Raw genomic sequence first — 144,179 nt, 5'->3', positions numbered from 1 at the left:
ACACCCTTCTAAAGAGTAGCACCTAGAATTGAACCCAATTTGCCAGCGGAGGATTATCAGAGTAATTTATAAATGTTCAGCACCATCTCATTGCTCTTGTTCTTCATTAACAATGCAGAGAATTCAAAAGTCTTTGAAAAAGCGTCTGTGATAGTTCTGCCACCTTCTTAGATATGTATATGTAAAATTCCCGCCCCTTCCCCCAAGTCCTGCTATTCCTGCACTCCTTTAAACTTGGACCATTTAATTGATATTGCTCCTCGTCAGTTTTTCCACCTGTAGGAAATATCCAGCTAAGTTAACCACTAATTAATAATTAGCTTTGCTTTTAGTTGCCTCTAGCTCATCATGGCCAATCCTGAATATCAGTAGGATTACTGACTCTGGCCACAGATATTCTTAAAGTATCGGGTGAGTCTGGGCAATTAGTTCCACTGCTACACAATTGCCATGTCCACCTGTAGCCCTCAAATGATCTGATAAACCCAAAGTAAGCCAGGACTCTAATGTAAGACAGTCTCCAATAAAATACATAAGGAATTCATCAGAGAGTTCTCCACCTCAATTGTGGAAAGGTAGAATGTGCCTCAAGTCAAGTTGTCGAGTGTACAAGTACTGGAGGTACAGGTACGAGAAACTTGCTTGCAGCAGATTCAATCAACACACAGAATATTAATCATACATAAATTATACCACACAGTGAAGAGAGAGGGAAAAAAGGCTGTGTAAAAACAGGACATTAGTACTAAAAAAAAGATACAATCAGAGAGAAGTTAATCGCAGTGCAGAAGGTAGTCCGTAGTGTTCCATTGCTGAGGTAGGATTAGAGTTGTGCAGGTTAGTTCAAGAACCTGATGGTTGTAGGAAAGTAGCTGTTCCTGAACCTGGTGGTGTGGGACTTCAGGCTTTTGTACCTTCTGCCTGATGGTGGCAGTGAGAAGAGGGCATGACCCGGATGGTGGGGATCCTCGATGATAGATGCCACCTTCTTGAGGCAGCACCTCCTGTAGATGCTGTCAATGGTGGGGAGGGCCGTGCCCATGATGGACTGGGCTGTGCCCACCACTCTCTGCAGTCTCTTGTGTTCGTGTGCATTGGAATTTCCATGCCAGGCCTTGATGCAGTCAGTCAGGATACTTTCAACAGGGAATCTGTAGAGTTCATCTCGTAACATGTCTTGGAAAAGCTTCTCGTGAAGGTGGTGATAGTGTATTACTGATTATATTAGTGCAATAGTAATTGGTTTTGTTACTAGACTAACGGTACAAAGGTCTGGACTAATTGTCCAGAGACGAGTTCAAATCCCAGTACAGCAGCTGGGAATTTAAGTCCAAGTAAATTAATAAATCTGGAATAGTGAAACTGTTAGTGGTGACAAGGAGACTATCAGGTTGGTACAAAATCGTAGGAAAGAAATCTATTGTCCTTATTCTGGTCTGGGCCACATGTGACTCCAAACTTACAGGAATTTGTTAACTGCCCTATAAAACCCAGCAGGGCTCAGCTCTGGAGCAATAAGGATGGATAATAAACACTGTCCTTGCCAGCACTGCCCATGTCCCAATGAAAGAAGAAGTGGAAAGAAGTTCGAGCGAGTGATGAGGAAAACAGAAATGGATTCAAGGGGAAGCTGGATCAGGACCCGGGGGCAGGGATTGAATGGGGATGGTGATGGGGGAGAGGAGAGGGTGGGTGGAGGATGGAGAGGAGCAGAAACACCAATGTGTCTGGTTCTGTGATGTCACTTTCATCCAGTTTAAAGGAAAGTGAAACTGTAACTGTTTTTAATGTAACAGGCAGCATCAGGTTAAAGCCCAGGGGACAGATGGATCTCATATGCTGCCCCACAGCCACCAGAGTTGGAATGGTCTGCAGTGCAAAGCCACCCAGGGCTGACTGCCCCATAAAGGCTTTCATGAAAAGAATGCAGCTCTTGAGGGAGATGTTGGAGGATGCAGTGCAGAGAAATGCTTCTAAACTTCACTCCTGAAACGTTGCCTCTAATTTGTAGACTCTGCCCCTTGCTCTATTCTCTCCAAGCAGCAGAAATAGTTTGGCCCAGAAATTCAGGATGGCCATGGGCTCAGATGTTCCACTTGTGCCCCAGGTGTGGTGATTCCTTCCCAGAACCTGCCCACGTTCTCCTGACTGGAGCTGGGTCCAGTCGTTCCTCCTCAGCTCTCACACACACAAGACTTTCCTTCACCGGTGCATGAATGAAATCGGGCTTGTCCAGGGCTCAGGGAACATGGAAAAGAGGGGCTCAGGGGGTTTGGGGAGGGGTTGGGTTCAGCATCAGTGTCAATTGATGGGTAGAGGGATTGGGGCAAGGATCAGCAGGGTTTGGGAGCATGAGTTGGGAAAGGAAGGGTTGGGGGTGGTGGGATTGGTAGTCAGTGGAAGCTTTGATCATCAGGAGAGATTGGGAGTATGGGAGACATTGGAGGTGAAGGGAGCTTGAATGAGTGGGGTAGGGAGGTCCTGGTCAGTGGGTAGAAGGGGTGGGGGCAGGACAGGTTGAATGGGTGTGGGGTGGAGTGGAGCCAGTTGATGTTTGGGAGGGATGGGGTTGATTGGCGGCTGGGGGCGGGAACTGCTGGTCTCAAAGGAGGTGTCAGGTCAGGTGGGGGGAGTGGAGGGGGATTGGTGGCTGCAGTCACGGGTCCTGAGGAAGACCCCACCCTGTAGTTGGTCCCCCGGCAGCCTGACCAAGTGATACTGCTACAGGGTCCAGGAGCTCAGAGCATCATTAAAAATGACCAGAGTAGTGTCCAGAGGCGAACGGTGGAGACCATTGTAGAGATGGGGTCCTCTGAGTTTTGGTCTGTCCACTGCACAGAGGATGTACGGCCCTGTAAAGGTCTCAACTTTCAATAATGTTTAATTTCTCACTAAAATCCATTCAGATTAAAAAAAAACAAAATCCTGTGGACCCCTGAACCATTTTCAAGGCCCCTCTCTTGAAAACTTCAGCCTAAGTTCCTAAATCTGGGGGGATGCGGCGCCGGGGTTGGAATCTCTGAACAGCTCAGTACTCAGGAGCCGGGATTCTGTGCGAGCAGATCTCTCTCTCTCTCTCTCTCTCTCTCTCTCTCTCATTCTCTCCCAGTGCTGAGGAAATCCCCCATAATCATCAGTTTGCTGTCTTGCAGGAAGCTCTGACAATATCTCATGTTTTGATCTCTAAGCGTCACACAAGTAGCTCGCTGCATTGAATCACGAACTGTGCAGCAAACCGCCAGCTCACGCACAATTGGTCAAGACTCCAAATAGCCCTGTTGCTAAGCTGATTCTTCTCAGCCTCCCATTGGACACGAGTGTGGTCGGACTGCCGTTCTGATTGGCCCTGTTTGTTCTGCCTGTTTGCAACCACAGAGCCCTTCAAATCTCAGAGGGCTGATCTGACCAGCTTCCTGGCACCTGTTATTTGTAAAAGGGTTGAAATAACTTGCTTCAGAGCTCAGACACCAGTGCATTTTGTTCTGTGGTTTTAGTTTTATTCCAATGTACCCTAGCTCTCGCTGTTCAAGAGCTGCACCCGGAAACTCCTCCCCTTCTGCCAGCTTGCTGTCAGGCCATTAACCCTTTGCAAAGTGTACAGTGAGAATTTGCAAAGTCCCAACTCACACAGGGAAGAAGGTCAGAGTTGTCACGCAAAGGTGAGGCTCATGTCAGGATGCTCCAAAGAACCTTTGTCTCTGATGAAGTATTACTGAAGTCTACTCTCTGCGCTCTTAGACCCTCCCTCGGGTCAAGGATGACTTGCTTTGGCTTCTGTGGGTTCTAAGTAGTGTCATAAACATACTGGACAGAAACAGGCCCTTCGGCCCACTGGGTCCATGCAGACCATTAAGCACCCATCTACACTAATTCTATGTTAAACCCATTCTATTCTCTCCATGTTCCCTTCATTCCCTCCCCTCCCCCACCCTTATTCTACCACTCACCTACACACTGGGGCAATCTACAGTGGCCAGTTAACTGACCAACCAGCACGTTTGGGATGTGGGAGAAAACCTGAGGGAAAGCCACACAGGGAGGAACGTGCAAACTCCACACAGACAGCACCGGAGGTCGTGATCGAACCCAGGTCTCTGGAGCTGTGGGGCAGCAGCTCTACTGGCTGTGTCGGTGTGCCACCCAGAAAATAAGGCCATTGTGGAACCCAGAGACCGTTCTGGGGGTGGGGCGGCAGAAAGTGCTGGACCGGAGGGACGGGTGGGTGGTTTGGGAGGAGGGCTCCTCCTTCCACCCTTTGCCCTTGGTCTCAGCATTCTCCTGACCTGGGGCTCTGCTCTGTCCCAGATTCTCCTTCTCCATTTTGAGTGCACATGGGCCAGAGAGTCCGTAAGTTGGAGTGGATCAGAATCTGAATCAGGTTCACTATCACTGACTTAAATGTCATGAAATGTGTTGTTTTGCGGCAGCAGTACAGTGCAAAGACATAAACTACAAAATAAATAAATAGTGCAAAAAAAGGAATAACGAAGTAGTGTTCATGGGGTCGTGGACAATTCAGAAATCTGTTGGCAGAGGGGAAGAAGCTGTTCCTAAAATGTTGAGTGTGGGTCTTCAGGCTCCTGTACCTCCTCTTGAATGGTAGTAATCAGAAGAGGGCATGTCCTAGGTGGTGAGGGCCCTTAGTGATGGACGCTACCTTCTTCAGGCACCGCTTCTTAAAGATCTCCTCGATGGTGGGGAGGGTTATGCCTGTGATGGAGCTGCCTGAGTCTACAACCCTCTGCAGCATCTTCCGATCCTGCACGTTGGGGCCTCCATACTAGGCTGTGATGCAACCAGTCAGAATTCTCTCCACCGTACATCTGTAGAAATTCGCAAGAATCTTTGGTGACATACCAAATGTCCTCAAAATCCTAATGAAGTAGAGCTGCTGGCGTGCCTTCTTTGTGATTGCATCAATGTGTTGGGCCCAAGGTAGATCCTCTGAGATGTTGACACCCAGGAACTTGAAGCTGATCACCCTTTCCACTGCTGACCCCTCAATGAAGTCTGGTGTGTGTTCTACTGATTTCCCCTTCCTGAAGTCCACAATAAATTCCTTGGTCTTGTTGACATTGAGCGCAAGGTTGTTGTTGTGACACCACTCAACCAGCCAATCTATCTCACTCCTGTACGCCTCCTCATTTCCATCAGAAATTCTACCAACGACAGTGGTGTCATCGGTGAACTTTTAGATGGTGCTTGACCTGTGCCTAGCCACACAGTCATGAGTGTAGAGAGAGTAGAGCAGTGGGCTAAGCATGCATCCTTGAGGTGCACCTGTGTTGATTGTCAGCGAGGAGGAGATGTTACTACCAGTCTGTACTGACTCTGGTCTCCTGATGAGGAAGTCGAGGATCCAGTTGGAGGCGGAGAGTTACGTTATTCGAGGAGACCTTGAGAACCCCCTTGGAAGTCATGGTTGCAAAGTAGGAAGTGCAGCTGTAAATAGCATACAACACAATCCCACAATCCAGACTGTGACCTTGACCAGGTAAGAAATGGATGGCATGGTGTTGATTTTTCTCAGGTGCCATGTGATTGATTGTGTTCATAGCAAATAATGAAATTTGACCAAACAGTTCTTGTTGTGAGTAACCCTTCCAACCCCACCCTGGGATGATGTGGTTCCCCATCTAATATTCCTTTTGCAGCATCTCAGGGAACTCGACCTTCCTTCCCCCCACCGGAAGATCAAAGCCTACCCTCCCTACATGAAGCATCGTCCTCGTCCCCCCTCCCCACCATGCGAAGATTGCTGGAATCTGGAACGTTGCTGACGATTCCGAGTCAGTCACTAAACCCTCGCCTCATCCCACTCGGTACATGTCCGGCCTCAGGGTAAGTGACAACACGGTATATTCGGGCATCGTGATGTGTGGCCGAAATCTCAGGCCTCAGCTGTGCAGAGCCTTATCGGGATGCGAGGCGTGTCACCAAACCCCACATCATTACCAGCCCCCGCCAACAGTCCCTTCAGGATCCACCGGAATTCTGAGGCGACTGGGACGTTTTATTTTAAGAATGAAAGGAAAAGATCGACATTTACATATCGCCATTCATAGCTGGAGGTCACAAACACATTTTGCACTAATGAAGCATTTCTGAAGTCAAATGTCATCATGTAGTGAAAGATTGCATCAAGCTGCAACAGGTAAAATCCAGTTTCATAAAGTTGCATTGGGTTACATCAGATTAACTGAGACTATGCAAAACTACATCACTAAATGATATTGGGTCTCTGTACAAACCATAGTACAGTGGAGTCATACAGCACCTAAACAGGCCCTACAGCCCACTGAAACCACACCAGCCATCAAGCACCCATTTACACTGATCCTGCACGGATCCCATTTTATTCTCTTCATTTACTCCTCAACTCCCCCAGATTCTGCCACTCACCTACACACTGGGGGCAATTCACAGAGGCCAATTTAACCTACCAATCGCACCAGGAGTATATAAACAGTGATACTTGGCCGTGTGTAATCCTTGTTAGATATATGCAGTGATACTGGGCTGATGTATAAAACACACTGGATATATCCAGTAACAAACGACCAGTGTTTAAATCAATTGGGCATGCACAGTGATACAAGACTGACATATAAACACAAGACTCAGCCTATGTTGGGCACAGGAGACATAAGTTCAGTATTTTTTTAAACAAAGGTTATCAGAGCAGACTTGTTCTAAAATTCTGCACGTCAGCATTAAAACTTTCCTTTTCAACTTCCTCTTTCTCTTTGCTCAGTCTCAGAGGGGAGGTGCTGCATCAGCCTGACTGAGAGAATGATGAACCAAGCTCCTTGACCATGGGCCTGTGTTAAGCGGGTTCAGTAGTTTGTATTACGCAGACTGCACAACTGTGCTGAAAAGGCAGGGGACATTGTGTTGTGCAGACCCTGGGCTCTGTCATAGTCATACAACACTTCACCCCACCATGTGCATGTTGTCAGTATTGTGCAGGAGTAAATGCCTACTGCTTAGGGCTCAGGGTCTATGGTGTGCAGGGCTCAGGGTCTGTATTGTGCTGGGATCAGGGTCTGTATTTATAATCTTGGACCACCAAACTGGCGAAGATTCTGCACAATGTTGCCACCTCCTGGTCAATCTCTGCTGGTTCACCTGTTCGTTTTGTTGACTCATACAGGAATGAACAGAGGTGAGGGAATCTCCAAAGTGCAATGTTGCAACTGACTTATTTTAACCAATGGAATAGTTAACGTTGTGGCGTGACTTTGAACATTGCTTTTTGAAACAGGCAATTTCACTTAATTCTGAGGGGTTGCTTTCCAGACATACAATTGTTATTAATTGCCCCACTGGTTAAAGAAAGATTTGCCCCTGTGCTGTCTTTCACGTCCCTTCCAGCAGATCCCAAAGCACCAGGCAACCAACAAAGCACCTTTTGAGTTGTTGTCACTGTTGTAACTTAGAAAACAAGGCAGCCAATCTGTGCACAGCAAGAGCCCACGTGTTATGAGGCTTGAACCATAGACCTTCTGAAGTAAAAGATCAGGGAGCCACCAACTTATAAGACATATTCTTGACCAGATGATTAGTTGTAGTAATGCTGATTGAGGGATAAGTATTGACCACAAGATGCTGGCCAGAATTCTCCCCGCACTGCTGTGAAACAACATCATGGGATCTTTGACATCCACCTGAGAGGACCTCAGTTTAACACCTCATCTGAAAGACAGCACCTCCAACACTGAAGCACTCCCTCAGAACCACACTGGACACTCAGCCTAGATTATGGGTTTAAACTACTGGTATGAAGTTTGAACTGTAGACCCATTGGCCCAGAGGTCAGAAAGCCACTGACTTACAACACAAATATATTACACATTGGTGTAAATGTAAACTTTTGAGGATAATTTTAAGGACTTCACCTCTGAGGACATCATTTCTGTCAAGATGTCCTGTCAATGGAGAGAGCACAACATATGTTTACCAGATTAGTTTCTTGAATGGGAGATTGCCCCTTTAGGAGAGATTAAGCAGATGGGTCTGTGCTCTCTTGAATTTAGAATGAAAGATGATCTCACTGAAAGGTACAACATTTTTACAGGGCTTGACATAGTAGATGCAGCGATGATATTTCCCTGACTGGGGTGTCCAGTCTCAAAATAAGGGGTCAGCCACTAAGGACGGAGATGAGAAGAAATTTCTTCACCCAGTGGGTGGTGATTCTTTGGAATTCTCATCCGAGAGGGCTGTGGAGCTCAGTTGCAGAGTACATGCTAGATAGAGATCAATAGGTTTTTGGATATTAGGGGAATCAAAAAGCATGGATTTAGTGCAAAAAAGTGGCACTGAGATAAAAGCTCAGCCACGATGTTATTGAATGGTGAAGCAGGCACAAGGAGCCAAATAGCCTACTCCTTATTCCTAGATCCCACCCTCGAGACTCGAGCAGGTAATCTAGACTGAAGTACCTGATGTGGCACTGAGGCTGTGCTGCACCACTGGCGACGCCACCTTCCAGATGAGATGTTAAGCCAAAACCCTATGCCCTCTAGGTGCAGCATAAGAGATGTGTTTTGATCCAGAGGATCTAGAAGATCTGAGCCGTGAGCAGCTATCCCCAGAGATCTGGGTAAATATTTATTACTGTAAAGCACATTATCTGGTCATTAACATATTGTTTCTTGTGGGATCATGTTGTGTCCCATTACAAAACTCATTTCCTGCAAACAACATCAACTATACTTCAAAAACTTTTTTTAATATTGGCTGAAAAGCAATTTGGGAGCTCCTGAGATCTCGACAGGCAGACCAGAAATGCAATTTCTTTCTGAATTTCCAAAATTCATCGTGTTTTACATCACGAGTGAAGCTGGGGTCAAGGAGCTGGGGGCAGGTGCAGCAGAGGATGCTGGGTAAAGCAGGTGACCAAATCGATCGTCTCAGTTTCCTACTGTGCAGGCTAGGCCCAAAAGACACATGGGAGAAGCCCCTACCTCACCATTAAGCCCCATTCCCCACCTCTGAGCCAGAGTCAGAGAGGGGCACAGTCCATCAGTATTGGGTTGGTGGGATGGTGAGGTTAGTCTAGTTGACCTTGGGACCTCATCAACAGGAGTGATCCCAGTCAAAGTACCAGGGGCTGGGGCCTGAGTGTATTGGGTTGCGATACCAACTTCTCCCCCACCCCTAACCCTCTCCCTTTCACTGCCTCGGTGACCCTTGGGTGGGGAGGCCAGTGATGGGCCTCACTGGAGGGTGAGGAAAGCAGGTTACACAACAGCCAAGGCCTGGATCACAGCTCAGGAGTGCTGCCTCAGTCTACTAATAGCAATTCCAGTAACCATCCTTTCGTGAGGTCGCTGGGCATGTCTGGTAGAATTGAGAGCACGCTAGCTTTATATTCAGCCTGCTGAGTCACCCACCAGCTATTCACTGGCACCCAGACAACTGGCAGCAGGAAGGCTCCAGATGGTGGCTGTCTAGGTTAATCCAGGCCTTGCTTATGAATCCAATGCCCCATCACTATCCCACTGTACCAGCCAGGTCCCAATCTGAGTGAGCACATCAGCAACTGTAAAAGGCATTGAAAGCTGACAACAAGAGCTGGGAAGTGGGAACTGGGGATATTTGACAATCTCACCTGCAGGAGGGAGACACACACAAGACGAAACAGGACAAGTACAGGGAGCTACACTTTGTATCTTCCCTGTTCTGGGAGAGTTTAGTGGGACAACATAGAGGGAGCTTTACGCTGTATCTGCCCTGTGCTGTCTCAGCCCAGTATTTGATGGGACGATGAGAGAGAGCTTTGGAGACACAAGAGGCTGCAGATGCTGGAATCTGGAGCAACAAACAATCCGCTGGAGGAACTCAGCAGGTCAAGCAGAATCTGTGGGGGAAAAGGAAGTGTCGACGTTTCAGGCTGAAACCCCATATCAGGACCTGATGCAAGGTTTCAACCCAAAACGTCGAGAATTCATTTGCTCTCACAGATGCTGCTCCACCTGCTGAGTTCCTCCAGTGGATTGTTTGTTGCTGTAGAAAGAGATTTATTCTATACCTAATCCTTTTATTATTTGAAGAACGTGGCAGAAATAACTTTAGATTGTAGGGGTCCCAAGCATCATTCCCACTGAAGGCTGCATGAGCTGAAGATCAGACAAGCTGCCAAAGTCCAGCAGCTTCTACGTCTCCCTGGTGTCTGGGTCCACCTCAATCATCAACCGATCCAGAGCAGAGACCCCTGGGACATAGTTATCCCTCACTCTCGCTTTCTGTTCCTGCCCGAGGGATGTTTGATGGGACAATATAGAGGGAGCTTCAGTTTATATTTATCCTGTGCCGTTCCTGCCCTGCAAGTGTGAGACAGGACAGTGTAGAGAGACCCCTCATCTCCATTCTACCTATAACTCACGCCCTGCAAGTGAGAGATAGGGTAGTGTAGAGATACCCCTCATCTCCATTCTATCTATAAACCACGCCCTGGGGAGTGAGATAGGGCCGTGTAGAGGGGGCTTCACTCTGTATGTAACCCATTCCCTGGAAACGTTTGGTCACAGTCTGTGAACTGCAGGAAGCTGGAATTCCCAAAAGCTGTATCCCTCACATTAATGCTGACATTAGATCAGAACTTTTGCAGTTTTGCAGAGGGAGGCCCTGATGTTTATCTGGGATGGTTTCTCAGGCAAATACAAACAAGAGATATTTATAGTCTGTTTTTTTTAATGGGCCCAGCACCTCAATGTCCAGCAAGATAGTGTCAGCTTCTAAATAAGGGTCATTGTTAATTATAGATCACCAGGCAGAGGCGGGGATTATTTTAGTTATGACTCTAGCTCAGCACTGTAAGGCAAGCTGTTTATTTCAGTCAGCCGACTGTGTTCTGGGTCTAAACTGGATTGTTCCCAGAAGTGAAGGTTTGTAAATACTGATGCAATTCAACTTTGCTATTCTCTGCTCAGTCATATTGAGGAGGACATTCCACAGTCCCACCTACCAGTGCCAGCTGGGAACTTTGGGAAACAGCCAAAGGAATGGCCACTCTTCATTCTCCAGGTGATGATCCCATGGGAGTGTATAGGATAGCACAGAGGCCACTCTTCCAGAATACTGGGTTTAATGTGCATCTGAATATGGGACCTCTGGCAGTACTCATTCCCTCAGTATCACACAGAACACTGCCCTAAATTATGGGTTTGTCTCTGTCATGGGATTCAACCTTTTATCATTCAGAGGCATGAGTGCTGGAGGTCCCACTCACTCTCTTGGGTGGGAAAAGATCCCTTGGCATCTTTTCAAAGAGAAGGAGAGGGTCCTCCCCCATGTACCATGTCCTCCAATCAACAGGCTGGACATCGTCACATTGCACTTTGTGAGATCTTGCTGTGCCCAAATTGGCTGCTGCACTTTCTACTGCAGTAACTAAATTCCAAAAGCGAGGGCAAAGAGGAAGGTTTTAAGGTGCATCTTTGAGGAAAAGAAAGGGAGGTTCAGGGAGGGAATTGCAGAGCTTGGGGCCCAGGCTGCTAGAGGCAAGGCCACCAAATGAGTTGAGGGATAATCAGAAAGCAGAATCAGAGGAGAGTAGAAATGTGAGAGGGTGTAGGGCTGTGGGAGGTTCTGGATGAAGGGTGGGGAGGGGGATTTTAACACCACTGATAACCAGCAGTGCTGGTCAGAGAAGCAGTGCTGCTCCATTATCTAATAATCCCTCAATACATTTGACCGCTGGAATTGTTGGCCGTGATCTGGCAGGAATTGGGGTGAGTGCCTTTGGCACATGGCAATCACACTGCCTTGTCTGCAGTGGTCAAGCACCGCCCCTGCCTAGGGTGGCCCTCTGGGCAACAGCTGGAAGGACCCTCGACGTTGGTCAAGTGACTGGGGTTTGGGAGGTGCTGCTCATGGAGCTCACAAGTTTCCCCATTGCAGAGGAGGTAAATCAAAGCTCCAAGCACCAACAAACACATCAGAGGGACAGGAGAGCCCAGAGCAAGGCTGGTGTTCAGTCTTCGCTGTGAATGCAAAGAGAAAGGATTCATTAATCAAACACCCAAGAGTAACTAGAAGAACATTTATACATTTCGGGGAAATATTTAATGCTTTGCATAGCATAACCAGAGGAAGATTTAATACTTTACTGACTCTGACTAGGGAATGTTTAATTCGGTACCGAATACAAACCACCAAGACCTTTGGCCTTCTGTGCCAATTTTAACCATTCTGCCACCGACACCCCAACCCAAATCTCAAATTCCATCTCCAAACTTCTCCACTTCCTCCTGAAGATGCTCCTTATAGCTTTTCGATCGAGTACAAAATACTCGGTATTTCCAACTCTTATTTGCTTCATTTCTGACTGAGTTTATCCTCGTGTGGCAAAGGTTTCCTCTGATGTAGCTCCCACAGGATGTTTCTCCAGATTACATAGATTTCCTAAAGGATTTGCAATGGTAAACAGAATTGATTGGGTACACACAGCAGAAATCTAAAAGAGTCATCCCCAGAACACCAGCTTTTGCTGTTTCCAGGACCTTGGAAGTACCTTCTGGTAAGCAGCACTCTGCTGATTGGTCAACTGCCTTGAAGTCTCCTGGGAATCCGATTCCTGGTAGCACTACAAACATGTGAGGTGAGTGTTGCCAATTGTGGTTGGAGAATTCCAGGAGGTTCATCACATGACCTCCTGGCTCCAATTGCCCAATCACTACTCTCCTGCCATTGGCTACCCAACACATAGATTAATTGGCCACTCAAAATTGCTCCTTAATAGAAAAAAGAATCACAGGGCAGTTGATGGACGTGTGTGAGTGAAAATAAGCTGCAGGGATGTGGGGAAATTTCAAAGGAAGAATAGGACTAATGGGATTGTGCCCTTGGGAGCCAGCATGGATCTGATGGGCCAAATGGCCTAGTTCTGTGTGTTATATGCATAAGAATTTGTTCTCCTGGTACCTGCCTTGCCCCCACTAATTGTTACAAAGTGGGCAATCCTGGACTTGTGATACTTTTCCCTGTTTCACTCATTGCTTCTCTTTTTGTTCCTGGAAACTCCTAGGCTGATCCGAGAGCATCAGTAACCCCAACACAATGCACGTCCTCTACAGCAAGGTGCTCTCCTGTGAAGCCAGAGGCAGCAACTGATTGTTACCCGGTCTCATTCATCTACAATGGCACCATGTCATTATCTCTGAAAGTTCTTCAAGAGATCTAACCTACAGCTCCTTGCTCAGTCTCCATCCAGCACTCACACCCCCCACCTCACACACATACGTTATTCATTCATGAGATTTATTGCCCCATCCCTAAATGCCCTTGACAAGGTCATTGTGGCTGGCAGCCTCTGCAGTACTTCTGATGAAGGTGCTGTTGGAGAGAGAATTCCAGGATTTTAACCCAGCATTGAAGGAGAACTGGTGTGCTACTTAGAGGGGAACCAGCTGGGGATTGTGTTCCCATGTGCCTATCGCCCTTGTCCTTCTTCACTGTAAAGGTTCGAACATTGGGCAGTACTGTCAGAGCAGCCGAACTGGAGCGAATTTTGTGGATGGCACTCATGCAGCCACAGTGCTCCAGAGGTGGTGGATTATACTGTATACCAGACACATTGAATCCTATGTCCTGGATGGTGTTGAGCACTTTGACAGTGGTTGGAACTACACTCATGCAGGTATATGGAGAATATCCCATCACACTCCTGACCTGTGCATGGCTGATGGTGGAATGTAAGGGAGCTTGCAGTCTCCATTCTGAGGAGCAGGGGAGCTGTACCATTGCAATGTTTAACTATCAATCAACCACTAAAACAAATTACCCAGTGCTTGTCTGCTGCTTGTGAGATGTTTCCTACATTAGTGAAGATTCTCCACAGAACAACTGGAATCCTACGATATGATGGGAACCCTGATGTCATTAAATCCAGTTTCACTTCTCCACTTAATCAACATTGACGAACTTTCCAAATTTCCACCTCCACACTGTCCAAATCACCATTTGAATCCCCCCCCTCCCCCAGAATGTGTAACCCATGGTGCTCCCTGGGGTTTGCAGCTTTAAGTAACCTTGCCTTCATCAACCCCAATTCAGTGGAAAGGACCATCCATTGCTTGGCCATGGACTTGCTGATTGTACTGCCCGCTTATGGAGGCCAATGTAAAAGCAGCAAAAGTACCAGGAACACTGAGTCGAGTCATCATTCACACACACACACTTGAGCATGGGTGTTGCCGCATGCACAATACACCCAAGGCCATGTATTATCCTGTATTTGAAATAGCACAGTAGCACAGCCAGCAGAGCTACTGCCTCACAGCTCCAGCAGCCTGGGTTCAATCCTGACCTCGGGTCCTGTCTGTGTAGAGAAGGCACATTCTCCGTGACCACATGGGTTTCCTTCCACATCTTGAAGACGTGCAGGTTGGTAGGTTAACTACCTGGTCTAAATTGCTCCTTGTGTGTAAGTGAGTGGTAGAATCGGTGGGAAGTCGATGGGAATGTGGGTGGAGAATAAAATGGGATTCATGAAAATAGGTGTTTAATGATTGGCAAGGATTCTGTGGGCTGAAGGGCCTGTCGGTGTGCTCGTTGACTCGATAATAACTTCAGCCTGTGAATGTATCAAATAGCCACAGGCCATTTGGCCCTTTGTGCCTGCTCCTCCATTGACTGGGATCCTGGCTGATCTTTCACATTAGTGCCATTTTCTGTGCTAATCTCTACATTTACCTGCCCCTCCTCTGAAACACCTTGCGATATTTCCCAGTGTTAAAGACCCTACATAAATACAAAGCATTGCTGTGATTGGTAAGAGCAGCTCTGAGGAGCCCAGGAGTGAGCTCACAGCCTTGGTGTAGGCTGGAGGGCAATGGCCACTGTGCCCACAGCCTGGGTGTGCGGACCTACAGCTGACGGTGAGTGGATGGCCGAGTCCAGAGCACCAATTAAAACTTTTTAAACCTTCTGTTCTGATCGAAGGCTTAAGTCTAACCCTCAGTTACTGCCACCCTTAGCTCCATACTCTCCCCTTACATCCCTATCCACACTCACTCTCATCCACCCCACTCTCCATAGCAAGAACAATTTGAGTGTAACTGCATTGTGATCAAGTGAAACTCTCCTGGTCAATTTACCCCTCCCTTGCTTTGAGTCTGAACTCTTTGTTGAGGTTAGAAAGTCCTGTGATAGGAAATGGCTCAGCAGCTCAGAGTTTGTGTGACACACCGACTCCTGTTGTCCACTCTCCCTGTGGTTTTACATCCCTCTCAATGTGAGTCACACCACGTTACAGAGCAAAACTGTAAGGCTGATGTCACATTCCCAGAGCTGAAACCAGTCTCTGAGTGAGAAACTTCCTTGGACTTAGTTTCACTCAGCCTTCCCTTAGTTCTGCCCTCACTGTCCCCTCCCCTGCCCACCCTCGCTCCATCTCCTCTCTCAACCCTACTCAACACTCATTCCCCACTGTCCCAGATTCAAGGTTTGGCCATTTCTTTCACCTACTGCAGTTACTTCCACCTTTAATGAGTGTTTGTCCTATCCCTCCCTCCCCCACCCTCTCTGCTAACTTGTTATCTCTTTCTCCCTGTTCTGGCAAAGGATCCTTAACCTGAAATGTTAACTGCTTCCCTTTGCACCAAAGCTGTCTGCCCTGCTGAGTATTCGCCAGCATTTTCGGTTTTTAATGTCAGATTTCCAGCATCCGTAGTCTTTTGATTTTCATTCACTGAATACTATCTATGGAGCAGTCCCTCCCCCTGCTGTCAGAAGCAGGAACTACTCGGGAGTGCAACTCGGGCTTGCAGGGACTGGTGGAGGTTTCAGTGGCAGGATGGTTGAGAACAGAAGGCTAGTAGGAAGCAGGTGGGTGAATATACAAAGAGTCAAGGAGGTTTTTACTTCTCATACAGTATGGTCTGGAACTCAGTGCCTGGAAACAGACTCAACAACTTTTTAAAAGGGGGGGAAAAAAAATCAGACAGGCTGAGGGAAGAATTACTGGGCTGTCAGATGAGAGTTCTCTTGCACAGAGGCACCACAGACTCAATGTCTCTACTGGCCTCTTCCTCATCTATATCATTCTCATCCAAATCTTCAGAGCTGTATGGAACATGGAACAGTACAGCACAGGAACAGACCCTTCAGCCCCACAATGTTGTACCAAACTAAATTAGTAATCAAATACCCAACTAAACTAATCCCTTCTGCCTACACAATGTCCATATCCTTCCATTTCGTGCACATTCAAGTGCCTACGCAAGAACTTCTTGAACACCACTATTGTATTCGCCTCCACCACCACCACCCCAGGCAGTGCATTCCAGGCACCCACCACTCTGTGTAAGAAAAACTTGCCCCACACATTCCCTTTGAACTAATGCCCTCTGCTATTAGACATTTCAACCTTAGGAAAAAGATACCAGCTTGGTATCCTGTATATCACACATTTAAAACCTGTATTATCTTGTATATTATGCTCTCCATCCTGCAGGATAGAGAACAATATACGTAATAGAGGCTATGGCTGAGGCTTGCACAAAACAGAGTCACATTCTACCTCGAGCCAAGTTTTCAGGTGCTTTTCCCCATTTTATTCTCCATTTTATTCTCCATTACATACTTGTAAACCCACAGTTAGTGGGTCTCAGGAATCTATTCTCAGCTCTGACTTGCCCCTTGACCTGGGAAGGTTCCATCCCCGGTGTGTACCAGTGTCCACTTTTCCCAGGTGATGTTAGGTCCAGAGTTTGTGTCCCCACATTAGGTCATTGTCCAAACTTGGCCCTCCCTGGTTCTTTGCTTTAATGGAAACAATCCAGGAGACATCTAGAAAACAGGAAGCAAACTTCAGCTTGCCCAAAAACTCACTACTCCTGTCCCAATCTCACCTGGTCCCCTATGCTCCCTGACATACAATAGCTCCCAGTCCAGAAAACCTGGATATCATCCTTACATTGCTGCCCCATTTCCTCTCATTGGAATCTCTTCCAGCCCCACAATTTTGTGAGATTATTGCATGCTCAATCATCCCTCATTTCCATGTCTCTGTCATTGGCAGCCAGTCTTCAGCTGCCTGGAAACCAAGCTCTGGAATTCCCTTCCCTAAACCTCCTCCTCTCTCTAGTCACATTTCCTCCTATAAGGAAGCTCTTCAAACCTACTTTCTCACCGAGTTTTTCATCACCTCTGCCAGCTGTGGTTCAGGGGCAACCTCCTCACTCTAAGACACGAGTTTGTAGGTTTGAGCTCCAGTCCTTGTAGTCAAATACAAAAATGCAAGTGCACTAAGGGGGCATTTCATTGTGAGAAAGTAAACCAAGGCTCTATCTGCCCTTTGACTCCTGACTCTGCCAATGAAAACTGTTTCTTTCCATTTGTCTGGACCCTTATTAATTTTGAACCCGTCTATTACATCTCCCAGTAAAAAAAAACACCTTCTTTCATCTATCTGCATAATTGAAGTCTTTCATCCCCAGGAGCATCCCATCAAATCTTTTCTGCACCCTCTCTTGCTCTTCATATCCTTCTTATAATGAAATGTTCAGAAGTGGATACAATCATCTACTTTCAGCCAAATCAGAGTTTAACAGAGTTCAACACAACCTCACTTTTTACACTCTATCTTTAGAGTCCAGGATCCTATATACCTCAAACTATTTTTTAATCCAACCTTCCTGTTACTCACACTGACCCAGGTCACGGCACTTCTGCAATCCTTTCAGAATTATAAACTTTGAATTGCAACCTTGCTGAGATTCTTCACTACATTGACAGAGGAAATAATTTCCTGGACCATGCTCCAGGTTCGCACTGTGGAGAACGTAGGGTAGGTTCTTTATTCAGCTCCTGTTCATGTTTCAATTTATCAGTATTTTAGATATTTTTAAAAATGGCAGTAATTATTTTTGCTACTAACCATCTACTTTAAGTTTCTAAAATATCTCCCAAATGTCAGACATTTAAAAACTTAATATCAACTTTTTACAGCTGTCACAGATTTTCTGGAAGCGAGAGTTTTTGACTGTGTCACCACACAGTTCATGTTGCTGGAGCAATGGGCAGCTCTGGTCATTGAGTCAGACCCTCTACATTCAGACTACAGCTGCCTCAGGACCAAATGATTTAAGTATATATACATGTTGTATAGAGAGCTGAATAATATTGAATGGTCAATTCTGGAACTTGGACTTTAGGAAGGATATCAGGCCTTGGAAGGGCAGGGGGAGCTTTACCAGAATAGTCTCATGGCTCAGGGACTATAATACATGCAACAACATAAGGATTAGCAGGAGTAGACCATTCAGCCCACCAAGCCTACTACACCATTTAATAAGATCATAACTGATCTGATTGTAACCTTAACTCCCATCTAATCTGCGGTAACCTTTCACTCCCTTGCTCATCAATTCCATACCTACCTCTGCCTTAAAATTGTTCAAAGATTTTCATCACCATTCGAGGAAGAGAATTCCAAAGACTTGCAGCCCTCAGATAAATAAAACGTTGCTTCACTGCCTTATCTGGGTAACCCATTATTTTTAAACAGTCACCGCTAGTTCTGGATTCAGCCATTAGAGAAACCATCATCTTCATGTCCACCACACCAAGACCTCTCAAGACTTGTGTTTCAAGCAAGTCACCTTTCACTCTAAACTCCAGCAGATAGAAGTCAAGCCCGTCCAACTTTTCCTCATGAAACAACCTGCCCTCTTCTGTTATTAGTTTAGTAAATAAAAACTGAAAATGCTGGAAGCACTCAGCAAGTCAGGCAACAGTGTGGAAAGCAAAGTCACTGGGTCAAGGATGTGTTTATCAGAACTGAAAAAGTGACTGAAACAGCATGTTAAAGCAGAGAGAGGGGAGGGGTGGAAAGAACAGAGGGACCATCTGTGATAGGATAGAGACCAAAGTTGTCAAGGTAACACTCTCTTTAAAACAGGCAGTTAGACAACAAAAAGTGAAGCAAGTTGAAACAGAGGTACAACCACCTCTGTGTAGAGGAGGAAAAAAAGGGGTCGTTACCCAAAATTGTTAAATTCAGTATTTAACTTTCGAAGGCTGCAGCATCCCCAGTAAGGTGCTGTTCTTCACACTTACGTTGGATATCACCGTGGCCCTCTACATCTCAGAGCTCTATAATCTGTCACTGCTTAAATAAACATTTTTTCCTACCAAAGTGAACAATTTTGCACTTTCCCACATTATACTCCATTTGCCAGCTCACTTGATCTTTCTACATCCCTTTTTAGTGTCCTTATGCCCACTCCAAAACTTACCTTCCCATTTATCTGTGTCATCAGCAAATTTAGCAACCATTGGCACCATTGTCCAAGGCATTTATATAAATTGTAAAAAGTTGAAGCCTCAGCACTGATTCCTCTGGCATACTGCTCATTACAACTTGCCAACCTAAGAACCCATTCATACCAACCTTTATGTGGAGAAACTGGGGTGTTAAGAGTCTTAGAGCTACGCAGCAATGAAAACAGACCCTTCATCCCACCTCGCCCATGCCAACCTAGTTGCCGGACTGAACTAATCCCATTTACCTGCATTTGGCACATATCCCTCTAAATCTTTCATACCCATATGCCTGTCCAAATGTCTTATGTTTTAGTTGTACTCATGTCTATCACTTCCCCGGCAGCTCATTCCATATACACACCACACAGTGGAAAAAGCTGCCCTCAGGCACCCTTTCAAATCTTCCCCCTCCCACATTAAACCTATGCACTCTAGTTTTGGACTCCCCTACCCTGAGGAAAAGACTGGCTATTCAACTTATCTATGCCCCTCATGATTTTATTAAGGTCACTCCTCAGCCTCCTATGTTCAAGGGGAAAAAAAGTCCTAGCTCTTCCTTACAACTCAAACCTTCCAGTCCTGGTAACATCTTCATAAATCATTTTTGCACCCTCTCCAGTTTAATAGCATACCTCCTATATACAGTAACCAGAACTGTACATAGAACTCCAAATGTGGCCTTACCAATGTCTTGTCCAGCTGTAACATGCTGTTAAAGCAGAACAAGATCAAGGAACTTAGATTGGGTTTTTCAAAATTATGAAAGGTTTTGACAAAATAAATAGTTTTCCATAGTGTGAGGGTCAGTGACCAGAAGGATGAGGGCAGAAGGAGATTGGCAAAAGAACCAGAGGGGAGAGAAGAGGTTTTTCGTTCATGCAGCAAGTTGTGATCAAGAGGGCAGTGGAAGCAAACTTATTAGGAACTTTGAAGATAGAAAATTGGATAAATAGTTATGGAAAATGTGTAGGGCAGTGGAGGGGAAAAAAAAAAGAAGACGATTATAGAGGTGTATAAAATCATGAGGGGCATAGATAGGGTGAAATCACTCAACCATTTTGTTTTAAACAAAGGATTCTATCTATGTGGAATGAGCTGCCAGAGGAAGTGGTTGAGGCAGGTACAATAACAACATTTAAAAGATAGTTGGACAGGTGTGTGGATTGGAAAGATTTAGGTTATGGGCCAAATACCAGCAAATGGGACTAGCTTGGATGGGGCATCTTGGTCAGCATGGACCAGTTGGGCTGAAGGGCCTGTTTCCCTGCTGTACCACTCTACAACAAATTGAATAGCCCATTCCACAAGCCAGCTCAGGGGAAAGTGTGGTCTGAATGGGTTCCTGCTATACCACTTCCTTCAATGATTCTATGAATTCAGGGAGTGAGGAGGCCCTGATAATACCAATTATTATTTTTAAAAAGGTACTGCATTCTCAATGCAGAGCTGCTTATTTCACAACTTATAAATCAGATACTTGTCAGAAAGAACTTCCATTTACACAACACCTTCAGGACATTTCAGCCTTTGAAGTACTTTTGATGGCAAATCTCCATAATCGGAGGAAGTGTGGCAGTCAATTTACGCACAGTAAGATTCCAAAACATGATACGTCAGATAATGTGCTTTGGTGATTAGTTTGTAGAGATTTCGATACTGGCCTGAACATGGCCATGTGACCTTGTATCCAAAGAGGCAAATTGGGCTTTGACTCCATACTGCAGTATCAGTGTCTCACTATTAAGACCTAACTACACGTCTTCCGAACTCTCAGGTCCGAGAGCTGTCCAATAGCCTCACTCATCTTGTCCACTGCTGTTGTACATGATTGTGTCTGGGGTTGAATGTGTATTCTCATCTGAAGGAACATAATGCCATATTTTGCAACATGTGTTATAAAGGCTTGCTGGGTGACAACTACTTGTATTTGCATGGCATGTCCTACATCCCAAGAAGAATCGTCAGACAAAATTTGTACTGATCCCACAAGGGGAAATGAAGGCAGATAACCCAAAACTTAGACAAAGATACAGGCTTTAGGAGCATCTTAAAGGAAGGTTTAGGAAGTAAATTCCAGAGCTTAGGGCCCAAGCAGCTGAAGGCAAGGCCTCCAGTGGTAGTGTGATTAAACACATGGATCATCAGGAGACCAGACTTAAGTGCACAGAGTTTGGGGAGGGGTTCGGGGGTGCTGTGGTTTAAGGCTGCAGGAAATCAGTGGTATGGGCAGTGAGCCCACAGAGGGATTTGAAAACAAGGTTTGAAACAGTTTACATTTTGGTTTCACATTAAAGAATTGAGACTGAAAGGATCCAGCAACTTCTAACATTGGGATCAGCAACTTCCAGCAAATTGAAAATAATTAACTTCTGCACGTTTAACCTCTGCCCAAGAATTCCAAAAGTACACAAAACCTGAGGCACAAACATTGAGCACATCCTGTTACATGCTGAATCAGCATTCAAACTCATGCTAGATTTACAGCAATTTTTAAAAAAAAATTTCCTTCAACCCCTCTGCAGGTCAGTTGACTATTGTTTGTGACACTCAGTGTTGACTTAGTATTGACAGAGCCAGGGATGATCTAAAACTAACACAATGGAGAATTATTTATAGTTCAAGAATTCACAGCATTCACAATTATGGAGTGCCCCAGCATCCTTTGTCCTTTAACCCCGAGTTTGTCAAGGGCTGCGAAAGGTCAACTACAAGAACCCGATACATTAAATCAAATGTCAGTGGATCACCAGCAAACTTATGACAAACGATTTCAAGCTTTTCACCACAAACAAAAAAAAACTTTCAGAAATTTAAGGACAATAAATTTACTCTCTCCTATTGCAATATCATTGCCACTGTATGCTTCCAGGCTCAGTTGTCTCAGCCACAGACATTCATCACCAGCAAGTGGGCAATCAGGTCCATGTTATGGTCAAAGTTGAAGTGGGAGCTTTAATGTAAATTTCCTGTCCTATCAATTAAATAAATTCATCATCTGCACTGCTTTGACAAAATAGTCAGCTCCTCTGCAGAATTTCTCAAATTTTCTTTGTTCTCTGTACTTTACTTTTACAGGCACCAACCAATTTAAAATGAACAACTTGAAGGGAGATAGATAAATTTTTAAAAAGACCAGCATTCCTTTCATTCTAGAATACCCCAAAAATACTGACGGGGAGAAAATGCTGGGAATATTCAAAAGTGATGAAAGATTGTCAACCTGAGACATTAACCCCATTCTTCTCTCAGATGCCACCTTCCCTGCTAAATATTTAATGCATTTTCTATTGTAGGGGTCAACTACATCGCTGTGGTCTGGAATCACACATGCCTGATCAGTTCAGGAACTGCTCCTATTCTTAGAGAATAAGATGGATTGTTTCATGGTAACCATTACCAAAACTAGACATTCTCTTTCCCCACCCCAGTTATTTAGTTAATTCAATTTGCCAACTGCCAAATTGGGATTCAAACTCATATCAGTCTAAGTCATTGAAGTTCTAGTCAAGGAACATAATCACACTGCTATTACATACTTAGATTTGTTGATTAAAATTAATTTGTCAACATTAGTAATTTATTCAAGACATTTATGACGAAACAAGGCATTAAAGAAATACAACTCGTGTTCACTGGGCAGTACACATCACAAAAAAAATAATGTTGGAAGCACCCAGTAGTTCAAGCAACATCAGTGGGAAGAGAAAGAGGTTTTGGGTGAAGGACCTTCAAGGCTGGACAAGTGAAAAAACAAGTTAGGTTTGAGAGACAGGGTGCAGACTAAAGTGGGAGTAGGGTGGAGGATTAAAGTGACTGACAACTGGAAGCTCGGGGTTGCCTTTGTGCACTGAATGGGAGGTGTTCTGAAAAACTGTCACCCAACCTACATTTGGTTTCTCCAGTGTAGAGAGCTCAGTGTGGTGTCCCAACACCTCCCAAACCCACGACCACTCCCACCAACGGCAAAGTTGCAGGGGAACACCACTACCTACCGGTTCCTCTCCAAGTTGCACATCATCCTAACTTGGAAATGTATTGCCGGTTCTTCATCACTTGGTCCAACTCCTGGAACATTCTACCCAAGAGCACCATAAGGATTGCAAGGTGGTGGCTCATCACTTTGACAGAAAATTAGGGATGAGCAATAAACCCAACTACAGTAAATGCTGGTAACACCCAGCTCCTGAAAATGATTTAGAATCCCCAGCAAATGGTTTGAGGTAACATAACTTCTGCAGGCAGCCATTTGCCATTAGCAGGTACCCACAGACCTCTGAACTGGGTAACTGATTAATATGCCCATGGCCCCCATCATACAAAGGGAATATTCAAATACCTTTTGACAGTACTTGGGTTTAACATGCTGTGACTTTGCATTTATAACCCCAAGGATGCGTCAAACAATTCCAAGCACAAGTGCTTCTGAAGCACTGTCATTCCAGAGAACAGCAAATTGCTAATCACAAAATGCTCTTTGCTTTAGTGATATTGAAGAACAAGTCTTTTACCTGTCAGGTAACAATGGATATCAGCTAAACATCTCATCCAAATGAGAATGTAACATTCCCTTATTATGGGTGGAAATGATAGAAAGAGAGCAGAAAATGCCCAAGTTTGATTCCCAACTTGCTGTTGTCATTTTTTTTTGAGAAGGCTCTTGAATTGCATCTATTTACCTGCTCTGTGTAGCTGTGCTTTCCCCCCCCCCCCCCCCCACCCTTTTTCTAGTACTTATCAAGTTCCATTCCAACCGTTCTCATTGAACTGCTTCCTAGGCCCCATTTGGAAGTGCATTCCTGATCACAACTCACTGCATTAAAGAGCTCCAATGTTTGCTGCTATGCTTTGACTGATCTACCCTTCTGTTCCTGGACATTCTGTCAATGAAAACAGTTCATCCCAATTTACCTATCAAATACTTATAACTTTGTGCTTCTCTATAAAAGTTCTTCATTAAAAAAGTTAACATTCAAGACATTCAGATTCACTATTTTGTTTTTGCCACCCAGTAGCACTTGCTCGGGAAAGAATCCAAACTAACCACTTTTTAAAAAATATATTCATTTTTCAGGATTTGCAGGCCAGCATTTATTTCCCCTCTCTAACTTGCCTTGAAACAAATGGTTTGCAGGCCATTTCGGACTGTAGCTAAGAATCAATAACACCGGTAGTCCGAATGCACATATGCCTGATTGGAAGATTTTCTCTTCTCAAGGACAAGGTAGGATTTTTCAACAATCTGGTAGTTTTACAATCATCACATTTAATATTATTGTTTTTATAACATGGGTTAACAAATTTAAATTCCACAGGTGCTATGTTGAAATTTGAACTCCCATTTTATGGACTATTAATTCACTCTGGATCAGTGTTTCATTATCTAAATCACTGCAACACTATACTGAATCATCTTGGATGGTTATAGAATGCACAGCACAAATTAGCCAGAGCCCAAATGTTGTGCTGGTGTTACCGTTCCATGCAACCTTCCCACCATTCCTCCATCTCCCTATCAAGATAGATGGGTATTTCTTTCTTGATAAATGCAAGGCTATTGTCCACATCAACCACTCCCTGTGTGAGTGCCACATTCTAACCATTCAATAAGGAAAGAAGTTTATACTAAATTCCCAAAGGGATTTACAGCAAAACTTCTATAATCTGCTATTCAATTATTCAAAATCTCAATGATTCCACATTAGCTCACAGGGTGATGTTTCCCACACACCCTGTAAATTCACCAGACCCCTTTAAATTTCACCTGCAAGTTTATTATACTGTGCAACACATTGAAACAAATTTGAATTAGAAGTGTTACAATTAATGTTTATGTATTATTAAGTATTATTACAGTCCAGAAAATCTGCCAGTCCAAAGTCCCAAGCGTGCTGGATTTATGGAGTTTTACTGTATTAGCGACCTTTCCTTCTTACGTTGATGGCATGTCGTTTTGCCAACTCCCAAGTGAAAACATGTTCATTTATACTCCAAAACTGAATATTTTAAACTCTTGTTCATTCAACTTTCTCTTTTCCGGAGAATAGCAGCCAATATATAATTAATAAAGAGTCATAAGCACTCAAGCTAGTTTCATGTACATTTTTAATAAATACTTTTCTTTGACAATTCCTATTTACAATTTGTACAGTTTTGGTAGGCACATTTGTAGGAGGCAACAAGCTTTAAACAAAACCTCCAGAGACAAATTAAAATGTTACACCATGTAATCATTGCAGATGCCGTACTGAACCCAGTGTCTGAAAAGTTAGAAAGCAGAGCTTTTAAGCTGCATTTTAGAACAGGGCTTTTCACTTGTCAAGATATGCTTCATAAAATTTCAGGTACAAAGCTGGAGATGTGCAGTTATTTGAAAATACCAATGACTATGGCTCATTTATTTTGTTGAGTAAAGCTACTTACGTAACTTCAGGTCACCTCAAAAGCACATTACAGCCAATTACAGAAACACTCAGGAAGTTCAGTCACTGCTGTAATGTCAAAATCATGGTGGCTAATTTGCACGCAACAAGTTCCCACAAAAATAGCAATGAAACAAATGACCGAATGATCACTCGCTAGCCGAGGGATAAATGTTGGACTGGACATGGGAAGAAAACCTCACATCCCTTCATGGAATATTTTTCCTCTACCCAGGGAAAATGACATTATTTAGTGTCTCATTGAACAGATGATAGCTCTGAATAATGTAGCACTTCCTTGCCACTGCAATGATCATGGCATCCAATACATCATGCTCAGGATTCTGGACAGGGCGACTTGAACCCACCACCACCTGAAGGATTGTGAAGCCTGGATAACACATCTTTGCTGTACATCTTAAGAATATCAGTGATTGTTTAGAATAGTATCTCACTTGATTCAAGCATTGGCATGAAGACATTTTCTTATTAACAGATGGCAAATTGAGTGCAATAAAAACTACACCTTAAAAATTACTAATTATAACTCTCACCCCAGTCAGTCAAGCAAATTCAAAATCAGCCAGGTGAATTGTCACCTCTCCAAATGTCTTGATATCACCACCTCCCCCAACCACCCCTCTTTCAAGTTTTTCTTTTCTGGGATTTTTTGGTTTTTTTTAATAACCACTCTTTGTGAACACAAAAGACTGCAGATGCTGGAATTTGGAGCAACAATTTGCTGGAAGAACTCAGTGGGTTGAGCAGCACTTGTGGCTGGGGGGCAGTGGAAGGGAGAAGGAAGAGGAATTGTCAACTGACTGTCCTGATGCAGGGTTTGGACCCAAAATAGTGATAATTCCTTCAGCTCCTCCCCCTCACAGATGTTGCTCAACCCACAGTTCCTCCAGCAGATTGGTTAACCATTCTTTGAGCCCCACCCCAGCATCTCAAAGTGGTTACTCTTCCAAATACAACCCTAGACAGCATGCAAGTCAAGCTTGTATAGTTTTAGCTGAGCCAGGTTCTTATTCTCACCCAAGAACCATTCAAATTCCTTGGCAATGGAGTAGCCAATGGAGACAGTGGACAGAATGCTGTATAAGCAGATACAGGCTTTCAATTCAAAGCAGAGTTATGTTACCTAATGTAAACCATGCTGGAGTCAGAACAATCTGAAGATAAACCCTTCTTCTGGAACAGTTTTTAAATCTAACCTAGACCCAGAGGGTTGTAGGCAGTGATCAAATGCATTGGGGCTATGAGGATTACAAATGCAGACATTCTCACCTTTCAGAGAGTAACAAAGACTTATTGGTCTGCACGTGAAGTCATCATACCTATTCAGCACTGTAAATCACGATTCATGGAACAGGAGGCACCACCAGATCTCCTGCTAGTCCTGAATAATAGTTGGGGTGTGAAGGTGAAATACAGTGTAAAGAAAAAGGGAAGTTTTTGGTTTATTATTGGAAGGACAGTGTACCCAGGGGGAACAGACAAAACTGATGACTGTGCTAGTCGAGCAGAAGAACATGGAGACACAAGACACTGCAAATGCTGTATTCTGGAGCAACGCACAAGATGCTGGAGGACCTTAACGGGTCAGGAAGCATCTATGGAGGGGAACTAATATCGACTGTCCATTTCCTTCCATTGATACTGCCTGACCTGTTGAGTTCCTCCAGCATCTTGTGTATTGAAGCTGGAGAACATGATACATTAAGAGCAGCAAATTCCTGGATGCAGAATCACACACTGTGAGAGCTGAAGAATATGCAAGCAGCATGTGGGGCACAAAGATGTGGCCTGTTACTCTACTCAATGGATCTGTTAAATCTAACAAGTGCCAATATTGCCATGATAAAGCAAGCCTGGTGCTTCACCCTCAGTGTTTGCCTGTCTGAAAAAAAACAACCACTTCAGCTTAATTCGCATTCAGTATTTTTGTGTGGGAATTTAGAGTGGAAATATGCTATCAGCCAAATATCATAATATTCTTCACTGGGATGTCAGTATTATTGCTATTTACTGTCTGTCCTGAAAAATAAAAGTTGTCAGTCTTCATAACAAAAATCTTAATAAAATTTTGTCCAGAAACGTGAAGTTCAGTCATGAATTTCTACTTCCACAACTGCAGCTCAATCTGAAGAATAATCAGACCATTAAAACAGTAGATGAGTAGGTAGCTGTAACAGCCCCTTATAGATTACAAAGCTCACCAGAATTAGACCATAAATACACATCCTTCTTGACAGAACTCACCAACTCTGAAATTTTCAAGTTAATTGCTGTGTTGATCCTTTATCATTGTCAGAAACTTGAAACTCCATGTTTAGAGACTTAACTCAAAAACCTCCTGGTCAATTTTTCCACTTGTTTACCACTCAGATGCTGTGACCACATTGTGGAGCAAAGAACAATTGCCCTAATACTGGCCTGAACTGCCTGTAGGCTTGCTTACCCCAAGGCAGGTGAAATCTTCACCTCCAGTCAAACCAAAGCTGATTCCTGTCACAAATTCCTGGATCTGAATTACTCATGAAGCCAGGCCACAGATCCCAGCCAAATCCAACTGTTCCTTTTAATATGTAGTTCTCTGTAGTCTCAAAAGTGTTTAAAAAATTCTGCTCCCAATGCCCAATCTAATTGGAGAAATGACTAGTTATGGCTTGTAATCCAGGAGAGCACTTCAAAAATGCCTCTGCACCTTGTCATAGGAGCTTGAGTTTTGCTGAAGTCTTAGCAAATTTCGCAAGAGAAAGTCTCCAACAACATCATCTCACAAATGGAAATTCATTGTTTGGTTTTAACGTAAGAATAGCATGGCAATTTCTAGGCATAACATTAGCTATGCCCTACCTATGCTCAGGAATTTCAGATCCATTTCATTTGAAGGATAAGTTGTCTGTACTAAGCACAGAACTGCAAGGATGCTCATCTTGTCTCACTTACACCCAACTAGCCCCAATTATATAACATGTAGTACTCAGTGCAGTATAATGGAGGGCTGCCTGTATTTTTAAACAATGACTATAAGCTCGCACAAGATGGACTGTGTGCAATACGGATCTGACTGCACTAAAGCCTGTCAAACCAGCAAGGGACAATGCATTTCACAAAAGTGCATGCAAATTGCAAACAGGGGAGACCGGCAAGCCTCAGTTGCAGTCTACCCAAGATCACTCAAATTCATTAAGTCAATTCTAGTTGTGCTTCTCAGTATGACATGATGATAGCAGCTGGCTAATACCCATTATCAGCTCTCACCATGTTGCACTCAGGTTTAGCAAAGTGCTCTGAGTGTGTGCAGACTTCACAACCAGAGTTTCCAGCCATGTGAATCTCTCAATGGTCTTGTTCACAGACTCTTCAAATTGCCAGTTTCTAAACTCCAAACACTAGCACTTAAAAAAATGGAGGACAGCATCTGTTCCACTACACTTATTAATTGCAAATATCTGGAAAATTGATATTGTCTTTGAGCTCTGGGACAAGTTGATGCTGGTACTATTTAAAAGACAAAAAATAGGGGTATTGTTACAGATAAATAATGAAGTTCGATTTACATTTCTGAATTAGGCAATGGAAAGGCAGACTATGGTTTATCACCACTTGCGTAGTAAGCTCAAGGACAGAAACAATCAGCTTCCAAACACATGGCACTGGTAGATGATGGATTCATGTAACCCCATAGTGAACATGCTAGGCTAAGCCAGATAAATAGAGATAAGAGCATGAAAATTGGACAGAGGGTCATGTGGACCATCTGGTCTGAATAAAATGTTTTGGTGCTGCAAATTTTATTTAATACAAACTTAACATTTTGTAACAGTTTCAAGAAACCAAGACCACAAAAATGAAGAGAAAAATCAGCAAACTCTTGAATCAAGCTGTGTTGCAGCTTGAATCAATGTAGTCAGGGAGCAGAGAAGCATGGAATTTGGAATCTCTGCCCAGCTTCCAACTGAACTGTGCTAACTGGATCAGTGAAGTCTTTAAGTTGCATTGATTTGATAAAGTGGGCATCTCCCATGTGCTAAGGAAGCATCCAAGGGCCAATTGTCTACATGGAGCATTGGTGTCAAGTAAGCAGCACTTTGATAGGCTAGACCTTACAAAAGCAATGAAATACATAACAGGATGAGTGCTGTACTATAATTTTCCCATTAAAACAATGAAAGGACTTTCATCTCTATAGTGCCTATGATGTCCTCAGAACATCCTGAAGTTAGAGTTAACTTCTCTTCAAAGTGCATCAACCATTGTAGGTTGGAAAAGCAGTCAAAAGTCTGCACAGGAAACTTGCAACACAAAAATCAGCAAAATGCTTCTGATCAGACAATCCATTTTCCTTTTGTTGAGAAAAGAACACTGGCCCACAACAGAGAGATGTCCCAGTTCTTCTTTGGAAGAATGCCATGGGATCTTTTACATCCACCCAAGAGGCAAACAGAGTCTTGGTTTAACATCTAAGAAAGGTAGCACCTTTTATAATACAAATTCACTCAGCATGGCACTGATCACGATTTCATTTGCTCATTGATGCCAAGCCATGACAATAGCAGGACAATAGCTCAAGACATGAACTCCAAAGGGTTTGCCTGGGTTTAAAACTTGACATTCACTGTGACTGCACCAATTATGCTTGTTTAAAAAAACCTTCTAAATTAGCAAAGCTTTAAACACAAAAGAAATCTATTTCTATAAAATGCATGATTAAATTATTCCATATAGTAACACTGCTTAAACACTTTCTTCACATGTGCGTATGGGACAGAACCAAACTTGGACAATCAGAGAGGATTAGTTAATCCAGTAGATATTCTTAAAAACAAGATCAACCTCTCAAGAAACTTAAAGCTAACATAAAAATAGCTTTTCATATACTAATTATAAAAAGACAACCTCAAAAGAGGTAGTTGGGATGGGTAAAAGTGGAGATTTAGAACATCACCCTCAGCTGATCACTGAGCACCATTCACAAATGTCATGGAAAGCCCATTTATGAAGCTTGCTCTCCCAGCTGATGGGGAAGGAGAAATTTCTTTGTTGGGATCATTTAGTATTTCTTTTGAGCACCAGGTTGGGCAGAAGCCTACCTCTTTCTTAATACAGTATGCATTATTAGATAAACTCACTACATCATGCCTTGGCAACATTGCTGCAAGAAACTGGTATTGATTTAACGTTTGTATCATCTAATTACCCTCCACTCAGTGCACTTTACCAGAGAAATAAAACAGCTTGACATCACTAAAAGTTTCTGTACTCACAGTAACAAGTTTTTTCCTTCTCTGTAGATCTTTGAAGTAGATTCTGTTGATTAAATACAGCTATGTATAGCTAGACATAGACTGCTGTAAATTCTGACCTGCTCCAAACTCATTTGCTGTCGACATGTTAGTGACAGACCACACTGCCTAGTTTAGTTAAGTTATAGGTTACAGGCAAGTACAAAAGTAGCCTTAGCTGTCATATTTGAAGTGGATTCCCTTACTACACTTCCACATGAAGTATATTCTAACCAAGGGTTCAAATTCTTTATTAGCCATTAGACCAGCTTTCACAGTGAAATTAAACATTTCTGCTGCCAATGCAAGTGTAAACCATACCTTCAAGAAGCAATGGCACTTCAAAGCTAGTAGTTAGCAGGACTGTACATAATAGCTTTTACAAAGTCCTGAATCTACTGAGAATCCAATGGGAATTCTTCTTACGGTCCCACATACCCTCTGATACAGCGAATCATCACATAAGTCAGAGGGTCAACATGCTGGATAGCCCTAACCAGAATGACATGTTCTCAACAATACCTTAGACAATGCAATTCAACAGGAGCCTTCAGATAATCATGAGGGGGGCTGAGCATAGGATAATTTTATGACCCCATGTTCACGCTGTATTTTATGCATGCTCACACCAACTGCGGCCTATCATTCTTAATTCTGATCTCACTATTGACCAAATACTAGAGCTGACCTATTTTGGGCCTCCATGATCACCTTGCTTTGACCAGTTGAAGGATCTTACAATGTTGAAGTGCTTAATACCAATAAAGTTCCCACAATTATCCACCTGCTTCAATGAAGGCAAGTCCAACAACACTCAGCCATTGCCCAACGCTGTTATTGGGCACCATATGAAGGTCAGCTGAAAACATTTAGACAACACCAGTAAAAGGTTTTAGATTTTTTGGTGCAAGATACACCACAAACCCTGAAAAGTCTTCAAAAATAATGCCCACCCAGACTAGCTCTAAAACAGCACACACATTAAGGCCAACTTAACTGGCGCTCAAGAAAAATCTAGAGTAGGTAATCTGAAATATTGTTTGGCATATGTAGATATACAATATACTATACTTTCACTATAAACTTTTACAGTAAATGTTACACCAACTATTTTGTTGAATTTTAGGTGTACTCTGTACAAGTACAAGCATCCTTTGAGGTCTATACCACCTCTCAATGCCTCACATTGGAGCATCAATAAAGCTTATTATCCCATCAGATTTTACTCGTCATATGGGTAATTAAATACTATTCAAAATTCATAATTTGTCCAATTTAAAGTGGTTATTTTTTTTGTTGAATACGCCCATTTTAAATCATGGTGCTCTGCAAGCTGGTAGCCAAGCAAATGAATTGCTTTGGGTTTTTGCTGGGTGGTGTATCATTGTGTTTCTTACAACTTTGCCGCGCACCCCCCCCCCCCCCCCCAAAGAAAATAATTTTCAGCTTGTGGATATTCAACAGGGCACAAATTTTTAAGCTTCTCTTAGTATGGAACAGGTTTATGAAATTTAAAAAAATTAGTTGAAAGCTGCTTAAGTCATCAAGAGTAGGATGTTACATAATGAGTCACTTGCTACTGCACAGTTCTTTCAAAACCATTAGTGAAGACTAGAACATTTGAGGGCTGTGAGAATTGTTGCAGAAGAAGCATTATGGCAGATTGTTAGCTTCACTGGGACTCCCCACAAATTCTCACCTCCTGCTGATAATGAACTAAATTTCAACAGTGTATGTACAATGTAGGTCAAAACAGTGACAAGGTCAAAGTCTTTCGCCCATTTCTTTAGACCACTTAGCCCTTCAGAGAAAAACCAGCGATTACTAGTTTACACAAAAGGTAGTATCTTCTCTCGCTCCAATTCACTTCAAAATATATAAGTACAACAGAAAACAAAAGTGCACAGAGCTGGCATAGTAGTTACAATGTAGATGGGCAATGTACAGGTGGGGGCAGGGGGAAAATGGCTATTCTGAAAATAGTGATTGCACACTACAGTTCCAGCACAGGAAGCATTGATAGTTACTGAATCAGCCCAAGTTTGTTTGCCATCCTGGAAATACCGTGCATAGTTTTCTTTACAAGGATTACTCAAATGCACATTGCACCCTTGATTATTTTGAGCTGTCAGTAATCTAGTTGACACAGAGGCAAACACTTTCTTGTAGTTTCACTGAAATGGCAATGTTCACAGTGAGAGTTGAATAATTTCAACACTGTGGGGGTGGTGGTGGTGGGGAGGTGGTGTTGTGGCTCACAAAATAGAAGGCAAATGCACATTTCTTCCCCACCAGCTGCCTTGAAGCAGAATAACCAGGGAGACAACTCGGCTGGATTTCTTCTCTGCCTAAACTCTAACACCAATGCATTTGAAGATTAATTAAACACAAGTGTGAAACACTACCAAGACTTGTATAGCATAGTTTACAAGGTTCTGTCAAAGGTAGCTCATAGGAAACAGCTTGAAGTTAGATTGCACTGACTGGTTTCATGTAACTTTCATCCAACTTTTGTCCTAGGGCTACATACAACCTAGGTGTAAAAAATCCAAATGCTGTTAGAAATTCATTAGTTATCATAATGGATTAAGATTGCTCTCAGAATAAAGTTAGGGGCAGTGCATAATTAACCATGTACAAATCCTCCTCCAAAGCCTGCCCACTGGAAACAGCAGTTACTGCTCCTGACTCATCAACAAGCAAAGTGACCCACAAGTATGAAGGGATGCGAATCAGAAAGAGTGAGTGAGTGCAGGAGCTAGAGAGCAAGCAAGATATGCTATTCTCCCATACTTGGTCTGTCAGCTACTTTTATACCTGGGAGTTGTCATGTAAAACATGGTGTTCCTGATGTGATTGAAAAAAAAACTGATTGCCCAGTTCACAGCCAACTCATACAATTGGTGTTGATTGGCCTGGGAATCAGTAGTGTTTTCCTGCCTTTCAGAAAAAAATACAAGACTATTGTCAGGAACTGGGGATATATCCATTTCTGCATGGGCAGCTTGTCTTGTTGAGTTCACGAGCTTCCCCAACCTTCCTCCTCGTACCTTCTGGTTCTCCACAACTGTCTGATTGGAAACAGGAGTTCACCATCAAGGAAAGCTCACCAGGTTTGGAAATATTGTCAGAGGGTGGATCTCAGTTCCAGGAAATCCAAATTGAATGAGTACCAAGTACAAAGAGTGGAGGAGAGGAACACAGGAGTCCATAATGCCATCCAAATAAGTGGTAGTGACCAGAGATTATGGCTCACATACCAATTTGCTGCTTTTTTAACAACTAGTTGCTTATGCACAGACTAGAAAGCCAGGCATTAGCATATACATCTAATACATCCTATTCCCACCCAAACTTCTACCACATCACCCCCCCCCCCCCCCCAACCTCTCCATTTCACCACCACTCCACCTGGTTACTTTACACTGCTCCAAACCTGCAGCAGATATTTGAATAGAGAACTGCCAGGACTTGCCTAATCTTGTCCAGTCAGAAGACAATTTTAAATGGATCTTTCTGTTCATCTCTGCAAATTTCAGTGGCATTATAGCCAGCTTGCAGCCACCTACAAGATAATGGTGTTTCTGGGAAGCCCCAACAACAGCACTATGTCAAAAACATCGAGTAGAAGTAGCATAGCAATTTGCCAAGCTATTGTAACAGACTTCTGGTGTTGTGCACAAGGTACAAAAAACGGAGGAGCGAAATTCTGTACTTAAGGGATTTGGAGATCATACCAACCGACGTAAACAACCCAAGAGATTCCAGACTCCAATAAGCTAAACAGGTGGAGGATCAGAAGGCATTATGAAAAGAATTGTGTTTTTTTAAAACATTAAAAGACAAAACTTTTAATTGAAAAACTCAAGGAAATTATTAGTATTTCCAAAATGAAAACCTTGGGTCGGCAGCTACGTCTGATCTCCACGTACATCTTGAGCTGCACTAGATAGGCAGCTCTTTGCCATTATACACAACTGTCTTGTAATAAAGGCTCCTTTCCATCAGGGCTTGTGCTCTGCGGGCTGTGATGTGCGTGACCCTGGGAGCCATTACTGTGTTTCTTCCAGCTGCCGGAACGCAGAGGGAGGCCACTATGTTCAGGGATGAACAAGGCAACCAGCAGAGAAAGCAATACCGAGCAGGCTCCAAAGAGAAAAGGAGGTCCTGGGATTATGGTGCTCTGAGAAGAACAAGAGGAAAAAAGGGATCAGTAGCAATAACAATATGTTGCCTTTTCAAAATGCACACGAGGACATTTTTCCCCAAATATTTTTATAATGTCACACAAAGCAACATGTCAATTAAAAAAAATGTTTCAATATCCTTGTTACTTGTGTTTACCAGCATGGTGTCCAATGAGGAAGAAAATTATGAACTTCCACATTTATAACATTATAATTTAGAAATCCAGCTGTGAAGTACTTGAAAATGCAGCAACTTCATTATGCAAATAAACTAGTAAACTTTGCAAGTTGCTGTCTCCAGTTACAATACAAATTACCCAATCTGACTTTAGTGGTGATGAGATGAGCAAGAAATGGCAGCCAGAACACCTTGCTCACCTGCTCTAATTTGGTGATAAACTTGTTTGAATGCAATGTTACAAATCCTATAATAAATGCAAATTGTTGCTGCATGCCCTTTAATTGTGAGCAATCTGACATCTGCCCAAGGAGCAAGCTAGTCTCTATATAAGCATCTTTCTGAAGTTCTCCAACTGGGACCTTCCACTAGCCCAACATCTTTCCCCCTTTTCCAACTATTTATATATTTCTCTTCCAAAGTTCTTGTTGAATTTGCTTCATCTTTTTAAGCACTTTCCAGATCACAATTATCCACATGCAAAACCCTGCATTCATATCATGCTTTAGGTCATCCCCAAACTCTTTAGCCACTGAAGTACTTCAGAAGTCTGATAAAGGCACAAAATAGTTATCCTCAATTCACCCTTTGCCAGATGTCTTAAGCCTGTATTTTCTGTTTACCAATTCTTCTCCTAGTAGGAATCAATTACTTAAATGCTTCCTAATTTAGAATTATTATACTTCTTTGATTTAAAGCTGCCAGTGCACACATTTTTTGGGTGGGTGGATGGGGAGGGTGTTTGCTGGTGTGACAACCAAAACACTTTCAAGAGCCACTCATGTGAACATGGATGCCATCATGAAGTCTAATACTATGGCACCAAACTCCTTCAGTTTTCTTGCAGTCAGACCTGTCTGAAGTTAAATGACTCAAATCATTTTAATTGTGAAGTAGGAAGTTAGATGAGTTTCAGGATATTTATATTCTTTTTGAATCGATTAGCTTGTGTATTTAAACAATTACATGACACCCCCATACTAAAATACTGCAGACGCTAGAAATCTAAAGTAAACAAGAGAAATTGCTGGAAACACTCAGTAGGTCAGGAAGCATTTTCAGGGAAAGAGAAACAGTTAATTTTCAAGTAGATGATCCTTCAAAATTATTAACCCAAAATGTTAACTTTGCTTCCCTCTCCACAGGTGCTGCCCAACATGATTTCCAGTATTTCCTTGCTTATACCATCATTCTTAAATTTTTAAATAGCAAAAGGCCTTGGGCATTTAATTACTTTTTCTTTCACAAACATTATAGAGTTAAATATAATAGTATTAACTTTTAATAATTGATTCGATTTGAGTCTTCATTAACATTAGAAACAATCAAATTCTTTTGATACAGGTTAACTCGGGGCATGAGAACAATTCCAGCTTCTCCAGTTCCCTTCATTTTTGCTGCTATTCTGCCACATAGCTTTCTGCATACATGCCAATGCCTTGACATACTTTCTAAAGCATGGTTCTCAGGGATGGACACAGTAATACAAGCAGAGGCCTAAATAGTGTCTTACAAAGTGTAATTTGGCTTTTGTACTTCATTCCACTACTTATAAAGCTAAAGAGCCTAGACAGCCCCTTTTTGTTTTAGAAAAGTTACAGGCTGACTGTGGTTTCAGGGATGATATCTGACAGACGTGGTGACACAAAGAAATTGTTTTCCTTACCTCCCATCAGTGGGATTCTGCATGTTTCCTTTTGGAACTTTACCAGGGTTATCAACTTCTCCCATTTCATTTAGTTCCACATGGAAAAGATAGAATACAAATCCATACAGTGCTGGACCAAGACCATTACACAGCCCACGGATTCCAGTAATCATTCCTTGTACAACTCCTGCAGAAACAGGATAGGATCAACTCAAATATATATCAATTAAAATCTTCATATTAGATCCATGAAGGAATGAAAATATACTTACTGAAATAAATTTGCACCCTGTCTTACAATTGTTCGAGCAATTCTCAAAATATTTCAATATTTTGTTCACTTTACTCATGCCCTTGATGCATACTAGCACAGGAACAAGTACCAGCTATTTAACCTCTGGCCCTATTCCTCTGTTCAATGTGATTATGACTGATGAGAGCCATCTTAATACAGTTTGCTCAACAAAATTTACCAGTTTCAGATTTAAGATTAACTACCAGAACTACATCCAAAGTAGTCAGACTTGAGGATTGTGTAAAGTTAAGGTCACTATACTATAAGAAAGATGTGATCACACTAGAGAATGGTACAAAGGAGATTTACAAAGATGTGCTCAGGCTGGTAACATTGTTGTTATGAGGAAGGATTTGATAGGCTAGGGTGGGTTTTATGGAGCAGAGGAAGCAAAAGAGAAACATTTGTTGTTAACGAGAGGAATGCAGGTAGTTTCAATAGGAAAGATCAATAATTTGGGGTATATGCCTTAAAGTAATAGTGAAAGATTAGAGGAAAGAAAGGAATCATAAATTTTCTATGACCTCCAGAGAAACAGCATCAATTGCTGTTTGCAAATCATGTCCATATTTCTACTGCCCTCTCAAGTGTGCAGTTTTTCCACTAATTTTGTATTGAAACTTTTAGACTATGCTTTCTCCATCCCTGTACCCCACCCCACCAGTCCAAATCATTCAATGGTGAGAATAGTTTCCTTCCTTTACTTTCTTCAGAAACACTGGAGCTTTCCTGTGTATATTTTCCATAAATGGCAGTAGCATTGCACGACCATATCCATTTGACCACATCTGAGTGTAAGCAAGGTGTTAACAGGTTGACTGGTTATGAAAGGTGCACAATTAATATAGAACAGTGGTTGGAGGGTGATTTCTTCCACCCATGCATGCCTACAACCCCTTCCCACTGTCAATCCAATCAGCCTCAAGAACAGTAATACTAAGTACCGTCATCAGCTGTACAGCACAGACATTTGCCAGGACCCTCAAGTTTTTATGGATTCAGTACAGTGATTCTCCAATCAGAAATCCAGCAAGAAATTACTTTTTACATTAATCTGATCTGAATGCAGGCAAGTGCGGGCAATGAATAGCACAATTGCTTGCTGCCCATTTTTAATATATATATAGTTATTCTGATAACTTTTGGAAGGTTTTAAAATAGTTTGCTCTAGACAGGGTGTGGTTCAGGGACAATGGAAAAATTCCTACCTTGCTGATCTGGGTCAGCATTCCGAGAACAAGGGCACTGACTGCTGGGAAGGTGATGCTGGACATCGCAGCTACAGCACCTGCTGCCCACATCATCCTGCAAGAACAACATACAAGCATTTAGTGCATCAATGACAAACATTGGGGCAACTGATCAGTATAATTCAAGTACCCCATTGCTCAGACAGGCAACAGCATGACCCAAGGAAACATTGGTACACCCATGGAGTACAGAAGCTGATTTCGGTAGTGAAAACAGTGAGCTAGCCTCAGGCACTTATTCTGTGCAAACATCTCTCCAGCACAGCAAGCAGCAGCTCAGTGCTATCATATGTGAACAAAAAGTGGAAGAAAAGCTGGAGAAGGACATCTACATCTTCTAACTACCTGTGCATTTACATCAATACTTCAAAATGGAAAGTGGGTCACGTAATAAAACCTACTTGTACTCCAACAACTGATTTTAAACATACCAGACTACGCCTGCAAAACAACCACACTTCACTATTACTCACAGTATAACACGTTTAAAAACAATTAAGAACAGCTCCATTTAGAGATTTGTAAGTTTTTAAAAAGAACATTCTGACTACTGTAATCACTCTACATACAGTAATGAAATATATTTATGCAGGCTAATTGTTCTGTTTACTCTGTTCAGTTGGCAGTACTTCATCACTTTAATTCTGTACAGCTGGTCTGTACGAGACTAAATTTACAACCAGTCAGCTGTGACTTCAACCTAACACCACCAAGGTTTATCATTGCCACGGCAAATGCTAACAAGAGGCTTTGCTGTTCTTTGACCTCTGGGGAGAGGGTTTAGGAGCAGGTGGTCCTGGCAGTGTGAAGAAATCAGATGTTTATGGAGAATGGGCAGTCTGGAGAGGAGAGAGAAAGTTGCACTTTTGATTATACTGCAGGCAATCAGCATATCCTTACACTGAAACTGAAGTGTAAAAGGGTTTAATGCACAGATATGCAGAAAACAGGAGTTGGCCATTTTGCCCTACTCCACCATTCAACACAATCATAGCAGATCTTCTATTTCAATAACCTGCCCCTGCCTTCTCCCCAAATGCCCTTATTTCCTCTTTAGTATTAAGAAATACATCTATCGCCTTCTTGAATGTATTCAATGATTTGGCCTCCAGTGCCTTCTGTGGTAAAGGCAGCTACAGATTTACCTCCCTCTGGGTTTCTTCTGATCTTGGTTCTAACTGTTATAGCCCAAGGCCAGGAAGTCCCCAAAATCTCTAACCCTTGGGAACATCCTCCCTGTATCTATTGTCTAGTTCTGTTAGAACTTTTTAGGTTTGTACGTGATCCCCCTCACTCTTCTAAATGCCGATAAACACAGGCTTAACTGATGCATTCCCCCATAGCAAGAATATCCTTTCACAGATTAGGAGGCCAAAACTGTAGTACAAAACTCAGTAACTGCCATAATACTCCAGATATGGTCTCATTGTCCATGTATAGCTACAGCAAGACATTCTTGCTCTGGTACTCAGGTCTGGAGTTAAAAAGGACGCCAAGTTCACCCCACTCAGCACTGCCTGCATGTGTGAAATACTTTATTTCCAATGGGGCAGAAAGGAAGAAATAAATAAAAAGAATGGTGCTAATGTAGAACTGATGACAAATATATTTAATGGTTCCTATTAACATATTTAATGGCAGCTTTAAGCATGCTTTAGGAATTCAAGAGAACTTTACCTAGAGCAGTGAGAATGTGAAAACCTCTCCGTAGTGAATAGTCAATGCAAATAGCAGACAATCATTTAAAAAGCTAGATAAACAAGGGAGGCAGGAATTGAAAAGGAGAGTGGGAGTGTATGGAACATGGTGCTAACCTGGGTGCCTGCAACATTGTAACATGCAGAAACTGTAAATGTTGCAAGCCTTCATCATTTAGCCCAACAGTAGAAAACTGACTAAATTATTAACTAGACCAAATGGAAATATGCTGAGGAATATGGGAAACATTGGATGAAAACATACTAAGGTTTTTTCTGACTGCCAGTTAGGACCTGTTAGTTACATGATACAATGACAGAACTGTAAAAGTCTACCCTGGTACATTGCAGTAATGGGTGATCGGAGATGGAGGATCAAAGCACCTCATGGAGGGGGTGGATGTCAGTGCAGAGAGCACAATCTGCATTAGATTTAGGAGAGTTTAGCACATTCACTCATCCAAAAAAAGACAAACGTCCCAATCCCTAGCAGCATTGTGTTGTCTGATAAGCATACAATACACTTCCAGAAGATGGTATCATTTTTGTTTCCATTATTCTCATTTCACCTGCTTGTCGCGCTGCCAGTATAGACCATAATGATGGAATATAATTGAGCTCATTGAATGCTGTTAATGACTTGTAGTGCAGGTTACAGTGAGAAACCACAATTGCTTACCAGGATGCTACCTTTGGCAGTGTTATAAACTGCTTTGTCTGGCAGCAGTTGCTTTTGGCTTATTTGCGCCTTCCTGCGTTTAGCATTGTTCTTCTCCAAGATGACTTTGCTATTTTATATGAAAATCAACACATTCAGTGTTTTAAAAACACTTATCATGCCATCATTTGCCTCCTTAATTCCCCATCTCCATCTCTGCCTTGGCTCATCTGGTGCAGAAGAACCCTTGACTATATTTGTTACCTCTGGAAATGAGTTAAGCTAATATTTCTGACAAGCTTACTTTCCACCTTCCGCACTCTCAATCCTGGGAATAAAATGTGCCCTAAATTGCCACCAAGTCCTGAACCATCACCACGGTGCTTGCTGACCAACACTGCATGCAGTTAAGCAATGTTTCAATTTAAATTTCTCATCCGTGCTTTTCAAATCCCTCCATGTATCCCCTCTGAGCTACTTCAGCTCTGTAACATTCTTAGATTATGGCCCCTCCCTTAATCTTGCTTCTTTAACCAACATTAAATTTAATTGATCCAATACAAAATGGCCAATTTCTTAGCCACTGGTGCCCCAAGCTCAGAAAATCCCTCCCTAAGCCTCTTTCTACATTTGACATGGTCCTTAAAATCTATTCCTTCTTGGCCAACTTTTGTGGCTAAAACATTGTTTGAAAGCATTTTCAGGAAACACTTTGAAACTTAAAGTTCCTATTTTTAAATCATGCAAACTGAAAATAATCAAACATTACTCTTCCATGGAGAAAAATCTTCTATGCATCTGATATCATTTCAGTAAATAGTCATTTCGCTCATCAAGTTTGTGCAGCCACTGAAGAGCTACCCCACTAGTTTTGGCATCTGTTTCTTTCTGACCCGCAATCTCCTCTACTGTTTCAAGAATTTTATAATATATATTATATACATCTCAAATGCCTCAATCTTCTATGGAGATTGAGGTAAAACTAATCATTCTTTGTATGCACAGTGCAGTATGTACAAACTACTGTGTTATAAAGAGCATATTGGCTAACATAGACAACACAAAACTTACCAGGGCTGGGACCCAAAACCATACCAAGCCAGCTGGAGAATTTGGAAGCCAAGGCCCAAGAGAATAGTGTTCTTATGCCCTATTGACCTCATAAGGACACCTAGCACCACAGTCTGCAAATCAGATACAAGAGAAATGAACATTTGACCAATAGAAGGACAAGCATTACAATGATAGAAAACAAATCATCTTCAGAACAATTCCTCACTACCTTCAAGTCATCCATCTCATTCATAATGGATTTAAACATTCAAAGCAGCACAATTCATTCAAAATCTACCTTTTCACAAGCAGCAAATACTTACTTGAGCTAAATGGAAAGGATTCCGACAACTGCAATAAAAGCAGCCTACAGTTTCTGAGGAAAATCCAATTACCTAGAGAACAGAAAAGCACAATAAATAGAACAGGGTCTGTGTGGCTTTAAAAAAATACACAGCTTCCATGTACTTGCAGCATAGAAGATTAGACAGGTGTTTGTGCTCTGCACAAAATCCTTTTCCACCATTCATCTAGATCCATAAACACACTAGTCCCCTTTGTCTTGAGTATTTATCTACATCTCCTTAAATACCTGCCACACTGTCCAGCCTCACCCACCTCATATGATTAGAAGTTCCACAATCAGGACTTCAGTATAATTAAACAAAAATGCTCAAGAGAACAGAGGCTGACCAGTGGATATTTAGAAGCCCAACAGTGTAAGTGACACTCTACTCTTATCAACCTTGCTTTTAAACAGCTCCCACATCAAGATGTTTTTCCTCTTTCATCCCACTTTCAATAGTCCTGTCTTACACCACTGAAATCTGTCTTCCCTCTTGAGGACAACCTTAACTTTTCCCACAACTACCTGTAAGCTTACCAAACTATAGTTACTGTTCCCAACAGTTCCTGAACAGACATTTTTAATCACTTGCCCATCCATGTTCCACAACATAAGGTCTATTGCTTCCCCCCTCCCTAGCAGGATTCTCAAAATACTGCTTCAAAAATGCTAATGGACTGCACTTCATATGACAAGGTGGACTCCTTGACCTCACTATCTACCTCATCATGGCCTTCTACCCTTATTGCCTGTCTGCACTGCACTCTGTAACTAACACTATATTCTTCATTCTGTTATTTTCTTTTGTACTGCTTTGATGTACTGATGTGATGAAATGATCTGTATTGATGGCATGCAAAACTATTTCCACCGCTACCTCAGTAAATGTGACAATAATAAACCAATTAAAAATTCCCACCCCATCTAAGCCCCTTGCATTATGGCCATCCTACTTAATACTGGGAAAGTTAAATCTCTCATTATTACAATCCTATGCCTTTTCACCCTTCTGAGATCTGCCTGCATATCCATTCTTCTAGTTCCACCTGACTATGAGAAGCCTTTAGTATAAATCTCAATGTAATCACCCCTTTCTATTCCCAAGTTCTACCAAATAGCCTCATTGGCCCATCCCTGCACAATATCCTCTGAGTACTGCTATAATGCTTTAAGTTATAACACTCCTTGAGTAAAGGGAAACTTGTGGAAGACCTCTTGTGATTTTTAGTACATGTCAAATTATTTCATAAACTACATTATTTTCAAAGATAGCCACTCAAATGCCAGTCAAAGGTCTAAAAACCATAGCAGAATGTTTGATCAGTCAATGTTTTTGCCAAGGCAGGAAAGCAAGGTGGAACTGGGAAAGCAGGCTGCTATTCTCCATCAGGGACATTAGCCATTTTACGTGAAGCTAAACAGATGGAGTCTCATCAAAAAGGTGCTAATCCATCATTCCCTCAGCAATCAAAATTGAAAGTTCAGCCTGGATTTGAAGCTCAAATTCAAGCCTTGGTCCTCAAAGCTTCCGACTCAGGTGAGGCTGCTAGCTCCTGTACTAAGCCAATGCAATTAAACAGACCATCAGCAGCAACATTAACTGGAAACTGCACACCCAGTGATTAATGGCAGTACATGTTCACAAGTTAATCTGTTGAACATACTGAAGTTACAGTAAAGTAAAACCAGCAAAATGGAACACCAATTTTACAAAACAATTATCAAGTACATTGTTTACGACACCTTTTGGAAACATTACTTCAAATTCATTGCGCCCAATTCTCACGTGTTCTGAAGGTCAACCAACTGAAATATTAACTCTGTTTCTCTCCATGGTTAATGTCTGATCTGGTGATTATTTCCAGTATTTCCATTTTTATCTCTAAATTCTTGTTAATGCATTTTGTAAAAGGTGGTTTTACCATTTCTAGTAATAAAATGACTCCCAAGTTATCAGAGCAAATCAGACCAAAGAAAGTGTTATAAAAACATATTGATCCATTAAATACATGGCTATATAGTTAGTTCCAACCCAGCTCTAACATTGACACCATTTCAGTTGGTTAGTGGAGTAACTCCAATATGTTCGATAAATTAATGAGATCAATATCTATTTTAAGTGTTTGCAAGCAGACTTCCATTAATGCACAAGCACAAGGTTCACAAGTTACTATGCATTAAAGTACAAGGTTCATGTGCCACACTGTGCTACAGACCAAGGATGCCATCTTGCTTTCCTGTTTCTCCAAGTGGGGACTATCAATTTCAACCACATTATCTGTGAAAAGGAGATGGCGACAGCCCATCAAGTGCATTTCCTCAGAGGGGAAAAGAGGTGGGGAATAACAACAGAAGCTGTCTTGTAAATCCTGGGAAATGGAGCATCTGGGTTACAGATTCAGTGAGATGAGGAGGGAGAAAATAAAATGTGTAATTCATTTAAGTGCACAAATCTATTGTTAAAGAACCTTAGGACTTTAAACCTTATAGGACTACTTTACCTGTCTGAGATAAAGAAAGAAGCTGGAATACTGGCCTGCTTCAGGCAGGTACGATAGAAATACTGTAATACAGATCAGCAGAACAGTCGAATCCTGACCCACTTTCTTCAGAGACTGGAAGGGAGAAATACAACTCAGTGAAACTGAAACTGAGCCAGAAGACATTCTGTCCTTCACTACTCCACATGAATTTCAAAATTACTGGCAGCAGGGTTACAAATATCAATTGCACTCAATAAATCAGCATCTTGCACACTTCTTTCCCCATTTCCAGCCCCCACTCCCAAAAACACTTGTCAAAACAAAAATCACTTTTAACAAGACTCAGAGTCCAAGTGCACAGGATGCTTAAATATCACCCACATAGACATAACATAGCACTTTCCATTCTTAGAGTGCCAAGAGGCCAAACAAGCTCCTAAATGCAAATTAATTAACTGGAATTTTTTTTGTGTGGATTGGGGGATGATGATGAGAATACCTAAAGTATTTCAAAGAGGTAGCAAATTGGACAAGTCCTCATATTCAGTTACTGAAGATGTGCAAGTAGTTTAGGCAAGGCAAAATGGTAAGGCAAAGGAATATTTTAAGAACCCATGCATTTGGATAGGCTAGTGAATGAATTCAGATACTTACTGCAAAAGGATCAGCTTGTTCCCATGAAATTGGCGCACCCCAAGAAGCAGGCCTCATCTTCTCTGGTAAAGATTCTGGCACAGCCACAAGAATAAAACAGATGTCCAGCAAGGCAATGGCAGTGGCAAGAACTACCACTAAGTTATCTCCATATGCCCTCGACAAGTATGCTCCAATAGCTGGGCTGGTCACAAGACTAGCTGCAAATGTTGCAGATACCTGCAGTTGGGAGAAAAGGTTTGAGTCCACTTCACACAAAAAATAGGAGGACATTCATTCCCTCATGTCTGCTCCACCATTCAGTAAGCACAAATTTTTTTTAAAACACTAATTTTATGCATGTCTTGAATATATTCCACAAATGAACCTTTGTTTCATGGGTGAAGAATTTTAATGCTGAAGATGAAAAAAACCTTCATCTCTGCCCTGACTGGCCAACCTATATTTTGAGACTTACTCCTGGCTCTGGACAACTCACCAAGGGAAACATCGTCCCTGCATTTATCTTATCAAGCCCCATTAGAATTTTATATCTTTCACCGAGATCACCTCCCATCTTTCCAATCTATAAAGAGGTATGCCCAGCTACTTAACACCCTACCCTATGACACAGCTCCCAGCCCAGAAATCAATCCAATGAATCTTTGTCGCACTCCTATTGCAGGTACATCTTTCCTTAGGTAGGAGACCTATAAAGCATATTGTGGGCATGAGTTTACTAGGGCCATATATAATGGAAGTCTTTACTCTCTGCTCAAACCTTCTTCCAATAAACAGTAGGCCTTAATTACTGTATGCCATGAACTGTGTCATTCAGACATCCAGGTCCCTTTGAGCATCAGAATCTTTCAATTGCTCATTTAAAATACTCCACCTTCGTTTCATTTAGATTGGATGAAAAAATGGATGCCTTCATACTTTTCTACCTTCTATTCTCCCTGCCGTGTCCATTGCCCATTCATTTAGTCTATCTATATTCTCTTAGTCTCACTGCATTCTTGTTATTCCTAAAACCCACTCAATTTCATAAACAAACTTTACACTAGATATGCTCATCCAAATCAGTGATCTAGCTTGTAAACAACTGGGCGCTAACCCTTGCACCATGCAAGGGTTAGTGCCCAGCAATTAATGGAGGATTGCCAAGTAGGACCTTGGGAAGAACTTCCTCCTCTTCAAGTAATGCCAGAGAATTAGAATAGAGATGGAACTAAGGTCTAATGTCTTATGCAAAGTATGGCACACCCAAGAACCCTTTGGAAACTTGGTCTACATAATGTTCTATGTTGCTGGCAGTCAGTTCTGTGGGAAGGTTGCAAGAGTTAGGAGTGTTCTCAATGGAACAAAGATTAATTGGTGACCCCAAGAGGTTTAAGGTAGAAGAGGTTTGATAGAATCAATGGAGAAAAACTACTCTTTGCTGAGGAGATCAGCGATCAGATTATTTGTCTTACCATTGATAAGTGATAGATAGGAAGACAAGGGGAAATCTTTTCATTTGGTTGTAGGGATGTGAAAAAGGTGTGTAAACCTATTTCAAAATAACTTTAATTGGAGCTGTGCAGGCAAGAGGAACAGAAAAAAATAAAACAGCTCCTTCAAAAAAAAATCAGTGAAGGCACAAGGGGCTGAATGAGCCACTGTGCTACAAGCTTCAGGATTCTATGAATACAAAACTTTCCACTCAGAAGCGCAGTAGGCAGGAAAGTGTCCTTGTAAAATGGCACGTGTTATTCATTGCTGAAGAAGTGTTCAATTTTCAATAATAATGATTAGTCAAAGATTGTTGGTGGTTGAGAACCCAAACAAGTCCACATAGTGGAATAGGAAACCTTACTTTTAAACTATGGTTTTGAGACTTACAAGTCCATAAGCCGTGCTCCTCTCATGCTCCTGAGTTATATCTGCTACGTAGGCAAAGATCACTGAAAACGTGACTGCAAATACTCCAGACATGGAAATCACTGCAAAGTACCACCTGCAGAAAATAGATACAAGAACGCACAATTCATCGAATACTGCAACTCTAAAGAAAAAAACATGTTACTTAAACAATGAACTGTATTCAGATCAGTGGTACATTGTATATTCACAACTTAAAAAAGACACCCTTGTAATTACATTAGTTTGTACTATGCCAAAGAGACAAGGTTGAAGCTCCCAACTACTGCCCACTGGCATAGGTAGAGATCGTGATCCACTTTACCCAGGTCAATTTGACGATCCCAATCACAAATGTTAAAACTTCAATTATATTAACTTGAAAGCTATTTTTCACGAAAAGGGGTTCAACACCCAGACAGTACGCTCTATTTAAACTGAACTATCTTGTAAATGGTGAACTAGGAAACCACAGCCCTAGTGGGTCAAGGTAGGATTAGGAACTCACTGCAAAGAATTCTGCACCTCACCATTTCGTGACGTAGCTGTTTGAAGTGCAGGATAAATTTTCATTGGTTTTTAGTGTCTGAATCACCACATAACTTATCACAGCTCAGAAATCTGCTAAAATGTCTTACACGGAGACTCTGCAACAATAAATGGTGTAATGCAGCAACTTGCAGACACTCACCAGGGGCTTATTCGCATGAGAGGAATCGGGGCACAGGTGAAGAACACAGTTAAGAGAAGAAAGGATTTCCTGCCCCAAACATCCGACAATGCTCCAATGAGAGGAGCACTGAGAAAGGATAATATTCCCTGCAGATCAAAACAAAGCATTAGAAACCACAACACATTTGTGCACACAGAAGATACGATCACGCAATCAGCTTGAAACAAACAAAAACACATGCACAGAATCCCACACAAGCAGCAGCTTTGTCAAACTAACCAAAATACTCCTGCATAGAACAAATGAAACAGCAGCTTTGTCGTCAGATGAGGCAGGGTATGTGGGCACAGAACACACTTGCAGTAACTTATGAAACTATCCAAATCACATACAAGGAACTGCTTGGTCTGCAAAAACATATGCAGTTTTGTCAAACAAATGAAAACATTCACATGCAATAAACAAAATGCACACAACCAAAACATGGGCACAGAATATAGGCATGCAGCAAATTTGCCAAACTAACCAGAGGGGCTTTGTCAGAAATTAAAAAGGGTTTAACCACTCACAGAATACACTCGTGATTTGTCAGACATACCAAAACTGCATACTCATGTACAGAAAACAAGCATACATGCAATGGCTTTGTCAGACAAAGCAACACACAAGAGCAAGTACAGTGGCTTTATTAGGATAAACTGTTTTCTAGATATCAAAAATCCTCAGAGTATTAGAAATTTAAAATAAAAACCAATGCCCAAAATACAGAGAGGATCAACTGGCAAGTAGAAAAAGTGATACTTCAGAGATAGCTAACCCAAAAAGTCTGAAACACTTTTCACATTCAGCCTGTTAGTGATGAGCAGAATTACTCACCTGGCTACAAGGGAAAGCCAAGTGGTTGAAATTAGATTCATGCTAAGATAGCCAAGAGCATCAATTGTAGCTCACTTCAGTTAATCAAGCTCCAGAATAAATCTTTTTAAAAGCAACTTTTTTTTTTAATTGAAAGGATCTTATGTCATCCTGTTAAGCAGATGAAGTGAATTTCTGTGCTTTCAGAAAATAAGTATTTTGTATTTAGTGTTCTGTTGGGATGGAATTCTTTGGAAGGCCAGCATTATTTTCTATTAACTAAAGCCTAGAAGATGGATGTGACCTTCTTGAGCCACTGTAGTCTGTGTAACGGAGTTACAACTAGTAATAGTGCATCAACAGGAACAGATTATGACAAGTGATATTAGAAACACTAAAAAGTCAGCTGATGATGAATGCCTACTTTGCATAACTGGTGGCTGATTGACCCATATGTAATGCCACCAGTAATCAGGAGATATCAGCAAATTGAAAATGGTCAATCCACTTAGGCAAGTTTCGCAAACCGACAAATAAACCAAAACAAATGGCTGAAATTGTATAGTATGAGACACCTTCTGAAATAAGGGTCAAAATATTAAACTGACTTTCTTGCCCACACTCTCAAAATCAAATTTCAAAACGTCCAATATTTGCTGTCATCTGATTTCTCACATTGCTTCTCTTTATAGATGTGCTAATAGGAGTGGTTTCAGAATTCCACTGTACAAGCCAACAAAAATAAAGTTGCTGGTTCTTCAAGGCAAGGAGTGTCTCCGTTACCTACGTATATCAATCAGAACAGATTCTGCTTCAAGCTATGTGATTGAATTCTCTTACCTTCACCCCATGAATAAGTCCATTCATTAGAAATGTATGCTGAGGAAATGTCTGGTGTAAAACCTAAAGAAAAACTAAATGTTATGTGTTGAAATTTTTTTGCAGGATTACAAAATTAAAAGGCAGCTGAGAACCCTTAGCTAACCTGCTTAGGTAAGGTGCTAGTGCCAATCTAGCAAGGCAATGGCTTCTTCCAGACTGCAGCAAAGCTACTAATGCCTGCCACATTGACTAGAATAATTTACTTTGGTGCTGCCGTTGTTTGTATGAATACAACATACAGTCTAAGTAATACAGATATATTTCTTCCATCACAAAAAGCAAGAGCTTCAATTGAATAATGATTGAACAGATTCTACAAAGTCTAGAATATGGTAGTGAGAGCAACAAACAATATATTGATCTGAGACGTTTCTAGCATTTTTTTTCCCCCAGTATCTGCAATATTTTGCTTTGGAAAGCATCAGACAAAAATAAAGTACTGCAGGTGCTGAAAGTCTGAAATAAAAACAAATGCTGGAAATAGTCATGCAGCACTTGTGGAAGGAGTAAATAGTTAAGATCAGCAATTTGAAACCTAATGAAAGTGGTTATATTCAGAGATAGTTTTTTTTAAAAGCTAGAGAGGGAGGGGGAGGGGAAAACAGAACAGAAGGATGATCCATGATTGGTGGGAGAAACTAAAACAGATGACAGTACATCCATTGTAGCAGTTTTTCCCAAAGTATTATCTTCACAGTTTATTCCTCTGCACATTAACTGACAAATATTTCTCCATCCAGTCTTTTTGGAAGTATTGTTAGACAACGCTTTGTCCAAGAATCAATGGTGGGCGGATAGGGATTGGTGGTAGTGAAAATGCACCACAACAAACTGCTGCTTCATCCTGAACATCACTCACTTTTTAAGTAAAGGTTGCAGTGAAACAATCAGAAGTGGGAAGATCTTAAGTTACAAACTGGTACATAGGGATGTCGCATTCATCACTGAAAGATTTGGAAAACCCATCATGCACAATTGCACTAGAGCACTTTGGCAATACATAGCAAGCAGTACTCCAAGTGTATAAACTTGGATATTAAAGTTAGTTTACATTTCACAAACCAATGCAAATCCTTTTTGAATTAACTCCTCAATAATACACCTGTAATAATTTCATTTATGAATCAGAATCAGGTTTATTATCGCTGACTTGTGTTATGAAATTTGACACACAATTGACAACTTTTTTGCTGCCTGTTTTCACCTCTGGAGTTTCATGCAGTGTAAAGTTCTGCAGGAACCTACAGCCTATCAGTACTTGTATAACCAGTCATCCTTCCTGCGAGAGCTTTGGTCGGGATTGCTAGCTGGCTGGTTGTGAACTTTCCAAGTGTCACAGCACAGCTATCAAATGGTACAGTGAGTGCGTAGCAGAGAAATCAGAGATGGGATCTGTCTCATGTACACTACTTTATTTACATGTGGTGAATTTACCCACTGACTGTGGGTGGGGCGCCATTTTAATGAAATGCAATGGTATAGATTATACTCACAGTTAACATAGGAGTTGTCAATAATCCCCATGCAAAGAACTCCAAAAAGATTACAATCACCGCATGGTAGACACTAGGCTCACCTATCCCTTGCGGCTGTGAACATAGAAGAAATACACTCAAATCAATTCAGTTATTACGAATACTTTAAAGTTGTAACATTAGATTGAACAACATAATTGCTTGAACACAAAAAGTAGCATTACACTAGAGCTAAACCCCATTATAGACTGGAAGTGCTGCACTGGAGGCCCCATCTGGTAGCTCAGTGGCTTGGCAAATGTTAAGTATTTTATAGAATTATTTAGGCATAGGCAATAGTCTTGTGTCAGCTTCAATAATTTCTAGGAATCAAGTTGTTTAAAGAAGGGAGAGTGTTCTTGGTCTATTTTCAATCCCCGAAGATGCTGATCGAATTGATGAATGGAGGAGTGTATGTTGTGTAACATGGGAATTCAGGATTGGTTGATGGAGCAAAATATAATTAAATTTGCCCAGATTAGAGCAAAATCACAACACACCAGGTCTGTTTTTGCTATGTTTAGATGGACAATTGAGGATAACTCGCACCTTATTCATTACCTTAAATATTTATTCCCTCCACCACTAGTGAGCCATGGTTACAGCATCTAGAAAATGCACTAAGCAACTTGCTAAACAGTCTCCAGCAGCCCACCTTTGCTCCACCTGAAATAAGAGCAGTTGGTACATCTTGAAGCTCCTCTCCAAATCATACATATTTCATTCTGACATGGAAATATATCATCCTTCCTTCATTGCTGCTGGGTCAAATTCTGGTACTCATGCTTCGGAACAAGTACTAGTTAGGGAGAAATATTTTTTTAAGGTAAATTTGTAGAGGTACTGGAAAATCAGCAAGATAGAGAAACAAAGGAACAGCGGACAGTAGGATTAGTTTTGCATTAGCTAGCAAAAGACACAACAAATAGCTATAAACTATGGTTCTTAGCATTTTATACCCCTTAACATTCAACATTATGCTTCGTATTCAACTATGGTTCCAAAGCCTTGCGTCATACATATAGTGCAAGTCTAATCTTCACCCTACCTTGCGAATTCACATTTCAGCATTTCTGACTATGCTATTTCTGAATAACAGGTATACTGCTTTGGATAGTTTGGGGGGTGGGGGGGGGGGGGGGTAGAAAAAAACTACCTACCAGGGGAAAGCCGTGGTGACCAGGTCTCTGGCACTGAGCCTGGTTGTGTGGTGCAGTAGGGAAGTGGGGGGGGGGGGTGGCGATGGAAGAGGAGAGCAGTACTGATAGGAGATTCAATAGTATGGGGGAAGACAGGAGATTCAGTGGACGTGAAAGAGACTCCCGGATGGTACATTACCTCACGGGTGTCAGGGCCAGGACAGCTCGGATCAGTTCCACAGCATTCTGAAGGGGGAGAGTGAACAGCCAGAAGCTGTGGTACATATTGGTACCAATGACATAGGCAGGAAAAGAGATGAGGTCCTGAAGAGGGAATAAGGAGCTAGGTAGGAAGCTGAAAAGGAGGACCTCAAGGGTATTAATCTCTAGATTGCTGCCGGTGCCAGGCACCAGTGAGGGTAAGAATAGGTTGATTTGGCAGATGAATGCATGGCTGAGGAGTTGGTGCAGTGGGCAGGGTTTCAGATTTGTGGATCATTGGGACCTCTTCCAGGGAAGGTACGACCTGTACAAAAGGGATGGGTTACACCTGAACTGGAGGGGGACCAATATTCTTGTGGGCAGGTTTGCTAGAGCTGTTGTGGAGGGTTTAAGTTTAGCAGGGGGATGGGAACACAAGTGATAGGTCAAAGGTTGGTGCATTTAGTGTACAAGTAGATGCAGCACGTCGAAAGACTGAGGAAGGATATGCAGTTGAAAAGGGCAAAGTTGTAGTCAGTTGGATGGGCTGAAGTGGATCTACTTTAATACAAATAGCATCAGGAACAAGGCTGATGAACTTAGAGTATGGGTTAAGTACATGGAACTACAACATTGTGGCCATTACAGAGACTTGGCTATCACAAGGGCAGGAATGGCTGCTGGATATTCCAGGATTCAGATGTTTCAAAAGGGACAGGGACAGAGGTAAAAGAGGTGGATGAGTGGCTTTGCTGATCAGGGACAGTATCACTGCTGTAGAAAGGGAGGATGTCCTGGAGGGATCGTCTACCAAGTCAGTGTGGGTGGAAGTCAGAAACAGGAAAGGAGTGATCACTCTATTGAGAGTATTCTATAGACCTCCCAAGAGCAGCAGAGACACTGAGGAGCAGATTGGGAGGCAGATTCTGGAAAGTTGCAAAAAGTTACAGGGTTGTTGTCATGGATGATTTCAAATTCCCCAGTATTGATTGGCACCTCCTTAGTGAAAAGGGGATAGATGGGGCAGAGTTTGTTAGGTGTGTTCAGGAAGGATTCCTGACAGTATGTGGAAGGCTGATGAGAGGAGAGGCCATATTGGACCTGGTACTAGGCAGTGAGCCATATCAGGTTTCAGATCTCTTGGTGGGAGAACATTCTGGAGACAGTGACCATAACTGCTTGACCTTTACCATTGCCCTGGAGAGAGATAGGAGCAGACGATATGGGAAAATATTTAATTGGGGAAGGGGAATTATAATGCTATTAGGCAGGAACTTGAGAGCACAAATTGGGAGATGTTCTTGGGGAAGCGCACAGAGGAAATGTGGAGGTTGTTTAAGGAGTGCTTACATAGGCTTCTGGAAAGGTTTGTCCCATTGAGGCAGGGTAAGGATGGGACAGTGAAAGAACCATGGTTGACAAGAGACGTAGAATATCTTGTCAAGAAGTAGAAAGAAGCTTACCCAAGGTTTAGAAAGCAGGGATCAGACAGGGCTCTGGAGAGTTATTACTTAGCCAGAAGGGAGCTTAACAATGGACTTCAGAGAGCCAGAAGGGGGCATGAGAAGGCCTCAGTGAGTAGGATTAAGGAAAACCCCAAAGCGTTCTACATGTATGTAGAGAAATAGGAAGGTGACCAGAGTGAGGGTAGGACCAGTCAGAGACAAAAGAGGAAACGTGCCTGGAGTCTGAAGAGGTAGGGGAAGTCCTTAATGAATACTTTGTTTCAGTATTCACCAATGAGAGAGACCTTGACATTTGTGAGAATGGCATACAACAGGCTGATATGCTGGGGCATGTCGATGTGAGGAAAAAGGATGTGCTGGGACTTTTGAAAAACTTTAGGGTAGATAAGTCACCGGGGCTGGATGGGATATATCCAAGGTTATTATGGGAAGCGAGGGAAGATTGCTGCGCCTTTGGCGATGATTTTTGCATCCTCACTGGCCACAGGAGTAGTGCTAGATGATTGGAGGGTGGCAAATGTTGTTCCTTTGTTCAAGAAAGGGAGTAGGGATAACCCTGGGAATTACAGGCCAGTGAGTCTTACTTCAGTGGTGGGCAAATTACTGGAAAAGATTCTTAGAGACAGGACTTATTGGCATTTGGAGAAGCATAGGCTGTTTAGGGACAGTCAGCATGGCTTTGTCAGGGGCAGGTCGTGCCTCACGAGCCTGACTGAATTCTTTGAGGATGTGACAAAGCACATTGAAGGTAGAGCAGTGGATGTGGTGTACATGGATTTTAGTAAGGCGATTGATAAGGTTCCTCATGGAAGGCTCATTCAGAAAGTCAGGAGGCATGGGATCCAGGGAATTGGCTGTGTGGATTCAGAATTGGTTCGCTCATAGAAGACAGTAGTTGTAGATGGAGAGTACTCTGCCTGGAGGTCGGTGACCAGTGATGTTCCGCGGGGGACCCCTGCTCTTTGTGCTTTTTATAAATGATTTGGACAAGGATGTGAAGGGTGGGTTAGTAAGTTTGCAGAAGATAGGAAGGTTGGTGTCATGGATAGTGTAGAAGGTTGCTGTAGGTTACAACAGGACATTGATAGGATGCAGAGCTGGGCTGAGGAGTGGCAGATGGAATTCAACCCAGAAAAGTGTGAAGTGATACACTTTGGAAGATCAAATTTGAAGGCAGAATACATTGCTAAGAGTTCTGCCATTTAACAACATGAAGGAACAGAGGGACCTTGGGGTCCATGTCCATAGATCACTCAAGGTTGCCACGCAGGTTGATAGGGTTGTTAAGGCGGTGTATGGTGTGTTGGCCTTCATTAGTCAGGGTATTGAGTTCAAGAGTCGTGAGGTAATGTTGCAGCTCTATAAAACTCTGGTTAGACCACACTTAGAATATTGTGTTCAGTTCTGTTCACCTCATTATGGAAAGGGTGTGGAAGCTTTAAAGAGGGGGCAGAGGAGATTTACCAGAATGCTGCCTGGATTGGACAGCACGTCTTATGAGGATAGGTTGAGCGAGCTAGGTCTTTTCTCTTTGGAGAGGAAGAGGATGAGAGGTGACTTGATCGAGGTGTACAACAAGAGGCATAGATCGAGTGGACAGTCAGAGACTTTTTCCCAGGACGAAAATGGCCAACACAAGGGGGCAAGGGTGGATGTCAGAGGCAAGCTTTTACCACACACACACACACACACACACAGTGGTGGATGCATGGAACACACTGCTGGCAGAGGTGGAGGAGGCAGACAGGGACATCATAAACTCTTAGGCATATGAATGATAGAAAAATGAAAAATGGAGGGCTATGTGAGGGAGGGTTAGGTAGATCTTAGAGCAGGATAAAATGTTGGCATAACATCGTGGGCCAAAGGGCCTGTACTGTGCACCCACAGAAATAACATCTCACACACAAAATGTGTCTTAAGTTAAAGACAAATTTCTGAACAACTAATTTTAGATGACATTTGCACATAGCTGCTCCATACAAGCTTAAAGAGAATCAGTGTGAAAACCAGACTAGTAAAAAGTTCACAGCTCCAAGGAAATTGGCCATTATCTGAAGAATTTTCTTGTCATGTCTTAAGTCACTGACTCTTGCCAGGTAATGGTTTCAGGAGCACTGGCAACGCATGCATTTTGAACCTGGGGTCCGTTGCCATGTAAAGTATGGGACGTACCACTGCCATGCTCAATCCTGTCCCCAGTGACAACATACTCCCTAGGAGTCGTGGCATAGTGACAGAACAAGGATGCCTGATTCCTCCTCTCTCAGCCTGGGATACTGCAGACAACTAATGCTGGAATTAGTTTGATGTCAGCAATCATACCTGGGAGCTTCATACTTCCATCAAGAGAATGTAAACTTGAATTCGTGGGCACGCTACCTGGTACAAGTACACATTTCTGTATATACAAATGCATATACACACACACTGCACCCTCCCCCCCTGTAGTTTCACATGCCCTTCTTGCTCATGCCCTTCAGCTATACCGCAGTCACCAGAATCCCAACCCGTCTGCATAGCATCTCATTTCTAGCTGCACAACTAACCATGTTCCCAACATCTGGCTTAGGTTATGCATCTATCAATGTTCTTGAAATCCGCTGTATACCCAACCACACTGGTCCCTGACAATAGGTCTATAATGGAATTCTCAATGTAGATTGGTATCAAACAAGGATGCATCATTGCCCCAACATTTTTTGAAGCCTTTTATGCTACAAAGTCACATCTTATCTTCAAACTTCCCTTAAGAGTGGAGCTAATCTTCAGAAATAATGCAAAGCTGTTCAATCTACTTCCTACATTCCAGAATCATGGTTACCCAAATCTAAGCACTTGGGCTGCATTCTCACATGTTCAGAGGCTGAGCTCTAAGCCATCATTGATGCTTTCACTGAAGCATAGGGAACAGGCCTTACAATTAGAGTCACACAGCACAGAAACAGGGCCTAAAGCACACCATGTCCATACAGAAATTACCCATTCATACAAATCCCCTTTACCAGCACTTGGTACGTAACCCTCTATGCCCTGGCAATTCAAACACTTGCCTAGATGATTCTTGAACGCTGTGAGAGTCCCCATTTCCACCACCCACTCAAGCAGTCTGCTCTGGATTCCATCCACCCTCAGTGAAAAAATTCCTTGGATCCCCACTAAACTTAAGACAATGGTTCTCTACCAATCTGCTCTGGTTACATCAAAGTTGTCCAATAATAAAAATTTCCAGTGAGACCCTGGAAAACATGGATCAATTCCCATATCTTGGGAGCACTACGCAAAGGCCCATACAAATGATGACATTCACCACTCCTTCAATACACCAGCACAGCCTTTGGTCAATTAAAAATGAGCAAATTTGACCAATTGAGGTAATTTGAAGATTAAGACCTCAGGGCTGGCACAACTCTTGGTATATTGGACAGAAGTGATCCATGCCCTAAGTTTCTGAGAACAGAACCACCTGCTGGAGGCATTGGAAAGATACCACTAATGCTGTTTCTGCAAAATTCTCCAAAAGGACAAACAAACCAAATAACAGCAACTTCTCCCAGGCCAACATCCAAAGCATTGAGGCTCTAGTTATACTCCTTCAGCTCAACTGGCAGATCACATTGTCCACATACCACATCAGACTCTCAAAGGACATTATTCTGAGCTCTGCCACGGGAAAGTTTGACTGGGAATCAAGGATGTGCTTAAAATTTCCTTGAAAGATATTCGCAATAATTCCTGGGGATGTCTGGCACATGTCAGCTCAAAGTGAAGGAACAGCATTCTAGATAGTACTGAGAACAAGCTCATGTGCCGAGAGCACACAGAGGCCCAGCTGAATTGGCAAAATGATGAACCACAAACTATCCACCACACTTTCCAATCTGCCACTTGTTCCACCTGCAGAACTCTGCAGTTCCCAAATTGGTCTCAAAAGCTAACTCAGAACTTGCACCCAGAATGAAGTAGGTCATCCTTGATCCTGAAGGACAACTATGAAGATGAATTTCAGTGCTGCACTCAATTGGCACTAAACATTCATTATCACAATTCCAGCTCAGAAGTATTATTATTAGTGCTGGTACGTTGTTACAACAAAATTAACTGCAGATGAATTAGGAACCCCTTCTCCAAAAGGGGACTTTTTTGAAATTATTGAGCCCTGACCACAATTCTAATTCCTGTAATCATAGCATCAGGTCAATGCAAATTCTATGCACAAGTGCAGCGTTGAATACAATCTACCCTACTGTTTGACCAAGCAATGTTTCAAGGACATTCACTACAGATGACCCCCATGTTACAGCTGATCAGGTTACAGAAATTCACCCTTGCATAATTCACAAATCACAATTTGAGATACACAATAAAATTCACTCATAGGATGTGAAAAATAAACAATTTTTTTTCAACTTGCATTTCTTGAGGCATGAGCAGATGATGTGGCTTCATGTTGTGGAAAACTGGGATGCGTGTAGTTTTCTAGAAATGCAACCCAATGAGATGGACTATGACCTCATGATCTACCTTGTTGTGACCTTGCACCTTATTGCACTGCACTTTCTCTGTAGCTGTGACACTTTACTCTGTACTGTTCCTGTTTTTACCTGTACTACATCAATGCACTTGTACTAACTCAATGCAACTGCACTGTGTAATGAATAGACCTGTACGACCTGTAAGACAAGGTTTTCACTGTACCTCAGTACAAGTGACAATAATAAACCAATACCAATCCCTGCCCCACACATGCAATGCACACCACAACACAAGGGCCACTTGTATTCCTATTTTCAGTGGCCAAGTCTATCAACTACATACTACAGTGAAGTCTGAACACAATGTATACTCAAAATCAAAGTCAACATTCTGCTATTGGGAGGCTGCATAGAACTAAATGAAATGTGTATAATACTAGCACACAACAGCTCAATCACAAAGAAGCTGTTTGCCATTATCTTAAATAAATCGGCATAGACCAATTAAAATCACTGGGCAAAAGGAAAAGGTCAAAATTGACTCAAGTTTTTAAAATTTATCTTTAAAATGCTTGTTCAACTGTTGAAGCATGCATTTGTTTCTTAGTGTAGGATGTGCACAATAAGAGGCAAGCACCTTCTCAATCACACACAAATGTTCAACTAGTTCAAAGGAAGATTAGAGCCTTCTCAATTCAAACAATTTTGTAGGTTTTCAGCAGTCATGCTAGAACACACTGGTAACTGAAGACAGTGGGGAGGGGGGGTGATAGAGAGCGGTGGTGGGCATTGGGAAGGAGAAACATCTTCTCTGTCCTCCCAACGTACTCATATGCATGTGGTTACCACTACACAAGACAAAGCTTATTCCCTACCAATCTGTTTCCTGTGAGTATAAATATACCAGTGCTCAAATATAATTTTGAGATTATGAACATCCTCTAGGGACAGGTCTAGAGCCTGTATGTTTTCAAATTATTTGGTTCTTTACATACATCGTCCTATTAATTTTTTATTGACTTAAATAGAATGGGAATGAAAATTTTTAACTTAACAGCCTGATGTTCTTAAATTAGTTCCACAACGATTTACAGTTCTTTGGTTTTTGTATGCTAGTATTCTGTTCGAAATAGCACTGCAAGCCAAGAATATTGAATACACTGAGGGAGACAGAAAGCAACTAGCCAGTGTAGTTTATGTGGAGCCAATGATTAAAAGATTAATGATATGCATTATATACACTGACCTTGTAAAAGGTGCTTCCTAAGCATTTAGGCATAGTCGAGTTAGTAATGAGCATGTGTGGGAGAACAAGGAAAGGGAGATGCATTCTTAAAATATGCAGAGGCATTATTTGCCCTACAAAAGGTCTGAGGGTGCTAGATTTGGTTATGAGAAATGAAACAGATTGTATACATGTGGGTGCACATCTTCAAAGTTGTGATTATGATAACAATAAGATTAAGTAGAAAGGGAAAGTTGGTCTGAAAACTAGAGCAGATTAGAATAGAAAAATGAGTGAGATGGTGGAGCCGAGAGGAAGAATTGCTACACAGAAACAAAAGATTCTTTTTTAAAAAGACAGCAAAAAGATACAGAATAAGTACCTTCTTTAGGGAAAAGGAAACCAAGGATGTGAAAGAGCTTAGGAATCAATTACATTTGATTAACAATGAAATGTATGCTTCAGAACTCAGATGAAATGTTCCTTCTAGCCTACTTCCTATTCAATAACATTACCTACCTCAATTTCACTTTCAAGTCCAATCCCATATTCACAGACTCCCCCAATGGCCAAAATATTTAGCCTTTGCCATTCTCAATATCAGATCACCTATGGCTCCCCAAGGCAAAGAATTCTAAAGAATCACACTGCTAGGTAAAGACATTTCTCCTCATCTCGGTGATAAATGACTGTTGCCATATCCAAAATTGGCACCCATATTCTAGCCAGTGAGGGGAAACTACTTTCACTATTTAGTACGTGACCAAAGACCATGTACTAAATATTACCATCCCCTAGATATCTTTACAGAGGTTCCTCAGGGCAGTGTCCTAGAAACAACCACGTTCACCTGCTTCATTAATCTCCTATCACAAGGCAAGTAAGATGTTAATGATTTCAGTGTTCAATTCCATTTGCAGCTCCCCACCTGCATGCACCAAGACCTAAACAACATTCAAGCATGGGTTGGTTACTGGCAAGTAACATTCAAGCAGCAAAATGGCTAATGACCATCTCCAGTAAGAGTGTCTAGCCATTTGCATTTGGCATTATCACTATGGTCCCCCACCAATAACATCCCAAAAATCAACCAGCCACCACATAACCATTGCTGTGAAATGAATAAGTCAGAAGCTGTGTATTCTGCAGTGACGACTCATTTCCAGACACACAAGCTTTTTCCACCAGCTACAAGGCACAACACGAGTGCAATAAAACACTCTCCACTGGCTTGGATGACTGCAGCTCCAAACTGCATTTAATAAGTCAAAGCCATGCAGGACAAAGAAACCCACTTGACTAGCACCACATTCACCACCATAAGCATTCATTCCCTGGACCACAAGCACACCATGACTTCAGTTTATACCATCGACGAAGTGCACTGCAGTTATTTGCTGAAGCTACTCAGACAACATGTCCCAAACGTGCAAACTCAACCATGTAAAAGAGCAAAGGAATAGGAGCAAGGAAATACCACGATCCAAAGATTCCTTCAAGTCACACAAATTCTAATTTGGAAATATGTTGTTGTTCCTTGATTGTCACAGGATCAAAATCCTGGAATTCCCCACTTAATAGCACTTTAGAAGTACTTTCATCAGGACGAAGCTGCACCACCACCTACTCCAGGGCAATTGAGACTGGGTAACAAACACTGGCCTTGCCAGTGACACCCACATCTTGAAAAGTAAATGATTTAAAAATCAGCTATTGTGTTCTGAAGCTGTCCACAAAATTAATGGCCACATTGTACAATGATTTACGTACACTGAAAATGCCCCAAAAATCACCCAAACATCAGGCATTGAAAGACTAAGTCATTAAAACTTGGGCTCAGATAAAGAGCCTGAAACAGTATGCTTTATATTTAACTTCTGTATCATGGTGCCAGAAATTCTCAAGAAGTCACTCATGCCGACATTTCAAATATGAATAATTCAAATGCCAGCAAGCAACTGACAAAAACAGCTACGAAATCTATAAAATCAAAATTGGATTACAGAGCTCTCATATACCAAAGGAACACTGCACTGTAGAACACGACTTGTACCATGTGTATCCAACTATTTTTAGAAATATTCTTAGAGTTCCAAGGTAATATAAAGCCTAGACATTTCTTTCAAGATTACTACTGTATCTCTGAGGAATAAATGTTCAAAGAAAATCAGTCAAAGGAATAAGTTTACTTTGGTTGTTTTTGTTTATTCAGTTGCCATAAAGGAACCAGTACAAACCGATTGGATAAATCTTTTCCAGAGTAAGTAAGTATTTATATAAAACCAAAAGCTATCACCATTGTTCAGTTTCACTATAAAATGAAGAATGACAATGAAATTTGAAAAAAATGAAGACATTATTAATGCTTCTTGGAGAAATACCACTATTTATCAAACACTCCTATATGCACACAGCGAGATTTCCAGTCTTTTCAAATCTGCATCATGCAATTAGGAAACAGACCAAATTACTTATGGCCTGTTCAACCCTAGTATCAATACAAATTGATCTGATCGGCAGATACAAGGAGGAACACAGGAACAGGACTAGCCGTTTACCATTGAAGCATGTTCTGCCATTCAATTAATGATGACTAATACAAAATAATGCTGGAAACACAGCAGGTCAGGCAGCATCTGTGGATGGAAAAACAAAGGTAAAGCTTTAGGTCAAAGACCCTTGTCAGAATTGGGAAAGAGAAAAATAAGGTAGCTTAAATTGCAGAGAAGGTGGGGGGAATGGGTGGATAGGCCAAATTGATAGGGCGAGGCTGTGTCAAATGGGTAAACAAGGGCAGTTAGATGATTGTTTCTTCATCTGTGTTGCTGATAGTAGGGCTTTAGGATACAACCAGGTCAGGCTATACTAATGGAGAGAGAAAAACTAAGCTAAAAATTACAGATGAATGACTTGCAACAGAAATGGCCAGTTCTGATACAAAGTTCTTTAAAAATTGGAAAATTCTGGCATATGCAAGGCTGCAACAAGCCCAGAAAGATGAGGTATTGTGCCTCAAGCTTGTGTTGGGCCTTGTTATAATAGTGTAATTTACAGATATGACAGAATGAAACTGCAATTGAGAATCAAAGTGGCAAGCAACAAGCAACCCAACCTGGCTTTGGTTTCTGTGCAGCCTGACATGCTGGGCCTATCCCACAGAACTGCTATTAGTAGCACATTACACAGGAAAAGTTTAATCACCATTTAACTAACACCCCTGAACCCAAACATGTATTCCCTTAGCTCCTGTCCATCCCTCTACCTTCCTCCTCCCCCCCCCCCCCCCCCCCCACAATTTAAAAGCAACTTGTTTTTGCCTTATTTTCACATTTCCAATGAAATACCTTTGACCTGAAATGTTAACTTGGTTTCCCTTTCCACAAATGCTGCCTGACCCAAGGATTTCTAGCATTTTCTGTTTTCATTTTAGATTTCCAACATCTAGATGCTTATGACTTTCATATGATGGGCCACCTAAACAAATCAAATTACTATAAAAGGCATTGAATTAAGGCTTTAAGAAGAGAAAAGTGATGAGGCAAAGAGTTATTAGAGAAGGAGCTTCAGGGATCAGAACCCAAGAAACTAAGGCAACATCAACAGTGGAGCAAAGAAATGGAACTGCATTTAAAAAAAATCCCAAGATTCATTGAACTTTTTATCTATATCTGTTCCTTCATTGGGACCAACTAAATTATGTAAACAATAGGTTTAGCTTAATTCTCTTGTAATTTTCTGCATTTATCTGCCTTGATCTCGTGATATTTACACTTTAGTTAAGAAATGATTTTAAAGGTTACCAAACTCAGTTTAGTGGTTCTGGGAAAGCAGCTCAGAAATTACAGATTGAATCAAACAAGATGCAGGTGGGTAGAACAATGACACAAGAAACTAATGCCAAGACAGGTACACTTGAATGGGGGGGGGGGGGGGGGGGGGGTGGAGAAAAAGAGGAACATATACACTCTATAAATGGTGATGTAGTAAAAGAATTAAGACAGACTTGGTGAAGGAAGGCAGAGTTTATGGCCCAGGTAGCAAAATGCACAACTGTCAATGGTACAGTAATTAAAATCAGGGATCTGCAAGTGGCCAGATTTAGAGAAGCGGAGATATTTCAGAGGGTTACAGGCTAAAAGAGAAGGGTGATCCAACAGAAGGATTTTAAAATAAGGGTGAGATTTTTTTTAAAAAAAGCTCAAGCATTGCCATATATAGGGAACAATGCAAGTCAGTAAGCACAGCATTAATGAACAAGAGGGATTAGGTGCAAATTGGGATAGCTAAGACTCTGGGATGAGCTAATGTTTATACAAGCAGAAAATGCTGGAATTAGCATGTCAGGGTGCTTCTGTTGACAGAAAAAGCCAATAACCTTTCCGAGGAAGATTAGAGATAAGCACATTTTTCCAATGCTGGGAAAGGGTCAAGTGGAGAAAATAAAGAAAGAGTAGGAGGCAGAAGAGATTAAGCAACAAGTGATATTATGTTATTATGCTTCTAGGGATCACCAGAATCTGACCACTATCCATCAGGACAATTGGTGCATGTGAATACCACCACCTACAGGATCCTGCACTCTGTATGTATTGCTGTTCCTTCATCATTGGATCCAAATCCTCAACTCACAATGCTTCTGGAAGTATCTTCAGAGAGACTGCAGATTTTCAAACAAAGCTGATCTTGACTTGTTCTCATGGGTAAAAAGTACAATTCTTAACAGTAACATCCATGTCCATTTTAAAAAGCACATCACCCATTCGTTGCAGAGAGAAAAATGCTCCAGACAAGTATGAAAGAATGAAATCTTTCACCTTATTGATCACATTTCAAATAACAGGCATAGTGGGCATGTGAAACATCATCCAGATACACTTTGGTGAAATCCCAATGACACAAATGTCTGCTCTTCTCTAACAGTTTTACAATGAAACCACTTTTTTTTTGTTAGTAAAGTTTTTCCTTTGGGAAAGTATACATTTGCAAATCATCTCGTATGTATCTGGAAAATGTGGATCATTTTCTTGCTACATCAGAACCTCTGCCCTTTGGTGAAATATTTTAGTACTACTCAGAAAATGAATCACATTACAATCAATTGTTGCAAACTCCATGAGTTATTAGGTCCCCATTTAAAAGCTTTCAGGCAGACAGGCATCTTAGCATTAATCACAAACATTTAACCAGCTACAGATCCTCAATTTATCTGAAAATTAGTTTGATACAAAAACTCAGCATGTGAGAGCTCTCATCTAACAAAATCTCTAGTTAGATCAGAACATATTCAGCCTGGCATTGCAATTAAATGCCAACAATCTGCCAGGTGCAGTTCAGAGTCTTACAGGCAAGGGAAGTCCAAGTTCTCTCTCTAGTTTATCCAGAGCTGGCTGATTTTACCCAGTCTCACACACCACCCCACCTACTGGCTTTGTAATACCTACAGTACTACAAAGCTAAACAAAGCTCTGATAGATGCTACTCAGAACATATTGAGCAGTTTTGTTAATTAGGTTGCATAAGCTATGAAGGCAATGCAAATATGTCAGAATGATACCTGGACTCCAAGGATTCAGTTACAAGGTGAGATTTCACAAATTAGAGCTGTATTCCTTCAAATTTACAAGGTTATTCCTCAAGGTATTAAGAGAGCAGAGTGGATTAAGAGAAACTATGTCTAATGGTTGGAGACTCCAAGACGTGAAAGGATAGCATAAAGATTTGTCGTCTTTTCAAGAGTGAAGTTAGGAAACATCTGTCTAAAGGCAGGTAAAGTTTTGAACATTGCTGCTAAGTTAATAATTAACTTTAAATCTAAAGCAGATAGACTTATTAACCAAGGCATTAAGAGATACGAGGAAAAATGTAGACTTATGGAGTAACACATCAGCCACCGAACTCAAAATAAATGTTATTCTTCAGTTAAGTGTCTCCCATCTTCCCCTACCCAGTCTCTACCTCTGAGCAGCAACACCAGAAAGCCAGGGGAAAAATCTGCTGCAACTAATCAGCATAATGTTCATTCTGCTACACAAGATTATAGTGTTGAAGACAGTACATAGAATACTTTTGTCAGCAAATACATAATTGCCTTACAGGGTGGAGGCGGCAAGAAATGAATCCATGGATGATTTCTAGTAACTATCACTTCGTGAAGTAACAATTCTACATTAAACAGCTGAATCTGCACAGGGTCTATGTTGATTATTACACTGACGCTTAAGTTTTGACAGTCACTCAGGGCCAATAATAGTTAAAGGCCCATTATACAATACCCGTCTAAGCTGTGGTGGCTTCTGGATGGAAGCATAACTGAAGGCATGGTAAACAAATTTTATGTAATTGCTTGGTGAAACTGCATGCTGACACACACCAACAGCACTATAAACAATAGAAGAAATTCCATTTTGATTTACAGCTTCAACATGCAAGACAAAAGACTATGAATATTACATGGAAAAGGTATTGAGTCTATTCCTATACTTCTATTAACTTTGCTTTAATTACAAAACATACAGATCAGCTTACCCTGGACAGGTGCTTGATACAAGATGAATGCAAAAAGATCAAGAAAGAAAACTTTGTGACACCAGGTTAATTGGGCAAGGAACCAGGGCCCATCGAGCAGATGCAATAAGGCAAGATGGCGCCAGAGTGTGGTGACACATTGCAAACTGCTCTCTACAGATCTACTCATTACCTTCACTATAATCATTTTACACTTTTAAATTTAAACTCTATGTCACTAACTATACATTAATGCACTCTGTACTAACTCAATGTAACTGCACTGTGTAATGAATTGACCTGTACGATCAGCTTGTAAGACAAGCTTTTCACTGTACCTCAGTACAAGTGACAATATTAAACCAATACAAGACAATAAAAGAGCAGTAGAATTTTTGCGTTTAATAATGAGCATAAAAGCTAAATTGTTGGAATTTACACCACCTGAACTAGTGAGGCAAAGAGTGTGACATCTAATTCCTATTTCAATGCTACCATTAATGCAGCAAACTCAGGAATAGGTGGATGGTCAGTCTTTTTCCCAGGATAAGGGAGTTTAAAACTAGGGGGCATAGATTTAAGGTGAGAGGGCAAATTTTTCATGCAGAGGGGATATGGAATGAGCTACCCGAGGAAGCTGTAGAGGCAGGGACAATTACAATGTTTAAATGGTACTTGGACAGGTACATGGATAGAAAAGGCCTAGAAGGACATAGGCCAAACGCAGACAAATGGGACTAGACATCTTGGTTGGCATGGACAAGTTGGGACTAGACATCTTGGTTGGCATGGACAAGTTGTTTCCCTGCTGTATGACCCTAAATTATACAGAATGTGACTATGCATCAGCTTCAGTCAACTCAAAGGCTTTGGGACCAATATCTATGCTCTCATTCTGAAGATTCCAAAGTGAATTAGAGCTGGATGACTAAACCCTAAATGATCGCTTAAAAAGGCATCAGTCCCAAGTGGGAATGAAAACCAGTCTGAATCTGGAAGGATGAATTATGTTAATGGATGAACTACAAAATGCATTTGTACGATTCCATGAAAGCTTTTGAACATTGCAAGCTCCAAACCTTAAAGCAATTTCATAAATTTGTTTTATATGATTCTCTCTCCCCAAAAGAGCAAGGCATCTTTACAAAAGAATGTTTGTCTTTCTGATGAGATGTTAAAGCAAGGCCCTGTCTACTCCCAAGTCAAAGTGCTGGAAATACAACATTTGGGCAGCACCCATAGAGTGAAAAACAGAGTTAATACTTAACAGAGCTAGGAAAAGTTAGAAATTCGATATTTAAATTGCAGAAAATGGAGGGGTGGAGAGAAAGTCTGTGATAGGGTGGAGACAAAAGAACTGAATGATACACATGGTGATGGTGCCAGCTGAGAGGGTGATGTACCTGGAGGCAGTGTATGGAGGATGAATAAGAAAGAAAAATACAATGCTGGACTGGAAACAAAACAATACAGATGCTGAAAAACAAATAAAAGTTAATTCTGGAAGTATGCAATAGTTCAGGCAGAACCTATAGAAAGATAAAAATGGAATTAACATCACACATCATAATTTTTTAAAATCAGAACTTGCCAATTCTAATAAACACTTAAAAGGCTGCTAATCTGAAAGTGATGAATTCAATGCTGAATCCTAAGGACAGTAACTTGGTTAGAAAATGAGATCTTGTTCCAATCATAAACATTCTTATTCTTTCCAGCTCTCCCAATTCTCTACAACTTAAAACGTGCTTGATTTTTAAACTTTGCCTAGTTCTGACCAAAGGTCTCTCCACAGATGATGCCCGACTCATGTAATTCCAGGGTATTTGTTTTTAAATTATGAAAAAAAGGCAGGGGAATTCTCCCCAGTGTCATGGTCAAACAAAATTATTCAGTCACTCTTACTTGCTGTTTCTAGGATCTTAATGTGAGCAAATTAGCTGCCATATGTTCTAAATTGGATTATTTTGAAATAATTAGTGTACATAAAACACCCCAAGTTACAAAAGTTGCTATAAATTTGTAAAACCTTATCTCTGGAAATAAACTTTATATATGGAAAAGTTCCTAGTGGTTTTCTTTTCCCCTCTTCACAAATGTAATTTACCTCATGGCATTTATTTTTCTCTCTCTCAGCCCTTTCCACCACACCAACCCTGAAGACTAGAAGGAAGAAATCATCTCTACGACAATACCCAATTATTAACTCAAGGGGAAGACAAGAGCAACTCCAGCCAATCCAAGAAACTGTAGTTTGAACAGTGACCGATATCAAACTGGTATCTTTGCCATCCAATTCCTTCAAGCACAACACCATCAGACTAGTTTATATCCCCTCCTACAATGTCAAACACCAAAATAGAATGATTACAATGCAAGCTTACCCAAAAAATGCCAAACTTATGATCAACCAGTTCCAGCTATGATCTTGTCCAATATTTAATTAACTGCTATAATCCAGGTTGCTGCTGCAATTTTGCATTAGCTTTCACAGCTGAGGGGCAGGAAGGGCAAAATGCATCAGAGCTGCACTTCAGTGAAGAGCAGCCTCTGGTTCAGCCTGCTTTATATCGAAATGGTTTGTCACTATCCTGGGTCAAGTATTTATCCTGCCTATACCAAATTGTAACCAACTACTACAAAATCATGACTCAGTCAACAGTTTTCAGAAGGTAGGAGAAATATGATTAAATGTGAGAAATGTGATTAAAATACTACTACACACATGCCATTCTCCAATGCTATGAAGTAGCTAGCCACTTCAAATTTAGTTGACATCTTAATCAAAATTAGTTAAAACAAAAAACTGTACCATATCATCCTTGCAATACCATAATGGAGGAGTATCAAGGATGATGAGTACAAGATCAAGCAGATTAAAGAAAGATTTATTCTCCAAAAGGAAGTTGGCATTTTGCACAAGCTTAAAATATTTTGGCTATATATGTGCTTTATTGAATCGTAGCTAAAGTCCACACGGTCAACACTAATGCAGTCCAAGGATTCAATATACTGTGAATAAGAGCAGTTTAAAAAAAAATGAGTAGATATATTACAGCAATTCCATGTCAACAATCCAAGCTGTAGTCTTGGACAGGAAAACAAAAACTGCTGGAGATACTCAGCATGCCAGGCAATATCTCAGAAGGGTTCCAAAGAAAAGCCTTCAACTAAAAATCTCAATGCTTTTTCTCTCTGCAGATGCTGTCCAATTTGAATATCTCTAGCATTCTGAATTTTCTTTTCAGATTTTCTGTATAGAGAACTTTACCTTTGGATTATCATGGGCAAGGATGCTACAGAGAAAACATTTGAATTTTGCTTGCGGTTTAATCATCCAGTTGCATTTGTTTCTGTATCCCACACACAATCAAGTAACAACAAATCTATATAAATAAGTTAAGTGGATCTGAGAAACCACCTGAGACACTAACAGTCAACACAATTTCTTTCTCTCAACTCTGTTGTGGCCTCAATGTGCACACATGACCAGATGCAACTTAATATCTGACTAATGTTCAAACAATGGAGAGATTAAGAAATGATAACTTAATATAGCAATCAGCCATGGTTTAGGGAATCATGGTAATGGATGAGTTTAAATGACAAAGATTGATTATCTCAGGAAATAACTTAGATTGCATTTAAAAATAATACTGCCATTGAACATTCTCATACACACATTTACTACAGTAATTGCTCACGTAAATGTGTCACACTATAATGAATTGAAGAAACCAACTTGTATTGACCTGCAGGGATGTTTTCCTTTAGCTAGCAATCAAATATCATCTATAAATTAGCAGACTGAAATGCAGAAACCCACCCCATCACACATACAAATGGAGTTCTTTCATTGCTCTGGCAGAGTATTTAACAGATCACATGCTAAAGATTTAAGTGTCAAGGCAAAATATCCTGTTCTTTAAGTGGCTCACAAATCTCATGTGAGATTTGAGGTGGGACCTAGCCTCCAAGGACTACAACCATACAAAGCTCTGGTCAGATATTACTCACAGCAGAGAGCACTTCTAGGTACCACACTTTATTTAGGATACACATGTTGTGAAGACAGTGCAGTGCAGATATGGTTAATACATGACAGATGGGATATGTCCAGTGGCCTTTTGAATTATTTCCTATTATTTCGCAGCTCAAGACCTGCTACCTCTTGCATACTTCCTTTCTTGCATCTCCATTTCGTATTTCAGCTTACTCTTTCCTGAATAATGTCTGATAAAAAGGTCATTGGCTTGAAATGTCAACTGTTTATCTCTCCACAGATGCTGCACAACTTGACAATTACAATATTTTCTAATGTTTAAACTCTTATTCCAGGCCAATTGTTATTTTAAAAGGCACTCAAGACACTAGACCTCCGGCATATCCCTTCACTTAGGCCACTTAAAATTTTTTAGAAGGAAACGAGATAATTAGAAAAAGAAACATTTTTCAAGATATCATCAAAACATCTTAAACCTCTCCATACATTTGTTTTAAAAGAAGAAGCTTCAAATTATACAATGTCTTTCATGGCCATTGGATGGACAAAGCACCTGAAAACCAAAAGCACGAAAACAATCATTGCTGACTTGCAGCCAAACACAACAAGGGCACACAAGTACATCAAAATGCTGGAGGAACTCAGCAGGTTAGGCAGCATCCATGGAGGGAAATGGACAGTTGACGTTTTGGGACTCTCAAACAACAGTTGAGGTGAACAACGTGAGCATTACCTGAAGGGACAATGCTGATTCAGGAACATCTTCCCCTCCACCATCAATTTTCTAAATGATCCATGAACACTACCTTGTTCTTTTTTTTATGCACCATTTTTGTAATTTATAGATTTATGGCTTTGCACTGTACTCCTGCCGCAAAACAATAATTTTCACGTCATATGTCAGTGAAAATAAATCTGATTCTGATACTGGGAGAACTTGCTGTTCTTTAAAAGCCTGGGGATTATTAGTGCCCAATGAGCAGACAGAGAAAAGACCTTAAGTGTTTCACTGGGAACAAATCTTCTCTGACAATACAGAATTCCCCAAGCACTTAGCTAGCAATATTTATTCAATAATAATTCACAATCAACAACACTAATCTTGATATGCAGAGCCTCACAGTATCTTCCATTCACTTTGCATGTGTAATATATTTTCATGGTAATGCACTTTTGCATTTATTAGTGGTACAACTGCCCTTACAATTCACATAATCCAAACTATTATGAAATATCTTACTTGTTTTAAAACTTAAAAGCCAGCTTTGGCCTTTCAGAAAGATGTTAGTTAAATGTCAGAAATAGTAGCTGCGCAACCAGAGGTTTAGGGTTTTACAAAGTTACTGTCAGCACTCTGTCTATCCTTGGCTAACCAAAAGCTTTCTCAAAGACCACTGTTGCAGCAAGCATTCAAAGAGCCGAGAAAGAATAACCATTATCCATTTGTGAACCTTGGTAAATTATAAGGTAACCCAGGCCAGTTGAAATAAATTCCATGTAGCCTTAGGCAGACCCTTAGGATGACTTACTTCCACTTCAGCTGTGGATTCTGAGGTGGCATATGAAGTCAAAGGGGACCCAGACTCTGCCACAGGTTGGCCAGGGGTGGACTTTTTACACCATTTTCAATGGTCTTCCATATACTCCTGAAGAGAATAGAGTTCAGTGCTGTATCAAATACTCCTCTTCCATTTTGCACAATTATGGGTCAAGGATTCCCACAAATCAAAGAGGATGTTACATTTCCTCAAAGACATTGAATTCTTTCCTCCATCCACCTGTTAATCTGTGCCACAATGCAGTTTCAATTATCAGGCATTCTGACAATGTGGCCCACCTATTGGGACTTGGTATGTTGGCCAGGGAGAGATTCTGACACTGGTTTGCTTATCGTGACAGTAGATTTGGATGATTTTAATGATACCTCCCCAGCATTTTGAGGTGCCTGCTGTAAGTAGTCCCATGTCTCATCATCAAGACAGGTGACCATACCTGGCACAATGTGGAGCACAAGAGAATATGCCAAGAGCAGCACAAGGTGTACCTAAAATTGAAGTCCCAATATGACCAAGCTACAACAGAACTGCACAAGTGCTAGGCAGTGCAAACTGGAAGTGATCCCATAAATAAATGAGCAAACAAGAACTCCATAGTCCTGCCACACCTAATTGCATTTGGATGTGGCTACAGTGCATGCTGTCTGCAAAATGTAGACTTCTCTGGTGGCATCCACCAAATTTGCAATCTCTACCACCACTAAGGAGGAAAAGGGCAACAGGCTTAAGAGAACATCCCCACTTCTAGGTTCCCTTCCAATTCTCAAGTCACCATTCTGACTTTGAAATATCACCATTGTTTCATCGCAGGTAGATATAACTTCCTACACCGCACAGCTGCATCTTTATCTAAAAGACCGCAGCAAGTCAAAGAGTGGCTTACCATTAGATTAAAGAGTAATTAGAGCTGGGCAATAAATGCTTCCCTAAACATCAAGGTCCATGTATCAGTATTATTGTCACTTGTACCGAGGTACAGTGAAAAACTTGTCTTGCATACTGTTCGTACAGATCAATTCATTACACAGTGCAGATACATTGAATTAGTACAGAGAGCATTGAGGGAGTACAGGTAAATAAAAATAACAGTAGAGAGTAAAGTGTCACAGCTACAGGGAAGTGCATTGCAGGTAGACAATAAGGTGCAAGGTCACAACAAGGTAGATTGCGAGGTCAAGAGTCCATCTCAACGTACAAGGGAACCGTTCAATAGTCTTATCACAGTGGGATAGAAGCTGTCCTTGAGCCTGATGTATGTGCCCTCAGGCTCCTGCATCTTCTGCCTGATGGAAGAGAAAAAAAGAGAATGACCTGGGTGGGTGGGTGGGGTCTTTGATTATGCTGGCTGCTTCACCAAGGCAGTGAGAGGTATAGACAGAGTCCATGGAGGGGAGGCTGGTTTCTGTGATGCGCTGGGCTGTGTCCACAACTCTCTGCAGTTTCTTGCAGTCCTGGGCAGAGCAGTTGCCATACCAAGCCACGATGCATCCAGATAGGATGCTTTCTATGGTGCTTCGATAAAAGTTAGTGAGTGTCAAAGGGGACATGCCAAATTTCTTTAGCCTCCTGAGGAAGGAGAGATGCTGGTGAGCTTTCTTGGCTGTGGCATCTACGTGGTTGGACCAGGACAGGCTATTGGTGATGTTCACTCCTAGGAACTTGAAGCTCTCAACCCTCTCGACCTTAGCACTACTGATGTAGACAGGTGCATGTACATCACCCCCTTTCCTCAAGTCAATGACCAGCTCTTTTGTTTTGCTGATATTGAGGGAAAGGTTGTTAGGTTGCTGTCATGACACCATGTCACTAAGCTCTTCATCTCCTTCCTGTACTCCGACTCATCATTATTTGAGATACGGCCTACTACAGTGGTATCATCTGCAAACTTGTAGATGCAGCTAGAGCAGAATCTGGCCACGCAGTCATGAGTATCTAGGGAGTAGAGGGCTGAGGACACAGCCTTGTGGGGCACCAATGTTGAGAGTAATCGTGCTGGAGGTGTTGCTGCCTATCCTCACTGATTGCGGTCTGTTGGTCAGAAAGTCAAGAATCCAGTTACAGAGGGAGGTGTTGAGTCCCAGGTCTCGGAGTTTGGTGATGAGTTTGCTTGGAATTATAGTATTGAAGGTGGAGCTGTAGTCAATAAGCAATAGTCTAGCATAGGTGTCTTTACTGTCCAGATGCTCCAGAGATGAGTGTAGGGCCAGGGAGATGGTGTCCGCTGTAGACCTGTTACAGCAGTAGGCGAATTGCAGTGGGTCGAGGTTGTCTGGGAGGCTGGAGCTGACGCATGCCATGACCAACCTCTCTAAGCACTTCATGATGGTGGATGTCAGACCCACTGGTCGGTAGTCATCAAGGCATGTAACCCTGCTTTTCTTTGGTACCGGGATGATAGTGGTCTTCCTAAAACAGGTGGGAACCTCAGATTGAAGCAGGGAGAGGTTAAATATGTTCTGCAAATACTCCCGCCAGCTGATCAGCACAAAACATGAGCACTCGGCCAGGGACTCCATCTGGGCCAGATGCTTTCCTCAGGTTCACTCTCCTCGACAGTGACTACGGGTTCAGTTGCATTGGAGGCTGTCAGGGTGGATGGTGATATCCACTTCCCTTCTGTTCTTAACATCCTAACTGCACAGATAGTAAAGCACTTGGGACTGTGCTATCCCAAACAAAATACATAACAGCATTATAACTCTAAAACAGAAATGCCTGAAATATTCAGAAATGAAGAATGGGCATTAATCTGAAAAGTTAACTCTTCTCCTCTCCACAGCTGCTGCCTGACCTGAGTATTGCCCACAATGTTATTTTTAGTGTTTCCAGAATATCCAGTAGTTTCCTTTTAGTTTATTAGTTACCTGGAATATAGCACTGACCTCATTTATCTCTTTTAAAAAAGAATCTGCTGAAAGCTCTGGCCCCAGTGACCAGAGAGATAATGGGAAAGCGAAGTTGAAGCTGTGCAAATATTATTGCTTTGAGGACTGAGTTCAAGGCTGTTTAAGATACCAGATAGCATTACAAGTCAAAACAAAACACACACGTTTATACTGTTCCTGCAGTTTTTGTTCCTGATATGTGTTTAGCACTCGAGTACATGCCAGGTGGAGCCACAGAAGTTCTCTGCAGATTGCAAATCAGGTTGGGTCCTTTCCAAATATTAGCCCTTGGTTTGAAGACTCCAGGATTGGCAAGAGTTGATTTAATGCATTCAATGCAATTACCCTCCTTGGCAATTGCCCAACTGTTCAGACCTTGTTGTCCTATATGACTTCGAGATGAGCTTCTGACAACTACACCACATTACCAGTAACAGTAGAGGCTGATTGATCGTGGTTGAGGGGAAAGGTTAGGTTCCCTCCCTTGCTCCTACCCAGTGTTTATTCTGCAACTTTTTTGCCCCCCCCAACCAACCCCCCCCCAAACACCCCCCCCCCCCCCCCCCCAACGCCCCCCCCCGGCCAACGCCCCCGCACCCACGCCGCCCCCCCCCCCCCCCCCCCCCAGCAGGGAGGCATGTATCTCTTAAAACCTGTCACTTGATCAAGCTTTTGGCCATCTATTATTTCCTTATGCTTTTCAGTGTTAAATTGCATTAGAAAACACTCTGTGAAATACCTTGGGACCTTTTATACTACAAGTTCCATTATTTGTAGTAAAGACATCAAGGAAACCCAGTCCACGTATTAGGAATTTAGATAGCTGAACGCTTTCCTTGGAAAAAGACTAATGTTGAGATGCAAATTATGAAAGAAAATGATAAGGCATAGGCTGATGTTGTTTCCTTTGAAGAGGGAAAAAATCTTCAGAGGTAGGAATTTGCTATTTAACTATTTGCATGCATCCACACCCATAAAACAGTACATACCCTGGACAAACATGCAGAAACACAATGCAGACTATTATTTTAATTTAAAACTTTACAGATGCGCAACATAAAATTTAGTCAAGTTTAGCAAATTCTTGCATGAGTCTGTCAACAGTGCTATGCGATTTGGGAATGGCATTAATGTTGAATTTATAAAGTAAAAGTCAACATTTCAGTTGAAGCTGACTCCAGCGTCAACCGGAGTGAGAATCCACTGTCATAGGAATCTCAGTTCACATCAGTCCTTGTTTGTCTGATCGCATGCCCAGGTCTTATTTGTACAAAATCTTTGATACTAGTACAACACCCAAGCACACTTTACTAGAAAACAACAAAATAGTTACATTAATATTCAGGTGGTCAAAGAGCAAGTAAAAGGAGAATCACCAGTTATGGTGTTGCAAATTAGAAAATTACAGATTCATGTTTATGGCAGGATGTTCCAGAGATATGGAGGCACTCATAGGATTTGAAAACAGGGATGAAATTTTAAATCTGAGGCTGCTAGGCTGGGAGTCAGTGCACATCAATAACCATTCACAATGAAATTTGTTGCAAGTTAGGGGATCGGCAGATTTTTGGCTGGGTGAGATGATGGGAGGCTGACAAGGAGAGGATTGATATGGTAAAGAGGTAATAAAAGCACCAATGAGGGTTTGGAATTGGAATATTATTGTCACACGTACCAAAGTACAGTAAAAAAAACTTGTCTTGCATACTGTTTATACTGATCAATTCATTACAGTGCATTGAGGTAATATAAGGTAAAACAATAACAGAATGCAGAATAAAAACTAACAGCTACAGAGGAAGTCTAATGCATATACACAATAAAGGTGCAAGGTCATAATAAGGTAGATTGTGAGGTCAAGAGCCCATCTCATTATACTAGGGAACTGTTTAATAGTCTTATAACAGCGGGATAGTAGCTGTCCTTGAGTATGGTAGTACATGCTTTCAGGCTATTGCATCTTCTGCCTGATCGGAGAAGAGAGAATACCCCAGAGCGGGTGGGGTATTATGCTGGCTGCTTTACAGAGGCAGCAAGTCTAATGCATATACACAATAAAGGTGCAAGGTCATAATAAGGTAGATTGTGAGGTCAAGAGCCCATCTCATTATACTAGGGAACTGTTTAATAGTCTTATAACAGCGGGATAGTAGCTGTCCTTGAGTATGGTAGTACATGCTTTCAGGCTATTGCATCTTCTGCCTGATCGGAGAAGAGAGAATACCCCAGAGCGGGTGGGGTATTATGCTGGCTGCTTTACAGAGGCAGCAAGAAGTGTAGATGGAGTCCATGGAAGCTGGTTTCCGTGATGTGCTGAGCTGTGTCCACAACTCTCTGCAAGTTTCTTGCAGTCACAGGCAGACCAATTGCCATACCAAGCTGTGATGCAACCGGATAGGATGCTTTCTATGGTGTATTGATAAAAATTTGTGAGCGTCGACGGGGACATGCCAAATTTTTTAGCCTCCTGAGGAAGTAGAGGCACTGGTGAGCTTTCTTGGCCAGAGCATCTACAATAAGGTTTCAGCAGCAGACAATGAGACAGAGGTTTCAGAAAGAGATTACCAAGGTGGAAGTACAAGTTATTAGTGGAACAACTGTGTATCTAGAGGCTTGTCTTTGGGTCAAATGGGATGATAGGACTGCAAATTGTGTTTTAGCCATGGATAGCAGTTAGGGAATGTGGCCAATCAGAGGGCCTGAAGGCAATGGCTTTAGCCTCTCCAACACTTAACTGGAGAAAATTTAGTACTGGATGATGGACGAGCAACTTGATAAAGAGGTAGGTGATGAGATAGAAACTGTGCCAAGCATACACAAAGAACGACACATTTCTGGATCTTGTTCATGGCTTTGTAATACATTGCAGTTATGGAGCATAACTACAAAAAGATCTGCGCTGTACAGCTTTCTGCAGACTCAAACCACAGATGACTTCTTGACAGCAACTTTAACAGTCTATAACGACACGAGAATACGGCACCTGTTAAATTCACCCTCCAGGTCAAACATTGCGCTAATTTGGGTGCATCTCCACCGCTCCTCTGCTGAGTCAAAATTGTGAAACTTCCCTCAAAAGTATAGGGACTACACCCATTGAAAGTGGCAGGAGACTAGCACCACCTGAAGGGGCAATAGAGCAGTAGGAAATGGCAAGCATGCTCAAAGTAGCCATATCCCAGAATGAAAGTTTTCCTAACTGAATGGATTTACTTGAAAAACAAGAGCCCCAGCAAAAATATTAGATATCACCAGCTAAGACTATCCTAACAAATGCAATACAATGAAGCAAAGCACCACTCAACACTGTGCAACCTCATATTCCACCCTACCCCCTCAACCCAAAATACATCACATACCCAATCTAACACAAACAAATAAAAACCTAATACAAAGAAGAGGGAGCATCAGCATGTGAAACATAAACTGAAAATGCTGGAAATACTCAGGTCCTTGACCCAAAACATCATTCCTCTCTCCACAGATGCTGCCAGACTCAGTATTTCCAGCATCTGGACTTACTTTTTTTAGTCAGCTGTATGAACCCTTTTAAAATGAATTGGCCTTACAATTATTTCAATGTCCTAAAAGATAACCCTGACATTTAAAAATCATCCCAACAAGTTCCATAACTTTTACAACAGAACTTCAACAGCCACAAATGATCTCAATCATGCTCATTTTAATTGAACTCTCATGTAGATGTCATTTTGTCCCTCCCAAATGATTACATTCAAATTAACATCACTAAACTTGTAAAGTATTTGATTTGTAAGAGGAGACAATCTTTTGTGGAGGGTACATATTTTCAATTAAGAACTTTCCCAGGTCTTTGTCAAAAAAGTGAGAGAATAAGGTGCAACTCTGTACCTCACCCAGACCAGACTGAGATAGAGGTCAAGACTGTTAGCCCTGATGCAAGGTTTCCATCCAAAACGTTGACCATACCTCTACCTCCAGATCTCCCTAATTCACTGAATTCCTCCAGTATTGGTTTTTTTTGCATCAGGTTACGGCATCTGCAGTCTTTTATGCCTCTAGACTTTTTTTTAAGTTTCAAAAATAAACTTTATTCATAATAAAAACATATATACAAAGGAAGAAAAGTGCAAAATACAAAAGCTCAACATTCATGATTGTGACATTCAGTAGTTTGTCAAACTTAAGAAAAAAAAACACACAAACATAGCACCAGTGCCACTTATGTGGCTCTGAGGTTATACCCCTTTCATTTTTCAAGGGGCTTTCCCATCCAACTCTGCCCCTCTATGTGCAGTAGCGGAAGGAGCCTAAACTATGGTCCTTCCCCACAGAGCCTTAGCACTGGCTGCACTGAGCTTCAGTGCGTCCTTCGGCACGTACTCCTGCTGCCTGGACTATGCCAGTCTGCAGCATTCCCTTATGGACATCTGTGCCGGAAGACCAACAAGTTTCGGGCAGATCAATGGGCATCTTTCACCAAGTCAATGACCTTCCAGCAGCACTTGATGTCTGTCTTGGTGTTTGTCCCCGGGAACAGCCCATAGACCAGAGAGTCCTTTCTCTGTTACGCAGCTGCTGGGGATGAAACAGGACACAGACCCTTGCACCCATCTCCACACCCTCTTTGCAAATCCCAGTCTGCAAAGAGGTGCGTGACCGTTTCCTCCACCCCGCCCCCCCCCTTCCTGAGGGCAGCGTGCATTGGGGGTGATTTATCATCTGTAGAATAAGGCTTTGACTGAGAGCACCTCTCACCGCCAGCCAAGAGGAGTCTTGGTGCTCGTTGGACAGATCTGGCGATGAGGCATTCTGCCAGATACTTTGGACCGTTTGGTAAGGGAACAAACCCACAGAATCCACAGTGTCCCTTTCTCGCAGTACACTCCACGCTGACCACTGTTTGATCGACGTCGTCAAAGATGTTTGCTTGGAAGAACTCTTCCACAAAGGACAGGTAGCACTGCAACATCCAGCTGAATGGATGTTGCGCGGTAGAGGGGCCAGGCCTTTCTTCTGGAACACCAGGGACAATTAGAACCTCAGAACGTAGTGACACTTGGTGCCCATGTACTTTGGGTCCACACACCGGCTGATACAGCACCACACACAAACGTGGTCATCAGGATGAGGGCAACATTAGGTACATCTTTGCCCCCATTCTCAGGGGACATGCAGCACGACCCTTTGGACTTGCTCCATCTTGGACCTCCAGATGGACTGGAAGATGTCCCAGGTGATTACCGAGGCTGAGGAGCAAGGAACAGGCCACACCTGCGCCAAGTACAGCAGCCCTGAGAGCACATCGCACCTGATGACCAAGTTCCTCCCAGTTATTGACAGAACGCTGTTTCCACAAACCCAATTTTTGTTTTACCTCCCCAATCCACTCCAGCCAATTCTTGTTACATGACTCAACCCCTCTGAACCAGATCCCCAGCACCTTCAGGTAGTCAGACCTGATGATGAAGGGGGCATTGGATTGGTTGGGCCAGTTACTGAAGGGCATAGCCTCACTCTTCCTGCAATTGACTCTGGCCCAGGATGCCAATTCGAACTGGTTGCAGATGCTAATCAATCTGCAAACTGACTGTAGGTCCGAGCAGAAAACAGCAACATCGTCCATGTACAGGGAGGTTTTGACTTGTGTGCCTCCACTGCCTGGCAACATCACCCCTCTTATGCTCGCCTTTCTTGATGAATTCAGCAAACTGTTCAATGCAGCACACAAACAAGACAGGAGAGTGGACAACCCTGCCTGACTCCATACTTGATGGGGAAGCTGTCTCCCACCCATTGATTTGGACTGCATTATAGATATCTGTGTAGAGAAGTTGGAACCAATTTCTAACTCCCTCCCCAAAACCCATTTTGGAAAGCACATCCAGGATGCACGTGTGATACCCTGTTGAAGGCTTTCTCCTGGTCCAACCTGACCAGGCAAGCATTCGCCCTTCTGTCCTGCACGTAGGCGATGGTACCTCTGAGCAGCGCAAGGCTATCAGAGATTTTCCTGCCAGGTACAGCACTGGTTTGGTCTGGGTGGATCACCTGTTCCAGAGCAGACTTGACCAGGTTGATGGCAGCCTTGGACAGAATCTTATAGTCCACATTCAATAGTGAAAGACTGAGATAGTGGTGGATCATGCTCGTTAGAATTCCTCTCAATCACCAGCCTGCAAGAATGCTGCCAAGGTTTACCACCACACCACACATTGAGGCCGATCTACCAATGATTGGCTAGTCACCCAAGTTCACTGTTTTACCAGTGCGCTCTTCAGGTGCATTCTTCCAATGGGATGTAGACTTTCAAATTGGTGACATTGCCTTGTTAATCAAAGATAGCCAATTCTACCCTTGAATCACCTTGGCAACCAATGGGGCCCTTCCCCCATGCACAACAAGCCACAGATGCAATTAACTACATGAGATTAAGGTGTCAGAACAATAGCAGAGATCTGGCTGGAGAGAAAAAGGGCAAGATTGGGTGCTAAATATTCCTGGATAAAAATGTATCAAAAACAGGAAATGGAATGGGTGGGGGTGAGTTGTGGGAGAATGAGTGCAAGTATTAAGGAAAACATTGCAGTGCTGGAGATATGTTTTAGACAGTATGACAGAATCTGTTTAGAATTAAAGGTTGTAATTGCACTTTTGGCATTATTCTGTACAGCACCCACTAGCTGGGCAGATATTGCAGCACAAAATTTGCAGGTAAATTGTAGAGATGTTTATAGAAACAAGTCCAATGAGGATGGCAAGAAGGACAGGCAAGTGAGAAGTCAGGATAATTTGCTGAATAATAGAAGTACAACAAGTCAGGATGTTAGGATACAGAATGTTAGGATAGGGGATGAGGTATATAGCAACATGTCTAAGGTAGTATGTAGTGAAGATGGTAAGAAGGATAGACAGGTGGAAAGCCAGGATAATCTGCTGAACAATAGAAGTACAACAAAATTAATAGCAGATACCGGACTAAACGTACTGTATTTAAATGCACGTAGCATTAGGAATAAAGTAGATGACCTAGTGGCACAACTACAGGTTAATAAATATGACATTGTGGCAATCACCAAGTCATGGCTTTATGATGGATGTGATTGGGAACTGAATGTCCAGGGGTACACAGTGTATAGGAAGGATAGGTGGGTAGGCAGAGGGGGAGGTGTGGCCATGGTTAGTAGTGATATAAAATCGATAGAAAGGAAGGATATTGGGTCAGAGGAGGTGGAATCCTTGTGGGTGGAGCTAAGGAATAGCAAGGGTAAAAGGACAATAGTAGCAGTCATATATAGGCCCCCTAATAGCAGTCAGCAAGTGGACGATAAGTTGCAGTTTGAGATAGAAAAAGCATGCCAGAGTGACAATGTGAAGATAATTATGGGGGATTTTAACATGAAGGTGGACTGGGAAATCCAGAATGGCAGTAGTACTCAGGAGAGGGAGTTTGTGGAATGTCTAAGGGACATTTTTCTAGAGCAACTTGTTGAAGAGCCCACCAGGGGATCGGCTGTTTTGGATTGGGTGCTGTGTAATGAACCGGAGGTGATTAGGGAACTAAAGGTAAAGGAACCACTGGGAACCAGTGATCACAATATGATTGAGTTCAGTTTCAAGTTTGAGAAGGAGAAACTGATAACTGGTGTATCAATATTTCAGTGGAACAAAGGAAATTACAATGGTATGAGAGAGGAGTTGGCCCTAATTGATTGGAAGAGTAAGCTGGCTGGAGGGACGGCAGAGGAGAAATGGAAGGAATTTCTACAGGAAATAAGGAAATTGCAGGATAGATATATTCCAAGAAAAAAGGTTTTTAATGGAAAAAAGGCACAAATGTGGATAACGAGAGAGGTGAAGGCTAAAATAAAAGCAAAAGGGGCGGCGTACAAAGAAGCAAAAATTAGTGGGAAAACAGAAGACTGGGAAGCTTTCAAAAACCTGCAGAGAGAAACTAAGAAGGTCATTAGGAAAGAAAAGATGAATTATGAAAGGAAGTTGGCGGATAACATTTGAAAGGATACTAAGAGTTTTTTTAAATACACAAGTTGTAAAAGAGAGACACGGGTTGATATAGGACCAATTGATAACGATGCAGGAGCTATTATAATGGACGATAGAGAGATGGCAGAGGAATTGAATGAATATTTTGCATCGGTCTTCACCGTGGAGGACATCAGCAATGTGCCGGTTAGTCAGGAGTCTCACGAAATAGAATTGAGTTCAGTTAAGATTACTAGGGAGGTGGTGCTAGGAAAACTAAATGGACTAAAGACTGATAAGTCTCCCGGACCGGATGAGGTGCATCCCCGGGTTCTGAAGGAGGTGGCTTTAGAGATAGCGGAGGCATTGGCGATTATTTTCCAGAAATCGATAGATTCCGGCGTGGTTCTGGAGGACTGGAGGGTCGCAAATGTAGTTCCGTTGTATAAGAAAGGTGGGAGGCAGCATAAAGGAAATTACAGACCTATTAGTCTGACGTCAGTGGTGGGAAAGTTATTGGAATCTATCCTCAAAGACGGGGTTACGGAATACCTAGAGGCGCAGGGCAGGATAGGTCCTAGCCAACATGGTTTTGTGAAGGGAAGATCCTACCTGACCAACCTATTGGAGTTTTTTAAAGAAATCACAGGTAAGGTGGATAAGGGAGAGGCAGTAGATGTTGTGTATTTAGACTTTCAAAAGGCCTTTGATAAGGTGCCTCACAAGAGACTGATTAATAAGATGAGAGGTCATGGAATTACAGGTAGGATAACAGAATGGGTGGAGCATTGGCTGGTTGACAGGAAGCAAAGAGCGGAAATAAAAGGATCTCGTTCTGGTTGGTTACCGGTTACTAGTGGTGTGCCGCAGGGGTCGGTGTTGGGACCGCTCCTTTTTACCTTGTACATTAATGATTTGGATGATGGAATAAATGGTTTCGTGGCTAAGTTTGCGGATAACACCAAGATAGGGGGAGGAGTAGGGAGTATTGAAGAGATAGGAAGGTTGCAGAGGGACCTAGACAGTTTAGGAGAATGGGCAAGGAAATGGCAGATGAGATTCAATGTAGGGAAATGTGCAGTTGTACACTTTGGAAGCAGAAATAAGCGGGCAGATTATTATCTAGGAGGAGAGAAAATCCAAAGCACGGAAGTACAAAGGGACTTGGGGGTACTCGTGCAGGATACCTTAAAGGTTAACCACCAGGTCAGATCGGTGGTAAAGAAAACGAATGCTATGTTAGCATTCATTTCGAGAGGTATAGTGTATAAAAGTAAGGAAGTGTTAATGAGGCTCTACGGGGCACTAGTGAGGCCTCATTTGGAATATTGTTTTGGGCCCCACATCTTAGGAAGGATGTGTTGACGTTGGAGAGGGTTCAAAGGAGATTTACGAGGATGATTCCAGGAATGAAAGGGCTTACGTATGAGGAGCGTTTGTCGGCTCTTGGACTGTACTCGCTGGAGTACAGAAGAATGAAAGGGGACCTCATAGCAACATTTAAAATATTGATAGGAAAGGACAGAGTAAATGTGGCTAGGCTGTTTCCCTTGGTGGGCGAGTCCAGGACCAGAGGGCACAATCTTAGAATTAAAGGGTACAGTTTCAAAACAGAGATGAGGAAAAATTTCTTTAGCCAGAGGGTGGTGAATTTGTGGAACTCCTTGCCACGTACAGCAGTGGAAGCCAGATCAAGGAGGAGATAGATAGATATCTAAATAGTCAGGATATCAAGGGATATGGGGATAAGGCCGGTAATTGGGATTAGAAGAGTTTTTTTTCCTTCTTCTTCTTCTTCCCCCATTCCCCATTTCTATTTCCCTTTCCTTGGAGCAGACTCGATGGGCTGAATGGCCTGCTTCTGCTCCCTTGTCTTGTGATCTTGTGAAAAGTAAAAATGGGTCTTCAACGTAGACTGAATCAGCAATTACATAAGGATCAAGGAGAGGATGGAATTTCCAAAATGAGTTTACAATAATTTCCTTGATCAACAAAGGTGGTCACATTGCTGGGCTTAGTTCTGGGAAATGAGCAAGTTCGTGGACTAATATCAGTGTAGTAACATCTAGGAGACAGACCATATAATGTAGAATTGCTACTACAAGGTAAAAATAGTCAATTGGATAAAGGCCAAGAACAACAGGATGAGAAACAGACCTGGCCCAGGAAAATTGGAGTCAAAGCTTGACAGACAAAACTGTAATTGAACAATGGGAGCCCTTTAAGAGAGATCATTTTGCTAAATTCTAGGTACATTCCCACAAGGGAAAAGGATGGAGTAAAACTGAGCAGAAGAGACCATACAAATGATGCCAGATTATTAACACAAGTGGAACCAGACTGAGTGTAGATATTTCAGAGGGGACGTAAGAGAAGCAAAGAGCATGAGCAAAAACTGGCAGCACATATTAAAGGGAACCCAAAAATATTCTATGAATATATGATTGGAAAAAATAAAAGGAGGTGGACTGATCAGGGACCAAAAAAGAAATTTATTCACAGAGGCAAGATGGCATAGCTGAGGTAATAAATCTTCATGAGAAATAAGGTGCTGCTAGAGTCTCACAAGGATGATGCAGTTGAGATTCTGATTGAGGTAAAAATTTATCAAGTGCAAGTACCAGAAAGACTCCACTAGAACAGACTGTATGACCACTTTGCAGAACACCTCCATTTAGTCTGCAGAAGTGACCTTGGGTTTCCAGTTGCCTGACAATTTAATTCTTCATCTCTTCCACACTCTCACCTGTTTTTGGCCTCCAACACAGTTCCAGCAAAGCCTAATGCAAGTTTGGAGACCAGTACTTCATCAACAAGCATGTTACAGCCCTCGAGATTCAACACTGAATTTGACTTTTAAAGGTTATCATGCAATGTCAATAGATATTTTGCTATCACAGATGCCACCTGACATGCTAGGCATTTTCAGCGCTCTTACTTTAGATTTCCAGGAACTCATCTCAGTTCGTTTTTTTTCCCTCTCTCCTGTCCATATTCAACTCTAATTTGCATGTCATCTAATAAGTAAGCTGGTGAAAAAAAGCCTTCGTCATCCTCTATCAGCTGATCACTGCTAGTATTATTCACCATATCACAGACAATCCTAGTGTTCTCTTTACTCATTCCTCCACAACTTGAAACAGGTTTGATTTCCAAGTTTGTGGTTCTGATGAAAGGTCATCAGCCTGCAACATTGTCCGTTTCTCTCTGCATAAATGCTCAAGTGCTTCCAGCATTTTGTTTTTATGTTAGTAAGGCTAGCTGCGCTTAGTGGATAAATTATCTGCTCCAGATGGGTGCATCCAAGGTTCCTGAGAGAAGGGAAGAAACTGCCAAAGCCATGATCATAATCTTCTAAATATCTATAAATTTAGAGGGGTGCCACAGGACTGAAAAATTGCAAATAATACTATCTTTTAGAAGAAAAATGTAAGTGATAAAACCTGTAATTACAGACAAATCAGTTTAACCTCAGTGTTGGGGCAAGTTCAAGAAACAATATGCAGTGACAGAATCAGTAATCATTTGACAAGTGTGGATTGATTGGACAGCCAGATTCAGTTTGTTAAAGGCAAATCATGTCTAACCAACACAAGTGTTTTGATAAGGTAACAGAAATTCCAAGGATATGCAGTTGATGTAACATATATGGACTTCCAAAGGACATTTGATAAAGTACTATATAATAGACTTGTCATCAAGAATGAAGACAATGGGATAAAAGAAAATGGCCGTAGCAAAATGGTTAGGAATTTGGCCAAGTTACAGGAAACAGCAGTACAAGGTTATATTTCAGACTGGAGAGGAGTCCCCAGGAGCCTTATTAAGGAAGGAGTGATCCCAATACATTATTAATAAACTTGGACTTGGGATACAAGTAATTTCCAAATTTACATGATATACAAAATTGGTTAATATATTGATCTGCAAGGAGGATGATAATAAACCGGCTGATGGAATGGCTAGCTAGATAGCAATGAAATATAATGTGAATTGTTACATTTTGGTAGGAAGAATAAGAGGCAATACAGAAACAATTGCAAAAGCAACAAAAAAATGATCTGGGGATATACACAATTCTTTGGAAGTGGCAAGGCATGTTGAAAGTGGTTCAAAATGTATATGGAATTCTGGCCTTTATAAACATATGCAGCACAAGAGCAAAGAAGTCAAAATTAATCTTTCTAAGGTTTGGTGTTTAATATCAAATAAACATTAAACTATTTACAAATAAAAGATTGTTATCATAAGGCATATTAGGAAGCTTAGATAATTAAAAGAAAGAATATGTAAACCATACAAGTGTTTGTGTAAACTGTGATAAGATCTTTCATTTTGTAATTATCTGAGAAGATGCAGCACAAATGAGACCATACTGAAGTGGCTATTTCCATGGATTTAACGTTGGTGCAATCTGTTATTTAGAAACATTGATAAGACAGACCAAACCTTTCTCATCAACAAATCAGAGACGAGACAGAAATATGAGCAAATGATGAGACAGGTTTGCAGGAAGAATAAGGTAGGATAGGCATCAATGATCATTGTGAAGGAGACAGTAATACTAAGAACGAACTGACATGAGGTGCTGACAAGCGCGAAGCCAAAAGATCAACTGTGATCTTCAGTGGATATGGCATTTTTAATAACCAGAACCAATTAAATCAAGTGGACTTTGTAAAGACCACATGGACCATAAATGAGTGCCCTTTGACCGAAGATTGAAGGATACAGATGTGCATGTGGACAAAACATTTACACATTCAAAGACTGCAAGGGAAAATAGGAAAGAGAAAAAACAAAAAAAGAAAAAACCATGGTCGGCATGGACTTGTTGAGCCAAAGGGCTTGCATCCATGCTGTGTTGTTCTATGACTCTAAGACAACATCACTTGCATCCAAGAAACTCCAGAGAACAACTGAGTTACTATCACTGTTGAGTATAGAATTTTCATTGTAATAAACTCAATCTTTCATACAAATTATTGGCTGTTGTTCAATTGGTCTTGCCCAAGAACCATTTCAGTCTTATGAGTTACAGTGGTATTACATTTATTTCTGGGTGCCACACTTTAGGAAGGATGTGAGGGTCCAGTCAGATTTAGCAAAACTATTCCATGTATGAGGAACTTTCATTGCAGGGATAGACTGGAGAAGCTGGGGTTATTTTTCTTTGCAGAGAAGATTGAGAGAAGATCTGATAGAAGAATTTAAAATCATGAAGGCCATAGGCAAATTAGTAGAGCAGTCAAGACCTAACACATATAGAATAAAGCAGAATGGCTGAACAATTTAAAATTCGACAATTTTTTTCCACGAGTAGTGAGATTTAGAATATCCTGCTGGGGGTTGCAGTGGAAACAGATTCACTTGTTGCATTCAAAAGGGACCTGGATAAGCATCTGAAAGGAAAAAGTTTGCCAGGCTATGGGAAAAGTGATGAAATCAAACTAGCTGGAAAGCTCTGGTATAGTCTTGTATGGTCTTGGCTGAATGGTCTTCTTTCATACTTTAAACCATTGTGATTAAATGAAACCTGGTTGATTTCTGATGGAAATCATCAGTTCCAGACTATCTCTTGCAATGGTGTGCAGAAGGAGGAAACATAACAGGGCCAGACAGTCATTTCTGGGAACTGTTAAAATTGATTCGAGGAGCAGAAAATCACAACAGAACCAACTGTTCAAAGATGAGAGGAATGGCCTAGTAAATCAACCATTTTGTTCTGTGTCGAAGTACAGTTAAAGTTGGAATAGGGTTGTTTTCTACCGGGGAGCAAAATGAGTAGAAAGGTTTTGTAATTTTAGGCTTTGTGCAGAATCAGCATCTCAGATCACACAGTACTTTACTGGCCTCCCACTCTCCTGGTGTACTTACCAGTCAAGATTGATGGGTGCAGGTGAAATTTTCAAATGATGCCAGGAACAGAGGTTAGCACTGGAACACTGAGCTCTATATAACTCATTCACATCCAGCAAATCAACAGCTCACTATTCTAGCTTAGCACAGGCTAGAATGTTGTTCTTTTGAGTAAAGGCCAGTAAGTGCCACCAGTTATAGGTGTAGCTGTGACTACAGCTTTGGAAAATTCATCCAAATGACTAAGTTCATATTTAACAGCAAAATAAATCTCTCTCTAAGCCATGTTCAACGGGGCAGGGAAGAAAAAAAAAAGAGGATGTGGCAGATCCAAATGTAAGCATCTTGTACAAGTTGAGAGTTTTTGTCTTTATCAGCTATTACAAACATTGAGGTGAAGTGGATGCAGAGTATTTTACTTTGCAATTTTAAATCAGCCACTTCTGGGAATTAAGTACAGACCTGATATCTTATCCTAGGGGAAAATAAGAGAAAGGGGCACCCACAGAAATGTACTTCAACAAATAAATATCTTCCTATTACACATAAACCAGTACTTTTCTTTGACCCCAACTCAGAACGTTCCCATTCCTCACTGTCCTTTTCGTTCAGTATTTTTCCACCCTCATTTGTTTAGACCAAAGCAAAGGAATTCCACTTCATAAAATTCACAGGGTAATGTTTTCAGCCTGGCTGCTCTGTGCCATTTAGAGCAAGAGTCTCCCCCCATCCTTCTTCTCACAACATCAGCATATCATTTTATTCTTTTCTCATTAAACAGTGTAAGCCGACTTGGCACTTCTAGCCATAGACTTCAGAATACCACACGCATTTAGAAGTCTTTATAAACTCTCATATTCAATATTGGGCAAGGTTTTGCATTTCTCAATATTGCACTTTGAATCACATTACAAGCACGGAGTGAGGCAGTTTGCCCATCAGGCTCTCTGCTAAATCTTTGTGATTAGCCCCAGTCCCCTCCTCCTCCCCCACTACCATGCAGCATTCCACCTCAAGTATTTCAGCAACACTTTTTGGTAGTTATGACAGAAAGTGTTTTTGCTGCCTTCTCAGGTATTACATTTCAAATCACAGAATTTCAAACAACAAGAATCAAATCTTTCTAACTTCCAGAAAATTCTGAAGTTGCACGGAGCATCTGAGTTATTTGCAAATGCTCTCATTTAAATTCAGTGGTCCAGAGCCAAAAAATTTGCAAATTACAAAATTAACAAGCTGAAACCATGTTGCCTTACAAGTGATGAAAGGAAGCAAGCTGAAGATGACTTAGAATGTTATCGTCTTCTGTAGTACTCTTAAGATAGTGGCACAGTCAAGGAATTGGCCAGGTTCTTTTGGTTATCATTACACTAATGGATTAAAAAATGTATTTTGATGACACCGTTAGCATTTGGTTAAACTATTTATGACTAAGCCACATAAAGGAGATATTAGAGAACTAGAAGCTTGGACAAATTCAGCTGTTTAAAGGAATAATCGAAGGAAAAAAGCAAAGTTTAGGAAGGAAATTCCAGTGCTTAGGGATTTTACCAACTAAATGTGGGCACAATCAAGATGCCAGATAGATAAGGTTTGTAGGATAACAGAAGATTGAGAGGGATGAGGCCATGGAGGAACTTGTAAACAATGCCACGATTTACTTGACTTAAATAACAGGACACTGCTAAACCCTCTCATAACTATCCAAGTGCTCAGTACCCCAATCGTAAGCACTTCCAATCTACTTATCTTCCTGCATTTATCGTCCACTCAGCCCATCCAGGTACCACATGAATTTTCACCGCATTCAAACTCTGATCACTCTAATCTAATCTGTTGTTACAGTTCCCCCTCCCTCCCCCCACATGATCATTAATATCCACCTTTGCCTACACAATTCTTTCTGCCATCTTGGAATGAGGTCATACACCCACACATTTTTGGGTCTTAATCCATTGTAGCCCATAGTCCTGAAAACACTGACCATTTATTTCTATCACCCTTGCAACCAACCCATCCATACTTTCCAAACTTGCTCACCCAATATTCATTAAATCATGGTAACTCACAGCAGACATAATAATCCAGCCCCGACATATTCCACCCCCCCCCCTTTCTAGCACGCTTTCGAGCACACCTCCTCCATTAATACTAAAATATCTCCTTCTCCAAAAACATTTGCCACAAAGATATGCCAGACAGTTAAACATTACACTCCACAATTCTGATTATTTACACCCACCTCATAAGCAACATGAGAAATAGGAACTCTTTAGCTATACAGGTTTTCATGAACGTTCCTCCATTTAGCAAGATCATGGCTGATCTGAGACTCGACTCTACTTTCATACCTGCTCCCCAAAATATCCTACTCCTTTCTCCGTACCCAAGCAACCCCATCGGAATATCCCAACCCCTCTAAAAGAAACTCTACACAACCCAACATACCTTCCATCCCATGAAGGTAGCAATCTCATCCCTCCCTCCAATCAATTTGCCCCTCCCATAGGAATTCCATCCCTTTAATTATTCCCACTCCTCCAACTCATGCAGCATTGCTACTTACCGCCCATCCACTCCCCAACATACACCTCTCCCGAAATGCTCCCAACATAATTCAACTCCACTCTATTGACTCCCCGCCAAAAAAAAACACATCCCACCCCTCCAAATCAGACCCCGCCCAGGCCCATTAACCCTTCCTCTTGGGCCCACATATCCAACCCCAGTCCCTCCCGGGGGCCGTCCCTTGCCTCACCGTGCCTCCGTCCTTGATGATGATTTTCTTGGCCAGCAGGACGCTGCGATTCAGCCGCTTCTTTTTCTTTCCTTGAGTCATTTTGCTCACGCGGCCCGAGCCGACTCGACCCGCCTCATCGCCATAGAAACGGCCGGAACCGACAGCTGCCCCGATCCCCAGCCGCCATTTTCCGCAGACAGCCGCCGCCTCAACCGAACTTCGTTAGCTGCCCAATCGCCGACCGCCTGCCCCGCCCTGCGTGCGTGACGTAGCCAAACCTGCTTGTACGTTACCGTAACCCCACCTGCTTCGTGATGAGGCCACGCCCACATCTGACCGGAAACACACCCACTTGATGTTAAAATCACGCCCATTGTGCGCTAAGACCACGCCCATTGGCGTTGGACCACGCCCACCGTTCGCCCTCACTGGTCGCGGCTGATCACGCAGCTTGACGCAATCAACCCGAGTCTTAGAGGCCGGTGGCAAAGTCAATCACCAAGCCCACCCCACCCGCTTGGCGTCTGATTGGCTTGGGCTCAAGCACGTGATTCACCGCTGACGTCACGAGATTGCCACCTTGGGTAAAAAAAATTCCTGTCATGGGGAGAGTAGTGGGTGAGTTTGTCTTTCTTCAGGCTGTTGTTGGAAGTCATTTGTCTGCCAAGGTAATGTAATTTCACAATCAACTTAACTCATCAGTGCAACCCTTTATCGACTGAGAGAAAAGATGTTTGAAGAGCAACATCTCAGTTTTGATATAAAACCCAAGGCCTGCTAGGCATCAGTAATTCCAGCCCTCCTCTATGCTGAGACCTGGTCTACCTACAGCAGACTCCTCAGGGGAATGGAATGGTACCACCAGTGCTGCCTCTAAGTAGGGCAGGAGTCGGTCATTCTGCACCTGGAGCCCGCTCTGCTATTCAATAAGATCCAACTTTAATCGTTCCCTTTCCTGTCCCCACAACCCCTTTGCTTCCTTGATTAAAACATTTCTCTGATGCCAGTGTCATCTCCCAGACCAACCTCCCCAGCACTGAGGACCTAGTTATACTCAGTGAGCACCATTGAGCAGGTCACGTTATTTGCTTGTTGAACAACTAGTTCTTGAAATGGATAACCTATTCTGAGCTCTGTCACAGTATGAGATTACCATACAAAGAGGAGAAGATTCAAGGAAGTGCTCTAAACCTCCTTGGAAAAATGCAATATTCCCTTTAACTCCTGTCAGATAGTCCCAGTTCCAATGATATGTTAAATCCTAGCCACTTCTCCGATGAACATAATAGATCCTGTGTTCACTATTTTCAAGGAGAAACAAAAATCCATGATGTCCTGGCCAACTATTATCTCTCGATCAACGTTACTAAAGCAGAGGCACAAGAGAAATTGGTGATGATGTTACACTTTTTCAAGAGGGCTTCAAGAGTATCAGTGAATAATTTCCTTTGTCTTCCTGATTATCTCTTGCTCTGATGAAGCTCAAAGGAGAATGCCTAATCTCAGGCATGCAAACTTTGGAACTGTTTGTGTGTAATGAGACCATCCATGCTGGCCTGGATAGGACACTGATATTAGTTAACTTGCCAGTGTACTTGGAGGTTTTAGCAGAGGGATCATCAATATTACCTTTCCAATGCTTCAAGGTGCCTGCTGCAGGTAGTCCAGGTCTGAGAAACATGCAGAAAGGTAGGGATGACTGCCACCTAAGGGCACATAGACTGCACTTCAAAACATATTTCATTGGCTGTAAAACACTTTGGGGCATCCTGACAGAAACATGAAAGATGCTGTATAAATATAAGTATTTTTTGCTTTATTCACATCCTTTGTATTAAAATCATATGGATTCATAGAGCTGAGTTTCCACCTTTAGAGAAACTGTCAATTGTGCCTTCCTTTAAGATGATTCTACAAAGGTGGCTGAGCATGAAAGACTCAAACTTGCCTCTGCTGCCCTCTACGGAATCGATTGCAACCCCTCTGTACCAGCTATGGCCAGAATCTAAGGGCAAGCCAGAAGCTGACGATGCCTTTTCACAAAAGAACCAGTTCCCCACTTGGCGAGCTAAGTCTATAAATTACCTTACAACACCCTTGGTACCGTTTGGAGCCACTTCTCAAATGCCAGTTATTCCCAGTTTTAGGGTATTTTAAGGGTTATTTAAGTGAAGGGCACATTGATAATGAGTATTAAAAGACGCCATTGTCGGCCAGTGAATGGGAGACGTGTGGTCTTACAGCATCCCTCACAGTACAGAGTCTGGGTAGAATATTTTTCCATTAGAGGAGTGCTTCCTGGGGTTGTTTCTCTGGGTGGCAGAGCTGTCTACCAAGGAGAAATTAAATAGAAAGGGTTTATATTCTTTAAAATTTTGAAGAATGTGTAATCTCATTGTAATTTTTAATGATTCTTAGAGGGCCTGAAAGAGTAGATGCTGAGAGAAAGTTTGCTGAGATCCCAAAACTGCAAGGCAAAGACACGTGATAAGAGGTAGCAGAATTGTTCAGTCAGAGGGTTATGAATCTTTGAAATTCACTGCCTAGCAGGCTGCAAATGCTCATTCCTTGAGTGTATGCAAGACCAAGGTCAAAACAGCTTTGTATATTGGGGAATCAAAGAAAATGGGACCTGGCAGGAAAGTGGTTTTGAGATAGAGGATCAGCCATGATCTTATTGAATGCTGGAGCAGACTTGAGCGGACAAATAGGGTAATCCTGCTCCTTTCTACTATATTCTGATGAACAAAATTGAAACTGCTTTCCTATATAAAAAGTATGATTTCTTCAGCAAAATGAAGTTAGCAAGTGAAAAGTTACACAAGATAAATGAAGCGCTTGAAATCAACCCCAGTCTCTCTCAGCAGGGGGAGAGAATTACTCAACTATCTCCATTCTTTCTGGGAATAGTGGAGTGACTACCTGCAGCTCATAAATACACAGTGCTGCGATGAAGCCCAGTGCCATCTGCTTATTTAGTCCATTGTGCTTTGTTTGAAGGTTGGCAGCTTGTGTTGGCACCAGGATCCCACTTTATGCTGGTTCCTTTGTCTCAGGCAGTGTGATGCTTAACCAATTAATCTTTCCCTGGTGGGTAGAGGAAGTGTGCAGGCCGGCTGCTGGCATTCATGAATGGTCTGTTGGGACTCTGGTGGCATGAGTCCTTTGTATCGTGAGCTGTGAGCCTTCAGCATCTGAGCCAACCATGCACCCAGGGACCTCTGAGCTGTTTCCTGACAGCTTCAAAATTGCAAAGAAATGTCAACATTAAATATACAATCAGCTCAAATGGCTGATGTTTATGCTCTGCACTAGTCTCTTCTCACTTTCCTTACTTCATTCCACAAGTGCTATTCTTTCCTCCCATATGTGCCCATCCCCTTTAAATATATTGATACTACTCGCCTTGACTACTTCATGTGGTAGCAAGTTCATCATTCACTGGGCGGTGCATCAAGCGGCATGGATAAGTGACATTGATAGATTAGGGAGGGGGCATACTATGGCAGATGGCATTCAATGTGGGGAAGTGCAAGGTCATTACACTGGACTTGTGAAAAATCAATTAGAGCACTTACTAAATGATGAGAGGCAAGGAACAATGGAGAAGCAGAAATATAGGAATATTTGCAGAAATAATTACTAGAAATTGGTGATCGGGCACAAAAATTAACAATGAAGACTAATAGATGAGGAAAATGGAATTGGAAGAAGAGGTAGTTTAGCTTCAGTTGTGTAGAGCCTGGATTGGACGACATCTAGAGACCTGTAACCGTGACCCGACAAGAAGGATGGAGTGGTCATCGAGGGGGTGCAGTGCAGTTTCACCAGAGTGATACTGGGATTGTAAGAGTTAAATTGAGAGGACAGGTTGTGTAGCCAAGGCTTGTAATCTCTTAATTAAAGAAGATTAAACTGCAATCTAATTGAAGTATGTAAAATTATGAAAATGGACTAGGCAGAGAGTAACTATTTCCAATTGTGGGAGTGTCCAGAACAAGAGAACATAAGAAAATTAGTGCTGAGTCATTCCAGGCAATGTCTGAACTAGTTCATCTTACAAAGGGCAGTGAGAATCTGAAACTCTCAGCCCCAAGAAAGATGTCGGGGAGGTGTTTGTGTAAAACTGTGATGAATAGTTTTTTCAGTGGACTGGTGTTTTAAGCATTTCAAACCAATGCAGTAAATGGAGTTACAGGTATAGATGAATCATGATATAAATGTAAAGCAAGACAACCTCAAGAGGGTGAATGGCTTCCTCCCATTTCCATGTCCAGTTCCAAACCTGGTTTTCCAAATGGACTGTAACCAGTGGACTGCAAAAATGAGGCTGAAAGGCCTAGCAATTCTAGTTCCTCCAAGTAGATGCACTACTGGTCATAGCAGTGGTTCACTCACATCAATTTTGGATAATGTATTGCCAGTGAAAATTGCAGGCCTCATTTTTATTGCCTAAGAAGGGTCTGAGGTTGGGTCGGAACTTGTATGCCCTTGAGATTCGGTGCCTGTGACTCCTTTAATCTAATGAAGTTAATGCCTGGGCAACCTATGTCCCTGTGAGACTAAGTGGAACAGAGATTTATTAAAAATTGGATTAACAGGCTCGGAGCAATTTTTTGCATATTTCTGGGGGTGCACAAAATTCATATCCTCATTTCTTTTTATCTAGGATGCATTCTCCCATTTATTTCTGCCTTAAAATTCTCTTAAGATATATTACCATCAACATAAGACAGAAAATTTGTCTGCATTGTAATTTTCAACCTCACTGGTTTAAGTACACTCACAGAAGAACCAATGTTTACTAACCCACTTTCTCCTAAAACAGTGCATTTTAACAGCTAGGCACTCAAATTGCACTTTTTTGTCCTTGATGAGAACTGTAACTTCCTGCAAGGTTAAATACAACCTTGCGTGTACCTTGATTGCTTTACTTTGCCCATGGAGGTCAGTTTCATAGTGTCATGATCATAGGCTGCTACGGCTAATTCCTGCCATATTTCATTTTTTTATCCACTGCTGCATTAGGTAAGTCACACAAGCTCAATACTAAATGGAAGAAAAATTTAGTCTAGAGTGCACAGGAGCAGGCAGAGCAACCATGAGTATTCGTCTAAATTGCAGATTTCCCCTGCACTTGTGTAATTATAGCAACCTCCCAACTAACTTCCTGCAAGGGTCTCTGTGGCCCTCTTGCACAAAGAACGTGACTTCTCCAGGCACTGTTCTTCATATGCCTGTCCAGGTTTCTCTGACTCCTGGGAGCACTCTCTAACTCACCTCCCAACATCTACTAATTCAGTAGCAACACTTTTCTGTAGCTGGAAGAATGTTGTTTGTATTTGGCTACATTCCTGTAAAAGCTGGCTGCAAAGCTGGGCAACATGTTGGCTTGTGTTGATTTGCAAGAACTTGCAGCAAATAAACAAGGAACTCTGCTGAGACCAACAATGTCAATATAGGTATAGCGTTACACCCAATAACATTATTCTGTGAACTTTGCAATTGAAGTTTTGCTCTTTATGCAACCTTTGTAAACAGTATTAGGGTAATCCACAATGTTATTTTTATATCAAAAAAACAGCTTGGTTTAATTTATAGATCAGCATCTGTAGGACCTGAGCCCCAGCAAGAATTGGTATGTGGGAAATGTTATCCTAATGAGAGTTAGTGCCTTCAGAACTAGAGAATGGATGAGTGCGGTCAGGAGGAGGAATTGAAGGAAGAAGTTAGTTAAAAAGTTCATGCTAGTTTGACATTTTATTGCAGTAATTAATTTGCTGTGTGAATCCAATTTGTTACACTGGTTGATTAACAGTTATAATCACCCCCTACAATGAACCATGGGTGCCATCAGGAACCATTAATATTCCTGGCACTGGATCCATCTGTGTAATTGAGATTACAAGGGAAGCACTAAATATGGAGGAATTAATTAACTTGGTCTGAGGAAATCTGTGAAACCGGCTGCTGGTCTCAAACACTGCAGTTCACCATGAGTCTGTGGACTTGTCCATCTCATGGGGAAATAATTCACAAAAAGCCTAATTTCATAAGGATTTCAGTGCATTTTCAGTTTGCTGGTTTATGTTGTGATTGGTAAATGCCCAGTTTAGGTGTGTCACAAAAAGAACTTCACAGATGTGAGAAAGAATAACTTCCATTAACATAGCTTCCTTTTTCCTTAGACAGTCCTTCAGGTTTGAGGATGACTTGCTTGCAATCTGGTTTTATGGGTTCTGAGATGGTTAATGAGGTCAATGTGGAAATCGCACACTCTGCGTCACAGATGGGGCAGGAGGTGCCAGACAGGGCAGGCAGGTGAGTAGTTTGTGAGATCCCTTTTCACCATTTACACGATGGCTTTTGCCTGCTCCAAATGCATGGACTTGAGGTTCTCAATACTATCAGAATCAAATTTATTATCACTGATTTATATAATGTGAAATTTGTTGTTTTGTGGTAGCAATACAGTGCAAAGACATAAAATTACTTTAAATTACAAAAATAAATAGTGCAAAGAAAAGCAATAATGAGGTAGTGTTCATGGGTTCATGGACCGTGAGAAATCTGATGGCAAAGGGGAAGAAGCTGTTTCTGAATCATTGAATGTAGTTCTTTGGGATCCTGTACCTCCTCCCCAATGGTAGTCCTGGGCGGTGAGGGTCCTTAGTGATGGATGCTGTCTCCTCGAGGCACCACCTCTTGAAGATGTCCTCAAAGGTGGGGAGGGTTGTGCCCATGATGGGCTGGCTGAGTCTACAACCCTCTGCAGCCTTTTGCGATCCTGTACATTGGAGCCTCCATACCAGGCAGTGATGCAACCAGTCAGAATGCTCTCCACTGGACATCTATGGAAATTTGCAAGAGTCTTTGGTGACATACCAAATGTCCTCAAAATCCTAATGAAGTAGAGCTGCTGGCGTGCCTTCCTTGTGATTCATCAATGTGTTGGGCCCAGGATAAATCCTCAGAGATGTTGACGCCCAAGAACTTGAAGCTGTTCACCCTTTCCACCACTGCCCCATCAATGAGGACTGGTGTGCATTCTCCCAACTTCCCCTTCCTGAAGTCCACAATCAATTCCTTGGTCTTGCTGATGTTGAGTGCAAGGTTGTTGTTGCGACACCACTCAACCAGCTGGTCTGTCTCACTCCTGTATGCCTCCATGTCGCCATCCGAGATTCTATGGGCAGGCACAGTAGTGTAGCGGTTAGCGTAACATTTTACAGCGCCAGCGACCCGGGTTCAATTCCTGCAGCTGTCTGTAAGGAGTTTGTACGTTCTCCCTATGTCTGCATGGGTTTCCTCCGGGTGCTCCAGTTTCCTCCCACATTCCGAAGACATACGGGTTAGGAAGTTGTGGGCATGCTATGTTGGTGCCGGAAGTGTGGCGACACTTGCAGGCTGCCCCCCAGAACACTATGCAAAAAATGCATTTCACTGTGTGTTTTGATGTACATGTGACTAATAAAGATCTTATCTACCAACACCTGTGGTGTCATTGGTGAATTTATAGATGGTGTCCCACCTGGTTATTTCTTCCTGTGACAAAGTTCAAAATAGTAACAATTTTGGAATGGCAAGACCTTGGAAAATATGGAACGAGTTGCTAGAGGAAGTGGTAGAGGTGGGTACAATTACAACGTTTAAAAGGCATTTAGACAAGTTCATGGATAGAAATGGTGTAGAGGGATATGAGACAAATGGGACTAGCTCAGTAAGGTACCTGAATCAGCATGGACAAGTTGGGCTGAAGGGCCTGTCTCTGTGCCATATTGGTTTACGACTCTATATACCAGAATGGTCTGTCTCAGGAGACTGGAGAAGCTGAGGTTGTTTTTCTTTCCCCCAGAGCAGAGAAGAGGAGACTCAGGAAGATTCAATCAAATTAGTCTCAAGAAGAAGAGTTTCCTCTGGCTAGAGTGTGGGTTACCAGAGGACATGGATTAAAGGTCATTGACAGGTGAGGTTGATTTAAAATTTTTGAAAATGAACTACAGAGAGGGAGGCCCCTGGCTGAAGAACCACCTCTGACCTTATATAAAAAAAACTGTATTTGTGATGAGACAAAACTGACGAGAACAGGTGGCACAGAACACTTGGAAATGTGGAACAAATGGCTCTACTTCTGTTATTCAACAGTTTGTCATGTGCAGGTCAAATTAATGTAAAATTAGGGTGCTTATTCATCTGTTTTTCAAACCCAAATAAAAGACTTTCAGCTTGCTGAGGATTTCTCACTGACTGCCCAATTTCCCAGTTGGGCACGTCTCAGCTTTCCAATGGGTGAGCTGGTGAAGGCGCAGAGCAGCTGATAGTTGCTGACCATAGACATCCCATTTTTGCCTCATGCCTCTGTAACTTTTTAACCAAAAGATTAGGCTCTCAGAGATGTCAGGATAACCAGGATCGACTATCCATTCTCCATGTGTGTTAACCCTGTTATAATGTCTACCTTTGGTATTTTACTCTCTAGCATAACCAGTCATAGAAGCATTGTAGATGACCTTGTTCAAAAAGGTCTTGTGAGGCAAGCTATCATCCTTTTATGTTGAGTATTATGATCCTGGGTGCCACCTCTCAGCAAAAGCAGACATCAATGATGAAATTCACAATTGCCTGAAATACATTAGTGTGTATATTGGTTGATTGAGGCAAAGGGTGTTTGAAGATTGAGGCATCAGATTTGGCACAAAACTCAAGTTCTACCAGGAAACAATGATCCTGCCCACTTTTATGCTTCTGAGACTTGAAATTACCTACAACAGGCATCTCAAAACATTGGAAACTACCACCAATGTTGTTCCCACAGAATCCTCCAAGGATAATAAAACCAACATCAATGCCTGCTCCCAGACCAACAACCCCAGCACGAAAGCCCCAATTACATTCAGTCGGCCACATTGGGCTGACCATGTCTTTCAGGTGCCCAACAGAAAACTCCCAAAACAATAGTCTATTCCAAGCTCTTGTTACAGGAAGGGTATACCAGGTGGCCAGAGGAAATATTCCAGGATGTGCTCAAAGCCTCCTGGAGAAAAATGTAACATCTCTCTTGACTCCTGAGAATCTCTGGCCTATGACTGCTCAAAGTAGTGAAGGAAAATTCAAGATAGTATTGAGAATCTCAAGATCATGCATTGGGAACACACAGATGCTCTACATAAAGGGAAGAAGGAGCAGATTATCTTGCAAACTACCTTTTTGCTTAGCCCACTGAAGATTCTGTGGTTCCCACATTGGTCTCATCAGCCCCTCAGAATCCACAAAACCGGAATGAAAGCAAGTTATCTTCAGTCCCAAGGGACTGTCTAAGAACAAGGGGAAGAAGGAAAAATATTACTGTGGTCCCTTTTCTTAACCCATTTTGTCATGGAGAAGACCTCTGTCATTCTGCCTACATTGCCATGCATTCTCTTCTTTTCCTCTGACTCCCTGCAGGAAAGCTCTCAGTTTCTGATTCTTTTAAAAGAATAATGCAGCTTGCACGCTACAGTACTGAGAAACACACTGACTAACTGCTGGGCTGCCTGAAAAAGCTTCTGCTCCACCTGAAGATGTGAGACCGATACCTGCGGCATCAAAGGCAAATGTCACGTGCAAAGCTTGAAGCAACATTCAGTTAATCAGCTCCCAATGTGCCAAGAGGAGCATCCTGTCCTTTTATTTTTCTTTGGTTATAAGGGTTACCAAATCAGTTCACATGTACTCCTGGAGGCTTTAATACATGAAGTCCTGTTTTCCGCTTATCTCCCTACTACTTCAGCCAATGGTGGCACAACACATCCATACTCACTGTCTTTCCAAACTAATAGGCAAGAAAACAGTATTTATTACTCAAAAACATTATCAAGCCTGACAGGGTAGTGCTGAGGGAGTGCCTCACTGTCAGAGTGGAGATACTGGGGAGCAGTGCACTACTAGAGTGGCAGTAATGAGAGAGTTATGCTTTTCCATTGAGGGGATGAGGGAGTGGCAGTACTAAGGAACATCTACATTGTGGAAGGGCAGTACTGGGGAAGCACTGTACTGTTGGACAGGAAGTTCCAAGGGAGTACTGCACTGTCAGGAGTGGGAGCAGTAATGAGAGAACACTGCACTGTTGGTGAGGCATTACTGAGGGTGAGAGAACACTGCAGTATCAGGCAGTTTGGGAACACACTCAGATTCCATGTGTTCCCAATACATGGGCTTAGTTCTCAATGCCATCCCAAGTGCTCTTTCTGCAAATACCAGAGATTCTCTGGAGTTGATAGGGTTTCATTTTTTTCCAATAAGGCTTCAACAACATCCGTGAATCTTTTATTTTGTCTGCTGGTAGGTTCTTCCCATAATAGAGCACAGAATAGAATTTCTGTTTCAGGAGTCTGGTGATAGGCATGTGAATGAAATGGCCTGCCCAATGAAACTGACTAAGTTTAATTAAGGACTCTGTGCTTGGGATGTTAGCCTAGGAGAGGACTCTTGATATTGGTTCACTCATCCTTCCAGTGGAATTGGAGGATTTTGAGGAGACAATATTGGTGGTATCACTCAAATGCCTTGATATGCCTGATGTAGCTACTCCAAGTTTCACAAGCATATATGAAGTTAGGGGTGACTGCTCCCTGTTAGACCACGAATTTGCTAGGTTTGACGTCTTGATCTTCAAGCACCCTTTTCCTCAATTAGCCATCTGTGTTGGTGCAGCAAAGGTAATGGTGAATTTCATCATTGTCGTCTACCTTTGCTGAGAGGTATATTCCAAGGTAAGGGAAGTGGTCTACATATTACAAAGTCTTGCTAGGAACCTTTATTGTTGGAGGGTGGTGTTGTACAGCATGAGGAAGTTGGTTGAGTAACTTTGTCTTGCTGATGTTGAGCTTAAGGCCCTTCCTTTCATATGCTTCACTGTCCATGTGAACAATGACTCGACACTGTGCATAAATACAAGCAAATTCTGCAATCTGTAGATCAAGTACTCAATGGAGGCAAAGCAGGATGATCAGCTCCCCATAGTCCTGAAGATTAGTTCTGCTCCAGTGGGGTTTTTTTTGGAGATGAGGTTCAGCATTGCAGCAAGGAAGATTGAAAATAATTAGCAAATGCTGCCAATTTAACAAAGCAAGCTTTGTTTCCAATGCAAAAGCAGCTCCCAGTTTCAAAATACTTACCTTTTAGAAACAGAACAATGTGGTTATCCTTTAAAACCAAATCAATAATTTCCCTTTCCACACCAAATCAGAAATCATCTGGCTTGTACTGCACAGAAGGTTATGTGACATTGAAAATCAAAAAATTGCACATACTAAAAATCTGAAATAAAAAAAGTGCTGGAGATGCTGAGTTCTGATGAGAGGTCATTGATTTGAAACATCAACTCTGTTTCTTTATCCACAAAACTTTGCTTGACCTGATGAGTATTTCTGGCTCTTTGTTTTAATGTTCTGTGACATTGATAGATTTTTCTTAACATAAGTGTAAGTTTTAAAGCTTTTACAAACCAGAAATGTATTTACCATGACAATAGTTTATCAAGCATCCATGTGTAGCAGATAAGGATGAAGAATTGGATCCTTGGACCAGTAAGGTGATAGGTGTTGGATTCTTTATTGTTATGTGTTCATTTTTCAGGGTAGTTGTGGCCGGTAAGCCCAGCATTCACTACACAACCCTGTTTGCACTTGCAAAGGTAACATTGAGCCACCTTCTCAAACTGCTGCAATCCTGGTAATATGCTCCCACAATGCGGTTGGGGAAGGAGTTCCAGGATTTAGACCCAGAGACAATGAAGGAACGGTGATAAATTTCCAAGTCAAGATGGTGTGCAACTTGGAGGGGAACCTGCAGGTGATGATATTCCCATATTCCTATTTGCAGTAATGGTCATATTTTTTGAGAGATGCCGAAGTGATGCAGTTGCAAATAAGTTTTTCATTGCACCTGTGCATACATGTACTTGTGCATATGACAATAAACTGGACTTTGACTTTGAGTAGCCAAGTGAAGTAACTGCAATTCATTTTGTAAATGGTACATTCTGCAGCCATGGTATGCCAGTGGTGTGGGGAATTAATGTTTAGGATGGTGCATGGGGTGTTAATCAAACCATCTGGTCTTGTATAGTGTCAAGCTTCCTCAGTGTTGTTGGAACTGCACACATCCAGGCAAGCAGCAAGTATTCCATAATGCTCATTATTTGTGTCTTGGTGTCACAGGATACTCTGCCTCTGACCTGCTCTTGTAACCACAGTACTTATATAATAAAAACAGAAAATGTTGGAAACACTCTGCAGGTCAAGCAGCATCTGTGGCAAGACAATTAATGTTTCAGATTCAGGACTCTGTCAAAATGGGGTCGCAGACCTATATTTATGTGGCTGATGCAGTTAAGTTTCTGGTCAATGGTGACCCATGGAATGCTGATGATGGGGAGTTTGGTGTTTTTAAGAGCACTGAATATCCAGGATGAGGAATTAGACCCTCTTTTGTTGGAGATGCTCATTACTTTGCACTTTTGTGGTGTGAATGTCACTTGCCACTTCTCAGCTCATACCTAAATATTATTCAATCATTGGCAAACATCCCTTTTTCTGACATTGGATCAAAAGGAGGTCATTGATGAAGCAGCTGAGGATGGTTTGGCCTAGGACGTTGCCCCAAGGAACTCCTGCTGTGATGAGGGTACCATAGCAAAGTGATTAAGTTACTGGGATAACCATTAGAACTCTAGACCATTGCGAAGACATGTTTGAATCTCACCTTAAATTTGTATTCAATAATTAAAATCTGGTATTAATCTTAGTACTGTACAGGAGCTATGGAACTACCAGACTGTTGTAAAAGCCCATCTGGTTCATTAATGACCTTCTGACAATGAAATCTGTTGTCCTTACCCAGTTTGATTACCCAGGTTGAGTCAACCACATAGGTGTGTCTAGAATTACATAATGTGGTTGACTCTTTAACTGCTTCCTCAGTTCAAGGGAGGAACAATAAACGCTGACTTTGCCAGCAATGTTCACATCCTGTAAAAGAATTTTAAAGGCGCTGAAAATGGAATGATTGATCTCCAACAATTACATCCATCTTCTTTTGTGCTAGGCATGACCAGATTTTGGAGTGATTTCCCCTTGATGCCCATTAACTTTGGTTTTACTGGTACATACACAGCCTGTAAATGAATAACAAACTCATGGTGAGAATATGGAACTCACTCCCACAGAGAGAAGCTGAAGTGAATAACAGAGATGGGTTTCAGGTTTGGAGAGTAATTATGTTCATCAAAATGACAAAGCTGTCTGGATTTCTTTCTGACTCAGCTTGTCCTTTATATAAGTGTTTGATTGGAGAGTGTAGAGGGGAATTTGTTCCATATCTAACCCATGCTGTCACTACCCTAGCAGATGTTTGATGGTAGTATTTAGGGGGAGCTTTACTCTGTATCTTACCCATGTTGTCGCTGCTCTGGGGGCATTTTATGGGACTGTGTAAAGGGATCTTTACCTTATCTGACCTATGTTCTCCCTGCCCCAGTTGCATTTGATACAAAACAAAGAGTAATCCTGGAAGTTGAAATGCCAAAAATTGCAGATCCAGGAAGTCTGAAATAAAACCAAAATTGCTGAAAATGTTGGACAAATCACAGGTGGTGATGAGTTAGCTTACCGGAGTGAGATAAGACACCTGGTTGTGTTTTGCTGCAACAACAACCTCTCGGTCAACATCAGCAAAACTAAAGAGCTGATTGACTTCAGGAAGGGGAAGGAGGACGAACATGTGCCAGTCTACATTGGGGGAGCAACAGTAGAGAGAGTCAACAGCTTTAAATTCCTGGGTGTTAACATATCGGATGACCTGTCCTGGGCCCAGCACATAGATGCAATCATAAGGAAAGCACGCCAGCGTCTTTCTTAAGAGGTTAAGGAGGTTCGGCTTGTCACCAAACACTCTAACAAACTTTTACAGATGTACTGTTGAAAGTATCCTGACTGGTTGCATCATGGTCTGATACAGCAATTCAAATGTGCAGAAACGTAAGAAGCTGTAGAGAGTAGTGGACTCTGCCCAATAAATTACGGGCACATCCCTCCCCACCATCGGTAATATCTACAGGAGTCACTGCCTCAAGAAGGCAACATACATCATTAAAGATCCCCACCATCTGAGCAATGCCATCTTCTCGCAGCTACCATCGGGCAGGAGGTACAGAAGCCTGAAATCCCACACCACCAGGTTCAAGAACAGCTACTTCTCTTCAACCATTCGGTTCTTGAACCAACCTGCAAAACTCTAATCACTACATTTTAGCAACACCTTGATCACTTTGCACTAAAATAGACTTTTTATTGTTCTAATTGTGTTCTCTTGTAAAATATAATTTATATTTATTTTTCTTGTGAATACTGCTTATATGATGCTATGTGCCTGTGGTGCTGCTGCAAGTAAGTTTTTTTATTGCACCTGTGTGTAAATGTACCTGTGGATATGACAATAAACTTGACTTTGACATCTGTGGAGAGAAAGGATCCTGCTGTGCACCAGTGATCAGCTCAAAGTTTGCTAATAAAATATTGTTGACATTGAACACCTAGCATTGTGAAACCCAAAAGATAGATGATTAGTTCTGATGAAAGGTCTTTGACCTGAAATGTTTTTTTCTCTCTCTCTATAGATGCTGCCTGGCAAATATTTTATTGTAGATTTCTAGCATTTACAGTATACTGCATTTGATTTTCTGAAATTGTAAATCCTTGCCAATTTGTGGCACCAATAAACCATGAACAGGTGCCAGGCAGCAGACAGCCCACAAGGATTGGTCATACTGCCTCCCTGTCTTCCCACCATGGTTATGCTTATGACTGGGTGCCCCAATTGTGGAAGCCGCCAGTGACCACTTGCCACTGTTGAGGCCTTCCACGATGGGCATGGGGGAAGAGTGTTGCATTGCTCACTTGGAAAGGAAATCTTGACTACAGTTGGTAAAGTCTCTCTGTTTCACAATTTGAGCCCTTGCTAAAAAGGGCATCTTAATTTGTTAATCTTTGCAATGGATTATTTGATTTAGCACCTAGAAATTGCAGCAAATAATCAATTGCAGCAAAAAAGCAAATGATCATACAGCATATGCGCTCCCAGGATATCGCGCGAAACCATAAAGCGTACGGGAGGCGCTGGAATCTTGTAAATCTGGAGCAAAGGCTGCTGAAGCGCTGGCGGCTGGGGGCGAGGCTGTATGATGTAGTACGTTCGCTGTCGGTTTGCCGTCGTCAGGATGTGCGTGAGATGTTGGCGCAAAGGTGGGTCTGTTCAGTTACCGACTCAGTGAGGGGAAGGAGGAAAAAGGAGTTGAGAAGAGAAAAGGGAGGAGACTGCGCTGAGTTGGGGAGATGGAGAGGAGCAGGAGCACAGTGGTGGTGACAGGTAACTGGGTTGGTCGCGCTGCCACGATGTACCCTCTTCACTTTTGTTACAGTAATTGGCAGCCAGCCGCTGCCGGGAACCTTCTGAGCTGGGGCTTCCAGCAACTTGACTGAGAGTTTAAGGGTTGCGATCCAAACCCCTCCCCTCCAGCCTAACACACTTCTTTGTGTGTATACTGCAAATTTGGGATTGCCTTTAATTTCCCGTGTGCGTGTTTTTTGAAAGAACGTGTTATTTTGAATTATTCCGGCTTGGGTAAAAAGCTCTCCTTCAGTCCGACGCCGGTGGTTTAAAGTTGAAATATAAACACCTGTTGCAATTAATGTTAAATGAAAAATAATGCAAGTTACAAAACATATTTAGTAACTTGCCATCAACAAACCACCATCAACAACAAACTTTGAAATGGCTACATTGTTACGAGTGGTTATTAGTGTTTATCTCCTTGCGTGTTGCCATAATAAAAGGAAGTTGTAGTAATCTGGGAGAGAACGCTTTTAGAGTCAGAGAGGAAAATAAATTGCCAAACAAGCTAGAGAGGGTTATAGTTTTTATTGCTGTATTGGGGAGCCATTGTGTTAATTCTGCTGTACTGCATGTGATGCAGAGCTCTGCAAGACAAAGGGACAAGGGAGTTGGTCAGACAGGGGCCGAGACTGGGGCCAGACAGTAACATTAGGGAAATGAGACCAAGCATGAAAGGCTTGGGATTGTTGCGTGTCTGCGAGCTTGGAGTGTTGTGACGACTTGCCTGACTGCAAATAGTTAGGGAATACAGAGCCTTTAACTAGTTAGCGAAGGTAAAATAGGTCTGGGGGAGGGGGCATAGAGAGCGAAGGACTCGGACAGATTTAAACAAAGCAGAGATTTGTGTTAAATTTAATTTTAAAGTTGGAGATCACATTTTTTGAGTGATTGCAGTAATTTTCTTTAAAAAAAAGTTTATCTTTTGCGTTCTGGTAGAGTTTTTAAGTATTAATTTAACTAAAAATTTATAAGGATGTTGATATTTGCAATACAACTTTTTCTTAGCTGATTTTTGCATTGACATGTACTTTTAACCAGGAGGGGAGCGACTGATAGAGTAGGCAATACAGGAATCCAGGGACTGGATAGTGAAAAGAATTTGCGATTACATGTATTTAACAAAATTTTCTATTTTCTCAAAGATCTCTCAGAAAAGAGACACTGGATATTAAGAGTTTTTTTGTCTTGGTTGTGTGACTTTCGATAGCTCTTTTCTTGACCTTTAGGTGGCCCCATGCATTTTGCAGCCACTGAAGTACTACTTCAAGTGCAGTCACTTGTAATGCAGCAAGCTGGAGAACATGGCAAACTCTTACAAACAGGGAGATGTTAATAACCAGGTGATATGTTTTAATGATTATTCCTTGGGAGAGAAATTTTGGCTTTAGGACACCAGGAGGTTGGGACTGTGCAAAGGGAGCTTTCCTGAACCATGCTGTACTTGACACGTAAGTGCCTGAAGCTGACAGTGTGCCTAAAATGAAAAGCGTTCTTCTCAATTTTGGCAATAATCGCCTTAAAAATAAAGTCTTTGAAGTAGTTAATTCAAATCACTTTGTTCATTATAAGTAACTTTGTAGGATATCTGTGATTTGGGATAATTTCAGGATTTTAAGGGGAGCCAAGAGAGTAAGTGGAGAGAAACTATTTTGATGATTGGAGTAGCTGTGACCCAAAACTTAGAGCCAAGTGTCCCTGGAATGAAATTAAGAAACTTGGAATTCTTGTTTTACAGCTGGTCCCGTATCAAACGTTAAGCTGTGGTGTCATGAATGTACAAAAAGATGTCTTCCACTACCTCACAACATGGTGAATCTGGATTGTGGGGCTGAATGGCCTTCTCTTATTCCTAAAACATTTTTTGTATCTGATCTGTAAAACACACCAATTTAAGAAAATTTTATTTTAAAGCTACATATTCAGGAATAAGGAGATGGAAAGCAGCAACTAAAGAATATAACAAAATAAATGTTCTGTGCATTTTGAATAAATGGTTAATCAGTTACTTTGATTCTAATGTTCTTTCTTTGATGTGCCTTGAAGTGCTAATAATAGCCTCCTCTTGTGTAAACTGTCTGCACAAGTATCCGGGACATTTTGAACTAGTCACACATGTGGAATGGTGTTGTCACCATGTCACCAGTCTGCTGTGATCGCACAATGAATAGAGGGACATTCAGCCCATGGTGCTTATACTAGCTCTTCAAAAGAGCTCTCCAATTTACCTGACTCATCCTCCCTTTCTGCATGGTCCTGCCAAGAAGCAATTCACATGTGAAATGTTCATTTATATATATTTTAAAAGTTAAAGTCCTTTGTTTGGTCACTGTTGTTCCTCTCCTATTTCAGCTGGGAAAGAGGACGGTTCAGGATTTTAATGTCGCTCCAACCCCTCTGCGAGCTTCTAGGTGTGGGGACAGAAACCCTGCTGCACTAGGCACCACATCCGCCCTTGCTGCTTCCTGTCGGGCATCTCAGAGTGATGTTGACAGTAACCCTGGGTAACAGACCGTGACCTGGACTGTCTTCGCTCTCATAAGTACAGGAAGTGCTGTCAAGACAGGAAGGAGGCAAAAAACGACAGAGAATTCTGATTTCGAAAGCACCTTCCACATCCTCGGGACAACCCAAGAGCTTCACACCCAATGAAGTGCTTTATCTGGAGGGCAGTCACCCTTGTAATGTAGGAAATCCAGCAGCCAATTTGTGCTAGATATTTTGAGTGGGTCACAGCAAGCTTTCACAAACCACAATGTGATCATCAGATAAGCAGTATTGTTTGACCTATGCTCATCTGGATACTGGGGATCTCCTGAGCTTCTTTTCTAAATAGTGGCTGTGGGATCTTTTTGTGTGCTTTTGAAAGGACTGCTGGAGTTTTGAGTTAATATCATAATTGAGAGCATCTGTGATAGTTGGCCTTTTCTTGGTGCTGTGCCAGGTATATGCGTCCAGATTGAGCACTGGAGTGGACCTTAAACTTTATGATCAGTTTTGGAGCTGGCTCTTTTGAAGTGCAATTGGAGGAGGCTTGTAGGGCTGTAGAACAGAGGTATAATATGTAACCGTATTATACTTTGTGTAACATTGACTGCCCCTCCCATCTGTGTCTTGAGTCACCAATGCCCTTCAGGGAAGGAAATGTGCCATCCTTATCTGATTGGCCGGTATGTGAGACTTCGGACCCAACAGTGTTAACTTTTAAAGCATTTTCTGTATGTAAAAACAATTAATGCTGGTGTGCTTCCATACCCATGGAATAAATAAGACTTCTCTAGTTTATTTACCGTTTCCAATGATCATTATAAAAAAAATTATACTCTTACAGGGTAGGGGCATTCCTGGTGAGGTCAGTATTTAATGCCTATATGCAATTTTCCCAGAGAAGTTGCTCTGAAATGATGAAAGGTTCATTGCAATATGGTAACATTGTTGCTAACTTAATAGTTGTGCTAAGCACTGACTAGTTTATAAGTAACCCAAACATTGCCTCAGTGTTCTCTTGGCAAGTGATGGTGAAGGTTATTGATCCTTTTGCTTCTGCTGCTCATTTCAGTCAAACAACACTTCATTACCAACTGGTTATTGTAAAAATTCTTGGATGGTAGTAAGTTGTTCCACAGTTGGCTGAATTGATTCCTGCTACAGTTGGTGTGTATGGCTATGGAAAAATCTTAATGGAAAAAGGCTCAAACAACTTGCTTCCATTCATAGCTGAGAAATCTATCCCATATACTTCAGATCACTAGGAGTAGTGCCATGCCACATTCCACAGTATGTGCCATAACAGATTATCTGAGAATTATTTCATTTCTTTGTGGAAATTTGCTGTCAGGAGTTTCCTGCACAACAAGAGAGGTAGCTCAAAGAGGGAATAAGGTGGGAAGGGGGCTGATTAATTGTTCAACCAGTATACCCTTGGCCTTATGAGCTTGTGTACGATTGACTGGTTTGTGACATATTTAACACAGGCAGCTTATGTGAAAGTAACTGTGACCATGTGCTTGGAGGTAAATACAAACACACATTCCTTTGAGTTCATAAACTTGAGAGTTGATCTATTCAGGACATCTTAAATGATCAAGTGATTTGACTGGGTGCCTCTAAATTGCACACCACCCTGACATGGAATAATTTTGCCTTTCCTTCATTGCCGGATATGAATCTGGGAACTCTCTCGCAAACAGTGTTGTGGAAGCACATTTACCACACGAGCTGCAGTTGTCCAAAGAAGTTGCTCACCACCATCACTTCATGGACAATGAAGGATTGTGCAATAAAATGGTGGCCTCACCAGCAATGCCTACAACCTAAGAGTGAATTATAAAGAAAAGAACCAGATTAGTTATAGACCACTTGAGCCCTGTCGATTAAAATCTGCAGAGGCTTGTACTGAAAAGAAAAATCTGGCAATGTTGAAAGCCTGAGATGTTGTAAAATTAGTGCAAGCCTGGAAATGTCCTGGGGTTGACAAGGCAGACCAAACTGTTAACTCTTTTAGTCCCATTGTCACCCTGCATCGTCTGATCAGAAATTTGTACAACTAGCTAGAATTTCTAACACTGTCTTTGATTGGTAGGCCAGTGAAATAATGTAGAATCCTTGAATAATTACAACATAAAAGGAGGACTTTTAGCCCATTTGAGTCCAAGTTGGTGTTCTGGTTTTGCCAGAAACTGGGTGGGACTACATGATTTATGAGCTGGGTTGGTTGGGGTTAAAGCACAGAAAAGGAGGACAAGTTGCCAACTCAGACTTGTTTAAACCAAGCTCAGAGACTAAAGGTCCCTAATCCCTGTTTTTCCCATTCTCTTTGCAATGTCTACCACATCCATATTGTAAACCCAGATTTAATTTCTGTTAATTTTCTAGTTTATGCATTGTTAATTGATGTTGGGTGAGTGCACCCTAGTCTGAGAACAGTGAATGTGTGGTTTACTGAAGGATCATTGAAGGGCTGATTCAGGTGGAGGGGTTTGGGAGGAAGTGTTTTGTGATGAGTGGAATCCCGGTGGGACTGCCGTTGATTATAGGTGACAGCAATGATTTGGATATGAATGCAATGAGAGAGAGAGAAAGATGGTCAGAAATGTATGAGAGAGTAGATGCTTCTGAGACTGAAGAAAACTGAATGGTGATGGTTGAAGAAAAATTAAAGAATGGACAATAGAGGTGAAATGTTATGATTCTATTTAAATACAACATTTTAAAGAATTCTTCTAAAGAAGAAACTGGAGGTAGTGGGAAAAGTAGAGAAGTTCAAATGGGATTTTATTAAATAACAGCATCACAAATGAAAAAGGGCTTTTTTTTAATAGAAGTGGCATATTTGATTTTTGTGCTTTGTATTGCATGAAGCCTGAAGTAGAGAAATGGCCATTCAGCCCAACGGATTCATGCTGGTGTTGATACTCCACATGATCTTCCTCTCGCCCTTTTGTTTTATCCAACAGCATCATGTATTTAACTAGTTTCTTAAGTGCATCTGTGTTCTTTGTTCCAATCACTCCTTGTAACAGTGAATTCCACATTCACCCAACTCTTTGATTAAAGAAGCTTCTTCTGAACTTCCAGTTAGACTTAACGGCCCCCAACCCTGCTTTTTCCAAATCCCCTGCTCAACGTGGAAATATTCCTTAACACTTTGTCTATCACATTCTAATGACCTCTATTAGGTTGCCTCTCAGTCTTCTGAGGAATGGCATTAGACAGTTTGGTCTTTCCTGATGAATATATCTACTCCATTTCTGGTATCACGTAAAAAAAAATTATTGTACAACTGTGAGTTAATTTTGAAACCTTGGACCACAGTTTGAAGTTAGAGCTCTTATGAATGTTAAGACAACTTCGTAGTTTCTTGCAGATTGGGCCATTTGGCCCATTGAGTCTGTGCCAGCTCTCAGATCAATCCTATTTCCCCATTATTTCCGTATAATATATTCTCTCACATTCCCATCAAGTCCCTACTAATTTTCCTGTCATTCTCTTAGATGACAGGTAATTTAAAATGGCCAATTAACCTACCACCAGCATGTCTTTGGGATGTGGAGGGGAGGGGGAAGCTGGAGCATTTGGAGGAAATTCATGCCAAATTGGGAGAATGTGCAAACTCCATGCAGTTGGCACCCGAGATCAGGATTGAACTTGAGTTGTGCAGCCACACTGCTACCCGTATGCCACTCTGCTGCCCTACGATGGAAGGTATGAAATGGATTCACTAAAACATTCCTGAATCTGAAATGGCACGAAAGGACTTGGATATATTGGGGTTGTATACAAGAGATGATTGGTTCACTTGTTCAAATTTGCAGGAAGTGGGCTAGAATCCAACTGATTCAAGCTTTTGAGAATGAAGAATGAAGGGCCTACCTTAAGGTTAATTAAAAATTATAGGATGGCAAACAGGAGAACTGTGAGGCTTTGATTGCATGACTGGAGCTGGTGATTGTTGTAGACTGCTTGTCAATGTTTAAGAATAGGCTAGGTAGGAGGTTGATGGGAATAAACGTTACTGGGATTAGGATGAATGTTTATGTGGTAAAATGAATTGATTGGAACTTAAGTTTCTGCTTTGTATTATCTACACAATTGTTTTGACTTTTGGGTTTCTTTAAATATTTGTATGTTCAACCCGCATGCATTAAATTCCTTTGCCTGATATTTAAAAATGATCTTGCATTTGTACAGTGCCTTTCCCAACCTTGCACCATGCCAACACCAATTAAATGCTTCTGCTGTGGCATAAGATACTCTAATTTGAATAAGGCAAGCTCCTACAAGCAGTTATGTAATAAATGAGCAGGTAATTGTTTTAGTGATGTGATTGATGCAAATACATTGGCCTCAGGCATTGAATTCCTTTCCTCATCATTTGGATGAATAGACAATAGGAGCAGAAGTAGACCATTCGGCCCTTCGAGTCTGCACCGCCATTTTGAGATCATGGCTGATCCTCAACAATCAATATCCTGTTCCTGCCTTGTCTCCATATCCCTTGATTCCCCTATCTATAAGAAACCTATCTAGCTCATATCATGGAACCTTTTGGGCCCATGTAAGAGGATCATCAGAGGTCTTGATTTTGGCATCATCAGTACCACACCTCTGGCAGTGCAGCACTCCCTCATGTTGTCATGAATTGGTTCAAGCTCTGGAGTGGGACTTGAACCTTCAGGTGCTGAATGCATGACTGATATCTAAAGCGAGTTTGGATGTCACATTAGGAAATAGCAAGCAAAGGATTTTTGTACAAGTGTGTTGTCTGTATCACTAATGTTCAGAGGCAGATCCTAAGGCAATGTGTTATCTTTCTGCTGTTTTCTTTCTAATGTTAAAACTATTATTTCAGGTTTTGGCCCCTTTGGAGAGCACACTACCAATGCAAGCTGGGTTGCTGTGCAGGTAAGATGACTTTTTTCTTATTATTAATAATTTGTTTTTACTAGCTTTGCTGCCTGCCTGTGATTCCCATAGATACTGAAGAACATTGCATCTTAAACTAATTATTTCTATGGATGTCGTAAAAATGCCAAGGTGTGCAAGTCATATGCATAGGTTAAATACAGAATAAAGCTCCCCCTACACAGTTCTATCAAATACTCCCAGCACAGAGACAGTATTGGTTAAATAGAATGAAGCTCACTCTTTACCGTCTGGTCTATTTTCCCAGGGTGGGGACAATACAGAGTATCAGTAACCTGAGTTGCACTTGACTCAGTGTATACCCTTTGCTCACACTTTGACCAACACTATTTTCCTCCTGTTTAAAGATGCTCCTTCTCATTAGGCAGTGTTTCCTGTACATGATCTACAATCTTTCGGTTAACCTACATTTGTGAGCACGTGGCAGCATTTGTGTTAGGTCGCTTTACCATGATAGAAGGACTTGCAGCTTTGGTGAATTCCTGTCTTTGCCTGAGGTCTACCACATCTACCTGCTGTAGAAATACTGTGCAGGAATAGCCTATCCCATGCAACAGTGTTAAGCTTGTGTTTCTGCTCCACACACCTCTCTAACCCTATTGGCACATTCTGTTATTTCTTTCTCTCTGCTGGGATATCTTGACTTCCTCTTTAAAGCTTCCATTCAATTCACCTGATTTATGGGCCCTAATTATGGACTGTACAATTGGGAGTCTAGCTCATTGAATCCTTAATTTGAAGAGAGTGGCATTTCTATAGCACGTTTCGTATCATTCTGAATATCCCAAGCTCTCTTCAGTCAGTTATGTACTGTATGGTTGAAGTATAGACGCTGTTGTAACATGGGAAATACGACTTCCATTGTTCATGCAGCAAAATCCCATAAATATTGTTGTGACCAGACAACCTGCTGTGGGAATGTTGATTGAGGACTAGCTATTGGCCGAAGAGGACTTCTGAACTATTTCTAAATAGTGTATGGGGACTTGTACATACTCCAGAGAAGACAGACATGGCCTTGGTATGGAACGTCAGCTTAGCTTAAGCACTGGGTGGAACTTGAGTCCACTACTCGATGAGTGATAACTGCAATCTGTTGGTGTTTCCTGGATGTTCTTTTCTCCCAATTCTGGTATTTTCTTCCCTCCTGTAGTTGCTTTTTAGCACTTTGGAACAGAAATCCCTGATCAAGTGGATTCCTTACTGACTTGTTAAGTCCAAGGAACACTATGGTCAAGCACAGGCATGTATTAGAAAGTACAGCAAGTGCTGTAGTAACTTGAGCTTGGATCAACCCTGGAACTCCTTGAATTCTATAGGCTGCTACTAGATTGGACAAGATCTATACCAATCAAGGCCATGGGAAACTGAACTACACCTCATTATGGATTTGACTAGGTACCCCTGTGTGGTCCAGATTTTGTGGCACTGTGCCACAAGAAGTTATTGGGGATAAGTGACCAAAAGCTTGGTTTTAAGGGACATTTTGGTGGAGGGGGAAGTTGAAGGAGGGCTATGTTCCCATGGCTACACTTTAGAGGTATTTCATTTGCTACAAAGAACTGTAAACTCCTGAGGAAATGGACATGCTGCTTTTCTTCATAGTCTTTTGCTTCATTAGTACAAACCTTGCAGCTCCTACCTAAATCCCCTAATGGATTCTTTGTTGTTTTGCTCAGAATTAAATTGCTGTAGAATGATTTCTAAAAAGATAAAGTGAGTATGTACTTATCAGAGTCACAGGGCTAGAACAGATTACTTGCATTTTGTCACCCAGAATTTTTTCTAAAAATATCCTTTTTACTGTAAGGAGCTTTCTCCTGTGACCTTTGGAGTAAAACGTTATGAACTTGTTGAAACAGTGCTGTTGTTGAAGGGTCATGGTTCTGAACCTGATTTATGGACCAGGTGGAGCTGGATGGTTTGGGTAGGACAGTGTAGATCTTTATCCTCGCTTCCCGGGTTTAGGTTGCTTTATGCGTGGACTTAGTATTTTATTCAACACCTTTGTTCAAATCAGTAAATAGGCCATGTAAGATGCTCTTGTTGGCCTTGGCACTAATAGTATCAATTCTAAAGGATTTTGAGTCCTACAAAACGATATTTCTGGTACAATGCAGGCAGACTTTGTTGCATTGAACATCATCAAACTGTTCTGATAAATCCATAAGACAAAGCTCGCTTGGGATTGCTTTCTGATGTCATGTTTATTTCATCCCCTTTCTTAGCCTTCTCCCCTGACTGTCCTGAACCCCAAATGTGTGGGTGAAGTGTTTGTGGGTGTGTACACACAGATACACGCACTCACAGGCAGGGGCGCGCACTCACAGATGCACACAGCTTTGTGCAGTTAGCACGGTTCCAGACAGCAGGCTGCGGGAATGAGCCAACACAAAGGCAAGTCACCAGACGTCTGTTCCCCACGGCAACAGCATCTGCATTTTAATCACAGGAGCATCAATCAGAAAGTTGCCATTTAAAATCAGTCGACTTTGGAGTGGCTAAATTTTTTAATGCACTTTGTCTGAGCTAGATATACTAGACCAGGCAAAGCTTTACTTGTTCCAAATCTCCTGCAATATCAATTGTCTTAAATCCTTATTTAAAAAGGTTATCTAATTGGTTTGGTAGCTACGTAATTTTTTTTGAAGGTTCCCCTGCCAAAATATTTATGGAGTAGAGTTACTGTTGCTTAGGATTGTTCTGGAGAGGACAGGAATTGTAAGATTTTACATGGCAGGATGATTGTAGTTGCACAGTCTCTGTTCTCTTTGCTGCATTTGATTAGAAATAACCTGATGCTCTATAGAATCAGTGGGATTGTGATACCACCCATCCATCTCTTCCAGAGGTGCTGGTTTTATTGATGTCTTTTATGCAGCAGAACCCGCTGCAATGTGTAATAGTACTTGCTCTCTTGCCCCTCAGTCAGAAATTAATGTAGTCAAGTGCCTCTGAAGAACAGTGCATAATCCAGACCAACACTGACAGTGGGTATGTGCTGTATGTGGGTAGTGGGTATGCTGCTTTTTATCTGGATGAGATTTTCAACCAAGGTTCCCGACTGCTCTCTCAGGTTGATGTGAAAGATTCCAATGCAATATTTTGAAGAAACAGGAAGTTCTTGGTCTCATGGCCAATATTTATTGTGGGAGCTTGCTGTGTATACTACATCATTACTGTAGTAGTGTTTCAAATGTACTTTATTGGCTGCAAAGTGTTATAGAAATTTGACAATTTTTTTGACAAATCATGCATCCTCAAGGCTTTGAAAACCATTTTAGGATGCATTTGGTTGGGAATTCAGCTGATTAACAGGATCATGAAATGATTAATGGATCTTTTGTGTAAACTGATGACTGTTTTATCTGTATAGCTAATTGCTGGATATGTGTGGCTCTTCAGAATAAGTACAAAAGGAGGAAGTCTTCCTACAACTGTTCAGAAATTTGGTAAGAGCATACCTGAAGTACTGCATAGAATTCAAGTTAAATTTATTGTCATGTGCACAAGTACAGTGAGGTACAGGTACAATGAAAAACTTGCAGCAGCATTACAGACGTAGATTCAGACAACACAGAAGACAAGTTGTACATAAATTATACAAAACAGTGAAGAAAAGACAGATATTAGTGCAAAACAAAACCACAATCAGAGACAAGTCTGTGGTAGTGCAAGAGATAGTCTGTACTGTTCTGCTGCTGAGGTAGAGTTAGGGTTTCTGCAGGTCAAAATTCAAGAACCTGATGGTTGTAGGAAAGTAGCTGTTCATGAACCTGGTGATGTGTGCCTGACAGTAGCAGCAAGAAGAAAGCATGACCCAGATGGTGGAGATCCTTGATAAATGCTGCCGCCTTCAGGCAGCACCTCATGTACATGCTTTCAATGGTGGGGAGGGCTGTGCCTGTGATGGACCATGCTGCATCCACTACTCTCTGCAGTTTCTTGTGTTCCTATGCTTTAGAATTGCTCTACCAGGCCATGATGCAACCAGTCAGGATACTTTCAACAGTGCATCTGTCAAAGCTTATTACAGTATATGGTGACATGCCAAATATTAAACTTCTGAGAAAGTCAATCTTTTTGGAGGCAGTGCAGAGAAGGTTCACAAGATTGATTCCTGGGAAGATGGTATCGTCCTAGGGCCAATTGAGTAAAGTCAGTCCTGGCGAGCTCCTGCTCACCCTGCCTGGAATATCTAATGGTGAAGTGTTGACCATATTACTGCCACAGGAGTTCACTTCAGTTATCCTGATGGCAGTTTACATCCCACCTCAGACGGACATGAAGCCTGCACTCAATGAACTATACTCTGTGATCAACAACCTTGAGACAGGATATCCTGAGGTCGTCTTCATTATTGCAGGTGACTTCAACCTAGCCAACCTCAAGTGTGTTACCAAAGTACTACCAGCACATCTCCTGTCCCACCAGGGGCCCTAACACCCTTGACCATTGCTACATGACCATCAAGGATGCCTTCCAAGTCCCCCCTCGCCCTTACTTTGGTAAATCTGACCACCAGGTTGCTCTCCCTGCATACACACAAACTGAAACGGGGTGATCCAGTACAGAAAGTCATGTCATGCTGGTCTGAGGAAATAGATGAGCTTCTCTGCAATTACTTTGAGACAGTGGACTGGACCATGCTCAAAGACTCAGCTGCCAGCCTTGATGAGTATGCCACCACCATGATGGACTTTATCAGCAAGTGTGTTGAGGACTGTGTACCAAAGAGGACAGTATGGGTGTTCCCAAACCAGAAACCATGGATGAACCAGGAGGTCCACTCCTTACTGAAGTCAAGGACTGCTGCATTCAAATCAGGTGATCCAGACCTTTACAAGAAATCGAGATATGACCTCCAGAAAGCTGTCAGGAATGCCAAGAGACAATATCAGTTCAAAATAGAGTCCCAGACCAGCCGTCAGTTGTGGCAGGGCCTACATGCTATAACTGGCTACAAAACGAAGTCGGGCAGCTTGGTCAACAGCAGCTCAACCCTTCCTGATGAGCTTAATGCATTCTATGTGCATTTTGAACAGAAGGGGAGTGGATTGTCACCACCAACCCTGATAGCCTCCAATGCAACTGAACCTGTGATCACCGTCGAGGATGTAAGATCAGTCTTCCGGAGAGTGAACCCAAGGAAAGCATCTGGCCTGGATGGTGTCCCTGGCCATGTGCTCAGATCTTGTGCTGATCAGCTGGCGGGGGTATTTGCAGACATATTTAACCTCTCCCTGCTTCAATCTGAGGTTCCCACCTGTCTTAAGAAGACCACTATCGTCCCAGTACCTACAAAAAACAAGGTAACATGCCTTAATGACTACCGACCAGTGACTCTGACGTCCACCGTCATGAAGTGCTTAGAGAGGCTGGTTATGGCACGCATTAACTCCAGCCTCCCAGACAACCTTGACCCACTGCAATTCACCTACCACCAAAACAGGTCTACAGTGGACGCCATCTCCCTTCCTACACTCATCTCTGGAGCATTTGGACAGTAAAGACACCTATGTTAGACTATTATTTATTGACTACAGCTCTGCCTTCAATACTGTAATTCCAAGCAAACTCATCACCAAACTCAGACCTGTGACTCAACACCTCCCTCTGCAACTGGATCCTTGACTTTCTGACCAACAGACCGCAATCAGTGAGGATAGGCAGCAATTCATCCAGCACGATTATTCTCAACACTGGTACCCCACAAGGCTGTGTCCTCAGCCCTCTACTCTACTCCCTATATACTCATGACTGTGTGGCCAGATTCTGCTCTAACTCCATCTACAAGTTTGCAGATGATACCACCATAGTAGGCCGTATCTCAAATAATGATGAGTCGGAGTACAGGAAGTAGATGGAGAGCTTAGTGAAATGGTGTCATGACAACAACCTTTCCCTCAATGTCAGCAAAATGAGAGCTCGTCATTGACTTCAGGAAAGGGGGTGGTGTACATGCACCTGTCTACATTAATGGTGCTGAGGTTGAGAGCTTCAAGTTCCTAGGAGTGAACATCACCAATAGCCTGTCCTGGTCCAACCACGTAGACGCTACGGCCCGAAAGCTCACCAGCATCTCTCCTTCCTCAGGAGGCTAAAGAAATTTGGCATGTCACCTTTGACACTCACTAACTTTTATCGATGCACCATAGAGAGCATCCTATCTGGATGCATCATGGCTTGGCATGGCATCTGCTCTGCCTAGGACCGCAAGAAACTGCAGAGAGTTGTGGACACAGCCCAGTGCATCACAGAAACCAGCCTCCCCTCCTGTCTACACCTCTCACTGCCTTGGTGAAGCAGCCAGCATAATCAAAGACCCCAGCCACCCGGGTCATTCTCTCTTCTCTCCTCTCCCATCAGGCAGAAGATACAGGAGCCTGAGGGCACATACCACCAGGCTCAAGGACAGCTTCTATCCCACTGTGATAAGACTATTGAATGGTTCCCTTATACGATGAGATGGACTCTTGACCTCACAATCTACCTTGTTTGACCTTGCACCTTATTGTCTTCCTGCAATGCACTTTCCTGTAGCTGTGACACTTTACTGTGTATTCTGTTATCGTTTTTACCCTGTACTACCTCAATGCACTCTGTAATGAATTGATCTGTACGAAAGTGTGCAAGACAAGTTTTTCACTGTACCTTGGTACAAGTGACAATAATTAATCAATACCAAATTGGGCCAACACTCTCTGGAGTTTATAGGAATGAGAGTTAATTTTCAATAAAACAGAAGATTTTGAGGCAGCTTGGGAAGGTAAATACTGTCTTTATGTTCCCTCTGGAGGGGGAAATTGAAAAGTAGGGAGCATTGTCTCAGGCTAAAGCGGTGATCATTGAAGATTGAGGTGAAGAGGAATTTCTTTGCCTTGGTTGTGCATCTTTGGGATTCTGCGTACAAGGGGGCTGAGATGATGAGTCATTAAGTATGTTCAACGCTGAAATAGATTTTTGGACTTCAGGAGAAAGGATTTTGTGGATTGAGCAAGGAAGTGGAGTTGAGACCAACAATTTGATTAGCTATGATCCCACCACCTTTGGCAATGCACCTTAGCAGTTATCCAGCAAGCTTTTTTTATGATTGTGATCCAAATTTTTGCTGTGATGTATTTTTCATGAATATGTCCCGGTCGAACAGTGGCTACATTATAAGACCAGTTTTGCATTTATGGCAATTATTCACTACAGAATTTCAACCATTTGGTTTTGAAGCTGCTACACATTCAGATGGACAGACTGGTGTTAAACAATATGCAGAAAGTCACACTAATAATCCAAGTAACATCGTCCATATCTATGGCAAACATTTAGAAACAATGAACGTTCATTTCTGTAATAACTGCCACTACCTCAGGATACGTCAAAGCACTTCACTTTTAGAGTATGGTCCCTGTGGTAACGAAGGAAATTTTGAAGCCAAGCTGTGCAGAGCAAACTCCTATGAGCAACATTTTGATTGTGATAAGATAATTTGTTGAATGGTTTTACTTGGGAGATAAATGTTAGAACATAAAACAGTACAGCACAGTAAGGGGCCTTTAGCCCATGATGTTTTGCTGACCTATATAAACCTACTCTATGATCAATCTAACCCTTCCCTCCTACACAGCCCATAACCCTCCATTTTGATGTTGATCAAAATGTCAGGGGAAACCCTGCTTCCATTTGAAATATTGGCAGTGGGACCTTTCCCTGGAGCAAGCAGATAGGGCCTTTTACATTTCGTTCAAATGACAACTGTAGACTGATCAGATTGCTGCAGAGTTTAATTAGTATTCTTTGGTATATATTGATCCTTTTAAAATTCTTCTCATCCTTCAGCTGTGAGATTAGTCTGCTGGTCTTCAAATTTTTAATAGCATGGAAAGGTGCCCAGGCTGCTTCACACTCTGTACCAAACGATAAAAGATCCCAAATTCTTGCCACCAAGCTAGGTTGTGAATGAAGAAGACTGAGCATTTAGTTTATTTGCATTTCCATAGAGATCAAGTCTCACACCCAGTGTCCCACTGCAGCTTGTGACTTGAATTTTTGCCAAACTCACTATTTCCATCATCAGTCAAACCATGTGAATTGTCTTTAAGCATCAGTCATGATCTGCCTCAGATAGTTGAGGCCAAAACAGCTGATTTCTTAATTCAAATTTTAAGACCTGAGGATTTCTGGCAAGGCCAACATTTATTGCTCATCCCCAATTGCCTGTGAAGGTGCTGGTGAGCTACCTTGAAGAGCTGTAATCCTTCTGATGAAGGTACTCCCATAGTGCTGTTGAATAGGAAGTTTGAGGATTTAGATCCAGTGATGATGGAGGACCCGTGATGTTTTTAAATAACAATGTTGGGCAACTTGGAGGGAAACATCTAGTTGATGGTGTTCCTGTGTACTTGCTACCCTTACCTGTTCAGTGACAGAGAGCACGGGGTAGAGTAGTCTAGATAAGTAACTGTAATATATTTTATAGATGGTCGATATTGCAGCCACTGCATTGGTGACAAAGGGATTAAAAAATTCAGATGGTTGATGGTGGCGATAAGTGGGATGCTTTGTTCTGAATGATCAGTTTAAGTGTTGTTGGCATTGTACTTATCCAGGCAAGTGAGGAATATTCCATCATGTTCCTGATTAGTGCCTTGTAGTGGGGTTTGGGATGTAAGGAGATGAGTCACTCTGTGTAGGATACCCAAACTCTGACCTGCTCTCGTAGCTATGGTATTTGTGTGGCTGATCCATTTGTGTTTCTGATCAGTGGTGACCCTCAGGATGCTGAATGAGGGTAATGTTGTTGAATGTCAGTGGTAGGTAGTTAAACCCTCTTGGCTAAGATGGCCATTTCTGGGAACTATTGTGGCAAAAATTTTATTTGCCACCCATCAGCCCATGCATGAATGTTGTTCAGGCCCAGCTGCATGCAGACGTGGGCTGCTTCATTTTCTGTGGAGTGGCAAATGGAATTGAACATTGCACAGTCATCAGTGCACTATCCTACTTCTGCCCCAAGGATGGAGGGAAGATAATTGATGAAACAGCTGAAGGTGATTTGGCCTAAGGAACCTCTGAACTGATGCTCTGGAGCTGGGATTATTGATTTCCAATATTGTCATCAAATACTTACCACATGACATTCAATGAAGTGAAAAACAAGTCTTGTCATCAGCAATGAAGCCCATCAGATAAGTGGCAGTGGTAGCAGGGATAAGAAATTGCTACTGGGGCATAATGCAGGGTTAAAATTGTTTTTGAACTGCGGGAAGGTGGACAATGGTTTTCCTCACAGGTCAGTGCTAAGGCTGCCAATCTTCCTGATTGTACCCAAACACTTGATACAAGGAACAATTTCTAAATCTCCAGTCAGCCCTTAACTTGGAAGTGTAGTAGATGGACAGACATAAGGAAGATGAAATATAATACACTGAAATGAAGCATTAGAAAGAATGAAGAATGGCACCTTACATCAGTAGTGGGAAAGTTACTGGAAGGGATTCTGAGGGACAGGATTTCTTTGCATTTGGAAAAGCAAGGACTGATTAGGGATAGTTAGCACTTTTATTCATGGCCGATTATATCTCATAAATTTGATTAGGTTATTTGAAGAGGTGAGCAAGAGGATTAACAAGGGCAGGGTGTTGCACATAGTCTGCGTGGATCTTAGCAGGGCCTCTGATAAGATCCTGCATGGTAGGCTGGTCCAGAAGGTTAGAATATATGGGATCCAGGCTGAGGTAGCAAATGGGATACAAAATTGGTTTGGTAGTAGATAGAGTGGTGAAGAAGGCAAATAGTATGTTTGCCTTCATCAGCTTGAGGCATTGTGTATAGGAATTGGGACATCATGTTACAGCTGTACAAATTGTTATTGGGCTTCTCTTGGCGTATTGTGTGCAGTTCTGGTCACCACACTGTAGGAAGGATGTGATTAAGCTAGAGAGGGTGCAGAAAAGATTCTCAGGAATATTACTTGAACTGGAAAGCTTAAGATATAAGGAGAGTGGATAGGCTGGGACGGTTTTCCCTGGGACGGAGGAGGCTGAGGGGTGATCTCATAGAAGTTAATAAAATTGAGGTGAGTGGGTAGGGTAGATAGTCTTTTTACCAGGACATGGGAATCTAAAACTAGAGGACAGAGATTTAAGGTGAGGGGGGGGGGGGGGAGATTTAAAGGAGATCTGAGGAATAAGTTTCTCACACCAGAGGGTGGTGGGTGTATGGAACCAGCTGCCAGAGGAATTGGTAGAGGCAGGTACAATGTTTAAAAGACACTTGGACAGTTATATGAATAGGAAAGGTTTAGAGTGATATATGGGCTAAATGCAGGCAAATAGGATTACTGAAGATAGGTATCTTGGTCGGCATGGACAAGTTGGACCAAAGGGTCTGTTTCTGTGCTGTATAACTATGAATATTTGAATCTAAAATGTGAATGATATAATTGCAGGAGTGATTCAGCGATGGAGATCTGGTGTATACACATTGAAGAAGGCGGGGTAGGTTGAGAAAGTGGTTAAAAGGACACTGGGTCTTGGTTTCATAACCGGAGGCATAATGTAAGATCAGAAATTGCGCTGAGCTTTTAAAAAACCATTAGCTTGACTACAACTGGATTATTGTTCTAATGCTGATCACTGCACTTTAAGAAATGTGTGAAGGCCTTGGAAGGAGTGCAAAAACAAATTATCAGAACGGTTCTAGGATTGAGGGACCTGGTTACAGGGAAGGCAGGAAAAGCTGGGACTGTTGTCAGTGAGAAAGTTGGGAAGAGATGGGATAGTTGCTCCAAGTAATGTGGTCTAGATAAAATTGACAGATGAATTATTCCCATGGCTGGAAACATGGAGAACCAGAGCACACAGGTTTAAATTGGGTCAAGCAACATCTGCTCTTCTGGTGAGCTGGGAGGGCTGAGTAGTCTCCTGTGCTGATATCATTCTGATTGTGCCTTGTCATGATTGGCACCCTGTTTGACCATGAGATAAAGATCTGCCCCTATAATTCTTTATCACCTCTCTGCTCCTACCTCAGCTCATTTATTGAAACTGCATCCTCAGAATTGTTACCTCAAGATATAAATATTCCAACAATCTCCTGCAAATGTTCTACCCACTGAGCTCATCCAAGTGCACTCTTTATCCTGTGCTTACTGACTTGCATTAGCTCCCACTCACCAGTGCTTCAATTTTAAAATTTTTGTTCTCGATAACAAATTATTCTGTGGTCTCACTCCTCCACTAGACTACAGCCTGTGATCTCTTTCAATCCTGGCTCCCTGCTAATCCTCAATTTTAATCTCCCTATTATCATTTCTTTGTTTTCAGTTGCCTAACCCCTAAACTCTGGAATTCTCTCTATTTTAAGACTATCCTTAAAACCACCTACTTTGAACAAGCTTTTAGTCATCTATCTTTATCTGTGACCGAAAACTATCTTGTCATAGTCCTGAAGTCCCTTGGGGCATTTTGCTATGTTCAGTGCTCTGTGCAAACACAAGTTGTTTCTCTAAATGATTCTTGGGATTATCCCTTTTGATTCCATTTAAGCTTTTGTAACTCCACTTGGCCTATTCTTGCTACCTCCAATGAATATATAGCAGCAACCCCCCCCCCCACACACACACACACACACACACACACACACACACACACACACACACACACACACACACACACACTGATGCAGCTATCCCAGACTGCAGCTGATCCTTCTGCATGCTCCATTTCCTTCCATGGGCCAAAAATGTGCTGGTAGGTAAATTAGCAACTGTACATTACTGGTTGGTGTAGGTAAGTGGAAAACTTAATCAAAAGGGGAGTTGATGGACATGCATGCAAGAGAATAAGTTAAGGTGGTACAGAGAAATAAGGAGGGAGTTACTGGGACGAATGGGATTGCTCCCTGGGACCTACCATCTTTGTCATTATCAGAATGACAAAAGAAAATGCACATCTGTTGAGCACAATTGATCAAAGTGCCTGTGAATGTAAATTAAAAATACTGCAGGTGTTGGATAATATGCTGGAAACAATTGGCAAGTGAGACAGCATCTGTGGAAAGAGAAATGGTTAACATTTCCGGTCTGAGACCTTTCGGAAATGGGTTAGTTTTCAGTCACAAGGAGAGGGAGGGATGAGTAGAACAAAGGGAATACATCTGATAGGGTGAAACCAAACAAGTTAATGTAGCAGTTTGAAACGCACACTTCTTCATCTATGCAGTGCGTTGTTAATAGCAAGGCCGTGAGAAGTGTCCAGCAGACCAGACTGCACTATCAAAGAAAAAAACCCTGAGCCAAACTGATTATGGGCAGAAAGGCCTAGTTGTGGCACAAACAGACGGAAAGAGTGAGTTAGAGAATTTGATGATCTGGAGGGCTGCAACATGCCCAGATAGAAAATGAGTTGTTCCTCCAAGTTGCATTGGGCTACCTTTGCAACAGTGCAGGAGGCCACAGACAGCTCAGTGTGTGATTGGGATGGATAATAAAGTGTCAAGCAACTTAAAAATTCTGGATCACTCATTTGGACTGACCACAGGTCCTCTGCAAAGCAGCCACCCAATCTGCTTTTGCTTTCTCCAATATAGAAGAAACCACATTGTGAACACCAAATGCAGTACCCTAAAATAGAAGTAGTGCAAATGAATCACTGCTTCACCTGAAAGGACAGTTTGGGTCCCTGGATGGTGCGAAGAGAAGAGATGAAAGACAGCTGTTGCATCCTCTGTGATTGCAGGGGAAAGTGCCATAAGATGAAGTGCTAAGTGGACCAAGGAGTTGTGAAAGGGGTGATCCTTTCAAAATGCTGAAAGGAAGGGGAATGTGTATCTTTTGGTGTAATCTTGTTGGAATTGGTGGGTATTGCAAAGGATAATTCGTTGAATGCAGAGGCTGGTGGGTTGGAAGGTGAGGACCAGGAGAGCTCCATGTAGGAGAGAGATTGGTTGGGAGCAGAGGTACAGGAAATGGAGGAGATATAGTCAAGGGATCTGTTCACTATGGTAGAGGGGAAGGTGCAGCTCGGGGAAAAAGGAAGACAATTTGGGTCATCTGTGCAAAAAGTCTCATTTTCTTGGGGGAAATATGTGATGGGGCCGGTGAATGGGAGAATGGAATGGATTCTCACAGGAGGTCAGGTGGTAGGTAGTCAAGGTAACTGTGGGCATCTTGTAATAGAACTTTGTAGCTAGCCTATCCCTGAGATGGAGACATAGAGATCCAGAAAGGGGAGGGAAGAGCCAGATATGGACCATATGAAGGTGAGAGCAGGGTGAAAATACAGCAAAACTGATGAAATTTTCAAGATCTGTATGCGTGCAGAAAATGGCATCAGTACAGTCATTGGATGTACCAGAGAGCAAGTTGAGGGAGTGGGCCTGAGTAGGACTGAAATAAAGACTGTTCCATGAATCCCAGAGAAAGAAGGGCATAGCTTGAACCCATGTAAGTGCCAATAGCAACATCTTTGATCCAGGGTAAGTGAATGCAGTCGAAGGAGAAGTTGCTTAATGAGAGGGCAACTTTAGACAAGTGAATGAGTGTGTTGGTGGAGGGAAATTGGATGGCTGTTTTTAAAAAGAAAAAGGTGGAAGGTCCTCAGACCCTCCAGAGGTGGGATGGAGGTGTAGAGGGATTGTACGTAATGAAGGTGAACCAGTTGGAACCAGGTAATCGTAAAAGTGGAGGAGAGCATCTGAAGTGTCACAGATCTAAGTGGGAGGGGATTGAATTACGGGAGAAAGGATGGAATCAAAGCAGAAAGAAATAAGTTCAGTGGGGCAAACAAGCCAAAATAATGGGTCTACCCAATCAGTTCTGCTTATGGATTTTGGGCAGAAGGTAGAAGTGGGCTGTGTGGCACTGGGGTACTACGGAGTTGAAAATTATGGAGGGAAGATCTCCCAAGGAAATGAGTGCATGACTGTTTGGGAGACAGTAGGCTGGTGTACCTGAGTTTATTATTCCAGGTCAGAGTTGCATTCTGCTGTGTCAACTTTTGGTTTCAAGGGCTCCTGTTCTGCCCTGTCCTGACAATTATCATTATCCTGTGTAATGGTGAGTTAATGTGTTTTATTTTAGGGTAAACTATATATTTTATACTAAACAATATTCAGTTAAGGATTCTGTGCTTTAACTTGGTATTGTGTAATTTTTGTTTGTAATGGAAGGTCAGAAGTTTATATTTGTTGGGTTTGGTTCCTCAAAATTTATTAATGAACTTGCCTCCTTAAATACTTGTTAGGCTGAGTTGGGAGCACAAGATTCCTGGACAAACTGACTGATGGGAGGAATGGTTGGTCAAAAGTTGAGTACAGCTGTGGGTTTGGCCTTGGTCAGGGAGGGTAGGTCAGACAGAGTTGAGAAACTCTGGTATAACAGAAAATAACACAATTCATGTCATCAGTCTGAATGCTTGTTATTAAGAAACAACAAAGACTTTCATTGTCAGATATGAGGCATTCCACCATCCCACTTGTGATGTTTTGTGGACTGCGTTAGAGCAGATGGGCTGTTCTATTTAAGGGTGACAGTGCAGGCTGTCCTCTTCTGTGTAGTTTGAGATGGGGTGTTTGTGGACATGTACACCATTTAAGTTGGTCTGTAGGTATTGGTGGCAGCTGTCTCTAAGAAGTTTAACACAAACTCTCAAACAATTGATGCATTTATCAACTACAGATAGACTAAACCTTACAGCCTTTGATTTAGCGCCATGTAATAATGTAAATCATCAAAATGTGACCACTCTGTTCATGTTTTTTTTAATCTGTACGTTTTTAAAATGGTAGTCCTGTTCTGGTTAATCATTCTTTGCATGAATTCTATCACAAAATCTTGTTCATTACTCCAGATTCCACTATTCCAGTGCACATCTGTCTGGACTCCCTTAGTCTGTTGTATGTAAATAACAGCTCATCCAAATCTTCATTGTCCATGTCCTAACTCACCCATCATCATGTGCACTCTGACCCTTGCCCTGGTGTACTCTGACCTCTCCACCTTCGCCTTTAACCCCCCTCATCTGTCACCCTGTACTTGCTGCCTCACACCAGCTTCCAGCTAAGTACACACTTAATTTTTAAATTATCAGCCTTCTTTAGATTTCTGCCTAATCTCACCCTTTCCTACCTCCTGAATTTTATTCCAGTCTTTCAGTCCTCAGATTCTGTACTGCTACTCCAGCCTCTTGTTCTTGAACATTTAGCCACCAGTGACACAACAAGGCAATGCATTCTGCTGTTTGGGCTCCTATCCCTAATCTTCTCTCTTCCAGGGCACCCTCTAAAATTACAACTTTGACAGAGCTTTTGGTCACCAATCTTCATATGGAGTTTGGCATTAAATTTAGTTTGATTACACCTGCTGCAAAGTGACTTGGGAGTCACATTTTCACTGCTATTCCAGTTCCTGTTAACTTCCAGTTATTTCACAAGCTCTACAACCAAAATCTATGTTCTCATTTATGAGTCAATAAAGTTTGCTTTTCTGTTGCACCTTTATGTTGTCAAAAATCCCAAGGTATTAGAATACAATTGAAGGAACGAGCAATTACAAACAATTTGATTGGGAACTACCAAAGTCTTTGTTCAAGACATAGGTTTTAATGACCATCAAAGGAAGAGAGCAGCCACATGAAGGGACAGCCAATAGTAGTAGAGTGATTGAAACCAATGCTGAGCAACAGGCAAGAATTGGAGGAGCTCAGTTATCCTGGAGAGCAGATTAGGGATGAGAAAGAGTGAGGCCCTGGAGAGGTGCTTTCAGTTTGGAACATTTCCTCTTTTAAGCCACCAGCTCTGCAGAATTCAATCAGGGCAAATAATTGAGCAGGAAACATCAGCCTCAATTGGGACTGAGTTACCTGGACTTCGCAGATTAACTATGCTAATTATAACATTTTTATATATTCTATTCCTTCACATATATTGCTAGCAATGCCATTATTTATTGTCCATCCCTATTTGTCCCGAACTTCAGAGTCCACCACATCAGTGGGTCTCAAGTCGCATACAAGTCAGACCAGGTGAGGACAACCAATTTCCTTCCCTAAATGACATTAGTAAACTGGATGTGTTTTTTGGGAAGTCCAATAGTTTCACAGTTACCTTTTATTAGTTTTATCTAATTCCAAATTTTATTTAATTACTGGAATTTGTTTTAAATTTCTGCAACAGCTGTGGTGGGATTGAACTTGTAAATCTAGAGAGGTGATCGAGGACTCCAGTAGCCGGCCCAGTAACTTAAAAATTATCTTTCAGTATTTACTATAAGCAGGCAGTATTCAAGAAACCCCTTCCATTAGTACTCAAAGTGTTCTTATCCAACTTTGTTTCCAAAAACCAGTAACTTTTGCTGGACACTGGTCTATCTGTTGTCTTTTACCTTCTGACTCTATTGCAGGAACTACAGAAGCTTGGGTTGGGTGATGATGTCAATCTATATGTGTACGAGATTCCAGTGGAGTACCAGAAAGTCCTGGATTTAATCCCTTCTCTGTGGAAACGCCATAATCCAGAGGTTAGACACATTCTTCCTGCAAAATATAACTGCCCTTGAGTTATTTAATCAGCAACATCCAAGCCAGAAAGGAAAAGATTGGGTAATTCCATTGCCAGTCAAGCTTGGTGATCATGCTGATGTAAGTGAATGAAGTCTGTGCCTACAGAGATCTGACAGGAAAGTTAAACTGAAGTTTGTGAGCAGATAGATGTGATTGTATTGAATGATGGAGCAGACTCGAGCCATATGGCTGATTTGTACTCCTATTTCTTAAGTTCCTGTTGCAGTTGCTCCGTTAGTCAGCATGGGCCAACATTTGGGCTATTATATTGTGGTTGGAAATTTACCTCTAACATTAGACAATATTTCTTTGCCACCATAATTGATTTTTTTTTTGCCCAGATACCCGAATTTGTTTTTATTTCTCCAAGAATGTGTGGCATTAATTCTCAAGGTTGTGTGCAAAAATTTAAATGTGAAGGCAATTGGACAGGCAAGTTCATTCATCTGTGTCATGGGGCAGTATTTTTCCTGTATGATTGTTGGTGAGGGAGATGCATATGAAGTAGCGGCAGGGATAGGATACTCAGCAGTAAGAACTTCAATTTCTGCACACTGCCCCTTGGGTTTTCACACTGCTCTGGCTTCCATTACCTCCTACCTCGATATGACCCTCTCACTCACTACCCTTGAAGAGAGACGCTGTGGACCTTAATGCCCCAACCAGGAAGAAACAAGTATTTCTGGAATTGAGAAGAGTATGGTCTTTGTGGAAATCAAAGGTGTTTTCAAATCCCTCCTTGACCTCACTGTAATCTCCTCTAACCTTCAAAGATTTCTGGCCATCTCCACTCTGGACCTCTGTATGCATGTTAATTACTCCACCATTGACAGACAAGCTTTCAGCTGCCAAGACCCTAAACTGTGAAAATCCCCGTACCTCTCTCTTTTTATGAAGCTCATCTAAAATCTGCCTCTTTTTGGCCAAGTTTTTGCTTGCATGCTAAAATCTTGTGTGGTTTGGTGTTAAATTCCTTTTTGGGTCTTTGGGTTCTTTGCTCTTTGGGCCATTGACAGTATTACTTAACTGAGCTTACAAATGTGTTAAATTGCATACTGACTATGCTTATGTGGGGAAATGTGCAGAAGGAATAGGAGTAAAGAACAGGTTGTTAAAGGAAAACATACTGCAAGAGTGCCACAGAGTTGGCAAGAGAAACAAAGACTTGGAGATGATGTGGATTGCAGAGAGGGAAAAGGCAAAAAAAAAGGGGAGGAGGGGATGGAACTATATCGAGCAGAAAATGAGAGATCTTCAGTGAGAAGAGACGAGCAGCTCTATCTTTGCCTGCAGCAATGTCCCAGGGCATCTCCTGGTGAATGATTAACATCTGTGGTAAGAGGAGGGGTTTAGTAAAGGTTTTTCAGAACATTGCTGACTAAAGGTCAGGTTAGATACAGAGGAAAGCCTCCACTTCAAAAGTTGGGATTTGGTGGTGGGAAGGGGAGATCAATAGAAGAATTATTTGAAGTGAAGAAAAAGTCAAAGGCAGAGGTAGGGAAGGGTTGTTTTTGGGACCTGGGAAAAGATCGTAGGAGAATTAGGGAGGACATAGGAATGGGAAAATAAGGACTGGAAGCAAGAGAAGAGAGCTTAAGCCTTTTTGGAACTACTACTGCCCAACAAATCCTTGTATATGTTGTTATTCTTTCAGTTATTCATCCATGTCGGAGTTTCAGGAATGGCCACTACTGTGACGTTGGAGAAATGTGGGCACAACCAGGGCTACAAAGGGTTGGACAATCGCTGCTACTGCCCAGACACCCACTGCTGCGTTCAGGGAGGGCCAGACTGCCTTGAATCCATCGTCGACATGGATGTTGTGTGCAACAAAATCACGGATCCACAACTAGATGTGGTCATTTCTGTTTCAAAGGACGCGGGAAGGTAGGGAATCCTAGTGGGTCAATGCTCTGGAGTTTGCTGGAATACAGTGTTATACCACTCTTCATTTTGATTCTCTTGTCCCTTTTGCCTTGGATCTCTAAACTGCTAGTTTGTGCTATATGAGCTGATGACCCGGACATCTTGGTGAGGGATGGGGTGGCCAGTCTTTCTCTGGTACCTGTCATTTTGAGGATGCAGTTAGAAACCAGGAAACTGGAGAAGGAAAAGGGGTGAATTAGATATATAAAGAGAAATGAGCAGAGGAAACTAAAGTTTAGTTTAAAAGAGGGAGAAAAGATTCAGGAAGGGGGGGGTGCTGTATTCTGCGTTGTAGATATTTGATAGAGGGGATTATGCACTTAGCCATGGAGATTGCAGACACCTTTCAGTCCACGTTCTCCCCTTTTGTGTTGCAAGAGATGATCAAATGCTGTTTAACAATCGAGTTTTACACAGGTTTTTGAACATTGAGTGGGATAACAACATGAATGAATGATATTGAGAAAGTGAATTTCAGATTGCAGAGATATTGTGTCATCTGAAAGTTAATGATAATCAAGCACATCAATTATATCATGGAGTGTAAGATGGGGATGTCATAATGGAAAGTGAATTATCAAATATTGAACACTTTTGAATCTTTGTGGCATTCCAGATTTGTTTAATTACTTGAATTTAAAATGTCTTGTTGCCATGTGAGATTCAAACTTGTCGTTTGATCAGTGGTTCTGAACTCTGGCAACTTAACACTACCTCTCCATACCCACCATGACATTGCCTCAATTCTACTCAGCTCATCTCTACAAGTTCTTGTCTGTGCCTTTGTTTCTTCTTGGTTTGATTATCACAACTGGTACTGTGAGGTGTCCATCCAGCTCTATCCATTTGTAGCTCTGGTTGTGCCTGTTCATGCTGGCTTCTGCTCCGATATCACTGGAGCCATTTAAAGAAGGGTTAGATAAAACTTCGATGAAGATGAAGGGAAATTAAGGGTTATATGGAAATTAAGAAGAGTTGAGGCATTGGACAGATCAGCCATGAACGTATCAAATGGTTGGCAGGCTTGAGGGACTAGGTGGCTTACTCCTATTTCCTTGTATGGATTCTTTTGTGCATATCTTAATCCTTCCTCTTGTTTTCAATGGGCTTCCTTGGATTCCTTCTCATTAGCCTTTATCTGCAACTTCATGCAGCTCTACATACCCTCTACATCTCTGCAATCTTATTCTGATTTGCTGCATATCACTAAGTTTATTTGCTTCACTGGTAGCCATGTCTTCAGCTCGGTGTACCCTGAGCTTTGGAGTTCCTTCCCTAAACCCCTCTGCCCCTTTAAGATGTTCCTTAATGCCGCTATCTGAATAAATCATTGGCAACCCATCCTGGTACCTGCCTGGCTTGGTGTCAAACTTTGATAAATTAACTGAATACTGGAATGAGGAAAGATTTGAATCTTAAACTCGTGAATGTCCTGTGTTATCAAATGAGGAATTTAGTTCCCTTTTTAATGCCATACAGTATTTCACTACACCCTGCTTTTGAGTGTCACACCACAACCAAAGCCAGAAATTCTAACTTCAGTTAGAAATTATCCTAGCAGTATCGAGGAACTTTGGAGAGACATCCGAAATTGATTGCTTGAATAAAGTAAACAATATACAGTTTTTATTGGTGAGGGTGTCAGTGACAAGAGGACCTGAACTGAATGAAATTGGCAAAGGATGGTTCCGTTTGGAAGGGATGGGAAATGTTTTATTCAGTGAGTTGTGATTTGAACGCACTGACTGAGAAGGTGGTGAAAGCAGGTTCAATGCAGACTTCAAAAGCCAATTGGGCAAATAATCAAAAAGATAAATTTGTTACATTGTGGGGGATGGGTGTCAATTGGAGAGCTCTGTCAATGAGTAAGCAACAGCAGTGATCTGAAAAGTCGCTTTCTGCACTGCTGATGAAATAATTGATTATAAATTTCTCTGTCCACCCAGGTACCTCTGTGATTTTACCTACTATACCTCTCTGCATCTGAGCCATGGGAGATCAGCCTTTATACATGTCCCTCCACTGGGGAAGCCTTACACAGCTGAGCAGTTGGGAAGGGCTCTCCAAACCATCATTGGGGTGATGCTGGGCATGCTGGAGCATTCTAATGCCAAGATGAACTGCCTGTTGGAGCACTGAGCTTTCGGAAGTTGGCAAAGGCACAAGAGGACCCAACGTCAACGTCATAACTTTTCTTTCCAAACTGTTGTGGGGAACTTCCCTGGTCCTAGCTGCCATTGTAAAGTTCACCTGTTTAGGAGTGGGGAGGGGCAATTGAGTGGGAGTGGAGCCTGTAACTTGATAACTACTGTATTTTCTTTGGGGATGGAGGGAAAGCACAGATCTCATTTATAGCTTGAAGCCCCAAGAAACCAAGTCAGGACTAAAATATTAAGTAACCACTTCTTGGGCTTCTGTAAACCATAAGATACACAGAGTGAATACGACATTAAGTATATGATTTAAAATTGTTTTCCAGTTAGTAGTTTTAATCTGAGCCCGGGACAACATGAATATTTTCAATTTTTTTGTGTTAATTTTTTTGTCTCGTTACATCTCTGAAAGTCTCAGTATTGTTTCAGTCACATGTTTCTCCCCTTTGTGTACGTCTTTCATTCTGGTGTTGAACCACTTTTGAAAATTTGCATGCTTGTTTCCTCTTATTTGCATTCTCTTTCTCTTACTTTCTCCATCTCTCTCATTCTTATCACTTTCCCTTTCTGCCCTTTTTCTTTCCATGTCACTCGCACTCTATTCTTTCCCTCAAGCGCTCACTCTGTCCCTCAGGCATGTTCTCTTGTTTCTAAGTATTGTTTTGTTGTGTGGTATAGTGTGACCAGACAGATAATCCCAAAAACTGGACTTTGAACACTCTGCTGAACTTCACCCCAGAGTCTAAAATCACCGCTCCTGAGGATGGATGCACTTAGGCACTTAGATATTATAATGACTTAAAGATGTGCTCTCAGCCTATGTATGCAATGTTTGCTTTGTACTTCAGTCGGTCTTTATTTAGATTTTGTATTAAGTAAGGTATAAGTCAAACTAACCATAGCTTAAGTAATTTAACCTAGGTTGACATAATCCAAGAGAAGTAATTTTTATCTTAATTTAGCTACTTTAAAACCTTGGTTTTTGTTGTTGTGGATTTTGAGTTTCCGAGTAAGACTCGTTATAAAACCCTTAGTTCACTTCCCTTACAAGTATTACGTCATTCCCCATCCCTTCCCAATGTTTCTAAGGACCTCTTTATGGCCATGTTTCTAGCAGAATGTTATTGGAGTTTGGTGCTATTTCTAAAAGCTGTCCATCTGCCACTTGCTAAGGAATAGGATCTTCCCTTGGGGCAGTGCCAGTTTCCCTGGGGGCTGCAATGTTCTGCAAAAAGCACTTGGCCATCTGTCTGTTGCAGCACTCCAGCAACTGATGCTGTTCCTCTCCACTGAGTTTGTGTTGCTCTGTGTTCAGCTGGGTTAGATGCTATGGGGGAGATTGAAGCTGGTTGCACCATTGCTTTAGGTGGAAAGTTTAGTACCCATGGGATGAGTCTTCCTCTGATTTCTCCTCACCATCCTTCCTTCCAGAAAAAGTTCTTGATCCTATACCCCAATCTCTGTTCTGCATCAGTATAACCAAGAGTGGAGACAATGGTGTGTTACTGGTTACTGTGCGTTACTGGTGCCACATCTGAAACTTCAATGAAACATGTTCAAATTGGCTCTGCGTCAAAGACTTTCAGCAGATGCAAACATTCCCCAGTGGACTTGTGGCCTGAGGGGGGCAGCTGCTTACAATGAAAGTTTAAAAATGAGTGGTGTTGGGCACAACTAGTCTACCCAAAGAGCGATTGAACTGTAAGATGAGAGAAGAGTGGGAATATCAGTCAACTTTTGAAAAGCTGCCATAGACATGGGCCAAATGATTCTCTCAAAAGCCATTCAATTAGCATCATAACTGGAGTCGGGAGATATCCCAGTCCAGATGAAGGGTCTTGACCCAAGATGTCGACTCTCTATTTCCCTCCACAGATGCTGCCTGTCCTGCTGATTTCCTGCAGCAGTTTGTTTTTTGCTTGGGAGATATCCTGACATACTTCCGGAGAAGGAACTGAGAAAATATGGGGAGTGGATTTATAGTGTGGTGAGAAGAAAATCTCTGAAGCAGGTGAAGACTGATGGCTGGATCCCTTTAAGTTTTCATGGAGTTTCGCAAGAAGGAGCCTTGATATTTGGAGCTGAGACTTCAGTCTGTGATTTTGCAAGCATGGCTCTGATTTCCATAGTGTGTAGTGAAGCCAGCACACCCTCGATTGGTTCGGGAGCAAATTGGTCCTGCAAGGATTTTGATTGTAATTAACTGATTTAAAGGATAGTATTGATGTACTGCATTTCTGTTACTAGGTGCAGATAGAGCAATGTACATACAATAGGAATGCATATTGTTTAAGGAGCTGCCTTTAATTTTAGAAATGAACTTGCATTTGTATAGTGATATTATCATAATAAATATTGAGGTGCTTCATACAAGTATTATAGACAATGTAACTGAGCCACATAGGATGTTGGGACAGGTGACCAAAAACTTGGTTGACAAAATAGGTTTTATGGCCTTTTTTAAAAGGAGGGAGAGGGATAGAGAGGCAGACAGGTGCAGTGAAGGAAGTCTGGACGGCTGTAGGCAAGCCATCAAGGATGGAGTAATGGAAATTGGGGCTAATAAAAAGGCCAGAATTAAAGGAGGGCAAAGATCTGTGTGTTATAGGTCTGGGGGAAAGAGATGGGGGGGAAAAAAATATTAAAATACTTGAATATGCTCAGGCCACCCAGGTGTGCCCAGAAACCCCTACATTGGACTCTGCAAACTTGCGATCAGATTTTAAAGTCCAAATTGTCCACGATCACATTCATGCATGCACAATTGAGACAGGATGTTAAGTGAGGATAGTGGATGGTAATTGTTCTGTAAATGGGGAAGAGTAAATAATTATCTGTGATTTGCTTGTTTTAAACTCCAAGGCATTGCATTGTATCATTCATTGATTTGCCATATTTGTTGGTATTTTTATAGGAAAGTAATTTCTTGGCAGGTGGGCTGGGTTTCGGTGATGGAGATGAATGTTGCCTTGGTTCACATTTTGGGTCCCACACTCTGCCCCTTATCAAAGGGCATGGGACTTGTTAGACTAAAAGCCCAGGGTCAATGTCGTTTTCTGTCCACTATCCCAGTGGTCATGTGGTTATACTCAGTGATCAGTATCCATTTCGAATACTTTGCTGAGAGGGAAGTGGAAGCAGTTCTAAAGCAGAATTTGTTATAGCCATATGTAGATTCTTTGCAGGGAAAGAACAGGGTAGGGTCTGGAGAGGGATTACACTGTAGCTCTTCTGAGAATCTCAAATTACTCCCAAATGTTGTTTTCTGAAAGTGCTTTAATGAATCAACAGTTAAGTGCTTCCACCATCTCCCGAGGGAGTCTCTTGCGAAGACCAATACTCGTTTCTGTTTTATATCCACTGTGTTTCCATTGATCTTCCAGATCTGTGGTTGCATAACAGCTGCAATGAAAGTGTTGGTAGGAATACCACCTTAGTAGAAAAGGGTTGCCATGGAAGATTGAGTTGAGAAGAAACTTATTTACTGGAGCGTTATCCCAAGGGACTATGGATGTTCAGTCAATGACTATATCCAAGGCTGCAAAGAATAGATTTTTGGCCACCAAGGGATTGCTTACAGGGATTGGGCAGGAATGTGGAGTTGATGTTGATGGAGGAGGTGGTGGAGAGGGGCTCAAAAAGTTGAATTTGCTTCTATTTATGATTGTCCTTGGATTAAGATGTCAAGCCAAAACCCTATCTGCTTGATCAGATGGAATGTTAAAGATCAGGTAGCATTGCTCAGGGAGGAGCAGAGAGTGCTCCCTGTATTCTAGGCAAAATCTCTCAACTCATTGCTCTCTCTGGGGTCCAAAATGGTCGTCAGACTTCTCAGTTCAATGCAAACATCTGAGTCCAGATGGAGGGTCTCAACCCAAAACACCTGCTGTCCATTTCCCTCCATAAATGCTGCCTGACCCGCTGAGTTCCTCCAGTGTTTTGTGTGCACTTCCAATTCTAGCATCTGCAGTCTCTTGTGTCTCCGTCTTCTCAGTCCAATGGTTGGTTGTGCTTCAAGTTAATTTGCATTACATGCAGGCCTCGTAATGATTGATCACTTGTATGAATTGCATTTTGTATAAAGTGCTAGTGACTTTCCTCTCTCACATTGCACTCAGTAGGAGCTGGGTTGAATCTCTGAGCTCTTTACACTTAATACATTTTTTTTGAAATGCATCATGCCCAAGAGAGAAAAAGCACATTACTTTATGAGAAACAATGTACTGGCAGCACTCAGCCAGTCAGGCAGCACCTGTGGCGAGAGAAGCAGAGTTGATATTTCAGGTCAGATCCTTCTAACTGGAAAAGTGAGTAAATGGGTATATTAAGTTGCAAAGTCTGGGAAAGGTGAAGAGAACAGAGGGAATGTCTGTGTCATTGTGTAGATCAAGTTTGGCAAAGTAACGATTAAAAACTAGCAGGAAATGCACAGCTAGATGTTTCTTTGTTTCTCCTTGTTTCAAACTAGCAGTTTAGAAGTATGTAATCTTGCCAACTTTTGCCTGCATCCAGCATGAAATTCCCTCTGTTCTCTCCTTTTCCCCTGCACCCCCCCCCCCTTTACATCTTAACATAGCTATTTTCTTTTTCTTCCCCCCAATTCTAATGAAAGGTCCTTGACTTGAAACATCAACTCCTCTCCCTGCAGATGCTACCTGATCTGCTGAGCCTTGCAACATTGTATTTGTTTTGGATTTCCAGCATCTGCAGTTGTTTTGCTCCAAAGACCCAATAGACTGGATTCCAAACTGCTGACCCTGAGGAGGAAAGATGACACTGAGCCCCTTTTTGTTCCATTGCTTAATAATCTTCAATAATTAGGACAGTATGGTTGAAGTTGTAGAGCTGATGTGCTTGAAAAGTTTGTTATTTCCTTCAAGATGTAGAGAAAGCAAATTTCTATTTTGTTTTAATATTGCAAAACTTGTGGGAAGGATTGGGGATCAATGTACAAGGAGATGAGATAAATGGAACTGAAATTCAAATCAGGGAGCATGGAATATATAGCACAGAAATGGGCTCCTGGCCCACCATGTCAACACCAACCACCAATTTACAGTAATCGTACTTTAATCCCATTTTTATTTTGTATTCTCTCTACATAATCAACTCCCTCTCCACCATATTCTATCACTCACCTACACCCCAGAGGCAATGTATAGTGTACAATTAATCTACCATGTCTTTAGGATGTGGGAGGAAACCAGAGCACCTGGAGGAAACCTAAACAAACTTTACTGTGTCAAACCACTGCTGCCCCTGCATGTTTCATGGTACATTGAAGGGAGCACTGGTCTGTATCTAATCCCTACTGCAGGGTTTTTGAGAAATAGTGCAGAAGGAGTTTTGTCTAACCAGTGCTGTCCCTGAAGTGCTTGATTCTTCATCAGGAATACCAAACAGTGTAAACCATCACAAATTCTCAGGTGTTACCACATACAGCTTTGTGCAGACCTTCCAGTGGCATTAGTCTATTCAAGTGGAGCAGATCCCAATAGGATCAGAAAACTTCAAGATTTTCACACCAGTCCCAATTCACCAACTTGAAATTTCTGTGACTCGTACTTCTGAAAATGTACTGTGATATCTTTTATTAACCCTGTGAATTTACTTAGGTTTTGTGTCCTGTGGAAGAGACCTTCTTTAAAAAAAAATTTTAGTTTTGAGGAAAACCATTTATAAAAATACTAATCTAGCCTGAAAGAAATGTGAAGATTTTGTTTGGAAAATAAAAATGCATTTTTGAATACAATTTTTAACAGTTGTGAATATGTTAATTAACTGTGGAATCCCACATGGGATTACCCATGTTGGATTGAATGACACAGGATCCCACTGGTAAGTTACTGGTCTGGTATCTAATGATCTGGAGCTGCAGGTTTGAGGCTCTCACTTCAGCTGTGGAATTTGAATTCAATTGATTTAAATCAAGCTGGAATAAAATAAAATAGTATTGGTAATGACTAAAACCAAATCCTTCATCCCCAACTGTGGGCCCTTTCTCCCCTAATCGTCTGAATTCCCAATCCTCTGACCTCTTACCCCCTCTAGATCTATTCATCACTAATCATTGACAAGATGGTCAATATCACAGTTTTTCCAGCCTGTACTTGCTCTAATCTATCTCCCTTGAAACTTGCAGAACTCTGTTCACTAGAGACTAGGTTGCTGTTTGGTGAACCAGCCTCTACCAGCTTTCTACACCTCAGACCTTCTTGGGCCATTAACCCTACAAAGTAATGTCTCCTTGACAGTCAACAATCCCTTTTCTGCCCAACCTCATAGTCCCCTAACCAGCACAGTTGACTTCTATCTTTTGCCTAAAAATCCACAAGTAGGACTATCCTGGTATCAGAGAGATGAATTTCAGATGTGAGCTGAGAGTGAGTGCTTTTGACAAGGCAATATTTGACAGTGGTATTAAGGAACCCTGGTAAAACTGCTCAGCAAGCATAATGGGGGGGGGGGGGGGTGGTGAAGACTCCTAAGTCATACCTTGCACAAAGGAAATATCTAATTGTTGGAGGGCAATCATCTCCACCTTCATGCATCACTGCAGGAGTTCTTCAGTCCAGTATCCTAGATCCAATCATGAACTGTTTTATCAATGACCTTCCTTCTGTCGTAAGGTCAGAAGTGGGGATGTTTGGTGATGATTATGTTCAATTCCATTTGCAAATTGTCAGGAAATGAGTCAGTCCATGTTGGCATGCAGCATAGCCCAGGCAGTGTTCAGGCATTGGCTGATAAATGGCATGTAACAATCACATAAGTGCCAGGCAACGACCACCTCCAACAAGAGGATCCAACAATGATTGAGTTGCCCACTGTCAATGTTCTGGCTATCAACAGTGACCAGGAGCGCAACTGGACCAGCTGGATGATAAATACATTGGCTGCAAGAGTAGACTAGTGGCCTGATATCCTGTGGTGAGTGATTCACTTTCTGATGCCCTGAAGCCTTTTGGACATGCAAGGCACACATCTGGAGTGTAATGAAATACTCTGCCTGGATGAGTACAACTCTCAGGAAACTCCACATCATCCAGGACAGATTAGCCCTCAATTGGCACCCCATCCAACGCCAGTACACAGTGGCAGCAGTGTATACCACTTACAAACTCCTAAACCCATGACCTCTGCCACCAAGAGGGGCAAGAGCTTTAGGCACATCACCCACCTGCAGATCCCCTCAAAGTCTTGCATGATTCTGATCTGGAAATATATCACTACACCTAAATTGTAGAACATCCCTACCCAACAGCACTGTGGGAACATGTTCACCAGCGGGCTGAAGAGGTTCAAGGAGGCAGCTCATCATCCTCAACACTCCCTTCTTGTAGATAATTAGGGATGGGCACTGAACATTGGATTTGCCAGTGAAGCTCAGGTACCAGGAAAATTGCTGTTGGCTGCACGTGGAGTTTTGGAGCTGAGTTTAATGATGCCATGAAGCATTTTGGTTAGTTGCTACTTGTTGCTTCCTCTCATCTGGGCATTGTCCTTCAGTCCTGAGCTCGGACAGTGAGGGAGGAGGTTGAACAGGCACTGGACGGTCTCGGAATTGTCTCCATCTCTGGTTGAGGACCACAATTATATTTTCATTTGTGCTTTTAACACTTTAGATGTCCCAAGACACAGGAGCTGGTGGAGATTATGGAAAAAAAGGTGAGATCATAAAGTGATTTGAAAAGAAAAAATGCATATTTTAAGTCTGACCCAGCTGGACTAGAGGAGATGAGTGAGTCTCTTGGTGACATGGGTTACAGGGGGTGGAAACTGGACAGTCAGTCGAGAATGTGTATTGATGGTTGGGTCTACAGGTGAACACAGGTGAGAGTTCAGCAGTGGATGAGTAGGGGGAACTACAGAGTGGAGCAGTGTTACACAAGGTCTTTCAGCTGCTGTCACAGCACTGTGAGCCAGGACTCCAGCCATTTCTTTTTGCTTCCATGGCCGGTATTCTAACACCGATCCCTCGTGCCTGGTACTACAGCGCCAATGACCGGTTCAATTACAGCTGCTATCTGTAAGGAGTATGTACGTTCTCCCTGCGTCTGTGTGGGGTTCCTCCCACATTCCAAAGACGTGCAGGTTAGGAAGTTGTGGGCATGCTATGTTAGTGCCAGAAGCGTGGCAACAGTTGCGGACTGCCCCCAGAACACTACGCAAAAGGTTCATCTCATTGTGTTTCAATGTACGTGTGACTAATAAAGATATCTATCTGGTGCAGTCTGGAGAGGACTGGCTGGTTACATTGAGCTAACATTAAGTGAGGGATTTGAAACAGTGAGCATGAGGAAAGCTATTGCAATAATGTTGCCTTGACTGTGTTTCACATACTAAGAACAATGTACAAAAAAAATACCAAGACCAGAACAACGTTACTCTTTTATTCCAAAACAGATAACTTGCAAATTCCTTCACCAAGCTGTTGATTCTGAATCCACTTTACATTGGGTAAACCAACAAAAAATCTAAAGAGTAAAATAATTCTACAAACTTCAATTTTCCTTTTGGTCTTGATATCCCACAGCCTTTTTTTAAATTGGCATGGAAATAAAAATATATGCATAAAAATACAGATGCTGAAAATCTAGAACACACGAAAATAGCTTCCACAACCCTTTGGAGTAGAAATTCCAGAGATTCATCATCTTCTGTGAGAAGAACAAAGCAACACTCAGCAGGTCAGGCAGCATCTGTGGAAAGAAAAACAGTTAACATTTCAGGTTGAAGACCCTTCTTTACAACCTTCATGGACGCAGAGTGTTTCCAGAACTTTATGCTTTTCATCGAAAAGTTCATCTTCAGTCCCTGTGGCCTCTGAGGCTCACTTTAACCAACAAGAATGACCTCCCAGACTTGCTCTGCTGTTCAAGAGTGGAAGCTTCCGAGGGTCCAGTGAGCAATTAAAAATTTAAAGCTTTGTTTGACACATTTAGAAATTTCTATAATGTAGGTTTCCAAGGAGCTGCATAAATTTAACCAAGGGTTTTGTTCTTCAAATGCACAAATCTTGGCAATGTTTTGGTGAGTGCTGAAATCAACAGTCATTTAGAATTTTTAAAAAATGTAAATACTATGGTTCTGGCGAAGGGTGCCAGACCTGAAACATTAACCAGTTCTCTTTCCATAGATGCTTCCTGACCTGACTGTTTCTAGTATTTTCAGTTTTTATTTTAAATTTCCAGCATCTGTGGTAGTTCTTTAAAAAAACTGCCCACGTTCTGAGTCACACTCTGATTAATTTGACTGATGTGCACCTTGGGCAGCAGCACAGAGGTAGTATAGATGAATCAAATTTGTTTTTTTAGATCTACTTTATCTCATAAAAAACATGTAATGAATCGAATATTTTGTTCTTGTAGTCCAATCTGAATGTCAATCCTAAAAGCAAAACAGAGTTTTAAAATTGTAGAGCTGTGTAGAG

The 144,179-nt window shown here is 41.9% G+C and overlaps 2 protein-coding genes across 7 annotated transcripts; one reads left to right on the top strand and one right to left on the bottom strand.

Moving 5' to 3' along the window:
- Positions 1–37,019: 37,019 nt before the first annotated feature.
- Positions 37,020–91,544, bottom strand: LOC127582406 (hippocampus abundant transcript 1 protein-like). Its single transcript, XM_052037607.1, has 11 exons — positions 91,276–91,544; positions 51,222–51,317; positions 49,687–49,749; positions 48,010–48,137; positions 47,301–47,415; positions 45,438–45,656; positions 44,802–44,915; positions 42,278–42,349; positions 41,973–42,085; positions 38,505–38,601; positions 37,020–37,188 (listed from the first exon to the last, which is right to left on the bottom strand). The coding sequence occupies exons 1-11, from the start codon at positions 91,354–91,356 to the stop codon at positions 37,171–37,173; spliced, it is 1,116 nt and encodes a 371-aa protein (XP_051893567.1). The 5' UTR covers positions 91,357–91,544; the 3' UTR covers positions 37,020–37,170.
- Positions 91,545–91,825: 281 nt separating this feature from the next.
- pgpep1 (pyroglutamyl-peptidase I) lies at positions 91,826–140,485 on the top strand. 6 transcript variants are annotated; one of them, XM_052038140.1, is made up of 7 exons: positions 91,826–91,875; positions 97,446–97,578; positions 99,113–99,223; positions 114,038–114,090; positions 130,508–130,624; positions 132,322–132,554; positions 134,540–140,485. In XM_052038140.1, exons 6-7 carry the CDS (start codon positions 132,349–132,351, stop codon positions 134,730–134,732), a joined length of 399 nt encoding a protein of 132 aa, XP_051894100.1. In that variant the 5' UTR covers positions 91,826–91,875; positions 97,446–97,578; positions 99,113–99,223; positions 114,038–114,090; positions 130,508–130,624; positions 132,322–132,348; the 3' UTR covers positions 134,733–140,485. The 6 variants fall into 6 exon arrangements, with proteins under 6 accessions (XP_051894100.1, XP_051894099.1, XP_051894098.1 ...); XM_052038139.1 differs by having other exon boundaries at positions 91,844–91,925; XM_052038136.1 differs by lacking the exons at positions 91,826–91,875; positions 97,446–97,578; positions 99,113–99,223 and adding exons at positions 106,528–106,662; positions 108,425–108,498.
- The last annotated feature ends 3,694 nt before the right edge of the window (positions 140,486–144,179 follow it).

Source organism: Pristis pectinata, chromosome 24 (genome assembly GCF_009764475.1).
Source record: "Pristis pectinata isolate sPriPec2 chromosome 24, sPriPec2.1.pri, whole genome shotgun sequence".
Taxonomy (NCBI): domain Eukaryota; kingdom Metazoa; phylum Chordata; class Chondrichthyes; order Rhinopristiformes; family Pristidae; genus Pristis; species Pristis pectinata.
The sequence above is the reverse complement of the archived record's forward strand: the minus strand, read 5'-3'. Positions and strand labels throughout refer to the sequence as shown.

Excerpts from the sequence above, each read along its gene's own strand:
- LOC127582406 (XM_052037607.1), bottom strand. The coding sequence starts at position 91,356 with ATGACTCAAGGAAAGAAAAAGAAGCGGCTGAATCGCAGCGTCCTGCTG. Across the intron at positions 49,750-51,221 it reads TGACAACTCCTATGTTAACT|GTTTTACACCAGACATTTCC; the intron begins GTGAGTATAATC and ends GTTTTTCTTTAG. Across the intron at positions 38,602-41,972 it reads GGTTTTGGGTCCCAGCCCTG|GATGATGTGGGCAGCAGGTG; the intron begins GTAAGTTTTGTG and ends TTGTTCTTGCAG.
- pgpep1 (XM_052038136.1), top strand. The coding sequence starts at position 108,462 with ATGTACAAAAAGATGTCTTCCACTACCTCACAACATG. Across the intron at positions 130,625-132,321 it reads GGAAACGCCATAATCCAGAG|TTATTCATCCATGTCGGAGT; the intron begins GTTAGACACATT and ends TTATTCTTTCAG. Across the intron at positions 132,555-134,539 it reads GTTTCAAAGGACGCGGGAAG|GTACCTCTGTGATTTTACCT; the intron begins GTAGGGAATCCT and ends CTGTCCACCCAG.